A 143,043-nucleotide genomic window follows, 5' to 3' on the forward strand; every position below is an offset into this window, starting at 1 on the left:
AAAAAAAGTCAAGATAAAGGAATGTTTTCATGTCTCTTGGTAACGATTTGTGGAGCTGCTAATAGAAAAGTAGCTTAATGGCGGCCTTGAAAGGTGAAGCTCAACTGTCAAACACTTATACCCACGTCTTTGTATTTGTGTGAAACTGAGTTTTAACTTTAAATGGGTTAATTCTCTGTGGGGCAGAAGGGGCAGTGCATGCTATTGGATGCCTGTGACTTGGTGTGTCGCATAGTTTTTAAATCATCCTGCACTGTGTGTGTGTTGCTCAGGCATAGTGGACGTCTACAGAAGGCCCTGACTGGCACGCCACTGGATGACAGGAATGAAAACTTCTCAGTGTTCGGCATTTTCTAGCAAAATGGTTTTACATCAGGCTACATGGCTGCTACATTAATATAGCAATGAGCCACAATGAGCTGCAGTTGCGCTATGTTTACATCAACGTCTAAGTTATGAAACTTCTTCAAGAACACTTTCTCATGTGAGAAAGACTCACCTAGTATAAATGACATTTTTAGCTATTGGAGTTACTGACTAGAAATCACTTTAATCAAAGCATGTCATGAGAAACACACATATCTGTTGGTGTGGCATGTTTTCCAGTGACATATTGGATGAACAAACTTATTTACATGTGATTTTGATTGCTTTACTTTAACATAAACGCTGCAATTGCAAAATTGCGTTTTATTTTTTTTCATTAGTTGAGTATCAAAAATGTTTTGTGCACATTTGTAATGAAAACGGAGCCACTGGCAGGAGTGCAAAGAAATGGCGCGAGGCGCTCCGCCAGCTTGTCCACCTTGCTGCTGTCCAGTTCACTGCTTCGTCCCACTGGCACAAAGTGTTGGCCATGTGACGTCCAAGGAGCTGTGCGTCCGGCTCACCGGACTCCAACCCGCTCACCTGACTTTTCTGACCCTTCTTCAAAACAGCTCTGCTAATTTTAATGGCATCTCTAACTATGGATGTCATCAGCTTATTAAGTTGATCCAGTCTTAGTGAAAACGGAGCTGTCATATGCTGACAAATAACTTTCAGAAGTCAGTCAGGAGCAGCATTTCATTTTTGAAATATTATAAATGAGACAATAAATAGTTCGGTAGAAAAACAAAACAGATTTATACTTTATTGTCCATGATAGGTAAAGTTGATTTTTCACTTCGCTGCTGAGGTGAATGTGTGTCAATCACATCTGCAAACTGACTTGGAGCCGCTGTGTTTTTCTACACTGGAAGTCAGTTTTTATAAAAATGCAGAGGAATCAGTGGAAAATACTTGCTTATGAAAAATTGTTTTATTTCAGTAGTATAACTATTAGGTACAGAACTGAATAGTGACATTCCTTTCACTAAGGAGATTTGTAATCTCTGACTGAGTAGTTCTATTAAAGAAGTGAGTTAGAGCTTTTAAAACATGATCTGAGATTTATTCATGTTGCGCAAAAGAAAGAGTGGTACTAAAAGTCATTACTATTAATATTGTCTGAGGTTTTTATACTTTCTGTGCTGTGTTTTTGTCCAGTAGAGGTTTTTAAATGAGAAGGTAAACATCTTAAGGGAAGTTGGACACAAAGAGAACACACAAGAGATGATCTGTTCAGTGTTTATTGCCAAATATTTGTGTTGGACACGGCAGCTTCCTGCTGGAGTTTTCAGCTGCTGATTTATGAAACGGGGCGGATCTTCATGCTGATGGCCTTCAGGGAATAGGTGTGCTGATTCTGCGAGGCCTTCCAGTGGTACCAGATTACTCCAAACTCATATTTTGATCCATTAGCGCCCCAGATGTAGACCCCGTTTGGTTTCCGTAGTAGCACCTCCAGTACCAGAAAGCTCCCAGAAATAACTTTGCACAGTTTTCCGGCCCGGCGTGCTGATAACGGTCAAAAGTCTGCCACTGATTTCCACCTAAAGATGCCAGAACGTTTCCTGCAGAAAAATATTTAAATCAGAGAAATGTTGTTTTTTATCTAGAGGTTTTAATAACTTTTATCTACTTGACTATACTGGAAACTTTTTATTTAAGTCAAAAGTAAAACACAGCTCAACCTAAATAGTATAATCTTGCAGCTCTGAAGTTGCAGTGAAGATGAAGATGATAGTCATGTAGGTTTTCCAGAGCTCTCTCTGAGGTGCTTCTCCTCACCGTTAGATGTTTGTCACTTGCTGACTGACAGCTGGTTCTGAAACCCACCTGCTCCTCCATCGACGAAACCATCCACTTGCAGACGATACCCATCGGACTCGGGACCCACACTGAACGAGGCGTAACGACCGTACACCTTGTTCCCTTCAAAGTCCTCCATGTCCACTACCATCTCATACTGTGTCTGCTGAGTGAGGGCGTAGATGTTCTCCAGACCTGGAAGAAGAGTTACAAAGTTTTTCAAGTCATTGTTGTTCTTTTTATGAGAAGCACAACATCATGTCTTATATTGTTCTAATTTAACACATAAATGAGACGTTTTTATGCCTCCCTGCCCCTAGAAGTCATTGGATTATTTTTTTATTTACTGAGACAGAATTAGATTCTTCTGACTGACATGAAAAACTTTTACTGTGGGGATCTGTTAGACGCTGCAGTGTGCTTTCCCGTTCACAGTCAAGTTGGTGTTTCCAATTCGGGTCTCACCAAGCCAGTACTCTCCATTTGCGTTACCGAAGCCCAACTTGCAGTCATTCCAGTTCCTGTAGAAGTTTACCGTCCCGTCCATCCTTCTCTGGAAGACCTGGGGGGAAGAAAAGGTGATGAACCATCTGAACCCAGCTCAGGTTTATCAGTGAGATTTGATGGAGAGGATTCTGGGCTGCTACATCATCTCAGTTTGAAACATCAAATTTTAACTTGATTCCTCTCCAAGTTCCCATTTTGTCAAAATATTCTTGGGAAAGTTTCCCCCAAGGTGACTGAAAACCTGTTTGGATGCAAGTGCAGGACTAGAGGTTTTAAATGACTTCAGGGCACATAATCTACACTCCTAACAGCTTTGAAATCACATTTATATCATCCTTTTAACTGATACAGTCATTATCTATGTACCCCACTGGGAGCATCATTAACACTGCAGTGGTTCAGATCATAACAGGAATCCCACAGGGCTTGATTCTTGGACCTGTGCTGTTTTCTTTGTATTTCCTGCCTCTTATATTCCTAGGAAGCACAGCATTGCTTTCTATCGCTATACCAAAGAAAAACAGATTTTGGATGATTAAAACTTAAGGATCATTATTCTGTAAGCACCAAATGTATTATTTTTTTTTTGGAAGGTCACCAACATGAAGAACATGGCGAACATTTATACGATCGATAAGCCAGAGCGTGATCTGAGTCCAGATACTCACGGTCCATTTTCCTCCATGTGAGTCCATGTCACAGTAAACCTGCAGACACACAAACTGAAATCTCAGCCTGACTGGTTCATGCTGGTCTGGCGTCTGTCTGTCATTTGGACTGTTTGATGGACGGGAAGCTGATCAACATGAACAGCTTTCTGGGAATAATAAGAAACCTTAATATGGTGAGTTTATAATTTGAACAGGTGTGAAAGTACCTGGACACCAGATGTGGGTCCGGTGGGATAGATGGTGTAAACTCCACTGGGACTGCTGGGATTCTGACGAGAAAAGACGCTGCAGTCCTGTTGACTGCTGGCCAACAGAGGAACCAGCAGGAGGAGAAGAGCCGACAGCAGCTGCAGCAGAGGAAAACGTTACGTCGCATCATGAAGCTCCAAAGTAAAAAAGAGAACGTTTCCTCGGAGAACCTGGTGTCTCCAGAGAATGTCTCAGCTACCAAGGAACATGCAGAGTTGAACGTGCTGAGCTCACCTTCATAGCCAGAGTGGTGCTGCTGCTGGGATGTAAACTGTGATGAAGTTTTTCTGAGTTCTGCTGCAGGAATCTAACGACAGTCTGGGGGTTCTCACCTGCTTTTATCACCGACAGATTAAAATGACCGAGCAGCTGCTGCTGCTGCTGCACACCGATAACGCTTCAGACCGGACGGAAACCTGGAATGTTGTCATTGGTTGATTGTCCCGTCATTATCTATGTGTGTCATGAAAAACCAGCACAGAGTTCTGTAAAGATCCAGAAATATCTACATATTATCTCTCATGTCATATTGTCAGTTTCAACAAGTATGTAGAAAAAAAAGTTACCCAACTAACTTTTTAGTTTTTGCAAAGCACTGTGATTAAAACAAGCTTGAAATGTTACTGAACATTTTCTCTGAAAAAAGAAGTGAAGAAATTGTCAACTTTTTGTCAAAGGATCAGTTTCAGTGGGAAACAAATCAGATCCACAAATATCTATCAGATAATATCGAACAGATACGGTTGGTATCTGGTAATCAGGTAATTAATATTCCTAATGGAAAAAATAGATTATGATTATGCCTTATTTCCAGTGATTGTGGTTCTGATTCCAGTGTCGTACAGTTGACTCCCACGAACAGTGGAGGATTCTGACATGGGCAACCGCCCAGGGCATCTTGTGGGGGGCAGCATGAGCTCCCCACAAGATGCACCCCCACTCTCAGTTCTTAATGTAATACCCACATGGTGAGGTTATTACATTAAATACCCCCCTGTTCTGTCGTTACCCCCACCCATAGCGGGCGGTTACAAATGCCCCAAGTTCTCCAAACCAAAACTCTACAGGTGTGGTCATGACTCTCATTGAAGTCCAAATGTTTTATTGAGTAGCTGTTGCAGGCCACAGAGACGAACTCAGACAGAGGTTTCTACAATTCTCTGGTTGAAACGCATAACTATAGAAATGCTACTGGAACAATCTAAATACAGAACATGCTATAGTGGCAGAACATAATGAAAACATCCAGCCTGGTGGTGAGCAACGCATTCAATCTCAAGTTGTTTCAAATGGGTTCATGTTTCCATTTGCTCTCAGTCCATCAGCTCAGCCCAAGACAGTCAGATCTTCAATGGCGCCTCAGCATCCATGCTGGTTACAGTAAAGAGAGTAAAAAAAAATTAACTGCTTCAGATGTTTTATACAAATAAATACACAAAAATAACACCATTTTATCAGGGGTACTTGGAAATACCTGAGCATGTGAGCAACAAAAACATCTTTAAGTAACACACTAATACTCACAAGTTGCATCCAGCTGCAACCTGAAAAAGAGCGGAAAAAAATTTCAATAAAAAAACACTTGAATTTCTATGCTTTGCTGTTTCAATGTCTGCTTCAACTGTGGTTAAGTTTAGCCCTGCAGGGTCCTGCATGTCTGAGATGTTTTCCTGCTGTAACGTTGCTCAGTCTGTCATCAAGGTCTGCAGAGACCTTTCAGTGAACCAGTCCTTCAATTCTGACGTGTTGAACGTGTAAACATTTACTGGCTTGCAAAAGTATTCATAGCCCTAGAACTCCTATAGATTTTCTCACATTATAACCACAAACAATGACACTTACATCTGGAAACACTGAGTTTCCCCTCAATGCATCGAACCACAGCGTGATATTTAGTCATCCATTTATCAACACATTCTGGTTTGACTGTTTCTCCATTCATGATAAATACATCGCCAGTATTTATTAGGTCAGGATACTCTGCAGTGTTCAGATGACAGAAGTTCTCTGCAAAAAAGAAGAAAACATTTTTCTTTATGTCTATTTTTTTTATAAAACAGTTTCAGTGTTATTTTCCTTTTACCTTTACATTTGGGGACTTTGGACCAAATGCCACCTCTGTAACACACCACTGTCTCAAGACCCACCATTTTGTAAAAGCTCTGACACTCGTATTTCAAATACTGTTGAGTCTGTTCCACAACAACTCCGTTTTGAACATGAGGGATGTCTCCACAATTATCGACTGAAAAGGAAGAATAGAGTTTCATAAAACTGTTAAAGTCGACTTCCTTAGATCAACACTTCATCTCTCTGTCTGACTCAGCTTTGCATGTTGCACGCTCATAATGCCTGAATTACTTAGATGATTGTTTTAATTACATTCTAGATAAATACATTCAATATAAATGAAGAAAACAATGTGCTTATTTACTGGATACGAAAGTAGTCTGAGTGTCTGGGGATCCTGGGCCGGCAGCTCGAGCTGAAACAAACAGAGCAGAAGGAGGCTTTCATGTTTGTTCGTTCTCACAGTGTTGAATAAAACATCAAATATTCATTTCACGCAGGTTTTGTTTTCTACTTTGAAATTTTCTCTTTAGCGAACACAACTTACTTTGAATATTTAAAGGAAATGCAAAGTGCAAAATGAAGGGCAGTGGCATTGTAACGTGATTTAAAACAGTTACTTTTGAAACTAAATGTGACTTAATTTAACAACACAATAAATAACATCAGAACAACTGACATCAGCCACAGATGTTTTTTTAACATGCAAATCTTTGTCCTTTCTTTAATGTGGTATTTTTTGTTTTTCTGAACAACTTTACCATATGTAATTGCCAAAATACCAAAACTTTGATTTACACCGCATGCTTTCGTTTTGAGATATCAATGTTTACATGTTGTGGACGTTATAAACGCCTGGTAAGTTTTACGGAGCCAACCGTAGCCGGTTTCTGACACGGGCAACATGGGCAAAAGCCCAGGGCGTCATAAGCGCAGCCCCCAAATGCACGTCTGACAGAATGATCAGAAATTCCCATCATCACTCTCACAGACTGTGAAAAGTCAGAGGCCGGGCCAACATCGTATCAAACCCTGAGCTGATGAAGAACAGGATGTCCCAGAAGTTCATGTGTGAATGCAAACAAATCAGCCAAAAGTTTTGCAATGAGGATTAGAAAACTGGTTTTACTACATTTAATCAAAGAAGATTAAATACAAACTGCACTTTTTAGGTCTTTTTTTTCCGTTATGAGATTTAAAGACGTTGTATCCTTTTAAACCTACGTAACAGTTACACACTATAATGCCTTGGTTTCGCAAACTTGGAGTTTGTAATTTTAACTGGACAAAATGTTAAAATGTTTGGGTTCTAAATATTCTTGGCAGGTTCTGTATATGTCTGAATGCTCTCCACCGACCACATGTTGGGACGTTTGTCCAAACTCCAGCTCTACAAAAGACAGACTTCTTGGTGGCTCCTTCCTTTGTTGTATATCCATCCTTACACTGATACACCAGTTCTGTGTCTTGAACAAATGCATTCTGAAAATCCACATTTATTATGGTAGCATTGGATATTCTTGGAGGCGCGCGGCATGTAGGACTACTTTCTGTAAAAGGAGAAAATTAAATGCATAAGCTTTTTGATAAAAAATACCAAAAGTCACAGATTCAGTTTCAAAGCAGCACAAGAAGATGAGAAATCCGACCAAGGTTCTGTTTACTGTTCAGTCTTAAACTAAAATGCATAAAAGTACTTAAAGAAAATCTTTTCAGTGAATAAATGAAACACTTACCAATACAGACTGGCATACCAAACCATAAACCATCGAGACACATGCTTGTTCCCCACCAGCCTCCTCCTTGTGCTTTGTATCCCTCATTGCAGGAATAACTGATCTTTGTTCCATGAGGATATGATTCCTGCACCGGGAGGAAAAGACCTGCATCCAGGCTCGGAGCGCTGCAAGGCTGTGAACCTTGAGCTGATCGTCCACAACAGGCAAAAATCAGACACAACTTCAGAAATATGCCGTATCAGATGTTGATTATTCTTACCTTGCAGCAGTCCAGGAACCCAAAGCAGAAGAGCAAATTGAAGACACCTCACCTCCATGTTGTCAGGAATCAAAAATCACCCAGAGAGTGAAGAGTCAGGGACCGAGCTCAGTTAATTATTACTGAACATTTCTCTGGAACAAGAAGTGAAGAAATAGTCAGCTGTGTGTCAAAGCATAACTTTCCCTGTGGCAAACAAATCAGATCAGCAAAAATCTATCAGAATGTTTACTGTCTGCATGTGAAGCTGGTTTCCTGGACTGCAGTGATCAGAGGTCGGGATTGAACAAACACCAAACACTGCAGATGAACTGACTTTAGAAAAACACCAAACTACTAACGGACACTGATAGACTTTATATCTTATAATCTGGTAATTAACTTCAATGAATGCCTAGAGCAGCTATGAAATCCCAAAATATGTGGAAAGTTTTTTTGAATGACTTTAGTGAACTCTTACTTGTTACATGCATTAATTATGACTCTAAATCTGGTGGAGACTTCAACATCCATATTTATGACTCCAAAAACAAAGTGGCAAAAGAGCTGCGATACACCTCAAAACTTTGGTTTGACTCAACATGTTGAAGAGGCAAACACACACACACACACACACACACACACACACGCACACACACACACACACACACACGCACACACGCACGCACGCACACACGCACGCACGCACGCTCACACACACGCACACACGCACGCACGCACGCTCACACACACACACACGCACGCACGCACGCTCACACACACACACACACGCACACACGCACGCACGCACGCTCACACACACACACACATACACTAGAACACACTCTGAATTTATTACCAGTAATGGTGTGAATACTCCCCAGGTCTTTGCAATAACATTTCTCTGTTGTCTTTGAAAGTACAAGATCTGTACTTTCAGATGCCTTTACAAAATGTTTACAGACAACACAGAAGAAACATTTGATGAAATTTACTCTTTTATAATTTCCATTCTAAAATTTCAGAGGACAGAGTGAGAATTAAAAAAAAAACCCAAACACCTCAATTACAAAAAGCAACATACAGACATCACAACATGAAGGGTGAGGATGGAGTGGAGGGTTATAGCTACAGTATAGACCAAAAGTTTGAACACATCTTTTCATTCAATGAGTTTCTTTTATTTTCATAACTATTGACATTGTAGATTCACACTGAAGGCATCAAACTATGAATTAACACATGTGGAAATATGTACTAAACAGAAAAGTGTAAACAACTGAAAATATGCCTTGTATTGTAGTTTCTTCAAAGTAGCAACCTTTTGCTGTGATTATTGCTTTGCACACACTTTGCATTCTTGATGAGCTTCAAGAGGTCGTCACCTGAAACGGTTTTCACTTCACAGGTGTGACCTGTCAGGTTAAAGTTGGCTTTATTGCCTCATAAATAGTCATGAAAATAAAGGAAACCCATTGAATGAGAAGGTTGTGTCCAAACTTTTGATCTGTCCTGTATGTCCATATGTGTGTGTGTGTGTGTATGTGTGTGCGTGCGTGCGTGTGTGTGTGTGTGTGTGTGTGTGTGTGCGTGTGTGTGTGTGTGTGTGTGTGTGTGTGTGTGTGTGTGTAAACACTGACTTCGATAGCCTCTCCCAAGTGATGGAGTGTTCATCAGCCTCAGCAGAGTCTGATTCAGGACCACAGGAGTCCTGTTGGGAGGGAACGGGCAGAGGGAGCAGAGCATCCTGTTTATGAAAACATCCAGGAGAAACTGAGCCTTCCAAGGTCACCACAGGGGGCGCCACATCAGATCATTATTTTGTTGTTATCCGTTTATTTCCGTCTTCCTTAAAGTTTCACTGGTAGATGTCATTGGTGACTCCAAACAGCCAAACCCCCCTATAGTGGCGCCCCTGTGTGTTGCACATCGTCCATACTCATTTTTCCCGCCGAAGCACACAGAGTCATATTTAAAGCCTGATCAGGGTCACAGGATCGGCTCCAGCTTCCATGAACAGCACCAGATCTCACATACAATAGAGTCGAAAACCAGTTTTAACACAGTGTGAGGGTGAACAAAACAAAGGACCCCTTTGATTGAAATCTTGTCGAAATATTTTATTTTAGACAAAGTCAAGCATTTTATATTTACTGTCAACAAACAGCAGAATGTCAATGAAAAAAGAAAAAGTTTCCTTCCAGGTGTTTCTGATGTCACTTCATTCTCTGTTTGCGGTGGATGAATCCAAAGCCAGGAGATCTTACAGCGTTTCGGTAAATTTGCAAGCATTCTAACAAGACACAGCAAATAAATTGGATTTAGGAGTGATTAACATTTCAGCAGACAAACTGTCTCAGAATGATGTGATTATTGGACAGATTTGTCCAAAAATAACACTTACTTGCTGAATCTCGTCGCTGCGAGAGCAACCTAGAAACACACAAACAAAGGTCATTTATAAATGTTGGATTTTTGAGGTGCCAATAAATTCATCAAAACATTGATGGATTGTATGTTTTTTGAATTCCACATCAAAATGAAGAAGGAACTGAGTCATTTTAAAAATGTTTGTAAATTAAAAAGCTGCTTTATTAAAACTTCTCTTGGATTCATGTTGTTGTTTTTAGATCAGGTGAATCAATGAATTGCCAAGTCAACTTCTTCCCTGAAACTAGACTGAAATTGAATTTAACATTGAGAGCAATGTTTTACTTTGGTTTTCCTGTTTAAAGCCTTTTCACTAAAAACCATTACATCCTGCCTGTTAGACACATTATAGATTACCTGGAAATAAAATTAATGTATCATGTTACTCACACTGTGTTGCTTCTATTTTTCCATTTGAGCACGTGGCAAGCATCCACTTGTCCCCCCACCAACTACACTCAATCAATTTTGTCTCTCCATCCTCTATGCTGATCTGTAAAGTTTGGTCAACATTGACTCTACTCAGATCCAACACACAGCGTCAAACTGCAGGAACTTTAAAGAAACAAAAGATCAAACTGTTTAGAAAAAAAATTATATGAGCAAAATATCACATTTTATTCACGTAACTAGCATAATGTATATAAACTAGATTTTGGGCCTGATTGCTTGATGTAGCTGTAATGACTACAAACCAAGCAGACTCTACATTGTTCCTCTCTGGGTTTGATCCAGTCACTTCCATTTCCAGTCATTTCAGCCACCAGAACTGGGACGAGATCAGACCCAGAAACCTGTCGCCTTCTTTTCCAAATAGCTGAGCATTCCCAGTTTTTGTTGTTCCAATCATCTCTCTCCTTCACATCTTAAGTTGTGAAGGAGAGTAATGTAGTGGTTCAATCAAGTGACCTGAAAAGTTTCACTCAAGAATGTACATTTTTGAAACCTTCTATTTTCTTCTGTCCATTTCTGCTCTGCGACAGCCAGGCTGTTCAAATTACATCCTGATGCCGAGAAGGACTTTCACTGCAGGAGCACCAGCTGACGTCTTTCTCAGCTGCTTTCTCATGAGTGCAAGAGAGAAAGGCTCCACTGACAAAACTGAAAGCCATCATTCTGTAGTTCCTGTAACAAATCAATCTGTAACGGTGATTACACTTAAAACTCCTGCAGTCATACTAAACCTTGTGGAGAGCGGTAACCATAACAACACTTTGTGTTCATTTGCTAAAATATGATTATATCACTGATTTAAAAGGAATGCTTTACACACCAACATCTTATTACACGTTTGATTTAATTCAGTGAGTCAGTTAGCTGATTTCATTAAGTTAACTTAATGTAAGCGGTGTTGAACACTGAAGCTCATCACGGGTTGCGGTTTAAATTCAGTGCGGTGTTTTTAAACAAAGAGAAAGCAGGATTGATGAATCATGGCTCCAGTGGTGTGAACACCAACCAAACTCTTTCTGCAGCTTTTAAAATGCCGTTTAGTTTTGACCTGATGGTCTCATTGCAGCTCCAACATGTTTCACACCTGCAACAGAATGTGTTGGCTGCAGTGTCTTTGTCCACTTACTGCATGATTGTGGTTCAGTCCAGGATCCGTCTTGGCAAGTGATAGCTCCTCCGTAATTTGCTTGACCTGCAGTGTATCCATTTTCACATTGATACTCTAGGCGAGAGTTATGACTGTAAACCTCCTTGAGTTCCTGATTGATGATAACGGCATGGGGGATTTCACCAGGCTTATCGCATGCATTAATGTTTCCTGTAAAATGAAAGTGCTATCTTTAGGACAAACACAAAAACTTGTATTGGTTCTTGCTTGTGTCCCATTAATATTTCAGCTCAAATATCTGATGGACTCACTCTCACAAACAGGCAGGGGAAACCATGTTCCGTTTGAGCACTGAATACTGCCAGAGCGGAGTTTCGTGTCAAACCCATCGTCACAGATGATCTTGGTCGTCTCTTGGTTATTATAAAAACCCCTCTGTGCGTTTTCGTACTTCCCATTTTCAAAAGCAAGTGGAAGGCAGGAGCTAATATCTGAGAAAGGTAGGAGTTAGATAATTAGTTTGAAGATACCAGCCACAGTCTGCATGATGGTGACTTAATATTTTGCTTTGTATTGAGAGGATCTAAGGCTGTCAGTATAAGGAGTAGATAAAGAAATATAAATATATTGTTGATTAAATGACTGTTAGGAAATTCAGCACCCAATTTAGTTTAGCTTATTTTATGGAATTACATTTTTCAATTTTACTAGTGTATTGTTTTTATAATTTAAAAAATCAATTTCTAATTTAATGGAGTAAAATTCCTTATTTTACCATTTATCATTTAAATCTGGTTTGTGGTTCTACTTAGCTACAACACCTTCCTGGAGGGGGACAATGACTGGAGTCCTGTCAATGGTCCTCAACCTTTTTATCACCGCCGACCGTTCTTTATGTTGGCATGTCGGCTAAAGCCGAGTTCACATGGAATAATTTTTTAAAAATTTCCCCAATTTTCACCGTAGGACAATCTTATTCGACATCTGGCGTATTCGACATGTTGGATTGTCTCGGCCCTTTAATCGCAGGTATTGGGTTTTCTGAATGTGACACGTAGCCAATCAAAAAGCGCAGTGACGTAAGCACAGAGGGGAATCCCAAACAGCTGAGATGTGGAGGTTCAAATAATACATAAAACGGAAACATTTTATTTCTTGCTCGGCCCGGTACCGGTCCGCGGCCCGGGCTTTTGGTCTGACTGGACTTTCTGGAGAGAGCAGAGAGGCGAGAAGTGACGAGTTTTGAGCGCGAGGAGTTTGGTTTGTGAAAGTGCGGTGAATGTTTGAGCTCGAGCTTTTCAAGTCTTGGGAAAATAAAGACGGAAGTCCTGCTTTCAGACGGAAAACGAGTGCTCTCAAAATGTCCGCGTCTTTCTTCATGCGCTCAAGCGGGAAGAGAAACAACCACCACGGCGGACGGTGACGAGTACTGAGTTGTAACTGCGCCTGGCTCCGGCCGGACAGCAGCTGTTAAAGTCGAAAGAGGCGATCCGCCATTAGCCTTACGAGAAGAAGCGCGAACATCGGGTCCCCGCTCTACGCGTGACGTTATTGCGCCGTGTACTGCGCATGCGCGACACTTTCAAGTCGTTTGCAGTTCTCCTCTGGCTGCAGCTAAAGGACATTTGATAAACGACCCGTGACACTGCAAATAGTACTGCTGTTCAGAACGCTGCCTGCAAACACGGATCTTCAGTTCAATGAAATCCAGACGTCTGCTGGAGAAGCCCTGTAACTCACCTGTGCAGTTAGGGGTGTGAGTCCAGTCGCCGTTCTGGCATGTGCTTTTTGCCCACCAGCCCTCCACCACCGGCTTAAATCCAGTGTCACAGCTATAAGTCAACGTTTGTCCATGATTATATTTTTCCTGCTGTGGGACAAAATAGCCACGAGTGAGCTGTGGAGGACTACAATGCATTTGAGCTGAAAGAAAGACACACATATACACAAATCAGTCAGTAAATTGTTCTTTTTTTTTATTAACAAGAAGTGGATGATCAAAATGAATGGGTAGCTCAGGGAAACGTTCTCACCTTGCAGAAGGCCAGGAAGCCAAGCCAGAAGCACAAGTCCCAGATACCTCACACACATTTTGTCAGGAATAACAAAGCTCCTCTGTGGAGCGGAACAAAATCCCAGCTCCGGACAGAAGCAGTTAATGATTATTCAGGGCAGATTTCCAAAGTTGGCAAATTGGGAGTAAACAGTAGTGCTGCCAAAACAGCGCAAACAAATTTGCTACGACAGAAAGCACATGTAATCAATAATAATGAAAAAAAAAAGATGTACCTTTTTTTTTCTTTAAATATTTCTAAATTAGTCACACACACAACCCCCTTTCCCCCCCATAAAATACAGGGTCACATCATCTCCACATGGGGGTTAGTTATGCCATCATCCAGCTCTAAAACCAGCTGGATGATACTTGGATTCAATCAAAGAGCTCAAATGTATTTATTAGGACACCAAGTTTCACAATAATTGCGTTCAGAGGTCAGGGCCACACTGCTCAACAGAACCAACAGAACGGTTTAGAAACAAACAACCAGTTCCAGGAACAGTCAGGGATTCATGTTCACTGCATCTTTGTGTGTTCCGTTTTATTTTTATTTATTTATTTTTTGCCATATCAGATTGTATTCACAGTCGTTGGTTTGGGATGTAGCAGGAGAAACACGTAGTAAAGTCAACAGATTTGCCTGCATCAAGTTGAGCCTTTCAACAGGTTGTTTGAATAGAACAAGTAGTTCACTGTGGCTCCAGTAGGCGGCGGTGTTGCCTCAAATTTATAAGAGCGACGCTTGGCTTGGTCTCAGTTGGAAGTAAAAATACTCTATACAAGGGTACGATATTAGAGTGTTATGTGTTATTTAGAGGGAAAATTAAAACAAAGTTATTCAGCAGAAATTTTTTTATTTGAGTTAAAATAGAAAATCATGAATTATTGCTACTGCTCCTGCCACATTTAATAGTTATGATTTCATACATCCTATATTTTGGAATATATGGAATATCCAGTTTTGAATTGAGAACTTTTAGTAAATTTAAAACAGTTTTCAAGTTAAACATTCTTATGGTGAGATTTTTTTAAAAATCTACACTGCAGTGCTGATTAGTAAAGGACTTATGACAAATAATAATAATAAAAAGATTGCAGTTATTCCTTTTTCTTGCATATGGTTTTTCTACCAAATGTTTTCCTTCCACTCAAGTTTTAAACTGGTCTTAAGCATCACTCATGCCCCCCTGACAAAATAGTCAGTTTACAGACAAACATATCAAGCCCAACGCTGCTGTTGCCCTTCTTATTTATTGGGTTTTACATTTACACCCTGATTGAAGATAACAGTTTATGCCTCAACACGATTCCCTGGGATGGCCAACATTTTGCCCCACACCTCCTCCTCCCCTTGGGGGCGTCACCTTTCACCTCTCAAGCTGGGTGTTGCATAAGAAGAAAACCATGGTAAATTTCAGGTGCACAGGTTTGTGCCAACACACTGGTTCTGAACAAACAGCTGGCAAAGAGCGGCGAGATCAGTTGTGTTCACAGGGCGGAGTGTCAAGGCCACGTGAAGAAAATAGTCAATATTACGTGAAAGAAAGCGGGATAGCATTAGAATAAAATCATAGTATTACGAGAATATATTTCGAGAATAAAGTCGATGCAAGACGAGCATGGAGTCAAATTTTGAGAATGTGACTATTGTTGAGTTTGACTTTTCTTGAAATATTTTCTCATAATACTACAACTGTATTCTCATGTGACTATTATAATACTATGACTTCATGATTTTTTATTATGCAAGTTTATTCTTGTAATTGTATATTTTCTTGAAAGGCCCTAATAGTTGTAAGTCATGGTTTATTTAAAAATATATCATTTTAATTACACACACACACACATATATATATATATATATATATATATATATATATATATATATATATATATACACACACATAAAGTCAAATTCTATAAATACCAGGCAGGTCTTTTGGTGTTGCTCTCTTATACAATATAAGCCATAAGGAAAATGCTTACACTGAAAGCGTTTTACTCAGATTCATAAAGGAAAAATGTGTCAAAGCGACAAACAGAATCACATGAACCTACCAGGACTTTATTTTGGGAATATCTTATTTCAGTAGACTGAACCGTGCAGGACAGTCGTTCCTAACTGAGGTCGTCCATTTAAGATGACTAATAAAGCATACATGCATCCTCTGCAAGATTCTACCAAACTGAATATTGCAGTGGTCCTTATACCCTTTCCAGGAAACTATTCAAACTGTTGCAATCAGGCCAACGGTGCCACAAAACCACCAGACTCAACTCTCTGTTTCACTGGTATTGATGAGACGTAACCAAGCCTTTGTACTGCAAGTACAAAGGCTTTCCGCCAGGTCTAGTTAAATCCATTTAGATGTGCAATTAAGAATTACAAGCAAGTCATTTGACTGAATTTGTGACGTAAATCAGAGTAATTTGGGATTCTGAATTGTATGAACAAGCAGCACAAGAAAGTGAAGTCTCTGCTGTGAATTTTACAGTAAATATTAAATGAAATAACGTTTTATTTCCCAACTCAGTTGGAGTTAGATTTTAGTAAATTCTCATCATCCCATCTACCAGAAAAAAATAATTTACTTGAACAGACATGATCGAAAAGAATAAATGTAGGTTGAACAAACATCTGATTTGCTTCCGACATTTAAACACAAAAAATGATAAATTAAAGCTAATTAATAAACGAATAATGTGAGCCCATAAGCAGTGAATGAAAGCTAGCAGGACTAGCTCATTATTTCCAAAGTTTATCGATTGTTTTGCTGTTTCTGTTAAGATGATGCACCTCACTAATTTGCATGTAGCGAAATAAAGCAATTTGTTAAAGTGTTTTTAGCCCAACTATCACACTGAAACATTGTATCTGAAACCTAAATGAAGGCACCTGCTTGAGTGGAGGAAGCGAGGTTAAAAAAACTGTATTTTACTTTAATTCTTGAAAACAACACAAAAAAGTAAAAAGTCAGTTGCCTTCCATTCTACAGCCTTTCTTTGTTACCCACAAAAATGGCCACCTATTTGTGGCAGCTCCGACATCCCGTATTTTTGTGAACATGCTTGGTTTCAGATGAAATCTTTTCAAGTCAAAGGGTTTAGGTCCAATGAAGTGACGAGCCACTGGTGTAACGGCCCTAGTCGAGTTGAGTCTTTATGAAATCTGAGTCCAACATCATTTGACTCAATTCAAAGTCGCGCGACTGTTATCTGCATTCATCGCGTTTTCCCCAATTATTTGTTGAAGGTCTCAAACAAAAACAGCCGTTTGGTTTTAAATCGACTGCTTACAGGTTGCAGGATTCATTTTTTATATCAGAAAAAAAAAATTGTAGACTTTTCCTGATTCAACTTTCTAGAATTCATAGATGTTCACATCCGTTTAAGACATAAAAATGAAACATTTTTATGAGCCTCTGGTGATATTTCCAGACTAGAGCAGCTTGAGAAAAAAAGAAAGTAGGACCCAAAGATGTTAAGTACAGTAAAGAAAGGAAGGACAACAAGGAAACAAAGAGAGATCAGGCAAGTGGAAGGACATTTGGAAGGGAAATGAGACGATGTTGGACAGAAAAGAAAGAAAAGAGATATAGACAAGTGGGTAAGAAAAGCAAACAAGGCAAGGAAGAAAAGGGACAAATAGGAAAGTAACAATGAGGGGACGAGGTAGGACAGAGGGATAGAAAGAGGAGGGATGGACAATGAAGGAACCAAGAATCAAAAGAAGGTCCCAAAGAATGAAAGACGAGGGGGAGGATAGAAAAAAGGAAAGAGAAAGAGGGTAAGTAGTAAGACACAAGAAAAAACAAAAAGAAACTAAGATCGGCCCATGAAAGATATTTTGGGAACACTTTGGTTTTCTTGACGCCATTCTATAAAAGTCCTGAAAGAAAGCCACAAACAGCCCAGCCAACAACATCCATGTAGGTGTTTCACAAAGGCTTTATTGTCCGTTCTCATGTGGTGACTTAAAGCAATTATTCTCATCTAGCACAACACCAACGAAGAAGAAAAAGAAGACAGTCATTAAATGACCGGTGGAGGTGCTGATGGCGTGAAAAACAGAAGTAGGAACTGACTTAGATAACTGAATCACTCACCTGCAGCCGTCTCTGCTCAAAGAGCTTCGGCTCTCTCAGGTTTTATCATGTATGTACATAATGGCCACAAACACGCTAAATCAGAAGGTCGTCAGAGTCTCTGCGCTCCAACTTAGTTCTACGTCGCTTCAGTTGTTTTCCCCGATCCGAACAGTTCTGAGCAGAAAGCAACAATCTCCTTGATAACGACGGCCTAAAACAAGGAAACCCGAAACATCTCCATCAGGTTTTGTTGCTAGGTAGCTTGTTTTTTAACCGTTTCCACAGTTTGTAGAATTTTATATCAAACATAGTTTGGTTTTTCTGTTGAGCTACCTGGAAACTTAATGGGGGGGAGGGACCCACAACAGAACAAAATAAAACAAAAACTGGGTCTGAAACAGAAAAACCCATGAAAAACTTTTCTTATGTTCAGAGGGAAAACTCCAGACGCTTTGGGAGTTTCCAGGGAAATCCGTTGGCTGTTCCGTCGGCCTCGGGATTCAGGGTGGAGGATGACTCGGCTGCTAGAAAAACATGAAGACCGAGCCGAGTTGGAAGGCTGTGGAATTAACGTGAGGGAATTTCAGAGAGAAACACTGATCTGAGCTCAGAACCGGAGGTGAGATTTGTGTTTCACCATGTATCTAAAGAAAGAGAGATGAGAAGACAAAAACAGGTAAGTTATAGTTTTGCGAAATCAGGTCAAGGAAATCACAGACGGAAGGAGTAAACACCTGTCGAGGGTTTCCCAAAAGCGTAAGAAGACGGGTCGGTCGAGGTGGCGTTTGTGGCGGCTCAGCTCCAGGACGGTCACGTCCCATTTCTGCACGTTCGGGTCCGTCTTCGCCTCGTCATATTTCAAATGGAAGGCCCGAACTGCAGGGGGGAGAGGGCAGCGCGCGGTGAGAAGGTTGCATTTCACCCACTGTGTCCTCGTGAGCCAGAAAGGCCTTTCACTCACTTTTGGCAAAAATGTCGACCGGAGATCCGTCGGGCAGCAGCCACGGCCAGCCCTTGAACTGCCAGGCAGGACCCTGCACGAACACGGCCACCACCCGGTCCCTGCAGGAACACAAAGCGACCGAACTGAAACGGGAGGAAGTTGCAGGCGGTGCGGCGCGCTGCAGCTTGACTGATTTGCTGAAGGTCCACAGATTTTCGGAGAAAAAGGAAACTCGTGGGTTATTTTGACACGGTTTCACCTGTTGAAACTACACCATTTAGCTGAACCATGGAGCCACGCAGCAGAAAGAGCCCAAACGGCTCCTCTATTAACCCTTTAAAGTTTTTTTTTTCAGTCCATCATCCTGACTGTTAATTTTGTACATTTGTTCATAATGTTTTGGTTCAAAAGTTGTTTTTTAAGACGGTTATTCCCTCTGGTTCTGACTGTCCTGTTTCTACTTTTTTTTAAATTTCATGTCATGTTTCACTTTTCTCTCTCTTTCTGTCAAACCTGGTCTCCAGTCTGGTCCTTTCCTCTCAGCCTTTTTTATTTTGAAGGACAATTTTGTTTACACAAACTTCAAAACTTACTTTATCTCTTCTTTTGTTTATAAATTGTAAATACTTCAAGTTAAAGGTTAATTATAATGTACTGATTTTTGAGGATGCCTTTTTGCATTATTATGCCATTACCATAATGCTATTTGAACAACGACCATATGGTTTATCACAGTGACGTCTGGAACAATTTGTCCAGTAAAATTTGTTATTGTGACAGACCTAACTGTGATTTTCACAATCTAAATTAAATTCTCCAAGTAAATGAGCTTTTCAGTGATAATCTCAATCATTGATGTGTAGGTTACTGGACTTTTAGCTCCACTTTTCTGATACTTTGGTGTCCAGTTTACTTCATTCCTGTCCACTTTAACTGTACAGTCTTGATACTGATTGGCTATGAATTTAAAACTTGGGTTCCAGAAAAGGCCTGTTCTGATAGTTAACTATATTCTTGACAGCATCATCATTAATGATATGAGGCATAGGGAAAAGGAAGTAGTAAATGATGTAAATACTGTTGTGTCAAAAAAATAAAAATAAACTGGACTGTGACTTCCTTCCACAGCTGGAAACAGAGGTGATGCAGAGCAGAGTTCTCTTCACAGAGACTCTGAATGAAAAGCAGCAGCTCACCAGTCCTGTGGAGCCAGTTTCAGCGGCTGGTCGATGACGCGGTAAGGAACGGTGACGCTGAGCGTGGCGCCGCCTGGCTGGATCTGGTCTTTGCGCCTCTGGAGCAGAACCTCGTTGTCCCGCTGGATGCCCTGCTTCTTCTTGTCCTCTGATGTAATGAACCTGGAAACGGGTTTGAAGGATTCAGGCTCGCCGTTTGAGGACAAATCTAGTTTATGTTGGTCGTCCATCCAACTGGGAGGACTAATCCTTTGGTGCCTGGAGTTCATTTCATACATCGTATCGGTTCACCACTGGTTTCCATGGTCACCACAGGATGACCATCAAAGTGGTCAATGACATCCACATAAATACAGTTGGTGGAAGAACCACGGTGACGCAGCATTTGACTAGTGACCTTGAACCAACTGGGAAACACTTCCCAGTTGGTTCGAATCTTGGCCAATGAACGGCGATTTCTTTGGATGGACTTTAAAACGCTGCTAGTTTATAAATCACTGAACAGCTGAGCACCACAAAATCTGTTGTATCAAAATTCCAGAACCCTCAGGTCTTCTGGTTCTGCTCTGCATCCCCAGAACCAAACATGGAGAAGCAGAATTCAGCTTCTATCCACCACAAATCTGGAACAAACTTCAAGACAGCTGCACAACAGCTGAAACACTGAACTCCTTTAAATCGAGTCTAAAAATCCACTTGTTTAGAGACGTCTTTGATTAATGTAACTGGAATATTGATCCATAATTTGATGTGTATTTGCTTGATGATGGCATCTGAAACGTCGCTACACAGATAAACGTGACTTGAATATTGCGGGGGTAGAGATCACTTTTACATGTCAGCCATTTTATCTAAACTAGGCAGATAAAGGCAAAAACAACACCAACAACAACCCCCCCCCATCACATCCACATCTTACTTCAGATCCTGCAGAAGATCCTTAGCATTGAGCATCGTGATGAGGGAGGTGGTGGCAGCAGGAATGATGATGATGGGGGTTCGGGATCCTGCAGGCAAAGTGTTAAAAACGAGCAGGAAGGTCAGTGAACGTCTCACATTAGCTGCTATTTACATAGAGGGCAGCAGATGTGTACCTTTCTTCTGATTTGGTGGAGGTCTGGCTTGTGAAACTTTAAAAAAGAAAAAAAAAAAAAGATGAGAAAAATTGTTTTCAGAAACAATATAAATCAAGTCGCTCCAATCGTAGCTTTATCCAGACAGAACAATACTTCTATTTATAGAGTGTGCAACCAAGTTCCATTTTGGTGAAACCCAAACTGAGGTCACTTCTTTCTCATCACCTGAACTGACTGAGCTGTGGACGTTTCCTGTCTTTATCAGCTATTAACAAACAGCATTTGAAGAAACAGACCGTGTTTAATGTGCGCTTTCACAGGAGTGCAGGTCATTTTATAATACTTGGAAAAAGTACACTGGAAGCACAATGTTTATATGTAAAGATTTGAAGTCAGTTCGGACCTGGACGGGGTACTGGCTGCAGCGCCGGGGTCTGGGCCTTCCGGGCAGACGCTCCTTCCTTCAAATGGAAAATGAAAACACCATGGTTACACACAGCTGAACAACATATGGTTTGTGTCTGAGATATGTGAAGGTAAACATGATAAACAGGAATGTTTTTTGTGAGAAAAAAAAAGTGGAGAAGTTAAAAAGAGCTAAATTTAGTTTGAAGGGAAGTTGACCGTCCTTCAAAATCACTGACGGTTCAGACAGGAGCATAAGCTGCTCAAGTTTCAATAAGGTACCAATTTCTTTTAAAAAAAAAAAAATTTTTTTTTTTACAAGGGAAAGAGAAATCTTGATTTCCTGAAATGTATGTTTTTATTTGTTGAATCTGTGGCTGTGCCATGACAGTATGGTACCAGGCAGATAATCTGCAGAACAAAGAAATTGAGCTCCTCCGCCTCCCATCAGTGCTAATGAGGAACCACTGATCAGAGCCAGGGGAGGGTCTAAGCGTTGTCAATCCTCCTTAGTGTGACACTGCTAATATGACAAAAAGGAAGGCAAAAGAGACAACAAATTAGAGCTGCATCTTAGACAATAAGAGGCCTGCAGTAAAGCTCAACACCCCTCTCCTTTCCCCAATTTTAAAAAGTGAATTTCAGATTCTGCTGTGGCTAAACTACAGCAGAAAGCTCCCCAAGCAAACCCAAGTTTAAATTTTTTTCTAAATCAATGTTTTAATCTAGCGGCCTTCCTGTGGTTTAACTTTGAACTACAGTGTGTTCTGTGGCTTCTTCAGCAATCACCAAAGTAGTTTGAATTAATTATTCATATTTCATTAGGACAAATCCCAAACAGACTGAATATTTCATAGCTCCTGTTTAGATTCTCCTCCAGCGTAGAAGTTAGAAATGTTCAAATGAAGCTGATCTCAAAGGAGCACTCCTTTCCCTCTAATCCCCATGTTGTGGACCACTGGGCCGGCCGGGCAGCGGCGCTTCGGATCCGACCGTAAGAGGATAACATCGGCACAATCTCAGCACTTTCATGGTAACGTAAACAGATTAGCACACATTTGTTTTGCCCAGCAGATATTGATGGCTAGTTGATAGGCAACCGCTATCAGCGGCACCATGGAATAAAACCCTGTAAAGATTAAAATCATGCACGGCAGTAAGGCAACGACAGGAAATCCCTAAAGGGAGGAGAGACTGTGAGGAAAAACATGCAACATGTTTCGATCTCAAATTTTAGAATGATGAATGATGACATGTGGGACACGGTCATAAAAAAATGTCTGGGGTCTATTACCACATAAAATGCATTGACCTAAATGAATCAGGACTATCCCAGAGCATCTTTCATCCACAGTCTAGTTAGGATTTACCATTTTTTAAGGCTGAAAGTCTAGATTTCATTCTCTCTATATATAGGAGATATATTGGAGAACCAGTAACGTGCTGTATGATGTGAATTGTAACACCTGGAAGAAACATTTTGATTGACTGCCTGGAGGAATTTAAATGGTAATGCATTTGAATCAGAATATATTATCTTGTCCTGAACTGGACTGTTAAATTAAATGTTCCTTAATATGACAATCTGCATTACAATAACCAGACTGATAGATAATTATCTAGCTACATTTTGGAGATGTCATACTTGACGCTGATTGGTGTAGCCCCATTAGAGAAATAAGGAGGACTAAACGTTGGTATCACTTCCACCTCTTCTTCTTTTATGGCAATTAATACAAAATAAAACATGTAAATTAAAACTTTGGCAGTAAAAGTTGGCTTATGCGGCAGTGCTATTGCATGTTAAGTAATATTTGGGGTTTGAACTATTAAAATAAGAAGCTATGACCATTTTTTGAGGATATTAAGTATTACAGATTTTAGTGCTTCACTGTTGTCTTTGATCTAAGAGTCTAGAATATTGGGTGGTCCACTGTAAAATCATATTTTTCCATTATTCCCTTATTTCTTTAAATTATTTTTGCTTGATCACTTTGTCCATTCCAAATGAAATGTTGGTTTTGTTATTAGGCATTAAGAAATATAGAAAATTTGTGTTAAATTCTGCACTTCTTACACTTTTTGTCTTCTCATTCTTGATTGGAAATCTCGCTGCTCGTTTGCCAACATGGCAATTTTAAAAAGATACAGACTTTCAGAAAATGCAAACAAGTAGGGTCACAACTATGTACAGCATGACATGTTTGCAAACACACTATAAACATAAGATTATAGTGTGTGTGTGTGTGTGTGTGTGTGTGTGTGTGTGTGTGTGTGGGTGTGGGGGGGGCATAAGCGATGGGAAAGGAGATGAAGGAGTGGAATGACACCTGATCAGTGCCTCTGTTCCTGATCAAATCATTTACACACACAAACAGCTGATTAAAAATATACAGACAGAAAATCATTCTGTCAATGTTTGGCGCCCCGACTTTTTCCGCCACTGCAAACAAGTGCGATGGAAACAGTATTTTAGTAATGTGTTTGGGATTGCCATTCAGTGAGATACATTAGCACAAGTCGCTGAATGCTGACTGTAAGAGGTTTCAGTTCTCCTCAGTCCATCATTGCCAGTGTGAGAAAATTAAACCAGAAGTTTCTTCTATCTTTAAATCCGATTAGGAAATCTAATGTGTTCAAAATGTCGACAGAGAATTCTCTCCTCTCTTGCTTCACAGCATGCCAAATTCAGATCATACTTTAATCTTCTTTCTGGGGAGTGGGTGTGAATACAAATAGGTCAGTAGCCCGGCCCCCGCCTCCCCTCTTTAACAGAGCAGCCAGCAACAGCAGCAGAGACGCTGTGACGTGCTGGGAGAGCGTAATGCCACCAAGCCTGGAGCTGCCTCTCAGAATAAACGCACATCTGACAGCGCTGCCTCACGCTCCTCCTGGCCGTCCTTTTCCTCCCCCGCTGTTTGCAGCCAGAAAACAGAGCGCGAGAGGCTGCCGAATGAGGGAAGGCAAGAGAGGAGCAGGAAAAAAAACAACAACAAGAGGACTGGAAAGAGAACGTAGGAAGAGAAGACAGCATGCGTGAATCAAAAGAGAAAGAGTGCAGAGGAGCATGAAAATGGAAAGAGGAAGAGAAACTGAACAGAGATGTGAAGCCCGTCTGATGACTACTGCTGTGATTAACACGTCTTGACTATGGTGATGAGGACCCACGGCTGCAGCTAACCATCACCTACAGCCTCCTCCGCTTCTTTCTCCTCCAGCCACAGGCAGCTGCATCGCGGCAGCGTCAGAACGAGCCTCGGGGGCCGGAGAGGGGGAAGGAGGGGGGACAATGCATCAAGACAGATGGAGAGATTGCAACACTTCAGCTCTTTACGTACGCTCAGCTGATGTGTGAGGGGAGAGCGGCGGCTACGCGACCGGATGAATGCGTCGTTTTCCCACTCCAAATAGCAGGATGGTGAAAAGCGATCGGTCTGAGCTGCAGCAAGAAAACAGGAGGGTTCATCGTGGGCTCTGGAGGAAACGAGGGAGGATATGAGCCGTCCGAGCCTGCACTGCACGGCTGTCATTCAACAACGGATAAAAAAGGAGAAAATACCAACGAGGTGAAATTAGCAGACCTTGCAGTGGCCTGCTACAGAATTACCCGCTTTTAACGGAGCCTACAGGATGTGAAGGGTGTGTCAACTTAAGAGGGAAACATTTCTGTTTCTCTGTTTTGATTCGTCAAGATGAGATGAAACTCTTCAGTTCTCACTGTCCTGGTGAAACCCTTTAGTTTCAGGAAACGGTAGAGAACTGCTTACTTCTGTTAACATGAGTAAACATGAGAAGTCAAAGCTCACTCAGCTTCAGGCTGCTGCTGGTGGTGATGATACAGAGAGTCAGTCTTTTGGGGAATCAAAGCGATCTACGGCTAAGGAAGTCATGCTCTGGGTTTTAGCTTTCTGAACAACGTACTTCTCTCCGCCAGACAAAGATCAAAGTTCTGGTAAGCCAACAGGATTTTACTGGAAGCTAATTTCTTTTACAAGTGATGGGTTTGCTATCAAATGTATTAAATGTGCTAGAAGGAACCGTAAATTCATCTCTCTTTTTTTTCTTTTCTTTCTTGGTTATGCAATAATCAGGATTTTGGGCTAAATTTCCATTTCTCTGTTGAAACAAGAGGAGTGTTTGCAAAAGCACACCCGTTAACTTTATGTCAACTGCTTTAGAGAACATGCAGAACAAAAAGAAAACTACGAGAATAAGGACATGGGTTTTTGTTTCTTTAGTCTAAATTTAAGTGTGAAAAGGTGAAAATAAGAATATAAGCAATCACTTACTGATTAGGATCGCAAATGTGTCACAAGTGGTCCGGGGAAATCTCAGAGCAGTTATTAAGCTAAAATTGTACAAAAAAAAAAAAAACATTTTGAAACTGAGATTAAAAAAAATATTTGGAAAAACTGTTCTACCCAAAACTGTGACATAGATCAAGAACCTGAATACTTGGCTACTGTACAAATCCAATTGTCTCTCCATCAGTCGAGAGTGAGAGGCGTTCACGAGCCGATCAACAACTTTGGTGCCTGAACAGTGAGCTGAGCTGGGATGAGTAAGAACAGTTAAGGGTGACTCATGAAGCGATGACTACGCACTCCTCTGGGCTGCTTTAAAATTAGTGCTCCAAATATTCACCAAAACAAACACAACCTTGATTTCAACAGCATGGAGACGCGTGGATCAAACCTCAGAAAGCGCAGAGAGGCCCTGATATCACAAAACATGTGTGACCATTGTTGCTTCTGCAGCACAAAGGACACGCGTCCAACAATTAAAGCTTTGATGATGTTCTGATAACTGTAACTTCCCCCCCCAAAAAAAGCCTCCAAAGGACCGTTTAGCACACATTCTTCATTTTCATCAGCATTTCACCAAACAAGATCAGATCAGAAAACCCCCCAAAACAAAACAAGATAGTCTTTGTTTTCAAGCTTTGCTGGCTTTCAGAGTTGACGTCGGGATCTGCACTGTAGGTAGAGCCCTGGAGCAGCTGACCGTGACTCTCGGCTTTCGTTTACATATTTAGTTCAGCTAAAATAGACTGGCGTGTTTAAAAAAAAAGCAGATCACTCAACAACGATTCCAGTTCATCTGAGATCCACGCTTTACACACACAAACAGCTTCTTAAGATTTCTGTTTTGTTTGATGAACCAAATTTGTTCTCCAAAAGCATATTGCTTCACATTTCCTTACAAGTAAATTAGTACCTCATGTCTTACTAAAACACTAGTCTTTAACATTTACTCCTATTGTAGCACTGAAGCTTGCTGGGGATAACGGGTTTAATAAATGTTCAGAGTCCAATTTCTTTCTCCATGTCCAGGGACAGCATGCAACATGACCAATACGCGACAGAGTAATAACACATGACTGAAAAGCTCCTTCCGTTTTTCTCAGATGTGTGGTCCTTAATGTCTACAATTCAGAATCACATTTTGTGTTGCCTCGTTGACTGGCTCGACATGCCTGATTCACTTTGTTTTGGCAACATTTAAAAAGTTTCAGATGACAATTGGATGCTGAACAACAAGGGAACCAAAATTGTGACATTTTCAGCCGCTGCGGTTCACGTTCACTCTGAACTGTCAAACAAATCAAACCCCTTGAAAAACCCGTTCCTCACCAAAGCCTGTGTTGGGCGTTGCACCCAGAACCACTGAAGGATACGACATGAAAACATCTGAAGAACACACTGAGCGCAACTTCCTTTTTTACAAAATGTAAACAAAAATGAAGTATTGTCAGACTTTAGCGGCTGTAGGATTTTTCTTTATCCAAAGCGCTAGCCATTTCTCCTGTTAGCGCTAAGCTTACATGTTTGCACTTACCAAGTAAGCCTTGCGCTGTAGTCTGCTTCCTGCTTTTGGAGCAGTCAACGGTCTGCTCGGTGTTCACATATATGCATGCAAAGCGCACCAGTTCACTTCAACCAAACTAGGTTTGAAGGTGGGTCAGAGTTCGATCACCCTTTGAGACCTCTAAAAATGAACAGGATTTTGTAGGCAAACAATCTAGAGTTGTTTTTTTCCCCTTTTGCAATTTTTAAATATACTTTATCTACTTCTGAGTTTTTTTGAAGTAGCAGTACAAAATATGATTTTGGTTTTATATTTTCCAGAGTTGTGATAGTCCAGTTATGCTAAGAATCCTCAAAAATGGTCTGAAATGTGATGTTGAACCCAAAAATGATCCAATGCTTCTATACTTTGAAATATTTCTAGGCATCTACACAACTGTTATTTCTATTTCTGTACCTAGTAATATAGTCATTTTCTTTATTTCCTAGGTTATCTCATGGTGCGGGCACAGATGTAAATAAATACTGCAGAGTGAACAACCTTTAAACCCGACACAAACTCTTCACTTCTGTGATCAGAGAGCGGCTGAAGGACACAGAACAATGCAGTGGAGACGACGCCACTGTTGTACGCACACGGCCAAACTTCTCTATCTCCTCTCTCTGCTGGGATTCCTCGTGTTTCTGGTCCACCAAGTGTGGCTCCCCAAGCTCTCTGGGATCCCGTGGTGGAGGGGCTACCCTGTGGTGTACGGAGGAACGGGGCTTCAAACCGCTAGGAGCAAATGGAACGGCAGCACCGCACACTCAGCGTGGAGGTTTGTAATCGTTCCCCAGGGAACGTTGATGACCAGTGCCAACATCAGTGTTTCTTTTCATCGTAGCAACGCCGGCTTTGAGGATAATTTGACAGGCAACAGCAGCCAGAGGCAATTGGGAGCCCTGAATGCTACTCTGACCCACGGACCTTTCCCTTATGTCATCAACGAGCCAGATAAATGCCAACAGTGCAAACTTGCCCCATTTCTCGTCCTGCTAATTGCCACTGAAGCTCGTCAGGTGGAAGCGAGGAACGCCATCCGGCAGACTTGGGGGAATGAGAGTGTTTTCCCTTCCTTGGGATTTATCCGACTGTTTCTGCTGGGAAAGAAAGATGGAGAGCTGGGACTTCTGCAGCAGAAGATGCTGGAGGCAGAGAGCCGGAGGCATCACGACATCATCCAGCAGGACTTCCTGGATTCCTATAAAAACCTGACAATAAAGACTCTGATGGGAATGAACTGGGTGGCAACGCATTGTCCGACAGCGAGCTACGTGATGAAAACCGACAGCGACATGTTCGTCAACACGGAGTACCTCGTCTACAAGCTGCTGCGGCCGGATCTGAAGCCCAGGAAGAACTACTTCACGGGCAACAACATGAGAGGCTTCGCACCCAACCGGAACAGAAACAGCAAGTGGTATATGCCCCCCGAACTGTACCCGGGTGAAAGATACCCCACCTTCTGCTCCGGGACAGGTTACGTCTTTTCTGGGGACCTGGCCGAGAAAATCTACCGGACGTCGTTGAGGGTGCGCCTCCTGCACCTGGAGGATGTGTACGTGGGAATCTGCCTGGCCGAGCTGCAGATTGAGCCTACGCCTCCGCCCAACGGCTTCCTGTTCAACCACTGGCGGGTGGCGTACTCCAGCTGCAAGTACAGCCACCTGATAACGTCACACGGTTTCCATCCCAATGAGCTGCTAAAGTACTGGCATCACCTTCAGAGCAACAAGCACAACGCCTGCATTGGCACGCTCAAGGACAGGACGAGCAGGGCCCACTCCAGGCTCCGGGACAAACAGGCGCATTTACTGAAACAATAGCTGTTACCATTGACCGTATAATTGCGCAATTTGACATTTTGTAAATAAATCTGCTAATGCAGTTTTCCCCCAAAAAACAGTTTTTTGGTAAGTTTTGGCACTAGAATGAAGTGGGATTTTTTTGGCTATGTTGAACCTGGTTTATTTCATAAAACTCCAACAGAAAGACTTTTGCGTCACATAAATCACATGATTGACAACCAGATGTTACTGGAGCAACGAAATGAGATGACAAGAAGTGGTCAGAGGATGGCGCCACATCTTTAATGGCTTACTGTGAGAACAAACTTATTTATGTGTCATTTTATTTGTGTTTATTTTGATGGAAATGCCACAATTGCAAAACAGTGTTTTTTTTGACATATGCGGAATATTGACAGAGTTTAGCTACTATTTGTAATGGAAGTGCAGCTACTGTCGGGTTCATTTAAACCCTACTGCTCAATACACCAATGATTCCCATCTGCGAACAAACCTTACTTACTTTGAGAGAAGATAAACAAAACATATAAAAACTGATAAAATCCTGTGAAACTGTTGCCATTTTTTTTCAACTAATACTGTTTCTACTGGACTGATTTCCAGCAGAACGTCCATGTACACAGTGCTGTGTCATGAAAAGTACACGATGAAATGAACAGGCATGCAGATGGAGCGACTCTGTAAAATGTTAAGTCTGCCGTCGAGTTTGATAATCTGAAGCAAATAAACATTTCCAGCACAACAACCAGTATCTCAAAATGGTGAGCAGGTAGCAGGCACTGAAACTAACCAATCTCAGCTCAGCTATCTGGCAATATTAACAACCAGTTCCAGAATACTGAAAGATGTCACAGAAAATTCCTGCTGGTCTTGTCACAAATGACAAGACCAGCAGGAATCATTATGGAGACGTTTTGCTTAGCGACACATTTATCTTTAGTCAAACTGTTTCCAGTGCTGAACAGGTGCTAGTGCAGCTTATCACTCTGACGTCAATAAACTGATTCACCCAAAACTGATTGAAGGGTTAGACGAACCAGTTAAAAGTAAAACCAACACATTAAACATAAATAATGTGGAAAAATACGCACCAAATATTTAAGAAATTTGCCCCATGGAAAAAAACATATGGTTTACAAAAAGAAAAAAAACAAAAAAAAAACAGTATATATAGAAAGTATAAGTAAACCTATTATTTCACATCGATGTTTAGGTCTTAAATTGCGATCAAAGTCAAAAACAATATTCTGGTATAAGATGTATAAGATGGACCAATTTAGACCTGAATGTCAACGGTGGTTTTTTTTTCTCCCAATAACGCAGCAGAACCAGTGTTGTTATTGAGTATTAACCAAGTCAAGGATGTGAAGATTCTTCTTCATTTTTTTTCTGAATTAAAATAAATCTGCAGTTCATGTTGCCAAAACTGCATTTAAAATATTCTGTTCTAGTCTGAGGTGGAAAAATGTAACATTTAAAGGTCTGACTTCATCAAATGGTAGTAATGAATCCAGCTGTAACTCAGTTTAATCTCTTATTAATCTCACCAGCCCTGTTTCAGCACTGAAACCCTTCAGGTGGGAAACCCTCTACACGAGACTTTGTGACCGGGTCCAGAAGCTGTTCTTACCGTCACTGACTTCAGGGTCATGCCGTGGTAGGTGCCCATGGTGTCAATTTTGAAACCCTCCGTTTCTACAAAGTAAGAAAAGGTAATGAGCTGCAGATTATGAACACACAATCTAAGAAACTAATAAATACTGATTTATGGTGGTTTTTCTAAAGCTGGGTTTCAGTGTATTATAAGCCTGGCAGGCCTCCAGGCTGCACTTGCGCCTCCACCAGGCAAAGCAAGTACAGCTTGATTTTTCTTTTAAATAAGTGAGAGTTCATCGATAAAACACAGAAGAATACATCAACTAAAAACTGGAATGTAGATATTTTTTAAGTGCCTTTGTAAGCCTGCTGCTTTATTATAAAATTGAATATAATTTCAGGATTTTGTATAATTTTTGTCCAGGTTAACTTAAAAAGTGAGCAATCATTGTTCCAGGTTAATTTTATAAAGTACAGAAAAGTAATTGTTGGGGATGCACAAATATGAAAATTTGATATTAATACTGCTGTTATGGAAGTATTTAACAATATTTTACTTTATAATTTTTTTAATTTAATTACCCGATTGTCTGACTGATCGACAGAATACTCGATTACTGAAATTATTTACAACAGCCCAAATATAGACCTTGTGCATACAAACAGGACACAACATGGGACAATGGCTCAGTCTGTACCTGCCTTGGGAACCTTTGACAATCATTTACTAATGGTCTAATGGATGTAAATAAGACTCCAGCAGATGGGGCAGAATTGGCTGACATTTTTCTATTCTGTACTGCAAATGACATTTGGCTTTTGTAAAGAAATACTCTCCTCAGTCGAAAAAAAAAAAAACTGAAGAAAAGACTGATTTTATAGAATTAGAACCATAAAGCAAAGTCACCTTCTTTTCCTTTGAATCGCTCCTGATCGTATCTGTTGTAGGCGGCCGGGACGGGCTGCTTATTCCTCAAGGACGGGTCCTACACCAACAGAAACCGGACGTTCACTTCTGCATGCAGCCATTTCAATTTATTCGGACTGAATTCTCATGAAGTTTCAATGAACCTTTTCAACTAGGGAGCTTTGTGCTGCTTTTATCATGAAATAAAGTCACGTTTACCACTTGGGTAGTGTTCTGTGCTGGTCTCTGCTCTGGTGCTCGCCCTTCTTCTCTGGCTTTCACCGACTGGAGGATGGCAAAGATGTTCTTCGAGAAGTTCTTTAATAAAAAAAATAAATAAATACACACACCGATTTAACATGAATGAGCAGGTAATCATACAAAATGTCAAATATTCAAGAGTTATACATTAAAAAGACACATCAGCAAGTAAAGAACTGAACATTTGTTATTACTAGAGGTATACAAGTTCAGAGTGTAAATAAAAGGCCATTTTATAAACTCATGTTTCACTAGGATATAAATCTTTTTTTTTTAAGAATCTGAAGTCACAGTTTATTAAAGTGTGTATTTGTGGGTTTAGTGTGCTACATAATAGACTTCAATTATCAATGACTAGTGAAAGAAGTTCAGTTTTAATATGTAAGAATACTATATTTTACTAAATTAGTAATCCATACTCAAAAGTGTGCTAAAAAAATAAACATTCATTCTTCAAGAAATTCTGAGTTTTATTGTTTAAAACAGCTAAAAACTACTTGGAAAAAGCCAATAAACCAAAGGTCAGATTTCTATGCAGGAGCCACCTCAGAAATTCAAGTAAAAATAACCTGCATGTTTACAGATGGTACAATATGTTCCAGCTGATTTAAAACGCTTTAAAATGCTTTAATAAACACAGTTTATCAAAACTGTTGAACAGTTTTAACAAGATTGTTTATTAAACTTCAAGATAAGCCTGTCAATTAAAGCTGAAACTTCAGTTTTTGTCGCCATCTAGTGACTAAAACGGAGGCGTTTTGGACTTTTTCCCTCATCTTCTACAGTTCCTCCCAGCGTGGCTCTGTCAGCGTGGGCAGAATCGGCCATTTATCACTGCAGCATATGTGAAGCTGCCGTCAACTTCCCTGTGTGGATATTACATAATACTGATGCAGCAGAACACACAGTTCTGCTTTGTCTCTTTGCTTTGTATGTTTATCGTTCAGTAAGTCTCTTTGACTCAAGAGGAATGTCCGTCACTTTTGTTATTCTCCCGAGGAACTAGACAACATCTGAATCCTTTATAAGACCCAAGCTTGTGGTCATGTTGCAGGTGAGTGCAGTTGGGATTTGTCGGGCGGGTCGTGGTTCTAACCTTCCCAGTGCTCTGGAGGATGGTGGTCCTGGTCCTCCAGACCCGCTCTCGGCTGACGATGTCCCTGGTGACGTCCACCTCTGCGTCCACGAAGCTCCTCTGCTTCAGCGTGATGTCATCGTCCAGGTCCGTTTTGATGGTCGAGCGTTTCTTGGCCATGATCTTGGCTTTGATGGCGGCGATTTTCTCCACAGACATGGCTTCGGACAGAGATCTGGATGAAGAGTGTGGAGGAAAAAAAAAAAAAAAAAGTCAGGTTTTCTGGAAGGTAACATTCTGACTAATGTGACTTTTTTTGAGTTTATTATAATCCTATAAACATTTTGACAGAGAAATCTCGGTTTTGTACCTGATCTGGTCTGTCTGCACGATGCCTTCTTTGTGGCCCTCCAGACGGGCAGCCAAGCGCTCCTTGTCCAGACGCACTCGTTCTGCATCCTGAAGGTCAACAATAAAGATTACAATTTACCATTTAATTTTTCTAAATAGGAAAATAATTAAAATAACTATTTTATCAAAAACCAGAGGTGTACAAACATCTAAGTACCTGATCTCTTAAAATGCTACAAAAGACAATAATCCTGCTTCTAAATTAAAAACATGGCTAACTTCTCTTGCTGATGCACCTTATATTAAAGAAATAAAGCTCTTTTTAGGTTCTTCATGTTTTGAAGAAAATATGAATATTTTGTTGTTTGTTTAGCCTGTCTGTAAACAAATATGGTGATATTATAAAAAATAGACAAACTATGGATAAATGAAGCTTCACATACTGTACTGGAACACTGTATAATATAAAACAGGCTGCTGTAAAGATAAATAAACTGCCTTTTCCAGATGAGAAATGTAGCTATACACAAGGTACTATTCAATTTTAAAAAGAAAATAAAACCTTAAAAATATTTACATCTTTTAATACAGATAAGACAGACAACAATTTTTTTCTTATTATTTTCAGAAATGGCGGAATTTTTTTTTTTTACTTTAAGATCACAGCTGTGATTTGAATCGACACCCTGAATTAATAATAATAAAAAAGGAGTAATTTAAAAAAAGACATCACTTAAAGTGTCCAGTAACATTTAATTAGTATCAATATGATTTCCCGTTTCAATGGGGTGTAATTATGACTGCAAATAGTTATTTTTCAAAACAGAAAATGCAACAAACTATTAATAGACATGCAGGAAACGCTGACATAAGAACAAAATAAAAAGAGAAGGATGTCCGAGATGGGGATCAGTTATTAGCATTAATTCATCTGATTTCATATGGAATACAATAAAACAGAGAAAAGTCATGCCACATTTCAGCAGGACCAGAAATGAGTTCAACCACATAGAGTTTAGTTTCATTTAATTTAATGCTACAACACTGTGGCGACACAATGTTTTTCATTGTGTCGCCACAGGTTGGAAAACAGAGATGGAAAAGTGAAATTAATTTGTTGAAATTTGAATGACTTTGATCCAAGTTTGCTAAGTGGATCTTGTCCGCAAGACCCAGAAAGTGCAGAATCATTACAAAAGCAGCAGGAAGATTCTTTTAATTAATTGATTCCTATTATTATTGTGGGGAGAAAAAAAAAACAAGAAAAAAGATTTAGACCAACGATGTGTTTTGCTAGTTAGTGGTTCTAATTTATAGTCAGTTTTTCTATTACATGAAATGTTTAAGTTTAGTGTCTTTGTTTCATCAGGGACTAATCCAACACCTGTTTTAGAAATAAAGAAAAAAAAAACACCTCTTCATTAGAAATGATTATATTTTACAATTGAACAATTTATTTTATCAAATTCTGAAGTAATGTGCCGGCACCAGAGGAGGTCAGGACCCATTAAAGCCAACAGAATGTACTTTATTATACAAAAAAATCTCAATTATTTTTTGATAACATTTCAACTTGTTAAACTGCAGGCAATTTGTTACTTTTCATGAACCCATGTGGTTGAAACTCATCAATTTGCCCGAGTTACCTCAATCCGTGGTTTCTTGGCTTCAGAAGAAACTTCATCAGCTGCTCTTTTAACTTGGGGAGGAGAAAAAAAGAAGAGTTTTATCTTCAGAAATTCAATGTAAGGACATTGAAACTGTTCAAACTGAAGGTCAGAAAACTTAAAAGCAGAAACCTTTACACATAATAATAATAATAATAAGAAGAAGAAGAAGAAGAAGAAGAAGAAGAAAAACAGCTGCTATAAGCATACCTTGTGTTGGCCTTTGAAGTCCTATTTCTATTGGTGCGCTTCTGTCGATGCTTGTCGATGTAGCTGTAGAGGAACAGAAGTGTGTTGTTCAATACAGCAGGTCAAGTTTTACCTCTACTGGACAATCAAAGAGTTCTTCATCAAACCGGAGATACAAGCAGGAACATTTGACAGATCACTGAGATTTGTGGAGCTGTGGACAAATCTGCTTCTTGGCACTCAGTGTTTTGGAGACACCTAGAGGCCACAGACCGCTATGACAGCTCTTTAAGACCGCTGAAGGAGTGCCTGTAAAAGTATTCACATTCTTTGAGGTTTTAATCCTTTTCTTACTTTTACATAATAAAAACAAGACAAAGATAAAACTTAACTTGCATGTCAAAGTGAAAATCGATTTCTGGAATGTGAAATAAAAATAAATATGAAATGATTGTATAATTGTTCACCCCCTTTGAAGTGACTGACATAAAAAAAAGGATCAAATTAAGATATGAAGAAATTTATAAATCAATTTTATGGATTAATTACATTTTATGTTTATAAAGATTTCATTTTAGGAAAAAGGGGGATTTCCCCCCACACAATTGGTTTCTATTGTTCCAGGAGACTCCAGCAGCCCGGCGCCAACCACAGAGTAATATAGCTTATATTCAGGACATATCACAGAAGAGATGATTGAAATAAAAGCAAGTTTTGAAAAACATTTTCTGTTATTTTCAATTTTTATTTTCTAGGAAATAAAAGCAAGGTAAAAAAATAAATAAAATGGCAATTAAAATCAGTAGTCAAATCTCATTATGCAAAAAAGAATCAGATTTTATTTTTGGGCCATATCACCAACCCCTATGCAGAACTACCCAACTGTACAGAGAGATCAGATCCTGCCAGCTTGTTGACAATTAACCTGCACTTATTTGACCTTATTGATGTTATACGTTTATATTTGGGGAATCTACTTATTGTTAAGGTTGTAAAATATAAATATCCCAATATTTAATATCAGTTGTTGAATACAAGCTTATTTTGTTCTTTCCTCTCTCATCTGTGCTCCCATCACTGTGACCTTTATCATTCTGAGCAATGTCATTGGCATCTGCTGGTGTGAGACTCTGCCTAAATATTAAATTAACACAAAAAATTTAAGTTCTTAAAACCTGAAATGTATTAGAGAGCAATTATTCATGCTTTGCGATGGGACTGTCGTGGTCATTATGCATCAGTCTTTCTCAAACTAGTGGTCTGCAACGTACTGCATGTAAATGACTATTTTCCACTATGATATGAGGTCAAAATGTGACGCATACAGTTAGCTTACCAAAGGATTGTGTTTAAAAATAATAATGTATAAGTGGCTTAAGATCAGGTTATTGTGTAGGAAAGCTAGAGATCCTGGATGAAATAACACGATTTATATGACCACAGCAATTCATGTCTGCAGGAATGTTTTTCAGTTTCTCTGGGCGAGTTGCAGAACCTTTATCTTTAGAACACCTTTACAATACATAGCATGCCACCGGCACGCATATCTAGGCCTGCCTAGCCTGGGGGGCTAACAGTGACGAGGTGGTGAGCAGCGGTGCACCCCACGCTGAGTAACTGCAGCTGAAAGAAAAAGTTTAGAATCCACATTTTCAGAATCTCCCAACTTGTTCATGGTTATTTGTCATAGCCAGTCACATTTCCAAAACAGCACCACACTCCTCATTATTGTTGTTTTCATGGACAAAGCAACAATAAGATTTCAATAGGTGCATTGAGAGCTTAATATTTTCATTTCAGGTTGTTTTCAGACATGTTATTTTGGAGGCAATTCCAAGCTACGCAGTCCATCAGTGTTTGTTGAAGAAAAGTTCAACAACTGGAAACGTAGAGTGGACTTTCCAGCGTGCAGACTATGGAACATATTACATGTGAACATGAGTAAATTTATTCTCCTAAGCATGCATTTTTTTTCAAGGTATTCACACACATTACTGTGTGTGGCTGGGTCACACCAGACCTCCCAACTATACAAAATCCAAACCAAAAAAGAAAAACAAAACTGAACATCCTGTCTGTAGGTGGATGAAAGAGACTTTTTCACAGCACATGCTACTTACAACTCTCGCCATTGAGGTAGGACAGCAATCCTTTTCGATCCGGTCGTCTGACAACAGGGATGTTCTCTGTCTATAATGAACATGCAGACATGTCAGGAACAGAGACGCTGTACACAGCGAGAGAGAAACTAACAAAATATGCCAGCGGCTTTGGCTCAATGCTCCACTTACTGCAGCTCTCCGCACGTACGAAGGATGCGGCAGATGCACATTGTTGAGCAAGAATAAAATGGAGTCCAAAGTATAGTACTCTTTGGGTTGGCCCTCCTTGCCAGTACTGAGGGAGAAAACACATTGCCATTATTAGGAGCAAAGTTTTAAAACATGACCAATTAAGCCAATTATGTGTTATCTGCGCAGGTCTACGAGCATGAAGTTCTCGTTCTGCTCAACTCCTAGCAACAGTTAGTGAGTCCACATATACAGCTTTATGTTTAGAATATTTGCGAGATAAGTTTTTTCTTCGTAAACTCAAAAAACAACAGAATAATAAGCGAATATTAAAATAAAAGACGAGCATTGTCTCGCGACTTCATGAAACAAGTGAGAGCGAGCTGGCATCGCTAATTTAGCATCCCTTCACTGAGACAAGTTTGGTGTGTTCGCTGCTAAAACACCAGGAATACAGAAGAAGTGCAAAGCTCACGCGTTTACTCCAAAAATGAATAGTGAACTGGAATATAATTTCTGCAAGTCACTGAAATATAACGCGAAAGCAACCAGCAGCTTAAAGTTCTGAGCCCACAGAGGAGTTGTAGTAGCATTTTAGCACAAAGTAGCTAGCGAGCTTTACGTCGTTACGGAGAAGGAGTTACAGGCCTGGGAGAAAAGAGGTTTAAACGTGTTTAGCGTGCTGACATACCCCCAGATTATGTAGTTTGTCTTCACATTTTTCGGCCAGGAGAACTCTCCGAATATCACCTCATCCCCTTTAGCGACGATTTCCTTTTTTTGGATATTATACTGACGAAGAACGCTCAACACATCCGCCATCTTCCCTCGCCTTCATGTAGTATGTTTACGAGGCCCCCCCACATATCAACATCAAGAGGCCTCGCAAGTTGCCTGATCCAAAAAAAATATATATAGATTTTTATTATGAGCCAGGTGGGCTCCCCCTAGCAACTGTTGACGCAAAATCTAGATGCAGGTGCATTTGGAAATAAACCATGTTTTTCTAAGTGTATTTCACTCTGGTTGCCCATAGGTTTGTCCGAGATATGAATCTAAACGCAAAATTTCACACTTCCACCTTTCTGAATTGAGAGTCAAGCTTCTTTATTTCACACTTTGTTCAGATATATCTCATTACACACATTAGAGTATCTTCACTCAAATCAAAGTTGTCATACACAGTGCTGTTTGTGACCAAGTAAAGCACAGCTCTGAGGTCATGATCACTCTGCAGGTGCTTGCAGTGTGAGAGTCCTGCCTCTAGGGGTGGCCAATCCTGGTCCTCGAGGGCCGATGTCTCCCTGGTCCAACACAGCTGAATCAAATAGCTGAATCACCTCCTTAATGTTGCCAAATTCTCCAACGTTCTCCTAATGACCTCATTATTTGACTCAGGTGTGTTGAAGTAGAAACACATCTAAAAGTTGCAGGAGACTGGCCATTGAGGCCTGGAGCTGCCCACCCCTGCATCAAGATCATACAGTGATTGATCTGGTCAGGATGCTCTGAATGATATAGTTATATCTGGATGGGCTGTTTAAATTTAAGTCATGCATGCTGATGTTATCATTTGTACCAGTACAGTCATTGATGAATCGCTCAGATGACACTTTGTACCTTGAGGAATCCCAAGAGGACTTGAATTGGTAGATATGTTCCCTACCAATTGGTCTTAGTGTCTTAAAAGCATTACTTCACTCACTCTCATCCATCTCTTGTCTTTAGCTTATCTAAGATCAGGTCAGGGGATTCTGGGGGCTAAAGGAGGACTACAAAGGGTGTGTTGGGTCTGTTCCCTTGGAAATTGATGCAACAACAAAACCACCAAAATGAGGTGTCCAGGAGACATCCTGACCAGATGCTAGAATCATCTCTACTGAATTATCTATGGATTGTAGAAGCACGTGCAGCGCAAGCCTCTCTCTGGGTGAGGACATTTCTCGTCGTATTTCTAAGGAATTGAGTCACTATACGCAGGAAAATCACTTTGAACGCTTGCGTCAGGTACCTCGTTCTTTTGGTCTTCTGTAACTCTGGTAAATCCATTGTTTTGCTTTTCTTTCTTTTCCACAAGCGAGTGGGGTAACATCATCAATAAGGACACATGATGTGACTAGGATTGACACCTCATTGCATAGGAAATGAATGGAAAGAAAGTGATGTCACCTCCAGTGTGTTGGTCCCGTTAGGCTACCGATGGCTCAATAAATCTTTTTCTAGTTCCAAGAGATTAACCAATCCTTAACTCAGCCACTTTGTTCTCTACATTCAGTAACACCTTACATTTTGTTAAAAATCGACTTCCGTCATCTTACTTCAAAGTTCCTCTCAGAAGTTGGCAACACAGATGGCTTAAATCTAAATTTTATGCAGAGATTCATGAGACAAGAACACAGGGTTTCAAAAGCAGCATAAGTATTTATTAGGGAAGGGATTATGGTGTCACTACAATCAAAATACTCATGTAACAAGTCGCTACAACAGACAGTATGGCGGAAAAGAAGTGAAGCACAGTGGAGAATCTCTCGTGAACAACAACTCCACAATTCTACTCTCTCCTGTGAAGACTACAGATGCCGTAGCGGCAGCAGTTGTGGAACAGTTATGTCAGACTTACACGAGTTAAATCTATAATGGAAAGAAAGTAAATATTGCCTTCACAGCTCCAGGATTGAGAATAGTGTTATACTGAGGACCACACCAGGATGACTGACGAGTTTAGTGAGCGACGTCTGTAATTCCTACAGTTTGAATGCTTCTGCGACTGACACAGTAAGCATGGTGGGGTCAGTTAATGGAGAAATAGAAATCAGATTGCTTAAATCTAAACAATTTCATGACTTCAAAAGGTACATTCGATCTGATTTATTCCACAATAGTTGCAGTTGTTAGTTGTTGAAAATAAATTAAAGATACAGCAGATTCAGTCATGGAGAACAGTTCTTCTTACCCAGCTACAATTAATCTTGAAATAATACAGCACTGTTCTAATTGTAGCGGTGCACCAAGAAGTTGGCCCAGGTTGACTTAATTTTAGCCGATCAGCCAATACTTATATATGAAACTGATCTTATCTAGCTTCGCAAGGATGTGAAAACGTTTTGTTCTTTGTGAGGCCAGACAGTCCTGCCCACAAGCTCACATCAGAGCATGCGTGGTGAACTGCAGTCACCAAGCTTTTGCCAACTTCAGTGATTTTGATGCTATATTTTGCCAATTTTCCGACAAAAAAAAATTTGAACAGTCAAAACTGGAATCAGGCTTTTTGAATATCGATTGATCGGCAAGAAACCTGCAACTGGTGCAACCCTACCTAATGGCAATGCATAGATTTCTAACTAAAATGAGAAACCGAGCCAATTTCTCTCAACTTTCATCAAAATCTGTTAAAGTCCTTGACATTTGCATAATTTTGTTGCTCAAAAAAAAAAGAAAAAAGAAAAAGAAAACACTCCTTCAAAAAGCAGGGAACACCCTGATATACAGTGCCAGTCAGAACTTGACATCCACCCATCATGGGTTTGAACATCTTCAATTTTAGTGTTCCAGGGATGCGTTTGAACCACAGTTTTTTCCAGAGTATACTGATTATACAGCAAATGTTTAAAAACTTTCCTGGATAGTTAAGTTTAAATAAAATGTGAAAAACATGATTTTGTTTTTCTGATCCACATTGCATCAAAACTCCAGAGTTCAAGGAAAAAAAGCAACCAGTAATATTTGCTTATGCAGATTATATGTGCTATGGACCATGTGGACTAAAGAAAATCCACGTTACATTCAAATTTGTGCACTTAATTGTTTTTTTTTATAAACAGTCATTCCAACAGACTGAAACAATAAAAGCTCTGAATTATTGTGGCATTTATGTGCCTGATGAGTGGATGTAAACTTTTAATCAGGACAGTAGATCAAAAGAGAGAGAGAGAAAGAGAGGTACTACTCTGATATAATAAAAGTGACAGAGGGACTAAACAGGAATGAAACTAAAACATTCTAAAATGAATCAATGTTAGTATTCAAATAAAAACTAAATAAATCATAAAAATGACAGAACAGAGGATTATCCTTTGGACATTTTGGTGCTTCCTCTTGTCCTCTCATCTTCATTTCCCATAGTTCGGTTAATAATTTATAAACATACTACATAAAATTAGCTCCAGCTTCACAATTCACCTACTTTACCTCAAACCTGCTACCAGAGTAAAAAAAAAAAGAAAAAAAAAAGAAAGAAACAAAAATTACAAGAATCCACCTTAAAATAAACCCAACATTCTGACTTTATCTTCTAGCTGGAAATGAGAGATGTTAGTGTCTTACCCAGAACCAGTACCAGAACCAGAATTGGCCTGCTGTGTAGTTGCGCTACCTGCAGCATACCCTGTATCGGCACTCTGTGACGTCGCCAAAGAACCATCCAGCCTGCTGGACGCTTTGTTTCAACGGAATACAAAAATTTGGAATTGTAAGTGTCAGCATTTATTTCTTTTTAAGAGGGAGATTAGCTACTCCAGAACTCTGCGTGTGCAAGCCTCAGATGTTGTTGGATTGGATGGGGTCGGGTCGGGTCAGATAAGGTCGAGGGCGAGGTTCCGGATGACGCTGAACGCTCCGAGGTCAAAGCCGCAGATGCTGAGTAAGCCCCTGTCCTCTGTGTCTGCGATGGCGTGGCCGATGGAGGTCAGGCCGCACATCACCAGCTTAGAATCTGTGCCTGACGCCTGCAGTTGAGAAGGAAGAGAAGAATGTTTGAAAAACACCCATAATCTCCGGGCTTGTGGGGGGGTAGGGAGAGGCCTTTTAAAATGAGCAAAGGCCGCCGTTAGATGGAGTTCTGCGTGTGGTGAAATTAAAGACAGCTCAGTTGGCTGTGAATCTACATTTATGCTTCATGCATTAACATTCTGCATGGAATTAGACTGACAACTTTTGCAGCCCGAATTCTCCGAGACACTAGGGGCAGTGTAGTGCACCTTTGGCAACAGTAACATGTTTAGAAGAGGTGGAAAAAGAAAACCACACAGTAAAACCACAGCTAACAATTATTTTGGTAATCGATTATTTGATAAGTCATTCTCATCAATTAATCGGATAATATTTTTTATGCAGTATTTAGTATAAATAGAACTTAGACTTATCAACTTAGACCACAGCTTTTTTGAAAAAGATGCAGCAAAATAAGTCGCTTTTGGCCACAACAATAGCAAAAACACATCACAACATCCTGGAGGGACACATTATTCTGTTTACAGAGAATTTACTGTTAATCTAAAATCTGAGACAACTTTGTAGAACACATGTTGCTGATGCTAGCAGCAACGCATTCAAAAGTACCTTAGTTGCACTGAAACGCTTCAGCTGACATAGTCAGGTAGAGAAGAACTGAACGAAGATCAAAATGTCTCACAGAGACAAACCTACATGTCTGTGTTTCTTCAGAGACTCCACTGGGCTGGCTGTAAATGTCCACAGCGGGTTGTTGGTCAGAATGATGAACATGTCTACAGACTTCCCATTTTCTGTGGCCCATGTGACGGGAAGGGTGCAATCTGTGCTGCTGCTGGGGAACTGGAAGAGAAAAGTTCAGCAGAAACATCTGCCATCAGGCTAACTATAACAGGCAACAGTGGTGGGGTAGAAAAAACAAAGCCAGGGTGGGAAATTAGCAAGTTTTCAATTCAGACAGGAGAGTGGCACTCAATTACCATAAGTGACCTGCTGAGGGCAGCAAAGCGCCTCGGTTTCTGCTGACATGTTGCCCATGCATGGCACTGAGTGCAATTTCTTCTTTCTTCTGCTTTTTAATTGGTTACATTTAAATGTTTTTGAGCAAACAAACTTAAATGTCAGACAAAAATGTCCAGAATTAATACAAAACACAGTTTAAAGATGATGCTTTAGATAAAGAAAACCATCTAAAGTGATTGTGCCTAGGAATCAACAACTGGCATTAAGTTTTTGGACGAAATAATAATGAATCTTCTACACTGGAGGAATTTTGACCCATTTGTCTTTGCAGAATTGCTTCAATTAAGCAACACTGAAGTTTTTTTTAACGTTTAAGTAAGTAAGTAAAGTCTTTATTATCATTGTAAATTTCCATACAGTGTTCACAAGCACAATGAAATAGGGGCACAATTTTTTTTGCTACAAATATATCAAATAATCAATCAATAAATGACAGAACACAGGATGTACAAAACAACATGACACCTAACAGTGTTTATTTTTTGACTAACAAGATATCCACAAATTATGCAGTCGGGACACTGCAGCGACATATTGCAGATGGAAAAGAAAGGGGAAAATGTCTTAAAGGGAAGCAGGAACCAGAAGAAGAGGACAGAAACAGCATAGAGATGACCAGTGGACACACCAGAGGTCTGCTTCTACACCTGCAGAAAGAGAGAAAACAGCTGTACATCTTACCTTAACCAGTTCAGCAGTTACTTCTGCAAGAGACATATCTGCAGAAAGAGAGCATGGAACCACAGTACCCTCACAGAAGGCCAGGACGTGCGTGTTTGCTTCTGTCCGGGCAAAAATCTGCAGCAAACAGACATAAAAAATAAATTAAAAAAACAACCAATCTAACTCTGCCTCTCTTCAGTACATACAAACGAAATTCTTCCGTTTGATTTTGTGATGTCACTTTCCCCGGCTAATGACCTCTGAGGGGCCCTGTGGACCAACATGGCGTGCAAAGAATTTGCCAGAAATTCCCAGTATGCGCCCAGTCGGCAGACGCAGCGGTTCCTTCTGTTACAGTGTAAAGTCTCCCTCACTCTGCTCCAGGCTCACCATGGTTATGGCTGCAGCTGCAACCGCCGTGCTAATCGCCGTTCCCGGGACGATGCTGGTCAGCGACGTGCCCACGTCTACAGCCACGACAAAGCGCTTCCCGACGGGCTCCACGTTCTGAGGAATGGAACGACAGTGGCCATGTTCTCAGTAAGAAGCAGACGGCTGAGGAGGAACTCTGAGACCCAGAAAACTCACCAGAAAGCTTGTGTAAAAAGCCCAGTCCATGGCTTTGAGGATGCTACTGTCTGCTTCCCACTTTGTTTTTCCCTGGAAGCCTTGACCTCGTTTATAGTTTTCTGAAGCCAAAAGGATGCTGAAAGGGTGGATGTTGGCCTGGAGGGTTGAAAATGGAAACGTTTTCACGTGCAGCGCAGAAAAACGGTGACGCCATTGGAGGATGTTTATGGCGGTACCTTCTTTAGCGACGACTCGTTCTGAAGTCTCTCGCAGATGGTTTGGGTCTCCGCGCTCCGTGGCTCAAGAAGTTTGTTGGACGTCATCTTTCCCAGGAGTTTAAGAATGGAATGCAGACACATCTCCTTCAGCAGGGCACTCCACACCTTCAAAGAAAAAAAAAAATGAAGAAATAACGTTTATACAGACATTTTGAGATGTTTATGTTTTGAGGTACAACTTTCTCTTTACTTTACAAAGTACCATTTAAGCGGCAAAATTTAGGTTTATTTGATATCGTCACCTTCCTAAAAGAATGGTTCATGTAATTTTCTTATCAACAACCCTGACCAGCAACGAGTGAGATGGAAGCTAAGAAATTTTATCTTTCGTCTGGTCAGTGAACGCACCATATCCAAGCACTAACAGAATTGTCGGTGTGGAAGCCATTTCTGCAAGAACAACACTCCAAGATGGCCAATTTCAACATCAGGGTTAGCTTGGATCCTGGCCATTTCAGTACTTCATTGTTTGATTCTTTCACGGTTCTTGGGTTTTCATAAAGTATTTCTGCCAGTTAGGAACCCGATCCAGGAAACCCGGTGGTCTTCTGGAGTCAATGATAGACATCATTTGAATCTAGTTATTTAAATGTTGGATTGAACAGTATTGTACAGTGTTAGCTCTCAAATACATTCATAACAGTGATTTGTTAAGTGATAGTGAACGTCTACTGGGGGCTTAAAGCCATTTTTGGGGATGCGGATGACATTTTGAGATGTTTATGTTTTGAGGTACAACATACACAAATCCCCAGGATTACAGCTCCTGACCCAATATTGAGCTTCATGTGCTGAAGTTTTTGCTGTATCTCAAAAACTAAAGACAAGTAAAAAGGGAAATCCTCATCGCTGGATGCGGATTTTATTCAAACTCTATTCCAGCTTACTAAGTCCGTTGCACCGTATCGGCTATAAAACTGCTTCATTGTTATAAAACGTGTAGGTTGATAAATCTCTGTTACATCTCCCCTTTCTATCTAATTTGTGGAAACTGCAGACGTGGCCTCACCTGATGAAAGTGTCAAAGAAAAGCAGCATACTGTACCTGTTTTGACCTTAGGTGGTCTGTAAGCAGCTGCTCCCTCTCCAGCTTGTGCTCCTCTATTAAACCGCTGACCTCCACTTCGTCACAGCTGTGCTTGACCTTTTCCAACACTTCCAGATAGGAGAGCACTTTGACCACTTCCTCCGATTTCTCCTTGTCCGCGTAAGCCGCCTGGACCTCCTTCCACCCTTTTGTTACATATTTGCTGATCAAGGCAACAGCTGGAAACACAAAGAGTTGGTTGTCACTATTTAACAGTCAAAACGTGGAACGCTGCTGATGTCTGACGTTTCTCGCTCACCACAAGCGTTTAACGAAAAAAAAGCAGCTCATTGTTTTCAAGCTCTTAATACTATAATGTATTTCTAAGCAAACAATCGGCTATGTGAAACAGCTGATGCAAAAATGGTTCACATATGCTTCTTTTGTCAAATTTAGCTTATTGTTTGTGCTTTTTAGCCTTTATAGTTAAAGAAAAATGATTGAGCCTCTTGCTACAAAAGGAAACTTGTGTTAATTATTGACAGGGCCGATCAACTTTACATTATCTCTATTGATATATTGCATTTCTATTTCTAAATGATCCATTTTGAGAGACGTGCAATATTGCCCTTAGAGACACTATGCAGTGAAGGAGCACAAGCTTTTTTGCAAAAACAAAACGACATTCTGAATTTTTGTTTTTTACCAGTAGCTGCGTTTACATTACAGATGTGTGCAAATCTTTGTCAATATTCTGATAACGTAAAATAATTAAACAAATAAAATAATCATAGTACCTTTGTAATTGCGTTTTTATATGAAGAAGTTAAATTAAAGTCACACATGAAGCGATTAATAATAAAGGCACAGACGGAAGAAAGCAGTTACATGAACATGCTTGTAGTTTTTGCCAGCAGTAGCGTCTGGATGTTGATTATGTGATTTGATGTGAAAAAAGGTGTTTCTCATTGCAAGTTTTGTGAAACATGCATATCTTCATATAGCTGAAAAAAACCCCTCATCCTAGTGCAAAAAGCTTTTCATTGAAAAACTTTATAAGACTGAAAACAGGCCAATGTCTTGTTTTTGAAATTGTTCTTGTTTTGGAACTTATTTTTGTCAATTCAATTTGCGCAATTTTCTGGTTAATGGAGATGCAGCTGGTGTTTTGCTACAACAGGCAGCAGTTCCAAACTCCACACAGGGTGCCTTTTTTTGTATTTTATTTTTTTAATTTGAGCGCCTTTGTTCCCAAAATGTCTGCCCCTCACTCACCCTCTGTGGCCGGTTTGGTGTGCGAGAGCCTCAGCAGGTCTTGGTGCGACCAGCCCTCTCTCTGTTTACACTTGGTCACCGCCGCAGCCAGACTCAGGGCGTCCTGCTCGTTGTACCAGTCGGACACGGCCTTCCTCAGGGCGCGCCCCCACATCCCGCACTTCATGCCCTCTTTCAGCTCCTTCTTGTACTGGACGAAGGAGAACAAGTGGGCCGGGTCCCGGCAGACCTCCCTCAGGGCTTTGAAAGCCGCCTGCCTCGTCTTCAGCTCCGAATGCTGCGAGCACAAGGCCAGGGCGAAGAGGGCCGGCCCCGGCCTGACGGCGCGGCCGCCTTGGGCGAACCGCTTTGCCTCCTCCACCGCCTCTGCGCCTCTCCCGTCCTGCAGCAGCGACAGCAGGGCTCCGGCGGTCTCCGTGGAGACGCGGCCCTGCTCTCTGGCGGTGTAGATGTCTCCGTCTGAACCGTAGCAGAGGAAGCGGCACAGTCTGGTCTTGTCGCTGATCTCCCATGAGCCCTCTGCGCCTGTCGAGTTCAGGGCATGATTACTGGTAGCGTTTTCTGATGGCTCCATTGCTGTGTTGGAGAAGGCCTGGGTCAGAGGAGGGCACAATAAAAATGATTTACACGATGTCAGGTGAAATAACTGGTCAGCGTCTCTGATTTGGTTTGTGGTCGTCGCATACTTTTACGTTCGGATATGTTGCTTATTTTTAAAGTTCTACTTTTTAATAAGTACAACATACCAGAGCCGACCAAAGAAGAAATTATGTGAGTTAAGCAGCTGCTTAGGACACACATACCACCAGGGGGCCCCCAAGAGCACAATAAATGCTTTGGTAATTTTTTTAAAGGAAATAACTGAATCCAAAAGAAAATGAAGGGATTAAAATATTGCAACAATACAAACTAAATCCTATTACACACTGAATAAATATTTCTAGATTGTTTTTATAGTTGTTAGACAAATAATAGGTTAATCTTAATGCTGCTTGCTGCGGCCACTTTTAGGAAAATGAAACAAATCAAACTTGCTGACTTGTTTACTATAAATTTTGTGTTCATCAGTTGATGTTACTTTCAAGTGATTAAAATAATGTGACGTATTTAAATACCGCTCTGCATCTCAATATACTTTTTTCTTTTAGTTTGCTAGTCTTGCACGGTTAAAATCAGCAACCAAAATAACACCAGTACGATGCAAATGGTATTAAGTAAGTCACGCACATAGAGTAGCTTAGGAATTTTAAAACACAGGTGGTGTTGACATGTTGATAAGAAGGGCCCCCCCAACTGAAAATCTACATAGACCCCCAAAAAGGCTAGGGTCGGCTCTGGCACTTACATTGGATGTGCCGTTCAGTGCAGAATTTACATTTGTTGTTTTTTTTTTTTTGCCAATACCAGTTTCTGATTTTTTTTTTTACTAAGGTCTACCATAAGACCCATAAGAGAAAAACAAATATGCTTTGGTGACATTTTTTAAAGAAGAAATAACTCTGAATTCAACAAAAAATAAAGGGATTAAAATATTGCAATAAGATAAAAAAATTTGTCTGCAACCTTTATGTTATTTTTATGAAAACTTTTAAGAAGAAATCGTCCATGCTGTTGGTTGATGAGTAGAACCAAAATAATTGCAGATTTTCTTAATGAATTGATGAGGAGCAGGATGTGCCATTTCACTCAGGTGCATCTCCACCAAGCACATGTTGAGATATTAATTTACTTTCTCGTTGAAAATGTGTGTGTGTGTGTGTGTGTGTGTGTGTGTGTGTGTGTGTGTGTGTGTGTGTGTGTGTGTGTGTGTGTGTGTTTGTGGCAGGGGGAGAAACAAGAGTGTATTCATCCTGCTAAATAGCCGGAGCTGCCACATTCCGGGAGGTTGTCGCTGACTTTTACACACTAGCATCGTTTCCTCGCTGCCTCCGAGCCCTGACGGAAATAGATTAAAGCCGATTAGATGACTTGATGATAGACGAAACACAGCGAGGAGGAGCCACACTGGAGATGGATGAAGGCTTCGCCGTTCCGAAGTTGTCAACTTCAGAGAGCCCACCCTGCTAACTAGCGTCCGAATCTATGCTAAGCTAACATTCCCAGTCCCAGCTCTGGTAACTAACCCAGTTAACCAGGCAGCGGAGAACCGAAGCTTTGCTCTGATGGTTTGGTTGGTTCAAATGTTGAAAATGAAAATAATAATAACAATAATAAGCTCGTACGAAACTGCTTTTTACGGTAGTTCTGTCGCGACACATATGCCCCCTACTCATAACAACAGAACAAAACAGCCGAGCGCTTTTAGCCGCGGTCTCCTTTATCCCAAACTATGAGATCAATCTCAGCACTTTCCATCCACCTTGACTCCGAGAGCGGAGCTAGCAGGAGGCTGGTCGCCCTCCAACAACACCGCCCGGTTCACGGCCCACATATGATGCTGGTCTTAAAAAAAAAAATAATTAGCGATAAATTCTGAACAAATACTTACCAAGAGGTATTTGCACAGTGGGAAAGTTTTGATGCAGCCTGATGGAGCGAGGCCTCCCCTCCGGTTGGCAGTGACGTAATCGGGGGGGGGAGAAAGAGGGTGGGGCGCAGTGGATGCTGGGATACTGTCACATACTACACTACACACCATCTTATCTCTCGCTCTGCCGCTGCCTCTCACTTTCTTTCTCTCTCTTTCTCCCTCCCACTCTCATAACTTCATGCTTCTGTCTGTATTAGGACTTTGTATTGACTTTCACTCATTTTAGTCATCACATTTATACCTGACCCAAACAGTAACCCTAACTATTGCAAGTCAATTCATAACCATACCTTTATAAAAACATAAATAACACCATATCTCTACACATAACCTCAAATGCTAAAAACAAAAACAAAAAAGCCTGGCCAAAGCCTTCCTACAGAATTCTGCTTGATTCTCATCTCTCTACAATGCTTCTTCTGAACGTTCTCCCATTGAGCTTGATTTCTCCGGTTGAATTACAACCAATCAGCAAACAGTGAGAGGAGTTCTGAACAATGACATTGATTTATGAGCTGTTTTTGCAACTACTAAAACTACTGCGTATGGCCTGTGGCAATAGTTTTAGCAATGGCAGCGGAAATGAAGCCCTTTAGTTTGTGTTGGCCTCGCCTCCAAATATTGAATTAACATTAACAGCCTTGTTCAGCTCGGAACCTTTCTCTTCTCGGGGGAGGATGGTTGTTCACATTTCAGGGAATTTCTGGAAAGCTTTACAAAATGGCACATTACATACAGAGTCCATGTTTCCATTAAGCAGCAGTTTCTCAAGAGCCCAGAAACCAAACCTTCTTTATGGAACCAAGCATAGAACACGTGGTCAGTTTTTACCAGGCTACCTATTAAACCTAAGTATAACCTACAAATGGGTGCAAAAGTGTCTGTAAACAACATTTTCTCCAATCTTGCGACACATTCTCAATTGGATTCAGATGTGGACTTTGACCAGGACAACACATGAATATACTTTGATCTAATCATTGTGTTCCAGCTCCGGCAGCATGTTTAAGGTCAACGTCCTGCTGGAAGGTCGACCTCTGCTCCAATTTGAGCTCTTTTTCAGCTTCTTACAGGCAAAATAGATAATAAAACAAAATCATCTGTAAAAAAGTATGTTTTATGTCTCATTTACAATAATTCATGATGTCGATTTCTAAAAAGATCAATTAAAGTTGATTTGTCTGGGTACCTCAGATTTGGCCTGGTAGGACTGAAAAAGTCATTCTGTATTTAGACTTTTAGTTTTAAAGACAATTTAATCTCTGGTAGATTATTTCTCTCATCAAACTTTGATTTGTGAAGTCATTGTTTTAATATCAACATGAGTAATAAAACAAGTTATGGAATCAGGTTGTACATTAAGAAAATGAAAAATAAAGGCAACAAGAAAAAAAAACACTGAAACTGAAAGAAAGAAATGCCAACAATGTGAGTTTTTTTTATATACAGAAGTTGCCAGAAAAATTCACTCTAAGTATGGTTAACCTCCACTGAGCTACTGCGCTCCGGCCACTGGGTGGCAGTAGCGCACCAGATGCAGCATGAAGGCTGCACTTTTGTTACCTCCACGCAGCTGGTGGCGTAAAAAAATCACGTGATTTATCATGAAATAATCCATGTGCTACATGATGCATACAAGACAGGACGATTTCACATTTTCACAAATACTGTTATAGTGCAAGCTTAAAAAAATACATTTCATTACAAGTCATTTGTGCAGACCAATAATAATAACAATAATAATAAAAAACATATTTACATTCTGTCCCTGACAGAAGCTACATATTAAAAGCAAGAGCCTTATCTCTGCTGCTGACTCGTTTCGGTGTCATTTTTCACAGCTCTCTCTCTCTCTTGTCTAACAGAAATCTACTGTGAAGATTTGAGGGATGAGGAAGTGCCTGTGCAGCACTTTGACCCGCAGCCCTTTGTCAGTCTGTCTGGGCAACACTTCAGACTCTCGGCAGCACACACTGAGTCAGTCCTTGCTCACCAGGAGCAGAGGGTTCACTTTGAAATCCTCCACAGGGCTCTTTATTCTCACAGCCTCGCGCTTTTTCTTAAGACCTCTGTGTTTCGGAATGGAGTTAATAAAGAGTTTGTACGGCTCTGTTTCGGTAAAGCGTGGGAAGGAGCAGTTCTCCATCAGGATGAAGACCTTCCTCTCTGCCGCGGCGAAGCAGGACGACCCCGGCTCTTCCAGACTCTGTCTGATTGTTTCTCTCGTGTAGGAATCCAGATTCACCTACAGACACAGCACATTGGTTACATAGAGCTACAGAAACTGCAAAAGTTGTCTCACTTCACTTTGTGCTGACAATTCAACAGTAACCATGCTCCCTTGACCTTTTACCAAACAATTTTTTATGAGTATTTAATGTGACAGACCAACACAAAGTTTCCAACACAATTTCGTTTGATTCTCATCTCCCTTCAGTGGGAGTTTCTCCCACCGAGTTTAATTTCCTTGGTAGAATTTCAACCAATCAGCTAACAGAAGAATTTCCAATAAGCTTCATAGTGACGGTTGGATTATTTTAGGCCCAATCTACATGGTATGAGTACACTTTAAGAGTGACATTTAATTAGGGGCTTCTTTATTTAAATATTTTACCCTGTCAATGAGTAACTATCCCTTTACTTTAATCCGTCAAAATACAATCCAGTGCAATCAATGTCTTAATAGATAACTAATTAGCATAGTTTAACCTCCCAATGTTCTATGAGGGTCTCAGAGGTCTGTTAGAGAACATCAGTGACGACATAATGGCCCATTACGTTGCCCTTATCAATGGGAAAGTTTAAAGCAGGGTCATGTTCTCAAAACAGTATGCCAAGCTTGGTTCAATCCACTAACTCAAAATGGAATGAGGATGGCGCAACATCAAACCTACTAAGAAATGGCCGTCCAACGAAATGGTAAAGCCGGTTAAGAAAACGATAAATCAGAGAAGCAGCAAATCTGATGGTGCTGCAGAGATCCACAGGCTCAGCTTAGAAGAAGGTTGAAAGAAAACAAGATTGGATAGGAAACCTGTTAAAAGCTGAAAAGTCTCAAAATGTCGGTTGATATTCAAAGTTACTTAATAGCTGCCAATAAGACTAACAATTTTAATTCCAGCTAAAGGTGATCCTGCAAAGTACCAACCCACACATCGACATGCCACAGTTCTGAAAATGTTATTTGAAAAAGGAAGAAATTGAAAATTATGAATCATTTTAGCCATGATTGACTATCAAATATAACTCCACTGAACAATGTTGATCTTTGTTGTGCCTTTACCTAACTAAACCTTCAAAGTTTATGTGTATATATACATTTGTATGACACTGTACATTTGGTTGCATGAGTCCACATCAGATGAACCATCCTCACCTGTTTGGGGGATCCCTCCCTGACGAACTCTTCATAAATACTCGCCGCTATCTGTGTCCGCTCCTCCAGACTGTCAAACGACCGGTACTCCTTGCAGGCGAGCCAGAATTCCAGGTTTTCCTCACAGAACTCCAACTTTAGAAAATCCCGAAAAGCACTTCGCCCGCCTTTTTACAGAAAAGAACAGAGCTGCATTATGAAGACGGCAGTAGCCAACCATGACATTGGTTCTGAACTGCCTGAAAGAAGAAGGAAATTACTTTTCTGGGAAAGGACCGTCTCAAGGGAGTCTCCCAACGTGTTTGTTTCATATGTTTCCTGTCTGCAAAGAAGGAGAGAGCGGGGGGGTTATTTTGTGTCCATTTTAAAGATGGGCACAAAATAAACCCCCCGCAGAAGAGCAGCATTACACAACATTAGTAAAAAAATGGCAAAAAGACAGCAGATCTGCATCAATGGTAATCGATTCATGGAAATCTCAATGTGATATCTCCAAATCAGAGTTGTCCAAGGTGCCTAATACAAATTACAAAACGTTTACCAAATAATTGAAATCTTGAAATAGAACATTTTAGGTACAACATAATGTATTTTAACATAATAGTAAAAATCAGTACAAACATTCAGTGACCTTTTTACTCAAAAGCTGACTTGGACACATCTCTCTTGCACACTTAGTGTTTTTGAATAAAGAGTGACTCATAACCAGATCTTAATGCTTGTCGTAAGATTTTGAACCCCGAAGTGTTTATTTGCCATATTTGTTGTAAGAAAAAGAACATGTGTTTCCCACATGCCATGAAATTTAGTAAATAGTTTCTATTTACTAAATTTCAAATAGTAAATATTTCCTACAAGTCTAAATTGCCTCTTTTTCAAACCCTTAGTTTAACATTTGCAGCTGTAAACAAGTTTTACTTTAGCTGGACTGGGGACAAAAATGAAAATGTGGATTGTCGAGGTTACAGAGCCTTGACTTAAACCAAGAGTACGAACGCACAATAACCAGCCTTAAAGCTCTCCAGATACAATGCACTTACATTTTCTTTGCGTCCTTCACGGCTTGGGGCTTCTTCTTAAAGAATCTATACATGGTTGAACTGAATCACCTCAGGAGTGAATGATTCTCAGGGTGTGCCTGATGCGGCTCAGTCCTCTGAAGAATCACTCCAACATCCAGTCAGGTCTCGGATGTCTATCGTTCTCCAACGGTTTTCAGTCCGCTGACTGGGTAACTAGACCCAGAGCATCGTGCAAATGCATGTCTTGTTAGATTATTGGTTACAGAATGATATCCCTTTGTTATCTGCCTCCAAGGAGCCACATGAATGCATGGATCTAAGGATCTGCTCTTTCTTGTATGTTAATTTTAGAACACACCTTGCCACACACCCACTACATTCCTCATTCTTAGAAGCGTAAACTGATTGATAGTCGTCTGTGTCAATTGACTTACCTTTCAGGTCTGTGCTATTTTTAGTGTCAGGTTACTATTTTTTTCTCAAAATTCCAGCTGTCTCTTTCATTTTTTTGTTTGTTTGTATTTGTTTTTCTTATGTCAAACAATTTCAGAGAATTGAGTTTTAGTTACTGCAGACCTCTGCTCGCCATCACGCCTTCACGTTTTGTGCTGGTGGCGGATCATAGCCAGGTTTTAGGTAGACATTTAAAACGTTCGAGGCCGTTAGCTTGTGCAGAAATGGGACTCTGGTGTGATTTCAAACCACCACAGCCGAGACAAAGAGGCAGGATTCTGAGTGCCATTTTGATGCTTATGAGGCAGGATAGTTGAAGTCATTTTCATTTTGCTCCTTATCAATATCTAGAAAGTCTTCAAAGGGCCAGTTGTGCCTGAACGCATTAATAAATCTGCCTGCCAAAATGATAAAATGTTACAGCTGTCTCTGTGTTGGACGAGTACTTCTTATGTAATACTTAACGTTTTTACAAATTAATTTAATTTGGCACTATACATAAAAAAATAAAAAGCAGTTTTATTTGATTTATTTGAAGTTATGCAATTTCCAGCCATGTAGTGCCATTTCATAGCATAATCAAGTAACTATTTTACCTTTGGTTTTTATAAAAGTGAACCAAAGACATTTGACATAAAAAGACTGGAGTTTCCTGCTAGAAGTGAAAACAAACAAAACAAAAAGAAATTGGCCAAACTGTTGTTTTATTCACATTAGATGACTAAATTCAATGTAGAAATTTTGTCAGAATCATATTGAAAATAATTTTTCGTCCATTCACATGTTTTGTTTTAGAACTTTGAGGGATTAAGGTTCATATTTTCTGAAAACTATCCACCATTTTGGGTTATTTGAAATGCAATCAATTAAAAATTGAATGATGGAACTTGAGTGGTGGCCAGTTATGTTTACCTTAGCAATATCTGAAAAAAATAAAATAAAAAAAAACTTTTAAAAGTAATTTGCTACATCACGCCTTGACTACTCAGAAATATCACCATCCTTTCTTAATTTGGGCCTCTGTCTGCCTCCGCCTGGTCAGAGAACTTAACAGTCAAAGTCGGCAGATCATTTCGTGTCATCAACACACTGGAAACTCTAGATGCGTCGCGCTAACGCTGTAAGACAGCAGTGTTCATTGATCGTCCACTTCTTTTTCCTTGCAGACTGCAGTTTGTTGTGAAATTTCTCACCTTTGGTTTATTTTCTTTCCACATGGTCTCAGGAGACCATGTCAAACTCATTCATCTGGTCCAGCCACCTGCTGGAGCAATTCTAGAGAAACAAAGCTGAAATCCCGGCTCACCTGGAGCCATCACTCACTTTATTTAGCAGGACATTTTGTGACAGCGCCACCACCAGGTACACTGTGTTGGTTAAGAACCCACAAGACAAAACAAGAAAGTTTGTAAATGCCTTGACCAAAGTCAGTCTGAATTTAAGTCCTCTACTTGTATGGTTTCCTTTATTGTCCATATTGGATTTTGGTAACATTTTATTTGACGGAGTGTGCAAAAGACTGACATGACTCTGTCATAAACATCACATAAAACCTGTCATGAACATGAAGGAGTCTTCATGAATGTCTGACTGTTCTCATGAAGTGTCATTCGGTAAATAATGACACTTTTGCATTAAATTGTCATCATTTACAAAATAATGTAAAGTTGGCACTTTTAATGGACTTTCAAAGCAACAAACAACCATGCACACACACACACACACACACACACACACACACACACACACACCCCACACACACACACACACACACACCACACGCACACACACACACACACACACACACACACACACACACACACACACACACACACACACACACACACACACACACACACACACACTCAGGGAGAATTTAGAGAGACCAATTAACCTGACAGTCGTGTTTGGACTATGGGTGGAAGCCGGAGAACCCGGAGAGAACCCACGCATGCACAGGGAGAACATGCAAACTCTGTGCAGAAAGACCCCGGGCCGGGAATTTAACCCCAGGGCACGCTGCAGCACGATGGCGCAGCCACAGCTGTGTGTGTTCATTGTTTTGTATTTTTTGATATCTGTAGTTCTGATTTGGAATTGTTGGTGTGTTTCTGCCAGTCTTGGCGAAAAGAAACTTCCATACTTCAGTCCCAGGGATTTAAGTTTGGAAGTAGCAGCACTGCGCAGAAAACTGAACGGTCCTCAGTCACCAAACCAGGAGATCCAGCAGGCTGCTGATGAAAACGTGCACTGACACGGAGCCAAAGCGGAAAGCTGAGCAGGCATGACCTTTAACAACTGTCTGAGAGGCCATTTGGTTTGCCAACCCAACTGTGACTTTAATTGGGTTATGCAAAATAATAATAATTAAAAAAAGATCCCAAACACAGCAGCGGCTCTACGTCAGGAAAGGCTGACAGACGTTAAGAATCAAGATGCTGCAGTGGACCAGTCAAAGTTCAGGCCTAAAACCCGACTGGAATCCTGCACAGAAACAAACCAGCCTGCAGAACCGAGCGAACAGGAGCGGTGCTGGGCGGAGCAGTGAGCCAAAATTCTTTCTGCAATGACGTGACGACCAGGGAAAAGTCACAAGGAAACAACTACTTCAAAGTTTCACCGATTCCTTGTTGGCTGGAATTTGCGTTTTCTTTTCTTGTTTTGATCACAGTGTTTTCACTTTAGCCTCGTCTTTCTTGAATTGTTCATAACTCCGTGGAATTTGTTGGGCGTGTTTTGCATTTCCCTTTATTATAGTTCAAAAGCAACGCTTTTAACATATGTTTTACAATAATTATTGAAAAACATAAGATTTATAGAAAAAACAAACAATTTCAATTTATAATTTAAAAATTTATTGGATTCCATTAAAAAAATTTTTTTTTTTATTATCTTTCTCAAACCTTCTGGCGCCTCAAATGTCGCAGCACCCAGACCCAACATTAAAAAACACAGTTTTAATGCACAAGTGAACGAAAATTATATACTTTTGAAAACAAAACAAACAAAAAAAACCCTTCAACCTGATCATTAGTGTATGGAGTGTTATTTTTAATTTAGTTTGTTTTATATATTTGAAATAGTCGATGATGATGTTACGCCTGATTCTCTTCACAGTGGGAAAGATATTTATGTTCTATTTTATAACACTACAATCTGCATTGTGAAATCTCTGCTGAGCCAAGTGCAAGGGTTGAGAACGAAAACTGTAAAGAATGAACTCCTGCCTTAACTGCCTTTTAATATTTACGTGATCCATCTATTTGACGGAAGCAGCAGGACGGAAAAACATCTGCAGCTTTTACTTCACTTTTGCTCACAGCCCTCATGCAGCTCAGCTTATCTAAGGCCTGTCATTTGAACCTGATCTCTTCGGTTGTTCGGCAGTTTGCAGGTCTGGCTGCAGTTTTTCATTCAGCCGTTTCGCTGCAACTTGAACTCACACAAACACCTGCAAAAAGTACTTTTGCCAGGCATCATGTCTGAAATAGCGCTCTCTGTTTCCTCGTTTTGTCTCCATTAGAGTTTCCCCCGTGTCTCGTCTGCAGCCCCATGTGCCAGCCAGTGATCTGAACTAGGCTGTTTACTTGGTTTCAGGCGAAAAACAAACCAACAGGCACTGAACGTCCAACGTGACGTTATGACTTCACAACTGAGACTCTTGATTTGGTTAAAATTAGCAACCTGCTGTCTATTTTCTGTCTGCTCTTTCCGGCCTGGCGGCTGCAGCCTGACAGCGTTGGAACCATTGTTGACATTCTTCTCTTGAGTGACAAACTCAGAATGCATTTACTTCCACCTTAATCAACCTTGAACCTAAGAAAACACAGATAAGAGTCTCAAAATAAAAAGATTCTTGTGAATTTTTTTCCACCTCTAAAAGTTGAACCAGTTAAACCAGTTTTATGAACCACTGATGTAATATTTGTCCGACAGTTTCTCAACCTGTGTGAACAGAAAAATCAAGAGGTGAGTGACAGCAGGGTCTGTTTGCACTGCAAGGTTAGTAGAAAAAAATAAAACAAAACAAAAAAACGTAACACAGCAGGTTCAATTTCATGTTTTTCTTATTCTCTTGCATTTTGTAGAACTTGATCAGCAACACGGTCGAACATGAAGAAGATCAAGATCTGTAGCATCGGCCGAATCAGAAACTTTTTGTTTATTTTTAGCAGTTGCACAAGACCAACAGTGACATCAATCAGTGAAGGCATCTCCTGATTAAACTACCAGATAACCAGGCTGCAGGTTTTAGGCTACAGATTGTTACAATGTATTTATGTTGAACTGATCAACTACTAAAACTCTAGTCTTGTCTTTATTCTTGGATTTACCAGAAAGCTTCTGCATAAAGCATCCTTCATTATAATGGGCCCTTTGCAACAAAGAAGAGAATAAATGATATCGATTCTGAATACGTAAGCATTCATTTTCTAATTCAGTTCAATTAAAATCAGCCTGTGGCAAAAAGTCATACACATGTACTCTCAAGACATTTCACAAGACAGAGACCCGAACCAATCAAGCAGAACACTATCATACAAATTTAAAACCAGTTGCACTAGACATGACTTTTTTTTTTTAATCCATGCTGTTTTCTGTCTTCATTCATTCGTTCCCCTTAAACACCTGATTCGTCCATTTAACCGCTCTGACCTTACTTAACCCTGGCAGGAAGGCACGACGTTGACCGACTGCTAATAAATGCAGGGATTTATTTGCTCGTGACGCACACGGAGAAAAAAAAAGAAGACTATCAGGCTACGTAAAAACCTACTTCTACATCCTGTTTTGTAATTAGCGGCGTTGTGCATGCAGAATGGAGAGGGTCTCCTCCATTCTCCATTTTTCTTCAATTGTTGTGTGAATTTTGAGCAACTTTTAAATAGTCGCAAAATAGGCAAAAACCCCCAACACCAAACAAAAAACTATTAAAAATGCAAAGTAGAAATGAATCACCCAGGTTGCACAAACTGTAATTTCATCAGATGCTGATGCTGCGCATGGCTGCAATGGTACAGGAAGTAGAGGCTGCAAGCTCGCATGGGGCCCGGATCTCAGAGAACTGGAAAGTTCTCCCATTTGAGCTGCAGGTTCGGACTTAGAAAGGTTTTCTTTTTCTAATGTCAGAACTTATTTGACCAATGTGATTCCATTTCCTTTAGCGTATTGACTCAATCAATGCTGTTCAGTGAGCGAACGGCAGAGAAACTACTTCCAGGCAAACCGTTTATCTGTGGCTGCGCTAACTAGCGTTAGCATTCTTGTCAGATTATGTTGTGGTGAACCAGCTGTAGCATGGCAGAAAGCAAGGGGGAGGCGGTGAGAACGGGAGTGATTGGCAGCACTAAGTCCCTCCCCCTGACTCTGATTGGTTGCTTCTGACTTGGTGGTGTTTTTCTAGTTAGTACTGGGAGCACTGGGAGAAGGCAGAGGAAGTAGATTTTTTCACAGACTATCTTGTACTGTCACGACACGACATGGTGATAATTTTAACAAATATGTGTGGCACTATGAAAGTGAGCCACAAAACTAGTAGCCCAGTAGCCCCCAATTTTGTTTTTGTGACGATCAGTCTCAGCCAGAAACTAGCATTAGAATTTATTAGATGTAACAATGTTTGTATTCCACCATCGGAGGGCGCTGTGTGCGGCAGCGGGTGATGCTCTGGCGGGCGGAAGAAGTTCGTCAGTGCTTAGAGGACAGCTTGTTGCAGCAGATGTTCGGAGCAGATTTGTAACCGCTGTACTTTCTTGTTGCAGGTAAGCTGAGCATTAAAATGCATAGCTCATAAAACCAGTAGCCTCTGATGGGTACGAAATGAAAGAACAAAGGTGCTTCAGTATAGCTGCGTTACCGAACTAGATGTAGAGCCGCAGTTAGCACCAGGCTAAAGGAGATAGGCTAAGGAGCGAGGCTAACGGCTCGCGCTTGGCTTGCTTATGTAGGCTCAGTGGGTCGGCTTAATGTGTTCTAAAATGTGTTCGAAACTTATATATTATTTGAGTTCAGTGAGTTAATGAAAGTATGTTTGTGTAGTTGTACGGTGATGTCAGTAGGGAGTATGTGAATTTGTTGGGGCGCTGTGTGCGGCAGCGGGTGATGTTCTGGCGGGCGGAAGAAGTTCGTCAGTGCTTAGAGGACAGCTTGTTGCAGCAGATGTTCGGAGCAGATTTGTAACCGCTGTACTTTCTTGTTGCAGTTTAAACTAAATAAATGTGCTACCAGAGGAGTGACCCGGCCCACCATTCTCTTCAGTGTAACATATGTAAAAAAAATCTGTCTTTTTTTATAAAAGTCACCTATTGCTATCGGCCTTTTCTAATGTGATACTTCAAAATTCACATAAAAAACATCGATGGGAACATGCTCAGTCACCGCTTTTCTATGAGAAGTCGCTAACGGTGAACTAAATATGTGCAAAATAACCACATCAAACACTAGAATTCTAATTGGATGAGATTTCATTTTAAAGTAGCTCTTATTATTATTATTATTATTGCTAAAGTCATAAATTGAACTGTGGGTCTATGGCTGTACAAGAAGCTATAAATGCAAGGGTATTTTAAATATATCTTTTTGATGGATTTTCACTTTTCATCAACATAAATTCAAATTGAGGCTCTTGATGACGACCTTCATGACCAAGGCTGACAGACAAACAGCAAACACGCCACACTGACCTCTTTTAATTTTAATCGCCATCGTGATCGTTGGTCATGGCTTATTAATGTTATCGTTTCTAAGAAGATCCAGTCATGTTTTTACATGATTGGTTGCTGAAAGGTTTTATGTCTCTCAAGGTTTTTGGAAGATAAGTGGATTTTATAACTTCTAACTGAGCTCAGGCTAAAGGTACAAGCACATTTTCGCAGAAATGTCAAAATTAGCAAAGAAATATAGAAGCCTATTTTATGAGCATGAAAAAGAACGAAAGTTGATTTACGGTTTAGTTGCACATTAAGCACACTAATTATCTATGTCTGATATGAAAATCCAAGAGTGAAAGACAAGTAAAACTAGAAGATGTTTTTATTTTATGTACATATCCGCATTAAAGCTTTACAAATAATCTAAAAACATGAAAGTTTGCTGCTTCACTTGTGAGCCAACAAAGGCTCAGAATAACTGAAACCTGCAGCGTCTCTGGCCTGTATGGAAAATTTGCCAGCACATAAAAGCTCCATGGCTCTAAAATAAGACACTTTATTGTTCCTGTCACAGAAATAAATATAGAAGCCATATTTGCATGACAATTAAGGTCACAGTAATATACCTCTGGTTACGGAGAGAGAAGGAAAAGTTTTACAAGTTTTCATTTGCAATTCACATCAGAGCCTGGCGTTTTATGGCAGGGTTTCCACGGTGACATTAATGTGCAATTTTTCTGCCAGTCAGCTGGACAGAAGTCTGGGGAGTTTGTATGTTTTCCGTGGGATGCAGGCCGCAGTAGATCCAGATGTCGTTCTTTTTTTCTTGATGAAGGAAGAATCAAATGTTGAAATATCATCACCTCTGTAAAGTCAGCAGTCAAACGTGGGTAAGCAAAAAAACAAAAACAAAACAAAAACAACAACAAAAAAAAGTCACTTCTGAAGTTAAAATACAATAGTTTCTTGATTGTGCTATAAAACTGCACTTATTTGGCTGGAGGACACATAGTATAGATCTGGTTGGTAAAAACATTTGAAATAATGAGAATCTTCTCCTAATCCCATCATGTGGATTAATTTAGTTTGAATTATTTCTTCTGCTTTTTTATAATTGTGTTGCCTTTACAGTATTTTGTATTTACTGTTTGTATTGATTGTATTTACTGACAAAATTTGCATAGTTAAGTCGTTTTAACCTTGTTTCTATAACCTTTGTTTTTTTTTAGCCAGTCAAGTTACTCATTGTCCTGACGAGTTTGTCTGTCCTGACGAGATCGCCTTTTAGTACTGCTGCAGAACTTACCCATACCATGTTGCTGACACCACCATGTTTCACTGTAGGGATGGTACCGGCCCGTAGATGATCTGTGTCTGGTTTCCTCCAAACACGTCAAAGAGTTGAATCTTTGTCTCATCAGACCTGAGAGTCTTGTTTCCTCTGGTCCAAGAATCCTTTATGTGGCTGAAGGCAAACTCCAGACAAGCTATCCTGTGACTTTTATTAAGCTTTTGGCTTTGGTCTGGCCACTCTACCACAAGGGCTGGACTGGTAGAACAGTGCAGAGATGTTCGTCCTTCTGGAAGGTTCTCTTCTCTCCACAGAGGAACTCTGGAGCTCTGACAGAGACACCAGTGGGTTCTTGGTCTCCTTCCTTCCCCAGTCACCTCGCTTAGACTGCCAATTGTAGGGAGACTCCTGCTGGTTCCGAACTTGGATGACACTTTGAATACCCTCTGGATGCGCTCCATGTCTAATTGTCTGTGCCAATTTCAAGTCTTTAGTTCTACCTGATTGTTTTGCAGTATTGCTCTGCATGCACTTCAGCTTCATCCATAACTTCATGCAACTCCGACCGTCTTCTCAAACCCCTGCTGAAGAAAATCATTCATCGTAAAATCTTCAATTATGTGATATTTTGCACCAGTTCATGGTTAAATGAGTAAATATACCATGTGACCAATTGACACACAAGACAAAGTGTTGCTAAGGTTGGGAAAAGTGTTCAACAGTTATTCAAAACATTGCGTAAAGGTCAGAAGATGCAAACAATGCTTTGTAAATGTGCCTGGCAGCAGAAGCAGATATACAGAGGCTTGTGATTGTAACACGACCGAATGCAGATGTTGCAGGTGTTGGAATACCTTTGCAAGGTACTCAAGACTTCGGTCTTTGCATTTCTTCTCTGCATGCAGAAAACGTCGAGTTTATGTTGAAGTGTGAACTCTGACTGCTTCACAGATTTTGGAATTGTTTTTAAAAGCTGCTGCAGGATGGTATTTTGAAAAAAAATGAAAGCAAATAACGCTAACATTTCACATTCTGACAGAGGGATGTCTGCCTGTGCAGTCTGGACTGATTTCAGCTGGAACAGAAAGTGAAAATATGAAAAAGAGGCACTTCTGTTTCTTGTTTGTGGTGTTTGTGCTGGTTGGCTCATTAAACAGCCGGAAAAATCTAGCTAAAATTAAACTGCATTTTAAAAAAAAATTCCAAAAACCCTGATCATTTGGTTAGCAATGCAGCTCATATTTTACTTTAACTCTTTCTTTTGAAGGACTTGTTGCACACTGTGACATCGCCTTTAGTTTAATCGCTCCAACTCATTTCCTTACTGTTGATTCTTTCCATCTGTCTACGCTACATCTAAGTCACGTTTCACCTGCCACCCCTGAAAATACACATTTCTAATTCCGACTGATGGAAGCCGATCTTTATCGGCACCAAGTTTCCACCTGGCAGCTCTCACCTGCCTGTGAAACACAGCTGGAACAAAAGCTGCTTTGTCTAACTGGTCCGACAGCATCCCAGCCGCGTCGTACCTACAGGTAATTTGATCCCGGTAAATACGTTGTCTCGACGCACGTGACGACCAAAAACGCTTCAAATTTCTCCAACACTTTCTATCTCATGTGCAGGAGGTTTTTTATTTTGACCTGGAGGAATATTTGGACGTCTCTGAAACCTTGCTTGGCAAAAACATGAACGAAAACATGAATGGCTTTCAGTGCTACATTTTTTTTGCTCATTTTAGTAAGAAAGAATAAAAGTATTTCTGGAATATATACACATATGCTTTTTGAAAACTTGCGTATGTGACTCGGCCATCGTCTGCGCTCGCTGAAAAGAACATGAACAAGATCAAAAGAGGATGTGGTGAAACAGTCAGGGCCCAAACACTTCCTCTTTACGTTTTTTTGTAACCTTTTACAGACTGATACCTGCTGTGTTCTCACAGATGAACTTCCTTTCTGGTGTCCCCCCCCACTCCTGCTCATACAGATGCAGTTTCAGTTTTAATCCTTTCTGCTGTACGAAGACAAAAATTTGTGAAGATGAGGCATGTTTCCTGTTCTGATAAATAGGAGATTGAATGGTAAACCAAGCAGTTCTGTTGAGTAGTGAGAAGAAAGCCCATTCAGAAACACAAAAAGCCCCCAAAAAGCCAAAGTAAAAAGAAAGAAACATTACAGAAAAACTGACGTGATAACAGATCCGGTGTAGGCTTAAGAAAGACAAAACAGTTTATTAGGCAAATACAAAGCACTTTATTGTTTCTTTGTTTTTTTTTTATATCAAAACAGTAGATTTTGTGGTGCCAATTTAGTTTGTAAGGAAATTTTAGGATTAATGTCTGATGTTAAATTTGACGTTTTATTCGCTTTATCAATTAGGGATTATAAGTTGACATTCAGGGAGACTGAGCCGCTTGAGCTCCATGTTTTTGACTAATTTTGAGAACATTTGCAGAAAATGTGGAGCTCTGTCGATTTTGTGAGAATTTTGCAGATTTGGCTCCCGGGCCTTGAGTTTGACACATGTACCCTGAGCCATTAGCTGTGCTTCCACTACAAATGTGGGCAAAACTTTGTCAGTATGCTGTTAATGTCCAAAAAACATGCCGTGTCATCATCCTGCCACCTCCTGTTGTCTTCCTCGTCTTTTTTGCATACATGACTTGTGTGATGAGAAACGTTTTTGTGCCGTAGTTTTGCAAAATATATTTTGATACGCTTCAAAAACAACCTCATCGTGGTGCAAAAATGCTTCATCAAAAATGGCGAGTTTTTTTTTTTTTAAAGAAATTGCTGTGTTTCTGCTCTGCGAATTCATGTTCGCAATTTTATGGTCAATGGAAATGCAGCTAATGAGAACCAAAGTCTTTTTCTTTGTAGTTAAGTAGGCTTTTTTAAAATTTGTATTATTATTGACAGTCATTATTTTTTTGGAAACTTCACAATTTAGCCAGTTTCCATTTATTTTGGTTGCGATTCCTCTTCATCACAGATAACCTTCATATGACAGTGTTTGACCCCGAAATTACTCTCCCACTGCTAGAAAGGATTAAATTATTTAACCATATTTCCTCATAACAAACTGTGGAGATCATAAACATGCTTGAAATCACCAGTTGCCAAATCAGGTGTAAAATGTTCCCCTGGTGGGTATAAAATGGTGGTTCGATGAAATGATATTTGTGTCAAACAGCTCGATGTCATAACCCCACAAGGTCAGGTCAACCAGGAGTGAAAAAATAGAAAACGATAAAAGTCACCTGGCACAGCCACAAACATATAGTTTTTCTTGAACTTCTTTAACTACAGCTTCGTACTAGCCCGGCGCCGCCGCAGGATTTGTTTAAACCCTGGCACACAGAGCGTCCTTATCAGCTGGCCTGGCTGATAGGACTGATATCTTCTTACTTTAGAAAAGGCAACAACAAAGCAGCAGTGCTGAGACTCACATGTGAAAACTGAGTCAACACAAACTGAAATTATCACTGAAATCAGTGTTTTTTGGGTTTTTTTTTTTGCACTGGCTCCTTTCGTTGTTCTAGATGCATCAGTTACGTCACTGCTGCACATTCTGCTGCTTTGAACATTTCTAAACTGCTGGGTAGTAACAATCTCTGGGTATGAGTAAGCAGATGAATGAATGAACGAGGAGAAAGAACTGAATGAATTAGCGACTGGGTTGCTTCCTGTGTTGTCAGGCGATGCGATTCTTACGCCTGACCTCGTTTTGCGGCCGCCTGTCAGGCGAATACAGGTTTGAATCAGAGTGCACTTCAAAACACCTGCCTTTGAGTCCAAGTATGGTTTTTTTAATTTTTTATTAAACACCAAAAATCATTTTCATTCACACCCCCACATCCTCCAAGTACATATAGGACAAATAGCTTATATCATTTGATTACAGTTGTAACATATCAGCTCAGTGAGTCTGATGTCAGAATGGAAACATTTTGAATGCGTAAAACTGTGCATAAAGATAAAAAAAAAAAAAAAAAAAAACAACCCACGCCTCTGATAGCATCTACTTAGCTATTGCTTTAGTGCGATAACAATAAACCTGAATGGAAGTGCAAATTCTAGATGACGACTCCACTGTGCTCTTTCATTTTGGGTGGAAGTGGGGACTGTCTAGTTTCGGCTGTCACTCGCAGAAAGTCCCCAGCGTTTTCATTGCACAGTCATCGTCTCTTCGGGAAGTCTCTTGCTTTCCAGCTCCATCCGGATCAGCTGCGCTTTCAGACACCACAGAGACCACATTAGCTCAGGAGACTGTTCAGATCTGCATGCGTAACTGTTTTTACAAGCAAAAATGCCCCAAGCAGAGTTACACGCGGTAAAGAGAATCCCTAAGTAGCTCTCAGACTATGGAGGAAAGTCCAGGCGTTTTGGCGAACGCATTAGATCGAGTCCGCCGCCGCTTCTTCTCAGTCCGTCCAAGGGTTTGACAATTCTTTACAGGACAGCAAAGCCTCTGGCCTGTGTTTTCTTTACATTCTCATTGGCGCCGATGTAGAGTCCAGCAAAGTCCTGTAAATGTCCGACTTTAGGAAGCGTGGGTATGAGTCCTTCTCCATTAAACCGTAGACAATCTTCTGGGCCTCTTCGAAACACACTGTGGACGCAACCTTCATGTTGGTCCTGATTACCTCCCTGGTCTTGTGATCGATGTTGATCTGGAATTTAAAGAAACATAACATAAGCTGCTGAAGCAGAGCTGACTTTTAAGAAAAGTACTGAAAAGAAAACATCTTTCAGATAAAAGAAAAAAAAAAGACCCATGCATACCTCTCTGGGAGCTTCGGCTTGGATGTAGAGTTTGAAGATCTTTTTGGCCCTTGAGGACATTCTGAAAGAAGACTTGATCTTTTTGTAGTCCTCACACACCACCCAGAACTCCAGGTTTTCATCACTGAACTCCGACTTCAGGAAGGCCTGGAATATTTTCATCCCGTCTGCACAGGTTGGGAAAGCAAGCAGCAATTAGTCGACGTTCAAGAGGGGATGCTAACTGAAGGATTTGCGTACCAGATGACTAATTTGGCTAACTTACATTTGGAGGACAGAAGTCTCTCCAGCGACTGTGACCACTGGGACATCTCTTCAAAACAGAGCCTGCAAAAGGAGAGCGTGTTGTTACTGACACGTGAAAGGAGCAGCAGTGGATATGTTGAGTTTCATGGTGAGAGATTTCTTAACTTACTCCTCTGTGTTGGCTGGTTGAGATGATTTACACTGAAGCCGAGACTTTAGGTTTCCTCCCTTGCTAAATGACGGGAAACACAAGACAGCACGAGTTACTTCACTGAAAAATCAAAGGCGGTCAGCAGAAATGGAAAGAGAAAGCCTTATTTGGAAGAAAATGGTCACCTGTATCCCACAGCTTTCTTGTCGATGTCCATGTTCAGGTGTTGCGGCGGTGTCAACGTGGCTAGACTTGGCATGGCAACAGCGCTTTGTATATGTGCGGCTTCTTTTGGTGGGCTGCTCTCAGAGTTCTCCAACTGCATATGTTTCACCGAGCGCGCGCAGCAACTCTAAATATGTGCAGAAGTCAACGTCAGAGCTGCAACTCTGAATAAACCACACGCAAAGAGGAAGTTGCGGATGACGCAAACATCCGCGCAAAATAGAGTTTCAGCTGTCTGAATGTACTGTACTCCAGCCTGCATTGTTTGGCTTAAGGTCTGGAGATGCAAATTCGCATGTGGATCATTCAGCAGCATAGGCAAATGCTTCAGTATGTCTGCTGCTTTGCCTTCGGAGGCAGTGTCACTATTACAGGAGTTAGACAACAAGATGCTGCAGTCGTGCCGGCACCAAAATCTACTGTCAAATTTAAATGAGAGATATCTAAACCCCTTCAAACTTGAGCACTAATGTTTCTCTCTCAGGGTTTTTTATTTTATGAAGTGGAAATAACTTATCTCTTCTTGCAAACGATAGTGTATCAACAAGACTTTAAACCTCACTTTGCCCGAAAATATTCAGTCATTTTGCAGGTCATGTCTTGAACTTCAGCTTCTGGTTGCTAACTGTCAGCTAACCTGCAGCAGAAGGTAACCATTTTTTGGGTGTGCTTTAGTCAAGGTGTTGGATAATTTTGTGAAAATGCAGTGCCAGCTTTATGAGCATGTCTTTTCTCAGCAGTCCTAGTTAAACTTGGTGGCACGTTTTCTAGAAAGTCTGGATTTCTAGGTCAAACGCTTAGAGAAAACACTAAACTTCCTGTAACCCAAAGTAAACCCAGCCTGTGAGACTGCAGCTGTGCACAGCCTGCCTGTGTCTGAGCCTCAAGTGCCAAAAGAAAGCCGTACGGGACCCAACCAGTTGTGTTCTACTTCAAAGCATAAGCTTTTCTGCTTGGCAGTTCATTTTCTGTCCACTAGCACAGAGCTCCTGTTATTTGGAGGAGACCCTGAGTGAGTATGAATCTGCTGTAATGCAAGGCCACTGAGCACCTGCGAACAAAACTTTGTCAAATTTGAAGAAGTTGCCATGTGAACAGAAGCAGAAATTGGTTTTAAGTTTAAAACAGTTTTCCCTTCAGCCATCAGACTCCTGAACTCAAGTTACACCTAATGCAGCTTCATTTCATAAATGATTCACTCACACAAATACCTACGTGTCACATATATTCCTTCATTATTTATTGTTTTGTATGCTAGATTTCTTAATCTGGGAGCCGAGTCCAAATTTTGTACAACAAACAAGCAAAATGGCTCGACAATAATAATAATAATAATAATAATGATAATAATAATAATAATAATAAAATAATTATTGAATCCAAATATTTATGTTGTACAACATATTCGTGTATGTTAGGCATTATAACCGAGCACTACGTGAGATTCTATTTTAATAATATCAAATATGCCTTATTATGGAGGACTCAGCGTCTGGGGTTACAGCCAATCAGCTCCAAAGAAAATGAATGTGGGCCCTGAATTAGTTGCTTTGCTAAAAGCATTACATCCAGGTGTTTTGAATTTCCCAAAATGGAATTATTTTCTACATGTGCTATGAAAATCTGCCAACAGGGAAATTTTTGGCCAATAATTGGAAGGTGTTTTACTAAGTAAATGTGAACTTAAACTTGCAGAAATACATAAAAAGAACAATCCGACCTGCTAATTTCTGATGCTAACTACTATTAGCAATAGCAGCTAAAAACAACATGTTTCTCTGCATTTTGAGTTCATTATCTCAGTATAATGGAGTTGCTTTAGTCTTGCTAAGCTTGTGCAAAACATTTTCTTTCAAATAAATGTTTTAAAGACCGCGTCATTTTTAGGTTTATTTTTGAAAAAGCAACACTTTTCCTTGGACAACTGATTTCATTCAGGAAATAATCGCTGCAGAATTATAAACATTGCACCAAAAAACATTCAACCGGAGACATCTAAAATATTGATTGTAATTCCAAACAACACATGGAGGAGATTTTAATGTCCAGTTTCATATAAATCCGTTCATTCTTTCATGCTGTGAGTTATTTGTTGAACCGAAAAGGGAATCCGGCGTAAATGGACACTGATACCGATACTGAATGAAATGTTGTGTATTGTGTTACCGGGTGAGGACGGTGTTCAGTACGCACTCAACTGAACTGGCTAACTCGGATGATGTCATTCGTTATTTGCATGATACTTACCTCCAGCATGATCTCACGCTCACTCAGTGAGCATGTCAAAAACAAACAAACAAACAAACAAAAAGACAAAGAACAGCACGAAACTGCTCTTCGGTTCCCACCGTTCATGTTAAAGAACCAAACGGTTGGTCAACTAAAAGCATGTTTCTGTGTTGTTCTGTATGAGGGATGCTTGTTTTGGCAGTTCTGAGAAGAAAAATGGTCAACATTAGAACGCTTGCATTATAGGATGAGAACAAATGGGTCCGATTGATTGTTATGTCAACTAATTGCATTGTATTTTGTTGTAAAAAGTTTGTTCTTGGTGTTTCCTGTGAGGTATTCTTACTGATTTAGCCGCTGCGTCAAAGGTTCAGGTTCTGCGTGATTTGCTGTTGAGTTTTTAGATTTTTCGTCCTAATACATATAAAGGTAAGTGTATTATTTACTTCCACAGATCCCCCAGCTTCTCCTCCCCGTGACTTCGAGCTTTGCAAATGCAAATGTTTAACCCTCATCTGTTGGGGTTATGTCTTGTCAAGTCTTGAAGGTTGATACCGGAACACTTGCGTTGCGTTCCCCCCCTCATTCATTACTGCATCCCACCCTGTGTGGGCCCATTCTTTCTGTGACTGCTCTTGGTTTCCATTCTAATTCTTTTTTGGAGGCTTAAATCTGTGCCAGCGGAGGCAGACAGGAAACATGGGGGTGAACCAGCAGTGGGGAAGACAACTAACAAAGGTCAATCGTCGGAACTAAATCGGGGCAGTGTGGTTCTGTGGTCGGACTCTTAGACCACCAACAAATGTCAATGTTTCCATATTTGACAAGGCTGAAGATTGTTGTTGCTAAAGCCGAGTTGCTCTCTGTAAGCACAAGCACCTTGTTCGCCAGTAGTAGCATCCGGTTGTTGATCACATTTCTATGCAGCTGAAAAATAACCTCATCGCGGTGGAATAGCTTTAATTGAATGTGGTGGTTTTTTTTTGTTGTTGTTTTGTTTGTTTTTTTTCAAAATTGACCCGTTCAGCAGATTTATTGTCGTAATTCCAATGTACGGTCGATGGAAACGCAGCCAGTGGCAGATGCACACCTCAATGCACTTTGGACTTTGAATTGCTTTGAACGATGGTTCTGCGATGCAACGCCACAGACAATCTAAATACATATCTAGAAAACACTTGTGAGATTCTTGTTTGTTAGTAAAGTGAATAATTTTTTTTTCCCTTTCACTTAACCGATTAAGTACAGCCTTTCATGTGAAATGAAATCCAAATGAAACATAGTGGGGTGAAATTAGAGGAAAAGTTCATGAAGAATAAAAGAAGCAGCGACCTGATCAGTTTCTCAACTCGGTTGTGTAAAACACGGTTCAGTTCTTCAATTTGTCACGGAGGCTGCTTCTGACACTGCAATGTCTCAGCTGTGGTGAGGTGGAGATTGGATCTACTTTTCACTTCCTGCTTCTTTCTCTACTGAACCTGAGCTCCTCTCTCCACTGGTCATTCCTCTGGGTTTCCAGCATGATTCTACATTTCCAGAGGAACAATCACCCGCTGTGCACAAAACCTGTCAGCTGAAGTTCCTTTGTTGTTCCAAAGCTCGGGTCCGGTGCTGGAGGCAAAATGACAATGAGTTCAACTTTCCAATTTCATTTCATGAATTTGTTCACAGAAGTTCTGTTTATTATTATTTTTTCTTCAGTAATATTTAGCTTTAAAATTCTGTTAGGATTTATTGGAATTTCCCCTCACATACATTTTTTTATGTCTAAAGAAGAAGAACTGAACTGCCAACAACCGGACACTTCAGTGTGTCTTCATGTGTCATGTTACATTTCATGTTGACTTATGATTAGCTTTTTTTTTTCTTTCTTTTTTTTATGAACCCTTGTTAGCTTTTGATTTGCTATTCATCACATACACCAACTGCTGGGTTGTAGTTTTTTTTTATTTTTTAAAGTGTTTTCTTTATCCAAATATGGAGTTTGTGCTGCTGAGAAAGTGGCTGGGCGGTTTACTTCAGTTCACAGGTCAACAGGACAGGTCACCAGTCAGTGGCAGGCTAACTAGCTAGCTTGGGCTAATGCTAGCTGTTTGACATTTTCACTTTGCTCAAATATACATTACACTGTCAAACATTTCAGTTATTTGTCAATTAAGATCTTTCTAGACTTTCTAATGTTGTGATGTGTATTTTAAAATTATTTTTTCAATTCAGAAAAATGTTTACTTGCATTGCAATCCTGGTTTAACTTATTTTGAACACTTTGCTGGGTTTGAAAACCTTGCACAATGTGTTGAACAGAGTCATTTCTGAGTGAAGATCACATTTTTGAGAACATCAACCTGAACATGCTGGTTTTCACATGTCAGTGGTAAATCATCTTCACATTGTGGGGTAGACATGGAGAACCACAGGGTCCAGTACTCGGGCCATTTTTCTTTGCTCTGAATTATATTCTCCTGGCCTCGGATAACGGCCTTGCGTCTGTTCTGGTTTTTCACACAGTTGACCACAATATTCTCTTACAACAGCCTGAACATGTAGGTATCACAGGATTGGAACGATGCTGGTTTAAACTGTTCAGTTTGTCCATGTGAAGGATGAATCTTCATACACCAGGATTACTTGTGGTATTCTTTTTAGTAAGAATGTACATGAGCCTCCAATTTGCAACCTCATCAGACAGCACAGAATAAGAGCTCACTGTTAAGCTGATGATACTCAACTGTATTCATCCATACATCCGAAAATGCATCTGATCAGTTTGGCAGAATACAGGAATGTTTTGAGGACATAAAAAACTGGATGACAGTAAAATTTCAGCTTTTAATTTCTGACGGTGATGGCATTAAATTGGGCCCTGAGGATAGCATAAAGAACCTCGCCGTTTCTTTTAACCAGTACATGTCATGTAAATCTCCAACTTTTCTCCCCTAATAAACACTGCCAACTTTAGAAACATGCTGTGCAGGAGTAGTGCTGAAAAACTACTCCATGCATTTGTTACTTCAAGCAGAGGAAGCTGCTAAATGAGCTGCTAAAGGAGCCACTGCTGCCATTAACTTCTCAAACAAAGAAAGCACTTCTCCATCGGTTCTTCTGTTTTCTCAATCCCCAGGTTTCTTTCCTCTTATAGGGGAACTTTTGCTCTCCGCTGTCGCTACATGCATATTCAGAATGAGGAATTGCTGCAATGCAACCACATGGTGCAGGTCATTATCTACCGCCGCTGCACACTCACCCTGGAGGGCAAATGCTGCAATTCAGTGACTTGATGCAATCTGCTGAGTTTCCTAAGATAGAAAACATTTGAATAATGAACTTAAATCGATGCTCTGTTTGATAACTAGATTCAAGTGGAATGTATGTATGATTGGATTGAATTATCTTTATTGGTAAAATGCCTTGAGACAATAGGTTGTAAATTGCTGCATGGCAAATTTGTTTTATTTTTAAGGCCTAAGAATCTACTTTAAATGTTTCTGTGGTTTGTGGAGCCATCGGATCATCTGGAAGTCAATTCCATAAAGGAGAAGCTGCTGAGAGGAGAAGGCCTGGTGCTCCATGGGCCTTCTCCTGGGGCACCAGGACAGGAGTTCTTCCTGTCCCCCAGGACAATCAGAGACACCAAACTCTTCTAAGATATTATATCCAGCAGCAGGAGGGTTGGTCTGATAAACAAACTCAATCAGAGGTGATCATGTCTCATTTGTAGTCAGGATGAATAACAGAATGACACACTGTAACATAAAAAAACCCACAAGTAACACTGTCACTTCAACCATCCTTCAATCTTCATGAGACGAGACACGTGGAACCCCGGTAGTTTCTTAGTACATCACAGAGGAAGACACAGACAAACCTGGACACACACATGCACACCCCTGCACACACACTTACACATACAAGTAAAGGTTCTCCCATACTTCTTCCAAAACATCAAGATTGGCTCTCACTGAGAGTCGTATGATGAAAATTGCGCTGTCCTCCCGTTCTCTACACCAGTCCCGGGTCAAACTACATGGCATGGAGCTCGGTGGTGTGTTGTGATTGGTCACAAGTGTGTGAACTACACAGTTTTTTTTTTCTACTGGCGACATAGATACTTTTTAAGGAGTGCTTATCAAACTTGACGAATTATGTATGTTTGTATGATTTTTCACGGTACCTACAAAGATTGTCAAATGGTCAAAAACTGCTTGATTGGAAATTGCAAAGTCATTTCTCCATGGTGGAAGCCATCTAACGTGTGGTGCTCTGTCCATGAACATTTACTAAACTAAGTGTTACCTAAACATTGCTGGGTGTGATCGAAACAACATGATCGCACCTGTACAGCTCCAGGTGAAGTAGAAAACAACCTTTAATGAAATGTAAAAGCGCTTTTCAGGAACCTTCAGAGATGCTTGACCTGGGACAGTGTAACATGAGTCAGGCTGGTATATCTTAGTAACGGTCCTTTTGGTCACCAAGACCAGGCAAGGTGGTGGCATGTCGCTTCCAATAACACAAAAACGGAGGTGGATGGAGCGGGAATCGAACCGGTAACCCGCTAATTGTAGGGCAAACTCCTACCACAGTCACCAGGATTGCTGAAAGTTTTTTTTGTTAAAGTCAATGTGGCCAAAAACATGGATTTTGAGATGAGATGGCTTTGGACCCGGAAACCTCTGGATGCAAGGCAGCAGCAGTGACTGGATGCCAAAAATGTTGAAATAATTTAACATTTTTGTTAAATTATTGAAATAATTTGACTGTCACAGGTGTTAACATCAGTACTTGGACAGAGAGACTATTTCTATAAACATCTCTTTAAACAGCTCTCAGGAGATAAACTGCAGCATGGTACAGTGACATGATGTGACTTGTGCAATAAGGCAAGTCATGAAATTTCTTCACAGTTCATTATTCTACAGTCAGCGGTCTGCTGCATCACAGCAAAACAGAAAGAGTTGGGAGCAACCTGACCAAAAAGCGGTAGGCCAGGTACAGTCACAGAGTGGGCCCAGTGCATACTGCAACAGCTTTCTTCAGAAACCTTCAAACTTTCACGTGGCCTTCAGATTGGGTTTCCACCGACAAGCCTTACCTCACCATGGGCAATGCAAAGCCTTGGATGCAATGATGTATGGCATGTCTAGACTCCAGACCAATGGGGAAGTGTTACTAAGTGTGACAAATCGCATCTCTGTCTGACATTCAAACAAGCCAGCTTAAGATCAGGTACAAAGAATTTAAAAGATTTTTTGACTCTATTGTGTCAAGTGCAACGACTAGTGCAGAAGTTATTATTGTGTCAGGTTATTGTCCTTAGTTCTAGTGAAAAGGAACTATTGATAATTCAGAATGCTGAGACATTTGGGGCAATGTTATGCTGTCAAAGTTGTAAAGTCCATAAGGACATGGATGAGTGAACTTCATGTCAAAGAGTCTTGACCTGCAAACGATAGTGCACCTTCGTGATGAAGGAGCGGAGACTGCAAACATCCAGAAATGCCTTTCCATTACTGATCATGGCAGCTTCCAGGTGTACCAGTGCATGTGTGAAGGCACTTCCTGACACTTACTTTGTTGCCTCCTTGAAAGATGTGGGCAACCAGAGCCAGAGATCCTAAATTTTTAGTCTGTGGAATCTCCTTTTACCAAAAGCATAAAACCCATAAAACCATAATGCAAGGTACATGCATTGGGATTCAGGGATGAATGGAAGGCAGGGTTGGATGAAATGGTCCGGCCTGCATGCAACAAAAATACCAAAGAAGAAGAGTAACTGGAAATGCCTTCTGATTTGACTGAACCTTGCAGGTGTGTCACTTCTCTGATGTGGTCAAACAGTATTTATTGGTAATAAACAGAAGTGAAATGGAAATTAGGCTATGTTTGTATAGCTGGGAAAAAAAACCCCTAACTTACCGCAAAAAAGGGTCACTCAATTCATGTGTCTTCATATCTATTTTAGGGAAACTTTCCCAGCAGTGGCAAAGAGGTGGGGTACAGCCTGATCCAGTCACAGGACAAACAAACTTAGAAGCAGACCTGCACACCTGGCCGACATGCACAGACTAACGCCGAGCTACGTCTAAAATCACCACATAGCCTAAAATATAGAATTAGAATTAAAAGCACTGTTTTTCTTCATCCTTGTACAAGATTGATTTTGTCATAAATCAGGTTTAGTAACACTTTATCGCTAAACTCATGCTTGTTATTAGAGTTGGGGAAGTAATCAGAAGAATTTTCATTCAACAAAAAGCAGCAGTGTCAACATTCAAAGTTGACACCGCTGCTTTCCTATTCCCATTCGGCTGAGGAAGAAGCTAAATCTTCAAACTTGTGAGTTTTAGACGCTGCAGAATCACCTTAAACACGCCGTTACCAGTGGGAAACACAGTGGCAGCACCACAGTGCTGTGTGGGATGCAGTCCTGGAAGAAAACCTCAAGACTTGGGGTCCAAAGCTGGCCTGCCTTAGATAAAACTGTGTTTAAATGTTATTTCATCAACTCAGATCGGTTTTATCTGTTTACTGCCAAAGTGCATAAATCAGTCCCTCAACTTTCCTGGGAATTATCGTGGAAATCAACAAATCCCTATTATGTACTATTGCATAATAGGGATTTTATTAAAGATTTTTCACAAAAATGGTGAAATATTTTGGATCTGACAGTTTACTCTCACCTGTAGGTGGCAGTATGTCCTACTTCTACTGAACAGCTGTTCCAGCCTTACAAGATGTTGAATCATGATCCATAATCATCTGGCTGCCGGCGAGTAATAAAAAGAAGCAAATCCATGCATTTGTTACATACATAAGCTCAAATATTTCTAAATAACTACCACAAACACTTTTTAATCACAAAAAAAATCCCCAAAACAATTGTGGAGTCCTGAAGGGACTGGAAAGATGTTCAATATTATTTAATTATAAGAACTGATTTACTTTTAAGCAGTTTAACAGGTTTTATTAATACATTCTGGGTTTTATTAATACACTCTTGAACAACTGGCCCTTTAAGAAGCTGCTTGAGGCCCTAAAGGAAAATGAGTTTGACACTCCCTGTGTTAAAGGATGCTAAAGTCTTTTTTTTTCATTCATAGATTTTCTATGTTTTGCAGTTTAGGTTTTCTTATAATCTAAGTGGTCATAAAATCCACATATATGTATGTATTTTTTTATTTTCAGCAATTTTCAAGTAATCATTTTCAGACGAATGTTTTTGTTTGCTAAGCCTCTTAACTCTGACATTTACATCATCCAGGAATACAAAGTCTTCTGAACTCCAGGGATTAACCTCTGCCGTTTCTACAAAGGAGAACTTAGCAGAGAATCCGTTTTAAATGGCATATTGGGGCTTTTTGTTACTAACAGCTTGTCACAATGACACAATTTGTTCCCATCTCCTCTGCTGCATCCAAAATGAATGCCACAGATAAAACAGAAAGCGTAATGCCTCCGTCTGGTCCAGTTTCTGATTTTTGCTGGATTTTATGCTTTTTTTTTCAAAGTCATAACTTTTAAATCATGTTCATTTGAGAAAGATCTTTTTTTTGTTATAAGACTGGCCCTTTTTTTCCCCCTCAATTTGATTTTTTTTTTCTGCAGTCTGGGCATCCAAGAAGCCAAATATGAATAATTAAAGAGGCGTTTCAAGCTTTTCCATCTTAGTGTGTGCGTGTTGCTCTGTCTGGATTTTTAGTCATTTTTGATAAACTAGTATATGTGCACCAATGAGGTTTGGTTGTCAGATAAAAAAGTCACTTTTAAATAGAACAACCTTCAACCAGATCCTACACCTTTCATTAATCTCACATTTATGGATTAAAAATGTTTAATGTAATATTCTAATCTTAAATGTCACGATTTTATTAACTGTATTTACATAATTGAGAAGTGGAAGGAAAGTAATGCATGTTTTATTTCTTAAAGGGACAGTTTCATGTAAAACTGCCTATCATATTATGTTATTCCCTCATTAATGATATTCTTGGAGTGCTGCTTTGCCTCTTTCACACATGTTTGACAATTTCTTTAATTTCCCATTAGGTATACAAAATGCCTGGGTGGGTCTAGCTCTGCCTTCAAGGACCAGGCTCCTCCTTGGAGCTGCATTTCTCAAGCTTCTGCCTCACTGAACTCCCTTCTTCACTGAGCTCCTTCAGACTAGCCAGAGGCAATTAGCAAACACCTAATGGAATTGAACATCAGCTCATTATAGGAGCTACTCCTCAGAGAAAACACCGGCAAAAACATTGCTAAAGGATTAAAGGAAGGGCCATGTTGGTTTGACTTCCTGAAGTTAAATTTCTTTTCAGTCATATTTGATTCTTAGATAATTTTATAACAACTGAAATTAACACAGTTCTTTGATTTTGCCACTTATTGACATTATGTGGCTGGAAAACACATAATACTATAAAGATAAAAATCTAAAAAGTGTGACTGCATTTCTATTAATCTCCACTGAGTTAATATTTCATGTTAACTCTTATTTAACTTTTGCTGTACAAAAGATGTCTCCCAGCTTTGCACACCAAGAGATCAAAGTTTCCACCCATCCTTCTTTGCAAGCTAGTTTTCGTCATATTGGACGGAGAGATCTGCTGCTGTCTTAGACCGTATTGGTGTATTGAATAAAATCCCAAAGAAACATTGAAGCTTGAAGGCTGTACTCAGACAACACACACAAACAAACACACCCCCACACACACACACACACACACACACACACACACACACACACACACACACACACACACACACACACACACACAAAACAAAACTCAAGGGGTCAGACACTGTTTAACAAAGCAGGCTACGAATATTTTTATCAGTGGAACTTCTGACGCTGTGAAGCGTCGAAAGAGTCCAGAGACTCAACGCGAAGACGTACATAATCTCAAAATATGTAGCCTACAGCATGTTTGATTTCAGGATATCAAACATGCTGTTACTGATGTAAGCAGCTCTTTATCTCCCCGTCGCCATTCGCATGTTTCTAACAGGAAATGCTTTGTACATGTTGATGACTTGCAGCGGTGACATTAAGTGTTATCAAGTTTTTTTTCTCTCGTCTTTATCGGTTGCAACACCTCACCAGTTCCTCCGTCGGTTGTTGTCATTAGCGGTTGGTGACGTTTCCAGGGGTTTTGCGTGAGGCGGTTTGACGGCGAGTTAGAGAAACGACGTCTAATGGACACTATTTCTGTCCCGTTCTTTTGACAAACAAGAGGCCCGAGCAACAACGATCCGTCCTCCGCCAGATCACTCCGGCTGAGGCGGCAGCCGCAGTCATCTCTGGCAGAGGAAGTTGTGGCGGGGTGTCACGACGCTCTGCCGAACACGTGGAGCACCTCTTTAAATAAAACTCCCCGTACATTCAGTACCACCAACACAAACTGAACAACGTGTTCACGAAGCGCACAGCAGTCACAAGGTGAAACCAGGCAGGGAACTACTTCTACTTTCCAAACAGCAACAACAAAACAAACAAACAAACACGTGACAATAAGGATAAGATGCACATTACTTTATTCTTTGAAACTTTTATGCAGTGCAACCTCAGGTTAAGATGGAGACTTTCAGAGAGAGTTTCAGCCTCTTTGTTGTGTTGGTGCTTGAACGTGACGGGGAGAAGGCTGCGCTCTTTTTGCATTTACATCCGTTTGCATAAACTATTCCATCAGCTTGTAAAATCCATCATGTCCCAATGAGAAGTGGTAAGCAGAAACAAAAACATATGCTGGCTACAGTCGTCCCTTCTCTCTACCTTTGATTCGCTTAAAAACTAAATTTTGGGGTTTTCGATCTTTGGCGTGAGCCGTCAGATCAGATCAGCCCAGATCAGCTCAGACTGTCCTCAGATGCGTTTTCGCAATGAGTGCGCACTTCTCCCCCCGGCTCGCCCACCGTCTGGTGTCTGGCTGCAGCTACAAGATTGACATGAGGTGATTCATGCACTTCTCTAATAAATGGAGCTTCTAGGGTCTTCTAGAGTCAGTGAAATGTACGGGAGGCCAGTAGTGCTAAACTACCCCTAAAAAAAAATTCAAAATTGTAAAAAACAAACAAACAAAAAAAAAAAATAAATAAAAAGATTTAATGTGATAACTTAAGTGAAATTGAAATCAGTACATATGATAAAAAGAAATCATAAATATGTAAATGAGTTAATAAATTACCAAATGAGGAAATATCAGTATTGTTAATTTAAGAGAAAATTTATTGTGATTTAAAAGTATTTACAGTTATTTCCCTGATTCGTTGGTTCCATATTTCTTGAAATAATCAAAATTATTATGATTATTGAATTGAATTAGTTAACTTCCACAAAAACAAAAATGCATCTACAGTAATGTTTGCCCCTCCCACTGACTCTGAGTTTTGTGTCTCACAAATTAAATAACAAAGTAATAAAATAAACAATCAAGTAATGCATTAAAATCTTACAGAATTATTCACGCATTCATTCAGGAATTTAATTAAATATTAGAACATTAAATAATTGTTGATTCATGAATTTAGTCAATTAATGTGTGTTTTTTAAAGGTTTTCCAATTTACACATGTCAAAAATATTTATTCAACTCATCTCACTAAAATTGTGACACTTTTGGACTTCCGTAGGGGGAAACGAGAAGGCATTTGTAACTTCAAGACCTTTGCTGCCACCTGGTGTTCGAGTGACCTTTTTGCACCCTGCAAATCTTTTGCACTGGACTCAGAAGGACCACACCCAAGCCGGACAGATTTAGTTTGTAAGTAAGATAGAACTATGTTTTTGCATATTAAAATGGGGAGAAAAACCTGCAGAACAAATCAGCATTTCTTTCCGCATAATCAATCAAAGTTCTGATAATACTTTACAATAAAAGAACTGATTCTATGAAGTCATAGACTAGAAGAAATAGATGCAGTACAGGATTAGCTTCGTCTTAACATAAATACACAGTAAATTCTCTAGAGCTGCAACTCACTACAGAACCACACAGGCTGAGAAGAAGTAAAGATAAATTCCCTGTGCTCCAGGATGAGGACGGTGCGGGATAAACCAGTTATCCACGCAGCATCGCAGCCCAGCAGGAGGTTTTCAAGGGACCTTTTCCGTCGGAACAGTCACCTGGAGTCGGCTTTCCTCACGAGTCCCTGATAGATGTCAGATTTTAGGAAGCGCGGGTAGCAATCCCTGGCCATCAGGCTGTAGACCAGCTTCTGCGCCGTGTCGAAAGACGTCAGAGTTGGCTGGGAGATGTTCTTTGTGATGTTTTCTCTGGTGGTGCAGTCGATGTTGATCTGGAATCGAACAATCGACCCAGAGTGTCGTCAGAGCGGCGAGGTTCTGAATTGAAGTAACTCATGTTTTTGTGTTTTTTTTTTTTCTTTTACCTGTCTGGGTGCTTCTGAGTGGACAAACTCAGAGTAGATCCTGTTGGCGGACGAGATCATCTCAGGGACCGTCTTGATTTTCTTGTAGTCCTCGCAGGCGAGCCAAAACAGGATGTTCTCCTCGCTGTACTCCGACTTCAGGAACTCCCGGAACGCGATCTGTCCGGCTGGAGATCACGGGTCAGGAGATTTGTGTCAGTTCAATTCAATTCAATTCAATTCAATTCAATTCAATTCACATTCGTTTAATCAGGGACAGAACATTAGACCATTTTACATGTTAAAAACAAAGTTATTGTTGTTCTCTGGCCACAGGCTAATTTGCAGACCCAGTCCTTGGTCGACCCTTCATTAAAAGACAGAGAAATTAGAATGAAAGATTCCTGTCACACACACACACCGAGACACATACGTAAAATTTTTGGAACTTAACAAGAAAAACATGGAAATACACATTAGAGAAAGCTAACTCTCCACAACAACGTAGCTTGGTATCGATCAGTGTTCGCAAATGTGGTTTTGTTTAAGCCATTGTCTCAACTGGGAATGAAAAACTCTAAGATCTGTTCCCATCTTTATTACTGATGATGAATTATTCCAGAAGTACAAACCGCCAGAAAAGATGTTTCCTACCAACAGCCGTCATCATAACTCTTTGAACAATTTGAATTAAGATGAGTTGAAGCAACATCTCATGTCCCTTTGGGATCCAAAGGGACATGAGATGTATAGTATAGTATTTTTGAACTGAATTGAATGAGGACCTCTGAATGAGAGGATATCTTGACCACATGATGTTTTGTTACTTTGAACCCTAACCCCTAACCCTCTGGTGATTCAAGGAGAAAAATTTGAAGATCCTCACCTTTGCAACCGAGGACTTTATCCACGGATTCGCTCCAAGTCTCAACATCGTCCAGCGGATCCTTGGGAAAGCAACAAAATCTACCCTTGAAAAGAGCAACAAGAGCCATGACTAGCCAAGTTATCTGCAACCACTATGTGTAAACATCTACAACATCCTGATAAATCCTGCGAAACCATTTCCACCATGTGAGGATAACTAATGCCCCAAAGTAAAAAAAAAAAAAAAGAGACTTACAGTGAGTGAAAAACTTCTTGGTGTTTTCCACATGGCTGCTGTGTGAAGTTCCCTGCTGAAATGTGCTAAAGGCCCAATAATGATACATGCAGAAACTCACTTTATCGCCATCTCCTTCGTCTTCTGCTACGGGCGACGGAGACGAGGTCCTGCCAGGTTGAGGTTGGGGCTGTGACCGTTCGCAAATGATTGGAGTCGAGTGACTGAGCAAATCTAAATCTCCCCCACTCCGTCGACGCACCCCACCCAGTGTGGATGGAATATATGGAAATGGGCATGCAAAGTGTTGTTGTTGGGAGAACCAGGGCATCCTACCACAACTTGAGGAAGAGAGAGCTCAGCCGTGATTTAGGCTGACCTCACTTGTTGGGCCACAGCGGTGGTTATCGCTAATAGGCACATGTGGTTGTGTCAATGAGGAATAACTGCGTGACTCGACTAGATAATTCCAGCATGTAGGGTCAGGTTGGGGTCAAGCAAAGTTATTGAAGGCTTTGACGACAAACATTCAGCCAGATTTCAGCCTTGAGGTGTTGGTACTCCTGAGGTATAGCTCAAGACATTTGAGCTTAACTGCCAAACCTACTTAAAACAATAAGCAAGCGATCAGGAAGCGCAGAGTAAAAAGATCATGACCCTACGCAAATGGCCGTAAACAAATCGGCCGGCGAGGGACGGCGCTTGTCATGCCTGAAGTTTTTGCATCCGGGCAGCGTTACTTAGGAGACAAAAGTGGCAAGCACTCCGATTTATCATCCGGCTTCACGCACCGCCATGACAGAAGTTTGGAGCATTAAAGAAATCGCCGAGCCTCCAGGGGCCCCTCCGCGCCGACTGCAGGGCGGGGGAGAGTAAAAAAGGCAAACACTTGTGTGAGATCGCGTGGAGTTTGAAAAGAGCAAGACTGACTGCAAAGAGTCACATTTACTGCAGGAGAGCATTCTCACATTTTGCGTGAATAATTCTGTTTAAGGCGCTTCTGCTTTGCTGCACTTGCACTTGCTTAATAAATTATATTTCCAGATTGAAGATAAAGAATTTTAGATCAACCTCACATATTATCCGCTTCGTCATTTGAACCGATGAATTAATGCGCCTCTAGTCATTTCAGTTCAGACCCCAGAGTTCAGGGATCAAACCATTCAGCAGGATTCAAACTGTGATGGCAGCTGATTTTAGGTTCAGGAAATCTGGAGGCAAGATTTCTGAGCATTGTGCAGAATCGTGGTCGTTTCTGCTTTTGCATTGTGTTGTGACGATACAATGAAGAACAACTGTGAACATTTCCTATGTTTCATTCGATTGCGAGGGCAAACGCTTCCAGTTTGCGCAAGAGCTTCATACTTACACTGTTGATGTTTCTTGTTCATAACTCCTGCAGGCCAAACTTTGAAACATCGTCCTCAATTATCTATTGTTTGGGCCTCGACGGGTCTCAAGTAAACAGTTTCAGAAGTTGACCAGCTGGCCAGTTGTATCCAATTAAAAAGCAGGTTTGGTGTGAATGGGATCGTGGTCCCGTTGGAACACCTTGTTGTTCCCAAGTTTCAACAATTTAACTGTTTCTTTGAGGTGAGCTAAGTTTATAGAGGTTGCAGCCAAACTGCTCGAACTTTCTTAAGGCTTTGCTCAGACGGAGTTTCATTCGGCCGTGTGAGGAGTTGCACAGTGTCTCAGTTGCAGCAATTGTTGGCGTGGCATTTAAAAAAAAAAACACAACAGCAAACCTTCAAATAATTTTATACTTTCTGTCAGGACTCTGGCTTTGGGTTTGATCTTATTTATCATTATGTTTTAGTTCACTTTAATTTAGCCCTTCATGGTCATTTCAGTTTTATTAGTTGAGGTTATTTCGTGTGATTAGAATCGCCTGGTTGTTTTCCTTATCTGCAGCCCTTCATAGTGTTTCTAGTCAGGTTTATTCTTTAGTTCGGTTCTGTTTTTCTTGTATGTCAGAGTCTATGTTGAGCTTCTTTAGTGATAGTTTTCCCTGTAGTGTTTCTAGTTATTTTGTCACTTTAGATTTATTTACTCTTTCTTTAGTAGTTCTAGTGCGGTTATCCTTTTGTTCAGATCTTCTAGTTTCTATAGCTCTATGTTCCCCAGTTCTTATTACTGATAGATGAGTCTTCTTTCTGTTTAGGTTTGTTTATGTTTTTCCCTCATGTCCTGCTGTCTTCTACTTTATCACGTTTTCTTTAGTATGAATATTTTCAGCTCCCTGGTGTTTCCTCTCTGTTTTTATCCCTGTATATCTCCTCAGCTTCCCTGTGCCATCTTCACCCCACCTCTCAGAAAACTCCTGTGCCAACTGCTCACACCTGCAGCCAGTTATCTCATCTCATCAGGTCCGATGTTCCGGTTACTACCTCCCAGCATTTAAGCTCCTCTATCCCAGTCGCCACTCGCCAGACCGTCTCGTCACCCTGATCATCACTACAACATGTTGTTCCCTTGTGTTTCCAGTTTTGTTTTTGGACTTTCTCGTACCCTTGGGTTTTGAATTTATTTATTTATTTATTTTTTGTTGGTTTGTTTTCGTCATTAAAACGCCCACTTACTTCTACGTCTGCTGCCTGCTGCGTTTGGGTCCGCCGCCACGCCACCACACTTTCAAACAACTGGTTGTGAACTTAGCAGGTGTGAGGAAATGCTGTCGTAAGACTTTCGCCGAGTAGCTTTATTACTGTCCACAAGCTTCTTAACTGTTATGAGTTGAAGTGACTCTCTTGAGTACCAAAGACAAAAATACAAACTGCAGTCAATGATGATTTATTGCATAAAGTCAAGAATCTTTGGCCTTGGCTTTTAAAGAAATAACTGTCAGGATGATCTCTTTAAAGATTCAGGTGAAAGTCTGTATAATTTTGACCTTTTGTTGATTAGGGAACATTGATTGAATCTGTCTGCTGCATGTAGAAATGGCTCTAAATTAAGAGTACCTTCATAATTATTGGAAAAAGGATGCAAACGTCTCACTGCAACTTTTATATTTTGGGTTGTTCTAAATTTTTGTAGAAACCTTTCCAGTTTAGCTTCAACTTTGATTCATTAAAAGCAAAATGCATGGTGGAATTTGGTGTGAGATTCCAGGATTATGGAACGAAAAGGATTCAAACTCAGCAGCAACACACATGAAATGTGCTCAGGGGAATTTCCTCCGTTCACCAATGTTTTTTTTTTTTTTTTTTTCTTCAGTCACCAGGAGCTCTGCAGGTGTCCTGCTGCTGTCCGAATACATAAAGCTCTTGTGCATCATCCTCATTATGTCAGCAATCATGTGGCATTCATGTTCAGTAAGAAAACTCAACGGTGATGATGAACCCTCACAGGCGTTTGAAACTTTCTTCACTGCAGTCAGACGTCTCAGCGTAAAGTTGTTGATCAGTGGGAAAGCCGTTCTTTCTTTCAGCTTCAGGAAAAGCATCGCTGAAGTACGAAGGCCATGACAACAACTACGCCTGCCCTTGTTTTATGGTCGGCTAATAAGGCTGACGAGTTCACCTGAGTCGATTCTATGACATGAAGTTATCCCACTGATTTTTGTTGAGATGTCTCAAGGAAGTCAGGCTGTGAATAGTAAGAGAGCTGAGTAAATTTGTAGATGTGATTCATTCCAACATGTTAGGTTGACCGTAAAGGAAAAGAGAGAAAATGGGAAAATGTTAAAGTTTCAGTCTGTAAATGGTTGGTTTGGGTGTTTTTTCTGTTGAGGTTCTGCAAAGCTATTCCTGGTAATTGGTGGCTTAGCGTTAGCAGAAGCTAACCGCCTGTGTTTTAGTCGTTTGTAGTAGTGGGACATGACACTATATTACTGGATATTAAATCCCTTCACTTTTGATATTTGGGGAGTTTGGCACAATGTCAAAAGACTGTCATTGAAGACCTTTTGTTGAAGTTTGATTTTAGCAGTGCTAAATCGTTTACCCAACGAATCTCGTTATACAACGTCCAACAAACTCAGTCGATCCAGATTTTGAACGCTTGGTTTAGAATTTTTGAATTGAGGTTCTGTCAAGCTATTCCTGGTAAAAGTCCCTCACCTTCAGCAGAAAGGTAACCGCTTACCAGACATACCCAATGTTTTAGTCAACATTTGTATAACTCTAACCAAAACTGTTTATCTCAGTAGGATGACATTATGCTATTGGATATTAAATGTCTCTACTTTTGCAAGAGACATTTAGGAAGTTTGGTAGCGTCTACATAGGAAAATGTAACTGTATGTCGAACTGTGAATTTAGCAGTGCAGCTTTTTTTCCAGGAAGAATCTCCCGCAGTTCTTCCTGTTTCTTACATGGCAGGGAAAGAAAGTGGCAAACTGAGAAACTTTTGGGACAGACATTAGCGTCTTTATTCAGCGTGAGTTGTGACATTTACCTTCAAAGGTAAGGCCACGGTGACTGCAGTGCTTTTGTGAGTGCATATGTGCGTGTGTGTGTGTGTGTGTGTGTGTGTGGGGGGGGTGTGTGTGTGCGTGTGTGTGTGTGTGTGTGTGTGTGTGTGTGTGTGTGTGTGTGTGTAAGGGCACACATGGTTCAAGCTGTTGAGGACATTCTGTTTCTGGTGGAGCCTGGCCTCTCTCTGCTTTAAGCCGGACTCTAATGCATTATATCATTTTTTTTTGCTCCAAATGCAACAATATCAGAGGAAAGGTCACGACCTTCTGTTTCTGAGACGTATGGGGGGAGTCTGATGCAGGCAGGAAGTGAGACGTGAGGCTTTGCAGGTGCAGGCAAGACAAACAAGGGAATGATTCACAGCTTAATGAATTTTGCCACTTCCAACTTCACTCGTTGACATTTGAGGAGTTAAATATAGCCAATGTTAGGTTTTGTCTTCTACGTAGCGGATGTTTGAACAGAGTCGGAGCCAAAAAGGAACGACAGCATTGCGGAAGTTTAAAGATTTGCTCTTGATTTCAACTCTATTGGCTTCTGACAACTGAAGCATGAAATTATGGAAACTGCAGTTTGTATAGTATGACTGAGTATCAGGACAGTGTTAATTAAAAAAATATAATGAGGATAAAGTCAAAATGATCAGAGTGAAGTCGTGCGACAATAAAGTCATGATATTACAACTATTCTCATATCATTCTGGCTCTATTCTCGTGTTATGACTATTTTTGTAATAATGTGGCTTTATTCTCGAAATATTATTTTCTTCTTGTATTATGACTGTTTTCATAGCAGTATGACTGTTATCATATGACCATTGTTTTTTAATACTATGACTTTGTTGTTCTCATATTATTACCAAATCAATCAATTTTCATTTTAGCAATAAGACATTTCAAAGCGTTTCACAACATAAACACACAAAGACGTGAAGTCATAGAGCACAAAATGTTTTCAGCCAACAACTGAAACATTTTCCCACATTACAACTTTATTCTCTCAATACGACCGTTTTCATAATGCAATGACTTTGTTTGTGAAATATTATGACTCCTCATGATTTCCACTTATGACCTCGTAATACGTAATATCATAGCTATTCCCATACAAGTTTATTCTCGTAACATGACTATTAGTTCTCAGTCTGGCCCTGATACTCCATTGTGACAAATGTGAAGAGAACAGCAGCTGTCACTGGTTCGATTCCCGGCCTGATTACCTTTGTCTTCGCCTCTCTCTCTCGTCAGCCACCTTCCTATGTGACCAATCACATAAATGCAACTTGTGCCGGTAAAAACGCTTAAAAAAAGATGTGCTCACACAACAGGTTCCACATTCTCAGAGTCTGAATAATCAAAATGCTAAAATACGCTGCCGCATACAGATCAACAGGTAAACCAATCCATACTTGAAGCATACACAGTTGAATGGTGTGTGAGCTGAACTTTGTAGTAGTTCTTGATTAGTTTGAGCCGTTACAACGCAGTCCAAATCACCAAATAAGTTTCCCCAAAACCATAAAACCCTTAAAAGAAGAAGACAAACAAACCATCTGCTGCACCTGTCTCAAACTCCACTCTTGTTGGACTTAAAGTGGACAGATGAGTCACAGCTGGTTAGGTCTTTAAGAATATCTGCCAATTAGGAACATTCCCCGTGTGTGTTTTAAGCCGCTAAAACTCAGAAACATCTTCACTTTTCTGCAAACTCACAGTGTCCAGACACCTGTCCACCACAGGTGAATTATCTAATCATTAGGCATTCAAAGTTTCTGAAATCTCACTTCTGGAGGTCCAAAGTGTTTCTCAAAGTTTTAAATGAACGCCAAGCATCCGACAGCAGCCCAGACGAGAAACCCAACAACCATAAGCTTGACAGAAACACGGTTAATTGGCTTATTGGCTTTCTGTGCAGAGCAACCGAAGCATTTTAAACGAAGACTGAAATGAAACAATTAACTGTATTTTCCGGCCCACATGTTCATAGTTTGATTCAGCATTCCTCAGGGGCGGGTAACGCAGCAGAATCCATATCGCCTCGATATGACGCTTTTCACTGTCAGTTCCATTAGCCTCAGCTTCAGCATGTGTAAGCCGCACAACTCAGTGCATTTCCACTGTTTCCAAAATGCTTTCAAGAACATCTGAGCCTCTCTCTCTCTCTTTTCTCTCTGGGAGCCGCAGACAGTTGCAGTGTCGTTTGCTGCAGCACACATTAGCATAACAGATCATTGCCTATATATGAGTGTTCACTTCTCCTCTGGGTTTGCTGGTTGTACACACACACACACACACAGACACACACATACTGCACATACAAATGGTGCTTCTTTTTTTCTCTCTCTCTTCCTCCATCTCTCTTCCCCCCTCCTTCGCTGACCTTATTGACCATTGGTTGAAAATGTGACAGAACCAAAACAAGGAGAGAATGTAAATCTCAGCAGATGATGGAAAACACCCAGGCTAACCCCTATTTGCATGTGAGGAGATGCAGCAAGTCGAGGATTTTGTTTTTCAAAAAAGGGCCACCGGGTGCGCGCGGCCGCTGCATTGCTGCTGTGAAGTTCCCGTCCAGATTAAAGCCCTTTTTTGCTTCTTCTCCTTCTTCTTTTGGTCATTTCATAGCGTACTGTTCCGCTCCCACCGCCATTAGAGGTTACAGACAGCGGAGTGCTTCCCGACTATCTGAAAAAGACACATTTTGTTAAAGAGCACCTAATTTGTTTTCATAGTTTCATTAGAAAGGGTTTCAGTACCTTCATCTTGCACACGGAGGCACTGTAGTCCTCCGCAGCTCTTCTCTCTCTCTCCGCTTCTCTGAACTCCATTATGTTGTGTAATTACAGCAGCCCTGGATTCGTCAGACTCTCCCTTTGTTGTTGGTCTTGCTGGGTTTATTCATTTGAACCTGAACAGGTTTTTGATTCCTCCACTGAGGCTCCAGGCAGCAGGTGGAAAAAGAAAAAGAAGAAAAAGAAAAGAAGCAGGCGCGACGTGACGCAAGGGAAGAGACCCATATATGGATGGCTTCCTTTCTGCCCTGGCTGTCAGAGGTTCGAGTCCCGGCCCATTGTGCTTGTTCACTATCTCCCCCCTCTCTCATAACCCACTTCATGTCTGACCACGGTTGAATAAAACCTAGAGAACCGAAAAAGACCTTGAAGCACACACACACATTTAGAAAGCCTTAAAAGTAATTCAGTAACTAAGTAATCTTTCTCTACTGTTTTGCACAGCTTCTGTTCACTTTGATGGGATGAGCAGATGAGGAAGATGGCGGTGAAAAAAAAACCCTTTTAATAATGATTCATATCTGGCACAGCTCTATAGATCTAACGCTGCTGGCAGCCTCTCAGAACCCTGATATTTAGTGTGTAGCTGGCCGATAGAGAAACCTGCCACCTGTTCTCCACACCATTCACACACTTTGGGAAGCGGAGGGGACTTGGCGCCGGGTAGGCTTTTTTAACGGCATCATCTGAACACGTTTGTGCTGCTTCATCGCGTTGGAAGGGGAGGAGGCACTCGCCTTGAGTCTTTCAAAGCTTAATGTGGCCTTGTGTCTGCAGTTGCGCTGAGATTTATCCAGGTCCGTCGATACGGTTGCGGGCGTCGAGTGAAAACGGATTTTCAAGGGGGTGGATTTCGCAGCTCCATATCTGAGTCTGGCAGTCAAATAATCTCCACATTTGTCTCACATGGGGTCAGATAAAAGAGCTTCTGAGATGTGATCAACTTGCGTAAACCTTGTGGAGTATTTAGCCTGGGGACACAACACTCCTGATTATCTTGGTGGAATTGGAATCTTTTAGTTTGTTTATTTGAGAAATTATGAGCTAAGCTTGCTATTTGGACATTTTAAAGGGTCGGTACATATTTTCCTGGCACATAGTGGCATTTTATAGCAAGTAACTATGTTAACTTCAGTTGTCATATATCATATGACTTTGAAGACTTTGATTTTGTAATTTATGCCTGTTCTTGGGCCTGTTTCTTGAAGAAGCTCCTGCTCTTCCTGAAACTCCACCTTCAGGAAGTCATCACAATGTGTCTCCATTAACCTTTAACAATGTTTTTTACCAGTGTTATACTGAGAAGTAGCTAGCACAATAACGTCAGCTGATCCACCAGGTACTGCTAATTGCTGCTGGCTAGTCTGAAGGAACTGAGTGGGGGAGTCGTGCTCTGTGAGGCCGAAGCTCAGAAACTTGAAACCGAAGGTGGCTGTAAGTCTAACCAGGCATTTCCCACAGCTAAATGGTTGCCACGGGAGATTCGAGGATTTCTCAAACATACATGGAGAGAATCACTGCAACGCTCCAGGCAAGTTTCTGATGAGGGAATAACATTATAACATCATGTAAAGCTCGAAAAAGCCAATTTTAAAACAAGCTACTTTGCTTATTGGTCGCCTCATATTAGCATTTATCGACATTTTTATGTTTATTTCTTCAGCCAAACTGATTACTGCTTTGAAATTCCTTTAGAAATTTGGAAGTCAGGTTCTATTAAAAGGTTATAAGCAAAAACGTCACCTGAAATATATAATGGATTTAATACTAATCCAGAGTGGTCGGCCATGGAGGCTTAAGCGGGAGGCTAATCCGAGAGGAGCCAAGACCAAAGCGGACTTCATCATCTTAGAGCGAGTCCAATCACAACAGCATCAAAGTGGTTTGTGGGAAAGTTGTTTTTAATTCATTTTTAAATCCATGTCAGGTTTGAACTGGTATTCTAAAACAAGCCGATGACAACTTGAAACTGAGGTTGGCCCTGTGCGCCACCACTGATCTTCCTGAGTGAAACAGCTACTTGGATTAATAAATGTCAAGCATGCCCCTCAGGGTAATAACAACTTGACATAAAAACTCCTACTGAGCATTAAACCTAATAATGACATTGAGGCTAACTCACACACTTCACTCCCATGAGTCAGTGTTAAGACTCTAAAGTCTTGACTTTAGAGTCAAACTGCCTGGTCGCTGTGGGGTCTACAATTAGACAACTAGAAATTCAGAAATGCCACAAAGGTGCTTGAGTATCATGCAAAAAACAGCAGAATGGTATTCTGTAGTGGCGCAGGGGCAAAGCATGGCCCATGTATGGAGAAACGTGGTCCTCTTTGTGGCGGTAGTCGCAGGTTCAATTCCCGGCCTGGTGACATTTGTCACATGTCTTGCGCTTCTCTCATTCCTGTCAGACTACTTTCAAATAAAGACAGAATGTGCCTTTGTCCCTTTCAGAAGCTCCTGCTTATTCTGACACTCCGCCTTCAGGATGTCATCACATCAACATTCCTCTATTAAGCCTTTCGAAATGTTGGTTTGAGCGCTGAACTCAGAAACAGTTCATATAATAAGCGCCACAGATGGAACAGTTCTACCAGATGTTTGCTAATTGCTGCTGGCTAGTCTGAAGGAGCTGACTGTGAGAGTCGTAGGGGAGGGCCGCCCTGTGAGACGGCTGCTCTGCTTGGAAGCTGCAGCTCTGAGGAGGAGCTTCGTCCTCGAAGGCGGGGCTAGGTCCAACGAGACGTTATCCACAGCTGAATGGAGATTAAAGTATTTCTCAAATGTGCATGAAATAATTTTTGATAAGAGAACTTAATATGTAAGGATCAAAAGTCAATTTTTGCTGTTTGCACCATTAAAGCAGGCGGTTTTAATCTCGGGGATGTTGGCTATTTGCGGTAAAATTTGTATTTGTCAAAAAGAAAACAAAGAAAATTTCATAGTAGTAATAATTTCAGACTGGGACAGATGAAAAGCTCTAAACCTATATATATTATTTAAGGAACGTGTGTGTGTGTGTGGGGGTTTAGTTCCTTTTAAAAAATAAAAAGGTGTTGGCTCCAGAGTTTCAGCCCAGATCTTTCTGTTCTTATTTTAATGGTTCTCTCTCTCTCAGAAATGAAACAAGTTTACATTTTTACCTTTAAAACAAATATATATATATACATATATATATATATATATATATATAAAGACCCAATTTTACCCTACACTTTTCTGCATCATTTAGACACAAAAAAGCCATTATGATCACTGTGGTAAAGTAGCGTAAAATTTTTAAAGGTCTCATTAATTTAAGTTATGGTGATTTTATAGACTTCCTTCCAGGCTGCCTTACTTATTAGTAGCTCAGAGGAAATGTTTTCAATGTTCTAATTTAAAGATGGCAGAAGTCTGCTTTGCTTTGCCGTTGGATCGTCTCACAGCAGCCAGAAGCTTCATCTGGATTTCAATGACACTCAGACGCCGTTGGGGAGATCTCTACCACCGGTGCTACCCCTTTAAGAGGAGTTGTTCGGCGGTGGTGACTTGCTTGACAGGGAAACTTTCGGATCCATGTTTGCTCTTGCTGGTGGGCAATTAAGAGGAAATCATGACCGCTGTGCCACCCACACCTTCACCCTGCCAAAGCCCAGCGCGTGTGCCGCCGCCTTCCAGGGGGGGATGAATAAATAAGGTGAATTGTGAGATATTCAGGACAGATTTCGGGGAGATTGACACCAACATGCTCCGCGAAGGACTTCCACCTTGCGAAGGCGACTGGAAACCTGAGCGCAAATGAGGCGAACCCAGATGCTGTCCGTACATACAGTAATCTCGGCGTGTTGGAAATATGCAGATGTTCTGCAGAGGCACGTCTGGGCTGATACTCGCCCAGCTCGCCCCATCCATACAGCAACATAAATAATTCCACTCTAGAGTGGTTAGAGCTGATATGGGTCATTAATTTTTCAGTGATTTTGTATAGCCGAGGCACATGCAACCGGTGTTTCCCACTGGCTTAATATTTGCACATTACAGCTCTATTTGTCCTGTTCACTCAAAGCAATTAATGTCATGTATGGGCTCATTAACATAGAAATTTACAGCAAAGTTTTTTTCCATTATTTTTATTTGATGTTCTCCACATACAGTATGTACATTTTGCAGCAGTTGAATACCAAAGGAGATCAAGTAATACATAAATTATATTAGATGGCAACTGAAAAACAGCAATCGTAATGTGACATAATATTAGTATTCAGAGAAGAAGGGAATCTGATCACGACAAGCAGACATGTATGATCTAATCCGATGTTCAGAAGACAGCGAGGTGCTTTGCAGTCAATATGACCTGCTTGTCTTTCACATGGGAGTGTCGACAGTGCAAGAGACGCAAGTCATCAGTTTTGATGAAAACTGAAGCGCAACAGCTTGAATCTGAAGCGGCGGCCGCGCAGAGGGGGGACAAAGCGTTGAATGTGCCTCAACAAGCACTTTAACCGCATCCCTTCCTCGAACGTTTCCACTCTCCTTCAACTTTGGGAAGGTTTAAGAAAGTCTTAAGAGAAAATCCTCACTGAAGGCTGCTGTGATTCAGTGCACCACAATGGCAGCCGCATCCACAAAGCGCCCAGCGGAGCAGTCCCCTTTCTGGGCTCGGCATATTTTAGCCGATGGAGCAGAAAATGTTACTGCTGCTAAATAACCTCCCAGGATGGATTTGGGCTGTGGGTGCTAAGTGAATAATCGGAATGCATACATCCCCATTTCTGGTAATGATGCCCTTTCGTTTTCAAGGCGAGCGTGAAAACGACAGCATTGTCAACATGCTCGCGTCTGCGTGACGTTAGCCCTAGCTTAGCGAAAAACACAGTGGGGAAACAAAACAAAATAACGAAAATACAGTTGCTAGGAAACAAATGGGTAGCAAGCGTCCAAAAGCATGGCAGGTTTCAAAAAAGTTCATTACTGCGATGAATCATTTGACAGAAATTGTATAAGTTATAATTTCCAACTTTAATATTAGAAAAAAATGACTTCCTTCGCAGAGTTGGAATTTCATCTTGAAAGGTCAGACATTTCTCACACAATCTGGCCTGAAAATCCAATATGGCAGCCATGCTATGCTCACGCTTGTTTCATAAAGTTAATAAATTAATTCTAATGATAACATTGTCCATACTCTGGTTGGTTAAAAATGGTGCTACAGTGTTTGGATGGATAAACCTCTGAGGAATACCGTCATCATTAGCTTGGGAGGCTAATTGCTATTAGCATGGTCATGAAGAAACAAACCATAGTGGTTTTTATAAATCGTACCTGGAACCCAGGAAGGTTCAGAAATGATTACTAATATAGATCCAGGCTCCAACTTCCGAGACAGATATTAAAAATGAAACAAAAACCGTCATGAAAATAAAGATAAGTAAATTAAAATAGTAATAGTTTCTGTCCTTCTCTGTTAGCAGTTTCTAAGGTAAAACCACAGGATAAAATTTATCAAGCTGAAGCGAGGATAGAAACTAATGGAAGAAAATATTTCCCAAATTGTACATTTGAATGACTATTAATGTCAATTCACTGTGGTGCTGTCTGAGAAGCTATCCATTGTGAAATCTGTGGTTACACAAAAATATTGCACTCTACATATCAGAACCTGTGGGGCCTAAATTAAGACACCACGTCGTGTCTCAACAGTCGTGTTGCAAATCAGTGTCGGTCCGCCGGGATGATGGCGAATCCATTCCAGACAGCTGTGCAACGTTTGCTATTACCAAGCCGAGGGCTCGGTTTTGGCTTCCCCGCGCTCGTTAAACACGCAGGAGCGCGACCTTCTGCGGAACATGGTGGATCCGGGGCCCTTCCTCCGAGTGATGCGCATGTAAATGTCAGAGTGCAGGAACCTCGGGTAGGAGTCCTTTTTCATCAGGCTGAAGACTTTCGTCTGGGCTGCGTCAAAGCAGCCCCGCGTTGGGTGCTCCATGTTTTTCTTGATGGCCATCTTTGTGTTGTAGTCGATGTTGACCTGAGTTAAAACAAGGTCAAATATCAAGTATAACCAGTTAGAACAGGAGACACGGCTCACAGGTGGCGCATTAAAATCAAATATCCAACAGAGAGATGCGCACGATTTTAGTTTTGTTGGTCAAGATTTGGACAGCCCTCAAACTTATCAGGTTCTGTCACATTATAACCTCAAACTTCCTATTTTATGGGCTAGGCCAACAAAAAGTAGTGCATATTTGGGAAGTTTCACAATAAAATTTGTAAAAGCGTGCTTATATCTATAATCCAACCAATCAGATTTGACTGTAATTATGGCTGCAGGTCTTTTGGACTCACTACCAGCCTGGAGGCTGACATTTTTTCACATTGTTTTGCTAAATGCATTTTTTCACATTGTTTTGCTAAATGCTAACTCAGTGAGTCTCCCACACAGCTAGGTGCAAACTGCAAACTTCTTATGGCTTCCTTGCTCCCACCACACCATAGAGACCATATTATATTTGTAAAAACAAAGAAAAAATGTGTCATTTTACTGCCACTTACCAATTTTGCAGTACTTTGAGTTGGCCAGTCACACAAAGTCCTAACAATGAATGCCTGCTTTGAATCAGGGTTGAAACATTTAATGGGATTAATTGTGACTGTAATAATTGTCAACTAATTTACTAATCGCCAACTAGATTATAGACTCTAAAACATGCAATTTGAGGAAATGGCAACATACTCAGCAATCACTAAGCCAAATCTGTATACAAATATATCCATTTTTCATTTTTGATTAAATAACCCTTCTTTGTATGCATAAAATAAGCTTAAGTGGCTAAATGAAAAATCTGCAGTGTACCCATGATTATTTATCGGCAGAATAGTGAATTACTGAAAGGATTGTTCGCTGCAGCCCTACTTCTACTTATTATTGAGCAGTAGCAAAAGCATCAGGAAGTTATTTATGTGATTCACGATGTGGAATATGTCAACAGATAAAGGACTGAGAAAGGTTCCCCAAAGAAAGACAGGGGGAAGTCCCACATTTGCTCGAGGAAGCGCGTTAGTACATTTTTATGATTTTAGAAATGCCGTTTGTGAAACGAGTTCGTCATATCTTGCGTTATTATCCTACGCGCTGGTGGTAGGAGTTTATCTCTTCTGCAAACGAACCGTCCACAACAGGAACTACGACGCTCACGTTAGTCAAGCTGCTGTGCTAAAAAAGAAGAAGAGGAGAAAAAAAAAAGCCTTTCACCCCTAAATGTGTGTTCACTCTAGACTGAAAGCGTGTGGGAGATGCTCTGTTTAGCTCTGCAAAGACAGCTCAAAACCTCAAACCAGACGAGCAGACTCCTCAGAGGCCTGAGCTGCTGCAGGCTTCGAACGGCGGCGCCTCAGATGGTGGTCGCATCATCAAGCGCAAATTGTCTGGAAACCGCAGCCGTCTCACGCTCAGAAATAACTCAGCCTGCTTGTTTGCAGCATGCATGCACATGACCTCAGCAAGCTGCTGCACCTAATGATTGTTCACAAAGGTCAGCTCGCCACAGGCTCATGGCGATGGACTGCGTTAGTTCTCGCCCACGGTTATTTTTATAACGCCGACATAAATATTTCAAATCAACCAGTCCTCAGTGGCAGATGAGCTAAGAAGACGCTAAATGCTCACAGCTCAGCACAATTCAATCTGCGCAGTTCTGGAGAACATAAAGATGCCACCGCCGTACCTCTTTAGGAGCCTCCGATTCAATAAAAATAGTATAAATATATTTGGCTTTGGACAGCAGCTTGGCTTCTGAATCGATGGTCCTGTATTCTTCGCAGGCCAACCAGAACTCGATGTTTTCCTCGCTGAATTCCGTCCTGAGGAACTGAGAGAAGGTTTCCACCCCATCTGGAAAAAAACAGAATCACAAAGTGTGAGAGCAACATGTTCCACTACTGGACATACAGAGACTGTCGATCAACTTTTCTGCAGTATTCTGTCAAATACTGTTTTGGTCATTTTATCATATTAGCCTGTTAGCATTGCAGAAAGTCCAAACTTCCCAACTTGACTAAAAGAGATCAGTGTCACTTCCCGTTTAGAAGTGACCTCTTTGGCCAACAATGAACTCTTCTGTGTTCACAGCTATCTGTAAGAGAACATGGCCTGTTCTGTGAACAATAGAAATGACACCACTTGGACCCGGATAGCCACTTTCTTGTAATCCTGAGCAGATTCTGATGTGGATTCTTTCATTTGTTCTCTCCGAATTTTGATCCTTAACGTGTTTTGCCCCATTCTTACTCAACCTATTTAAAATAAATTTGAATAAGACCAATTAAACAACCAATAAAATAACCTTCCCCCTTTACGTCTGAGAATCAAACGTTCTATGTGTCTTTAAAGTCCTTAAATCTGGTGTATGTGACACTTTTAATGCAACGTTGTGCTAAACGTTGCATTAAAAGTGTATTAAGTGTCAACTTTGGATTGAAATTGTCATTATTTACAGAATGACACGTCAGGAAACAGTCATAGACAATCATGAACACTCCATGTGCATAAAATGCGTCATGTTTTCCATGTTTTCATCCTTTGTCGCGTATTTGTGAAACTGTCACCTTGTCCTGACGCCACATGACGAGACAGATAATCCGTGAAAAGCTCGCTCTCCTCCACCTCCTACCTTAGCTACTGCAGAAACATCCAATCAGATCCAGTAGGAGGGGCCTTAGTGCTGTCAATCAAGCTCGTGCTCGTGCCACTTCATGTGCTGATGGCAGCAACACAACTCACCGTTCCAGGAAAACTATTTATCATCGGCAAGCTACGCTAATTTAGTATTAGCATTCATATAAGGGAACGACTGGGAGAAGGCTGACATTTCTCAGATTATCTGTCTCACTAAACCGTCAGGACACAGTGACAGTCTCACGATGTAAAACAGATGTTTCCTATAAAGTTATACACGTCAACTTTAGTTATAGAAAATAGCACCGACTTTCACGTCAACGATGAGTGACTGGTGGAAAGTAGGTCTTCTGAGATTGACATTCATCAGGAGTTTATGTCCATCTAATTTCATTAGCTTTTAGTTGGTCTGTGGTCAATGGGCTCTAACTGGTAACTGGTTTTCCTTCAACAATCTCTAGAAAACATTTTCCATGTTGATATTTATGTTCTGCACCTTAATGCCTTTTTAAAAGGTATGACAGAAACCCACCAATTTCAAACTGGAACATTGGTATTTAATGCAACTTAAGTAAAAAAACAAAAAGAACATTCAAAATATTCACAGCAGGTCTGCAAATAACTTTAAAGGCGCCTTTAAAAACGTTCCCAAAACAGCGCGCGGGGTTTTCAGTGGGGGCCGTAAAAGTGTCACTTCTGTGATTAAGAGGAAGTTGCGCAGTTTCTGTATTCGCTGCCTGTCCTGACAAAACGTTAAAAGACGTAGTGAAACTCGTCTCCGTTCTCTGTTTATCGCTGCGAGCCGCGCGGCTCCCAGTTTCGAGCCCGGACATAAAGCAAAGGCGATTTTAAACGAGCCTCTCCGAGGCGCGCACTGACCCGCGTGTTTCAGCAGCTCTTCAAACGAGTCGCTCCACTGCAGGGCTGCCTCTGGAGAGATGCTGCAGAAAAGAGAGAGAGAGTGAGAGAGAAAGACAGTCAGACAAAAAACGGTCAGATCCTCCCTAATGATGACAATGTTTCTTCTCGGAGAGCGGCTTCATGCGCGCCGCCTAATGAGTCGGCTGCAGGGGCCCCGCCGGAAACTCGGGGAGGTTACAAGTGAATCACGGTCGCCTGGCATCAGATGCCGGCTGTACGTGGGGAAAAAAAAAGAATATAATGAATTGTGCCTCACTTGCTCGTCGTCGTGTCTGTCTTTTTATGGGGACTGACGTTTTCATGGGAGCCCGACTTGGTGAGAAAAAGGCTTAGTCGGCTCTTCCTCTCTTTGTCTCTCTGTCTGCAACACAAGGCAAGAAAAATGCATCAATACTCCAAAAACAAAACAAAAAAAAAAACAACAACAAGCAAATCGGCAACTTATTTGCGGACTTTTCCCTCTGACGCACGATTAATTACGCGCAATTAAAGAATCAGCTTCCACTTTACTGGCCCCCACCCTTTGTGGTAAAGAAAGATAAGTCTTAATGAAAAGCAGAGAGACTTAAGGCTGCAAAAGTGCTGAGAGTTGATCGAAATCAATCTGCCGCCTCGCAGTTCCACTTCTACACGCATATTAATAAACATCTTCAGTGAATCTGCCGCAAACGAGTCTTTTAGATGACCGCGAAGGAGTGGAGACCAGACACCAACCTGCTGCTGTCGTCCTTCATCGCTCGTGACTGCGAGTCCTCCACAGCAAACATGCTGCAGTATGCTTCCTCCTTTGGGGCCCATGTAGTTAAATTGAGGAAATAGAAACAGCGGCGTCTCCATGCTCGTCTGTCAGCGCGAGTGCGCCGCGCAGAGCCGCAGGCCGCAAACAGGGCCGTGAAAAACAAAACAACAAAAAAAAAAAAAAAAAAAAAAAAAAAAAACAGATCCATAAAAAAACTGTTTAACCCATCGCCTTGATGAGCCGCCTCATATTTTGCAGACCCCGCTCCGCGTTTCGTTTCCCACACCTGCTCCACTTCCTGTGGACGGGGTCAGCAGCTCCAGCAGTGGCGACTGATTGCTTAAAGTTTTTTTTTTTTTTGATAAAGAAACATGGTTTCACTAATTAACAGGAATTTTTTTTTTACTCCCTTCTCTTTCGGAGGGAAGGCAAAGTCTTGGGCATTTTTTGGTTTTTCAAGTGAAAAAAAATTGCTGAGGCGATTTGAGGGAAATGTTCTTTTTTTTTTAAATATGTGATCGGTGAGAATGATCAGTGATGTATAAGTATTTATATCTCTTGAATAGCTTTGTGTTTTTTGGGTGCAAGAATGGTAAGTTATCTAGTTGATAGATTTTCTGAGCTGTTGACTCTGGAGGAGCTGTAGCAGCTCCTCCAGAGTCACCATGTGGCCTGCTGTACTGTCACTCAAGGCCGGAGGTGGGCAAATCCAGGCCTTGGGGGCCCGGACCCCTGCAATTTTTAGTCTGTACAGGCACGTGCAGAGAGGGGGAGGGGCAAAGGGGGTTTGAGCCCCTGCCGCTTTGGTCCTTGATGCCCCCAGTGCCCTTTTATTGTTATTTTTTTTTCAAAAAAAAGTTTTCTTTTTAAGTTTTTATTTTTAAAATCTGTGTGTCAGGAGGCCTGCTTGTGCCGCTCAGCAATAATGTTTGGCTAAATGTAATAATTTAGCTAAATAAACTAGTCTGGCTGCTCTCAGTCTAATAATCACTCAGTTTCTGCCTCCATGTTGTTCAGTCATCGGGTCCATGGTGAGGAGGTGAGGTGTGTGTGTGTGTGGGGGGGGGGAATCTGTGCCCTCTACCTATCAAATTATGGGCAAGAATATTTTTTTCATACACTGCTTTGTTTGTCACTCGGTTACCAGAGTCACTCAGTCATCAATCAGATGACTGAGTGACTCGTGACAAGGAAGTGGCCGCCACTACTTCCAAATGAACACGACATTAGTGTTCATTTTGGCACAAGTACTGTGCCATAAAAAAAATCTACCAGGTACCACAAGGTGACTTTTGTCATTCATGTAATGGAACACGGTACATACATGATCCAGGGACGTTGTTTGCCAGAGGAAGCTGGTTGAAGGAAGGCCTTTGACTGGACCTGCTTGTACTTCCCGATTCACCAACGCTGTTCTGCTAACACAACATGGACTAGACTTTAGTCCCCAGGTTAATTTAATTCCCTTTACACTGTTAGCACAATCAAAAAAAGAACTAAATATTGCATCAATTTAAAAAAAATGTCCTAAAATTTACCTCATGAGTATATGCATCAAACTTAACAATCTCTTCATGATCCATTGAAAATCTACAAGTAGTAGATTTATCGTAAACTAAGAATTGATTAGAGAAAGTCAATAGGAGCTTTTCTTTAGTTCCAACCAATATTGGTTTCTTTTAAACAACCCACAGAGGAACTGACACAAAGCTCATAAAACCCTAAAAGAGATTAAAGGGCATCAATCAGTTTCCATTTATTAGTTTCCACCGTTTGAAATGTTTATATGGAAAGATTCACAAGCATTTATATACGTGGAGCATAAAGCTAAAGTGATGTATGGGAAATGTGGCTCTTGTTGATGTGGCCTTTTCCAGAGTGATTTAGCTTGGGTCTGCTTTGTGCGACGTAGCGAGCATTTATACACATATATAAAACACTTAAGATGTATAAAACATTAAAAGAAAAAAGATGACATTTTGAGATTTATTCACAAAGCCTCTTAATCCTTAGGGAAGATAACATCTTCAAGTGATGGGAACGTAAAGGTTTTTCTTTTTTTTTTTTTTACTAAGTGATTTACTAAGTGATTTAATTACACATATTCTGGTTAGCTACTTCTTCAACAAATAAAGAAAAATATGTTTTCAAAATTAGAAACGTCCAACAACTCAAATAACAGCTGCAAGAAACTTCTGGTCAGTGATGGATTTAGTGGTATGTTTGTTATGTTGGAAGCTTCAGTTCAGCTTCAGGTTTTTTTATTTCTACAGTCTCATGTTTTTATAAAGCCCCTTCAGGTACCTAATAATTTTTATGGCACAGTATTAGTGCCAAAATGCGCACTAACAGAAGCTAGCTACTGATCTGATTGATGACTGACTGACACTGATAGCTCACAATACTCACAAATGGGAATTACACTACTCACTTGCTTTAGCTTTGTTGGCTAGCATTAGCATTAGATAGGCTAGCAACTGTCATGGCTAGGCTGGCCATCTGCAACTCTATCTTTTAAGAACAAATCTAAGCTGTGTACCACATGGACTTCCTTCTCCCTATGCTGTACATGAGCACGAATAGGCTAGCATTAGCATTGGATGGGCTAGCAACCAGCATGCCTAGCCTAGAGAGGCTGACGGCGAACATGTCTAGGTTGATCGCCCATTAAACTGCCTATTTTCTCTGCTGTACATAAGCATGTATAGGCAAGCATTAGCATGCCTCAATTACAGTGGCTAATAGCTAGCATATCTAGGCTGGTCAATCACTTTATTACCATCTTCCCCTCCTTTTCATTAGCATGGATAAGCTGGCAATAACTTTGGACACAGTAGCAGCTAGCATGCCTAGAAACATGCTAGCTGCTACTATCTTCCTAAGCATATTCTGCGTAACAGAGTGCTTACTTCAAGTACTGGATTGATTTCTTCCTCCATCTTCCCTTAACAAGGATAGGCTAGCATTAGCATTGGATAGGCTAGCAACCATCAGGCCTAGGCTCATCTGTGACTTCATCTTTAAAGTTTTCTTGAAAGAAAACTTGATGGAGAAAAATGTGTGACATGCAATATCTAGAAGCAACATGCATTAGAGGCGTTGATGTGTTCTTCCCACAAAAAGAAGAGCTGCCTCTGGTTTCTACTACCAGCATGTCCTCTACCTGGATGTTTTAACAATTAAATGTTAAAACATCTGTTGCCCTGAAATCATTATTTCGCAAATCAGTATCGTCTTTTCAGGCTGAGATCAGGTGCAAAAACAATACATCTGACTGTGGTTTTCAAATTCTAGCTGCGCACAAAGTAAATACAGAAAATGTACATAAAATGAAATATGTGCATATATTGCCTGCCTCTGTTATACATACAAATAAGGAGAATTGCTACAGTCCAAATATGCTCATGTCTTCACCATCGACCGGTGTTTGCAGCAGCTCTCTGTACTGCTGAGCTGGAGGTAAGAGTTGAAACAATTTGTCTCAAGAATGTTTGGGATGTGCAGAGATGCTGGCTGCCCTCGTCCTGGCCTTTGTCTAGGCTCTTTTGGGGAAACATCAGTGTTCTTCATATCTTTATTTCAGAACACAGAGTTCGTTCTTCCGCACCTACCGTGAAAATTAGGCTTGTAAATTCTCTTTGCACTTCCCCATTAACAGCAGTTAATGCCTCGCCAGGCGTGATGAAACGTTCCGACCATCGACACAAAATGTGATGCATCTTCATGTAATTTTAACCATTTCAAATTGGTGTTTTCACAATTATTCGTCACAAGAAAATGCATTTTTTATGTCCTTCAGAAAACTTATAAAAAATATTTTTTCACTTCTTGATGATCATTAAAAAAAACCCCAAAGCTCTCAATATTGTTGAAATGGGCATTAAATATTTATGTGTCCAAATAAATGTTTATAAATTAAATAAATAAAAATGATGTCCTCTTTTTCTCATGTGACTGTTCATGAGCTGACGTTTGCCGCTCCCGCATGAAATGCGGCATTTGCATAAAAACGAATTGTGTCATTTGTGACGGCAGCAACGAGTTAGCTTTTCTTTGACTTATTTGTTTTGTTTTATTTTAAACTTTGTGGCTCCAGTGCCCTTTAATCACAGACATTCAGACAGGAAATGGGCAGAGAGAGATGGAGGAAGGCGCTGAGGTCCTCACGAACGTGGTGAAAGCCAGAAGCGTCTGCATGCAGAGCCCCCGTTTTACCTCAACACCACATGCTGCTCTAACTTTCTCTGCTGTAACATCCCAAAAGCAATGACGGGTGTTTTCTGGGTGAGCTAGTGCAACATTTTCACGTGTAGCATTATATATATATATATAAAATGTAAAAGATCAGGCACCCAGATCTGTTATGTCTGATTTTGACCATTTGGTTTTAACCCAAACATCATAAAGGTTTCTGTTGGTCCACATCATGCAGGGATCTTTATATTGCGTTGTAAACATTAAAAAGCCTCCTGTGCAAAGCTCCAGTCTTTCTAACACGGTGCTGGATGACTGACCGGGTTCTGGTGCTGCAGTTGGGTCCCGTATCATGCAGCTGTGACATCTGTCCACCGCACCTGCTGAGGAAACGCACGATGCAACCGTCTGGCCTTGTGCAGACCCGAAACACAACCGGATTCGATCTTAGGCCGCTGCCGGTATGTACGGGGCAACGGACTGATCTGCCCGGTGACAACATGGCTCTTCTCATCCCTAAAACCCGCTGAACACTGTGGTGCACCTGCAGGTTCTGTGCAAATCGGATTAAATCATGACCAGATCATTCCGGTTGCTCAACCATTTCTTGCCAACCGATATCACCTCTTTGTTTACGAGGGTTGGATATGTCTCTTCTGATCAAGTTGGCCAAACCATTCTGTTTGGTCAGATGTTAGATGGTGAAATGCCAGCTCTTCATGGTGACAGCATGAGAAATCACTTCAGAACTTTCTCTACCTTCAAAGCAACATACTAACCCTTTCCATCTACTCTAAAGAGTCTGGATCGCTGTAAAAAAAGTGAATCCTTTTGCCAAAGACAGTTTGAAGAGACGTGAGACAGGATCAGAACAAACTGCATGAAGGTAAAAATAGAAAAACAGCAGCGATGTTACCAAACTTAAACATTCAAAAGAGACAGTAATTGGTCAGGGAGGCCGCCGGTGGGACACTGAAGAAGCTTCAGGAGGTTCTGGTAAGTGCTGTCATGTTCTGCATAGCGGTCTCCTGGATTCTCCACTGGAAAACCTCCAGGGCTTGGATTAGATTAATTTATGGTCCGAGGAAACCAAATCTGCTGACTGCTTCTTGTTCTGGGATGATTTTAATACATATGGAGCTGACCGTTTTATCAAGCTGGACAGGGAAAAATAGAAAAAGAAGTGAAATACTGATCCAATTCTGACCCTAAACCTTCAGCTGTTTTGTCTTTTAGTTTCACAAACCTACATCCAATGAACAAAAGAGAGGCCTCAGCAGAAAAACATAGTAATTTTACACTCTAAAACCAACGTGTTACCCAAACAAAGAGATCGAGACGAGATGCTCACAGAATCTGAAGGATCCAGAGAACTTTTAGAGTGCGAAAAAAAAAAAAACACAGACGCACAAGCAGGTTTCTGTAAATAATTTTGTATTTTCTACTCAAAGTTATCGCAGTACATGTCATGATAAAGCTGCTGCGCACATTTTTTAAAAATCCGTTCAATGTTTCTTACGGTATTCCCAGAGGGTGAATGAACACGGCTCAAACTGAAGTGGGAAATTAAAATTTAGTTGGGATCCAAAATGTGTTTATGAGCAAACGTACATCAGTTGTCAAGAGATGCGACCGCACTGTCAAATATGCCGAGTAAGCCATAATGACTCACTCACTTTCCTATGCAACACTGAAATGACATCATTACTTTAAATCTAATAGAAATACATACAAATACTATGAAAATATTTTTATTCATTTTTTTTTTTTTTACGTTCGGATTTTTTTGTGGAATAAGTAAATTTTGTTTTATTCAAACTCCTGTATCACAAAAGTACTGAACCCATTTTAAGAAGCAGATTGCACAGAAGCCAGTAGTTTCTGAGCTCTAAAAATGAAACCCTGCTTAATTATTTGAACACCGTTTTAAAATATTCATTAGTAATTACTCAAAACTTTCACCAGCTTTGTGTGGGTTCTCCCCCCCTCCATGCTACCAAATCACATTGTTGGCACAGAGTGGAATAAATAGATTCATTTACATATGTCTAAAAAAGAAAAAGAAAAAAAAACACACACACAAAAAAACAGGCTTGTGTTAAAGTAATTTTCCTTACAGGATAAGCTGCTTGTCAGAAGTATCACTCAACTATGGAGGCTTTTACTATCAGCGCGCAGCAGTTCTACTTATTTAAAAATCACATGATTGATGCATATTGGTTCACTTTACATGTCGCTCCAGCAATGCGGGAAATACCCCCGTTTTATTCCTGTGCGGCAGCGTCAGTAAACAGAAGTGTGCATCTGTGAGCAGCGATAATATGCAAATAAACACTTATGAGGGTGATTGAGATGTTGCTTGGCAAAAAAATAAATAAATAAATTTAAAAAAAAAAATCAGGGGGGGAAGTGATGAAGTTGAAACGGCAAAGTGCTGACATGGTTGAAAGGGAAGGAGGGCAGTAGCTGCTTCCTTTTTGTAAACATCTGTCGAGGCAGGCTGGTTCCGCCCGCTCGGGCTGAAATCCGGACAGAGAAATGAAGCGAAGCGTCACGTCTGGGTGTCAGGGCCTCCCCTGCAGACGTGCGCGGGGTTTGCAGAGAGGCGACGTCAAAACGCACGCAGACACAGAAGCGGAGATAAGGCTGGGAAGCTTCAATCAAATGCAGAGAATTTTCTACCGTATCGTTGTGTTCTCATGTGAGGGACAGTGGGGCTCTGCGGGTTCACTTTTATCTAAAAGTAAGACGCATTTGTGATAAAGGAAATTAGATGAGCACTCGGCAGAGAAGCAGGGCACTGGGAAGACCTTGATCCTTCTCCACAGGGCACCGTCCGTCAGATCAGCCACACGGCTGAGGAAGCGCTTCGTTTTCATCATTTGCAGCGTTAGACATCCCATTTAATGACACCAGATTAAAAGCAATATATGTCTCTGATGTTAAGACTACGTTCGCCGCTCGGTCAATACATCTATATCAAACCCCCAAGACATTACAAGTCAGTGCCTAAGGCTGTTTTCATGCCTGAGAGTCCAGTAGACTCATTGCCATGTTGCTTCCCATGGAATCATTTGTCACATTTTAAGGGCCAAAAGTTACTACAACTCTGACATGTTAAGACTAACAGCAACACGTCGTCCTTATGGGCAAAAACCCCCCAAAAAACTTCTCACCAATGACGACTACCATTGATTTTAGCTGACAAGTTGTCGACAGCTCATATGTATGCGTGATATGAAAAAGACATAAGAAGGAGCTTTGCGATCAATCGCCGACACCATGATGACTAGAACATTTAGTCGTGATTTCACAGGTCAGGGAAAAGTTTTAATGGCTGGGGTGAAGGTCAGTGATGCTAGCTTGACTTTGACTACCTTAACATGTAGATGTGCTGTGGAATTCGCCATGTTTCGATTCAGCTAAAACAAAGTTTAAATTAGCCATTCAACCAATGCTGTGCTCAGATGATCACTTCTGAATAGTTGCAATGTAAACACCAACCCTGAGGAACGATTGGACTGTAACAGATTGCATGTTCTGTTCTTAGTGCGCTAAATGTTTTGCGTGTGCTTGGGTTGAATTCTGCATATTTCATCTCTTTCCTTTTAACGTCTCCAGCGGTTTGCTCTCCGGCGGATGCGGATTCTTGGATTGGGCCGTTCGGGCCGGCCTCCACTCCCCATAAGAATCGGTGAGCCTTCATTTCTCATGGTTTGTTTACCAAAGTTTCTTCCTCGGTACACTTGCGATTAGACATGTTGCGCTGCAGGATTTCTCGCAACTGATCCAAACACAAACATTTATCGTTTGTGACGCGGTATTGTAAACAGATATATAATCATCAGTCTTAAGCCACAACATGATCCTTTCATGACTATATTAATATTATCTTTCAGATCTGCTAAGTCTGTTTATTAATACATAGTTACAGCTAAACTTGTTTAGCTGTAACTGTGTATACATGACAGATTGGGAGAAGTTCTACCAGAGCGGCTCAATAAAATAGTTTTCCATGTCAATCAAAAACAACATTTTAAACAACTTTTATTAGCAATTAGCATCATTAGCACTATTTGCGTCACTTAGAGCAACAGCAGCTTGTCCATGAAACAGCTAATATCCCTGCCTTCTGTCAAATTCCTCCAACAGTCTGCCAATGATAACAAATCCCCTTTGCCCCATGGCAGATAAATAATAAAATTATGTAACTTTCCAAATTCCAGTTAACTGAGTTCACGCCTCAGTTATTATTACTGTAACATCTTGAAATTATTGCATGCAACTCAAGCTTTTCTCCTTTTCGACAATAACACATCTCCAAAAGCTACAGCAGAGCAGCAGAGCTGAGCCTGGAGCAGCAGTCTGCCCACTGACAGGCTGCAGCCTCGCATCGCAACTATCTGCCAAATCTATAATAACAGATAACAATAATAATCTATCGACATACTTTGTTTATATGCAACTCAAGAGAATTACATTTTATTTAACGGCGCAACAATTTTTCGTCATCTTGTATAAAATCTGTTAAAATGTGACCTCCAGGGAGACAAGACGATGCTGTATGGATAAATGACTTTATGCCCATATCTCATCCAAGAGTGATGTCAACATCGAGTTGCACACCAATAATCTTTGCTTTTCATAGGTACTGACCAGTGTGTACTGCGGCGGGATGGAGTTTGGACGTACTCTGACCCATCCAGCCACTAGAGATGGGTGGATCGACAAGTCGGTATCGGTATCAGGCCGATCGATGAAAAAAGATTGATACTTTAGTTTCTGATTTTCTTTTGAAAATACATTTGAATTTTGGTGTTTTAGTTTTTCAAATCTACGTCAAACAAGGCTTTGCTTCAGTTTGTTCTCATTTTTGGCACTTTTGTTTTTCTGCTCTGGTCATCGTGTGACAGGGTTTCCCTGGTAAGCCTGGTGCTAATGGCGCTCAGACAGTCAGTTTCTGAGCTAAAAAATGTGTAAAGTTGACAGGAAATTTGAACTTATGACTAGGCAATTATAAATTAGTTATTGGAAGACATTAGCAAAACCCAAACAGCACCTATGATCTTAGAAAAGGCAAACATTAAAAAGAAACTAAAATAGACTAACGATGCTCAGCCTGGTGGGCAAAGCAAGGAAAGCCTGGGGGCCCACCAGGCTAATAATACTTCGGGTTAAACCCTGTAATATGATTTGAAAGTATTTTGCAGACACATACAAACTTTCTCCAAATTCCAAAGTCAAATTGTTTAACAAAATCTTTAACTGGAAAATCTACAAACATGGGCCAGAAGTTTGAAGATATCAAAGTGGCATAAAAAGTCCTGCCAACATCAGAAAAGGTGAAACTGATGCTGTGCTCACTTGGAATCGTATTGATACCATAAAAATGCAGAGTTCTACAAGCCACTATAGTTGGATTGCTGTCAAACCCGCTCAAATCTGAGTATTTTCTGACTTTCTCTGCATCGAACACATCAGTTTGTTAAGGACAAAAAGGTTCACTCGTTGCCTCGTGTACACCCCCCCCCCCCCCCACACACACACTGAAGTAATAATTGCTATTCCCTTCACCTGTCAGTGGTTATAATGTTGTGTATGTGAAGATAGGAACAAAACGAAACTTCACTATATGCAGCTACAAATGATCTTAGCCAGAAGGGTGGTGAGCGAACCGAACCGTCTGAGAGCATTTAGGAACGAGATAAGAAGAAGAAGAAAAAAAGAAGGGTCGATATTAGAATAAAAATGACCAGCGTGAGAGGAAGTCTGGGAATGATGTTGCTTTTGGGCGATTATGCGCCTCGCGATTTATATGCTGTGCCAGCGTTCAGCAGCAGAGCAGAGAGCAGTGAGCAGTGTGCCGTTTGGAGCAGATGGGCATGAATCACATGTGACTTTAATACCGGAGATCAGAGATCATAACAATTCATTGCATGTCAGCAGACTGATGTTTCTGACAGTGCGCATTGAGTGGTATATCTATTGCGTCGTAGAGATTCGCTCTGCGTAAAGTTTTTCCCGAGCGCCCGTGTAACGTGCATGTAGGTCGTCGATATGTTATTTTAAAAGCACAAAACGTGCATATGGAAAATAGGGTGAAAGTCTAAAGTAAGTTATAGATGTGATAAAAGCACACTTTATTGTAGAGCAGTTTTGCTTGACTGGATTTAAAGGTACAAATGTACATTAAATGTGTAATAAAATTCTTGCTTATGTGGGCCGGTGATGAGAATAAGCAGTTGTGACTCTAGCAAGGGGAAGGAAAAAAAAAAAAAAAAAAAACGGATCAGGGAAGACATTTTTCCTGATTACCATGTGGGTTAAACAAGACTCGGCATGCTCTTAAGTATAAAATGTAAATCGACGTTAATTTGCAATTCCCTACCACTCCCATCCAAGATGGTATTTAATATTAATAACCTGGACAAGTGCTCAGCTTACTTATGGGCCCATGCTTGAGTAATGCAGAGAAAAATGCCCACCACTGCAGGAAGCCGGGGGTCCGTGCCCAGCTGTGGGGGCTTCGGCTTGCAGTTGTGCAGATTGCGGCGCAGGTTTAATGACTCCTACTGGGTGGTTGCTGCATAGAGAATACTAACCGGGAAAAAAAACAAAAAACCCCTCACGCATTTTATATATATATATATATAACCTGATGGGCGAAGTGGAGCCCTGTCTTGTCTCTTGAGTTTAATTATTTTTACATAAAAGCAGCCCGTCTGGGGGACCGCGCTCGATTCTCACGAGTTCCGTTTGGCAACCAGACGGTCAAGGCCAACGCAGAGCCACTGTGCTGGCAGAGACAATCGCAGCCATGCTGGTTTCAGTCGGCGGATACCACGGGCCGCCTTCACAGACCTTCTGCGAAGGACCAACAAAAATATCTGAGCTTAGTCACACAAACTTCGAAGTAAGATGAAAAGAAGGAAAGGGTTTTGGTGTGGTGACCAAGCGGTGCTGTTATTTTTAGTCAGTTAACAGGAATAAAACTAATACTAAAGTCCAGCAACGCCATCGAGTCAGATTAGGAATACTAAAAAAAAAAAAAATCGAAAAGTGAGCAGTGAGTTGAAAGCAGAGCAGTGAAGAAGTTCAATTAATGTATTTTGATAAAATGACTCTTGACCCTCAGCTCTTGGCCCGGCTCGGTCTTTCCGCCACCAGCTTCTCCTTCCTGTCCTCGTTCCATCCTGGACAAATCCCACAGTCTGGTCCAAACGTCAAGTCCCGGGAACAGGCGTTAAGGCCAAATCTGAAACACCTGTTCCGCCACAGCTTCGCTATTTGCCAATTTCCATTGTGAACTGGCTCTGAGCGTCGCCGCGACTCCGCTCTGTTGCTCATCATTGGCCAACCAGTCCGTCACCGAATAACGGAGCCACTCTAGAACTGTTCCGGTTCGTCCATCAAGGTGGACGGGAAACACCTGGTCAGTCTGTCCTGGCCGTTTCTACAATAATGACCTATCTTTTTTTTTTTGCCAAATGTTTATTTAGACTAATAATTTAAAAATAATAATAATAATAATTAGAAATAAATAAATCACTTTTGGCAAAAAATGATTTAGCCCATAATTTTTATTCAGTTAGTCAAGTTTATTTATCTTCCGCATTTCAACAAAAAGCGAGTTTAGAGTATTTCATATGATAGAAATATAAAAATAAATTCCAAAAACATCAAGAATTATTAGGAAGGTGACAATATGGCAAGTGGCCTACCTTCAATAAACACACATGCATACAAACAGGAAATCCAAAACATGCGACACAACAAACTTACGGATCAAGATAAAACCAAAACATTCATGGAAAGGACACCTTCTCACATTTGACTTTGACTGGACCAAAACGCTTTCTATCCACACCTGGAACACTAAGAAATATTACGGACACTAAGAAATATTACGGACACGGAACATCAACCGTTTTTCCTCACTGGCTTGTGGTGACTGATGAACAGTCCTGTGGGTTCTTGTTTGTTTTTGTGTCTTTGTTGTTTCTGAGGCAACTCGCGGCTGCTTGATCTAAGGTGAACTGTCAATGAACGTGAATTTCTGCCTCTCTAAGGCATGAAATTCATGGCTTTCGGTTTGCAGAAAAGTTTGAGATTCACTTTTGTCAAATGTTGGCATTTTTACCAGACATTGTGGATAGAATGACTCAGTTGTGCGATGCACATGCAGGATGCATATGCAAGATGTAAACAGAGCAAAGCTGAGCCTGTGCACATTTTGTTGTGGCTACGACCATTACGCCAAACCGCTTGACAGAGAATGCAATAACCACCACCCTGCAAATACTCACTCATGTGAACCATAAACACACTTATGTAAGGACCCTGTTTGCAGGCTAAAATTTGTCATTTAATGTCATAGTTACCCTTAAACTAATAGAGAAACGTCCTCTGCATGGTGCTGCTGCTTGGCCATGGGCGCTGAACTTCTTCTGAGAGACTAAAGTCAGTCATCAATGGTTGAAACATCACCATTGTTCATCATGCTGTGCAAGGTTGGTCTTCAGTCACACAGCTAGTACACAATTATGCACCTGTGGTAACTAAATACGACTTATGAATGAATGCACGAAGACGAGGGCTGATGCAGAGATACTAACAACCTGGTGGTAAATTGGACGAAACAAAGCAGCAGAACATGGTGAGCTTCAGGAGGACACTTCCTGTCCGTCAGCAGGAAGTGTCTCGACAGCAGGAGAGAGAGTGAATACGGATTTCTGAGCTGGCTGGACTGCATGGATGTAAAATAAATAACTCAATTCTGAGTTTTGAAACTAGCAACTAACATTCCATTTTGCTAAATGACAGCATCAAAACAGTCAAGAATAATCTTCATCAGGGCTGGACAACATGGCCGACTGATGTATCCCGATGTAAACGTTTCATGTCAGTCAATAATAATTGATTAGATTTTTGTTTTAAATATCAAAGAGACTTTATCCACAGTTTTCAAACTGTTGCAAAAATTAAAACCTTAAACTGCTGCTGTGCAGGTTGCTCAGCGGGTTGTTGCTAGGTAACTAAAAGTTACTCAACAGGTTGTTGCTAGGCAGCCAAAGAGTGTTGGAGACAAACCTGGTAACAATGTACCTCCCTCAGGCTTTAGCCTACAATCCCCAGAATGCTGTGTGGCTCTGTGCTGCTCAGTGAAATCACTGAAAATTGCATCAAATGTGTTACCTATTGATTTGCGTGTCTATCGCAGTGTATATTGATATTGATTTACTGTCCAGTGATAATATTAAGAAATGCACGTCCAGCCTTAGGCAGCGAGAGTTAAGTGGCTCCGGACCACCAGGGGGCCCCCGGGAGCACCAAGCTAGCATCAAATAATGTTGAAAAATACAAATTAAATGCTATTGCACACAGATTTCTGTATTATTCCCTGTTCCTGTTCCTAGCCAATAAAGCTTGTAACTACTTAAATCCACCGTGAGTAAATGTATATTGTATATTTTTGACCCTAGAAGAAAATAATTGCAACACCATCTAATCTCATGACCATCGATGGAAAAACAAAAAAAGAAAAAAGGATTGTCTCTACCTCTAGCCCAGTCACTGCGTGCTCCGAGTTTCTCTTCCTCCTGTCTTTACACGGTTTACTAAAAACGTTATTGACGGCCTTCTCAGGAAATGACTGGATCAGGCTTCAGTTTAAAAGTTCCTCCGTCTCGTCTTTAATTTGGACTCGGGAGTTGGATTCACGATTTATTTCACTCATTAGCGCTGGTGCGCGGCACGAGACAATTATTTGAAAGCATCCCTGTCAGAAAGGCAGAATGAAGAGTCTGACGATGTGACAAGGAGAAAATGGATGACTCGGTTATCAGCTGCGAGATGTACTGATACTGGGTTATTCTGCAGTGTAAGATTGTTAAAGAAAATGAATAAAAAATGTCCCTTTGACATTTTCATTCTGGTGAGTGTAAAATTAATTTAGCACTCGCTGCGTGGAAACAAATCCAAGCTGACAGCCGGCGTAGTGATACAGGCGCTCACAGCCTGTACCAAGTGGGTGAAACTATCAGGAAAAGCGCGTGGAGGTAAAATGTCTGGGGCCTGTCCAATTTCTTCACATTTTGCTTCTCAGCAAAATGATGTTATTTTGCGTCTGATGTGGTGCTTGTTTGCTTTGGGTTTATGTATTATACTTGATTCTCCAGCTGTTAATAAACTCCTTAGACAGTCCAGAAAGCGTTGGCCGTCTGCTCCTTCGTTTTGCCCTGTAAGACAGTAAAAGACTTTATGACAGATAGTTTGAGGTGTCCAGACTTTTTGTGACGTGAGCCAAAATCATCATGTTAAAAGGACTCATGCGCCATTTAAAGAAAGAAAGGAAGGAAGAAATCACATTAGAAAAAAGAAAGGGGAAAAGGAATCACAATATACTGCGAGTCTGCAACAATAAACTAAGCTGCACTACTTTAATTAAACGAGTCAAGTCATCTTTTTTGTTGTCGCTGGAAGGAGATGCGTAAATTATTGTCCAGCCAAAATGTAAAAAAAAATTATGTCATTAAATTGATGTCATTTCTAAAGGTCCGGTGGTGGGATTGTTTGCATTAAGCACTATTGACAACCAGAACTTCCAGTTGTAAGAAGGTTTGGGTTGCCATGCAGTGGGGGTGGGTGAGACGCCACCCTGGGTGGTTGCCCATGTCACCCACATCAGATCTGCTCAGCATTAAAAACAAGATTTAAGTCACTTTTACTGAAAAAATATACAGCCATGTTTCATAAATTCATTAATAGCCAATCTGGGTGCCTCAAAGCCTGGGAGTTGAAAACTTTGATTTGTAGCCAAAATGTTTTTTTGTTTTTCTTAAAACTTTGCCCTGATGACAAATCTCTGCCTGCATCAACCACCAGTGTATTGTTCTCAAAACAAATTCGTGGGCCACATATTGTCAATCCAGCAGGTCACCAAACATCCCCCAGGCCTCACTTTGAACATCCCTTCATCCTGTAACCCAAAAATATGCATGTCTGGTTATTGTTCTGATGAGAAACTGTGTGAATTTCAGGAGAAGTGCCACGTTTGACAGATATTTCCTGAGAGAAACATTTGCATATGCCGTATATTTTCGCCGTCGTTCATCTGAGAATGTTGTGAAATACAAACGAATTCTGCTTTGGTTTATAAAAAAAAAAAACCTCCCAGGCGGCTTTTGGGCATGCTGTCGTTTGAGAAGGTTTTCGTGCCTCTCTGCTGGTTCGCAGCTCGTCGTCGGGCCTGGGCTCTCCCTGCCGCGGCCTTACAGGAAGGCCCGACGCTTCCTGGAAGCGACTTCCACGTTTAGCCGGTGTCTCTGAGAAGCAGAGGGCTCAGACCCGCGAACGGCAACAACACCTGTGACATCACTTCCCTTTCTGGTTGTCACCCGGGTGCTGTCTCCACACATGAAACGAGCGCTTGCACTCTGGTGAAAATCGCTGGCTCACAGCACCTGGCTGAGTGGGGAATGTACAGAAAAAAAAAACAACAACAAAACAAATCGTCTCGGTTTGGTTTAATGTGTGGTTTTATGGCTGTGATATGAGTAACTTCTCATAAGTAACATATTCAGGATGGGTTGACTTGCCTGAACTGATGCAGCAGCGACAGATTTGAGAATGATTGCCACACTGTTACTGTAAACGCTTCGCACATACAAAGAAGGCTGTTTACAATAAAGCATGGGGGCATTGCAAGCAAAACAGAAACTGCCTGGATATGAAACAGTTTTCTTTTTTACAATAACTCTTTTTTGTTGTTGTCGTTATTCTCAAAAACGTTTACAAATATTCACATATTTCAAAGTTGAATAACCACTGTTATTAAAAAATAAATTCACTTACTGTAACTATAGAGATTTCTAATGAACACTGTGCAACAAGTTTTACCTGCTGAACATATGACAGTCATATTACAACTTGAGTTTTTTTTTTTTTTTGGCACGTCTTTCAGAATTTGGACAATTAATATAAATGTCACGTTTTAAGATATTCACTACGGTTATCCCTACGTAAAAGGAGTGAAATCACATGAAGGCATACATCAGGTTGCCATGGCGACGCCATTACTCGCCAACGAAACTTTGTTTCATTAAAGCCTCAGATACTGTCACCTTCCTACAATGATGGCTGAAGTCATGTTTTTTGACAAAAGTCATTTTTTGGGCACAAAAAAAAAATTCCCACCAATAAAAACCAAAATTCCTTTTGGCAAAAAAATGACTTCATTATTTTAGGAAAGGGTTGGTTCTCCAGAGAGAACATAGATGTACAGATGAGTCTAATATTGAACTGACTGGACACCCAAACAAAAGTCATACTGTAGAAATTATAGCTGAAGTTGAAGTGGATCCATGACGATGAACCACCCTGGCCTTCCTTCGAAATTCAGCTTGATTCTCATGTCTCTTCACTTTTCTGTCTGGTATTTCCCCCATTAACCTGGATTTCTCCAGTAGAATTTCAGCCAATCAGAGAACAGAAGGAGACATTTTGGACAATGACGTTGATTATTCTACTTTAGGATTGTAGTCTCCCCTTCAGATCAACCTTATAAGTGGAGACACGTTGTTGACCTTATATTATAAATTAATATTAAGTATTGGCGAAGCTCAATGTATTTTTCACAGGTGGCGGAGCGTTGCTGTTAGCAGCTGCTGAAAGTAACTAAAAAAGTTCATTGTAATGTGACTTAGTTACTTTACAAATCAAGTAATCGGTAATCTAACTAAGTTACTTTTTCAAGCAGTAGCCCAAAACATACCAGTAAATCCACCAAAGACTGACTAAAAGTTAAGAAATGGAAGGCCCAGATCTTGATCCTATCGAGGTCCAATGGGGTGACTTGAAACTGTCTGTACATACAATAAACCTTTCAAGCCTCTCCCATCTTAAAGTAGGAGTAGCTCAAACTTTCCTCAGACTGACGTCAGAGACCGCTGGATGTAAACAAGAAGTATCTGAACCAAATCAGGCAACACTTGCTCTAAGAACGAAGGGTGTTAAAACATTTCTCCTGGGACGCACTTTCCTTCGACACACCAACGCCTCTCTCTCTTGTGAAAGAAGTGAGCTTTCCCGGCTACAATGTCGCCACCCAATGATTCATTTTGGCAACAGCAACAAAAAACAAACAGTGCAACCAGATGCTGGACGTCATCAGCACAAGAAGTTGGACAGTTGGACAGGCTAATTAGAAATCTCGCTGCAGCTTTCAGTACCAGCTGTGGAAAATAAAAACAGGAGATTTTTCAATTTAAATGCTGGACGCACGCTACGAACAGATTGACACAATTATGTTAGCTGTTATCATAAAATGTTGTCATCTGGAACACTGAATCTCATGTCTTTAGTTTGCTGCTTGCTCAGTCGGGCAGCTTTTGTCCTCGTTGTTGCAGGATATCAGTTCCATCATTGCTATCGCGCTCGCTGCCGGACTGCCGGGTTCTGACATTTGTTTTTGTTCTGGCACGTTTGTTTCACATCAGGACGGACTGTCCCGCCGATCCCATGAATAAACTTGTCGACGCCGGTGACAATGGATCGACCAGTTAATCAGTCAGTTAATTAGGCTCATCTCTGTCAGTTTTTTCTCATTATTGGGCCACCTGAGCTTATTCACCCAATAGGCTGATCTGTGCTGATCAGGATGTATGGATATAACCAGTGGTGCGCCACTAACTGTGCTGTGGTACTCATAGCTATCTTTCAGTCAGTTCCTACCAGCAACTGGTGTTGGAGCAAATAGTTCTGGGAAATCTCAGTACTTTTCCAGACTAAGTAGTTGTCGTCCATGGAAGTTATTCACTCCGGCTTTGTCTTTTCTACACATTTTTATGTCAAAACCGCTACCTTGAGCATGCATCATAACTGGAAAAAGACTGATGGGTTTCAGAACGTTGAACAGAAAAACACATCGAAAAAGGGCGAAGAGATTTTGCGCTTTGCCTCCTTTTACTCTGATGCCCCGAAATGAAATGTATTGTACACAGCCTTCAAAAGTCAACTAATTAGAAGGGAAGAAAAACAAAATCCACATGCAGTTTGTTTAACCTGACTATGAATCCAGAAACCCCTGAGGCCTCGTCTTCCGAATTTGGAACAAACTCCCAGTAAAATACAAAGCAGCTGAAACACTGAGCTCCTTCAAACGAACACTAGAAACCCGCCTGTTTGGGTTTACTCTTGATTTGTGGCAGGTTTATCACTGATCTACATGTTTGTTGTGTATTGATGATTCTGATGATGGCATTGGCAAAATGTCATGTTTATTGCTTGTTTCACAATTGCTTGAAGACTGCGTGATGTTTTCACAAAGCAAAGCACTTTGAACTGCCTCGTTTCTGAAATGCATCATACGAATAAACTCGATTTCACTGCAGGAGAGCAGCATTGCATTTTGTTCCGCAGGTATTTGTTTTCAGTTTAACAATACAGGTCGTCTGTCACATTAAAAGTGGACAAGGTTCTGAACTGATGGGTCCAATTTTTTTTTACGTCATGAAAACAAGGGTGTATAGATTATTTTTTTATTTATGTTTAGATTTTTTTTTTTTTATGTTTAGATTTTTTGTGCCTTAGCTGAAGCAGCAAAAGCAAAACCTATTCAAATGTGTGCATTATAGCCATTTGTGTTTTGGCTGTTTTGGCTCTTTGGCTTAATCTCTCAGCTAATTACATAAAATGATCCCTGCGATTTACAACAACGTCTCTTGCATGCCTATAATCCCGGCAGCTGCAGCCAAAATGCCTGTCTGCTTCAGATTTTTTATTTTCATTTTTCTCCCTATGAGATGCTTACCGTCAGAGAAACGTGCCAAAGCGCTAAAATATATGCACACATAGTGACGAAAATACTGAAGCATCACCTGGTTTACGCGTTTATTGATGCAAAAGTTGGATCTGATGATGACAACAGGGCCTGCACTTTCAGTCACTCCTCAAGAGTAAATGTTTATTGATCAAGGGAGACTCGGGCATGTAAATTCTGATTTGTATGTGCGCGTTGTCTGTAGGGCGGCTGCAGAGAGGAATCCATCATTATTGGCATGTGGAGCTGATTACTGGAGAGACTCTGAAAGTCTCATAGAGCTATGATAAAGAACTCTGTCCGGGCCTCTTTAGAACCACATCACTCAGGGTGTCTGTACAAAGGCTCAGAGCGCGGGCCAATCAGTACGCCATATGGTTTGCCGTGTCCACAGAATACTTGTGGGAAAACAGAGCAGCACGACATGAATTAAAGCAACATGAAAATGCAGGATTTCACTGTTGTCAGACATGCAGTTGTTAGCTAGCTGAATAGCTAGTTAGGCAGGTAGCTAGGTAGCGATCTGCTGCCTCCTGCTGCTTACATGTGTGAACACTTGTATAGTTTTTGATGCTGTTGTTCTGACCTTCTTGTTGAGGTGCCTTTGTACAGCTATGTGGGATTTTCATACTTCCTCTTGATTCTTCATTTGACAAAAAACAAGAACAGAGACAGAAAGATAAGCCAGTAGCTACCATGGGAGATAACTAGAAAGGTAGATAGATAGATAAATAGATAGATAGATAGATAGATAGATAGATAGATAGATAGATAGATAGATAGATAGATAGATAGATAGATAGATAGATAGATAGATAGATAGATAGATAGATAGATAGATAGATAGACAGACAGACAGACAGACAGACAGACAGACAGACAGACAGACAGATAGATAGATAGATCAGTTCAATTGAACAAACGTCATCGTTAATTCACATTCTCTTACAATACTTACTATGGACGACTGAAAACATTGTTCATTTTAACTGACATTAGCAAAGGATAGTGTTTGTCTGTAGGTTATTGATGCCTGCCCAAAGCATTGTGGGAAGGAATGAGAAACGGCTGCCATGATGTGGACTAATGACCGGGTGACATCAAGGTTGAGCAAACAGTTATGATCATTTTAATTCTCTGTTTAGAGAAACACGCCAAGGCAAACCGGAAAACCTTTTGATGACAGTCAACACTGACATCCAATCTGAAGACCTCGCAAGCAATATTAACCTCAAACACAAATGACAACCTCAAACACACGACCCAAACCCTCAATTTCAGAATCAGTGGCGACTGTGAAAGCGGCGGAGCAGCAAGTGCTCTGTGGCTTCCAGCCTCCATTCGTTCTTTTAGTGATTCTGTTTCAGTGTGACGTCTCCGTGGGCATACACACACCTGGCATTCATAACAATGAATCTGACGAACCTGTGGTACAATTCACTAGCCCAGCGGGCTCAAGATTCAGCTTGCCAAAAGATTACAAAGAATCTAAAAGATCTCTTGAGATGTTTTTCAGATGCATATTGAATTAACTTGCACTATGTGCTGCTCAGTGATATAATTGGTGACTACCACAGCAATGCAGAGGAGAGACGTGCATTGTCTTGCAAAAATGAGCATTTTATCTATTTTTTCATACATCAGCCTCATTAAGCATAATGAGTGGAGAAAGATCAAGGAATACCAAACGCTTCTGATTCGCCACATGCTACCAATAGAATTTAAACTAACCTTAACACTTTAGCTGTTAGCTTAGTGGATGTTAGTGAACATGCTATTGACAGCACTTTAGCTTTACCATAACATTTTAGACCATTTTTACTAACACACTGACGTCTGCATACTAAGTGGACTGAGTCAGTGTTAGTGAACATGCTGGAGCTGCTGTTCTACTGATAGCACTAGCATTAGCATTTTAGCTAATTTTTCACTTAAAGGAAACAAATTCCACTGCAGTCGAGGCTGAAAAGAGTCTGCACTGCTCGTGTTTTACGTAGGCCAACAGTCTCCTAAATAATATCTAGATTTCTAGAACAATGGATTTATTGTTAAATGACAGAATTGTTTTCTGCTCAACTAAATCTGTCAGACAAGAGATGTCCAGGCAATATTATTAAGTCAACATGGGAGGCTGATGAGCTCCAGGTTGAAAGCTGAAAGTTAATTAAAAGACAGTTTAGCAAATTAGCTTAAAGGTATTTAAAGAGTTAAACCAACATTTCTTTTTGTGTGATTTAGGATGATCACATTTCTTGACGTGAGATTCAAGAAGAAGGTGGATTTGCAGCAAGACTTTGTGGAATTAAAAGTGGCCCGTCTCTTCAGCCAGGAAGCATTTATGTCACAAATCCAGGTTGAAAACGAGAAAAGAAACGTCCTCTGAGAAGACCTGGACAAACTCCAGATTTCCTACAGGGAGCTTCAGTGTAGGAAGCTTATGTGGCTCTGAAGAGGCAGGAAGCAAAGGCTTTGTGACGCAAGGGTCAGTAAGGAACAACAGCTCTGTGATATGTTAAAAAAAAAAAAAAACATTTCTGCAAAACGGTGAGAGAAGTTTGCAGGAGGAATTGGACCATGTCAAATTTCATGCAAAGAACTCCACTGTGAGAAAGACGTTTTCAGAATGAAACAAGAAGTGGAAATGTTTCAACAGGAGGTCAGACGTGAGGATGTCGCTAATTTACGAATAACAAACGAGAGTATGCGGCTGAGAGCTGAGACATTTCAGAAAATGTCACAGGAGATCACACTTCTGAAAGAGGTAGAGAAACAGAACCTTAGCGAACTCGACCAGATGAAAAATTCATACCAAGAAAAGACATCCATGTATGGAAAAGACATGGCTGATCTTAAAGACCGAGTGGAAACATATCAGAGAGAGCAAAGAACGGATCTCCAGAAAATCAACAAACTGAGAGCTGAGAAGGAACATCTCCATGCAGAAATGTCATGCAGACGCTGCAAGAAAAAAAAAATCAATATAATGAAACATTTAAACTGTAGCCATTCTGCACAGGAGCAACAGGTGAAAGAACTTCAGCTGTAGACGATTCAAGAGAAAGAAGCTCGTCTGGAGGACACGGGGTTTCTCAACCACATGGGAGCCGTGAATGCCAGGAAAACAACCAAAGAGATCCAAGGAAAGGGTTGCGCAAATTGAGTTGGAGAAGATTAAACTGTATTATACTATGAGCTACGTTTTAGGCATGAAACCGATGTTGCTGCACTCAAAGAGCAAGCAGAAAAATATCAGCAGTGGATAAGTTGTGAGAAAAATGTCAATTTGGAAAGAGAGAATGAGGATCTACAGCCTTAGAGCTGAAATGGAAGATCTCCAACAAAAAAAAAAAACATCACAAGACAAGGAGAAAGATACAGAGGGCCAAGTTAAAGTTTTATGTCAAGAGGTTTCTTTTGAGCGATCCTCCTCGTTGTGCTGATCCAAGGTTTTGGAATCCATGAAAGAGACGGAGCTCGCTGTAGAAACCGTCCAAGACAATTCAGACAACCCTGATACTAATCCACTCAGGTTGTTAAAAGGAAAAATAACTTAACAAAAAAAACAAAACAAAAAAAAACATGCAATTTAACAAAAAACTGACTAGAAAAGGTAAAAAAAAGAAAAGAAAAAAAAAACTATTCATGAAAGTACTAAAACAGAGAACTCAATCACAAATCATTACTATTACAGGAAGAAAATCATTTCTTAAATGAATACATTTCTATAAATATAAAGCTTATGTATCAAAGTCTTAGATTTGGATGATTCACCAAATAGAAACAAGTTTTAACACAATTCAAAAGACTTTCAGTGACATTTTAACCAAAACACATTGTTTTTTTTTTCCTCTTAAGGGAAAATTTGAATAAGGCATTTAAATAAATTTCACCTGGGTGTGGCGCGTGACACAGAGGCCACAGCCTGCGCAACATCAGCAGCAGCTGCAGAGCCTAGTTCAGTTCCTAGTCTGGTGCCATCTGCTGCATGTTTCCTTTCTCTTTCCTCCTAATTTCCTGTTCAACCACTGCAGAATAAAGCCTAAAAAAATAAGAACAAAAATAAATTTTGCCTCACAAGTGGAAGCACTTGGAAACGGACTAAAAAAAGTCAGAATGTGCTCACCACCACATTGTACTCGAGCAGACTCCCGCTGACCTCTGACCCCCCACTGATCAGGATGCAGCAGAAAAATACAAGAAATGTCTGAATATGAGCGACAGACTGAGGTTTAAATGTGAAGAACCTTTCTGCTGGGCCAATTGATTTGCAATCCAATTGTGATTTTTTTAAAATTTTATTTATTTTTCTATTGCAATCACTGTTTCTATAATAATATGCCTTATCTATCAGGTGAATTTGTTGCAGCCAGAAATTGACTTCAAGATTATTATTACTTCTCTGTATTTCTTCTGTCATCATTACTTTTTGTATGAATACTAATGCGATGCGGTTTAGCCTCGCCAGATTGAAAAATGTTGACTGTATTCAAATGAACGGCTGCTTTTTGACCGAACGCTCCAGCTTCCCTGAATCATTAATGCGCCGGTGAATCGCCAGCCAGGGCATTTAGGACACCCGGTCTCACCCCACTGAGGGTCAAAGGTTAAAATCAGCTGATTCAACAGTTGGGGGTCACAGTTTGAACCAGGAGGTTAATAATAATAATAATAATCAAAAAATTCATTTTTATCCCCCAAATTACTGATTGAATGTATTGAATATTGAACAATTTTTGGCTCGACTTGCTTTTTAAACTGTTTGTGTCCGAATTGACACTTTGGACTTTTGTGCTCATTTCATCATCACATGTATTTTGTAGCCATTGTTAAAGTGACATTTGCATGATCCTAAAAAGCATTTCTTGCTTTTAGCGATTCAGAAAAATAGCAGAGAAGTAATTACATCAAATACGATGCATTTGGTATTAAAGGGCGACATTCAATGATGTAACAAAAAAGGTATTCATCAGGTATATTTAAAACCTGATGAAGTCATAGGAATAGACTGATTCCGAGTGTATTTAAGTCACCTCTGTGTAAGGTACCAGTCAGCCGGACTCCAGCAAGTTGACCCGCATGCAGCTACTGACCTTTAATAAGATTGGCTTTACATATAAGTATCGGCCAATCACCAGTCTCCTAAAAATGAAGGCAATACAGCCATAAATGGGCTGGATGATAATACTCGGTGTTGTCTTCTTCGTTGTTTCCGTCAGTAGTAACATATGGCTGTTGGTCATGTGACTTGTGGGATGTGAATCGCTTCAGTTGCAGTTCTGCGAACTTTTAAAAAACGACCTCATTCTGTTTTCTTTTTTTTTTCATTAACGTATTTCCACCAAGCAAATTTATCCATGATTTCAATCTGTCAATTTGGAAAAATCTGTGGTTAATTGCAACACGTCTTCTCTGTTAAGAAAATAAAAGTGGTGGTGTCTCCTTCGTGTCTTCTTGTCACTGCCATATTGGAGGCGTTTTCTCCGTCCCCGCTGAGCGAGACGCTTACGTCCTTCAAACCTGACGGTGTTCCTGCCTGTTTATTTCAGAGTGTTTTCCACCGTGCTGGATCATTAGCCATTCCTCTGATTAAAAACAACTCTAAGTTTAGGAAGCTTTCCCAGCCTCGCTTAATCAGCAGTGCAACCATTCATTAAAACACACAGAAAAACCCAGACTGTTCAGTTCTGGAGGTGCTCCGTCCCTTATCCAAACAATCTTTTCTGTCTAAAGTCCAAGAGGAAATAGTCCTCGTTCCAGTTGAAAGACTTTTTGAAGGAAACTGACGTCTCTGAAAAGTTTCCATCTGGGATGAAGCGACACATCAGTGTGGAAACCAACAAACTTCTTTCATTTGCTGATTCAAGAAAATATACCTCTAGGATTATAATTATATTTTCTTTAGACTTGAGCTCTGCTTTGGGCAATGTGGATATTTAACATCCTCATCTCACCTCCAGCATCACTGAAAGAAGCTGCTTTACAGCAATTCAAATCCTATTTGGGGAAACGGTTTTACTTTTCATTTAAGGCAAACCAGTATTCCTCGGTTGTAGTGCCCTGGACAGGTGGCGTTCCGCTTTAGTTTTTATCTGTCTCTTTCTCTCTTTCTCTCTTTTTCTCTTGGCACCATTGAATTGATCCTCTGCTGTCCTATCTTCTCACCTGAATCTTGCTGCCTGCATTAGGGGCCCTGCATCACACCTGACCGTCCTTGTGTTCATATTTAGTGTCTTCTGAACACAGTGACCTGGTTCTTCTGTGCGATAAGCTCTGATGACCATTAGGAAAACTTCCTTTGAAAGAAAACTCCTCAGATTCAGCATCTGCAATCCGTTCAGAGTTACTTGCTCATCAATGTGGACTGAGCTGCCCGCGGAAATTAAACAGGCGTTACTGAAGTATTATTGGATGTTGTGTGTCTTCATTCTTATTTTCAAAAAATGATTTGAACTGTGAAGTACTCTGCTCCTGCGCTGGTTGTTTTCGAGCGCTTTCTATATAATTCTGGACTGGACATAATACAGAAAACGTGAATCATTACCAGGTCCAGTGAAGCGTGCGCACGATCTCTCGCTTCGCCCCAAGAGACTCTTCAGCATCTCTTCAACACCCGATCTGTCTTTTACCTCTAGTGATCACACGTCGAATAAGAGTCTGAACTAGAGATGTTTTTCCTTAAATTTGACGAGTGCAGGCCGGTGGTATTTGTCACCCAGCAACACACACTGAGTGGGTCTGCAAATAGGAGGAAGACCGACGCTCGCCAAATGGATGGCTTAGTGGGAGCTGCAAAAATCTTGAGTGATGCTAAAGAAGACTTTGCGATGTTTTTATTCTCAGACAGCGGCACACGTCGGGTATTCCTTCAACGACAAACCAAAGCTACTAGAGCAATCCCATTTCAACACGTTACTGTACGACTGCAGGCCGGATTCACTTCCAAACAAGTATGTCTTTTAGTAGACGGCGTCTCTCTACAGCAGTTACAGCATTTCCCGTCGACTGTGTTTGTTCTGACTTGATGGCAAAGATTTTCAAAAGGAAAAAACAAAACAAAAACAACAACAAAAAAAAACTTACTACTGCGGAAAAGTTGTTGTGAAACAAACCCAGCGTCTCTGAACACGAGGAGTCCGACACGCGCCGTGTGAAGTAACGCAGCCACAGAGGAGGCTACAAAAACATATTAACGCGCGCTTGAATAATATACAGAGATGAACAAATTATGTTTTCAGCTTTCCATAAAATGTGATTAAAAATGTCAATTTCTGGCAAGGGATAAATTAGGACACCCTGACGTTTAATCCCACTCGCAGTGTCATCTAAAATCACACACAGGTGCATCGCATTACACGATGGGAACGTTATTACTCAGCGATGACTCGGCCTTCTCGAGGTCTGCCATGTTTAAAGAAGGTCTTCCATTTCAAAAGCAAAATAAGGTCTTTTGGGTATTTTAAATTTTAGCAGAGTTATGTTATTTTTCCAGTGATTATAAATGTGATCAGACATCAAAATGTAAAATGTTCCTTTAAATGCAATGAATATTTGGGTCCTCACGTCCTGGTCTGCACTGGGTTTTGCCGAAGCGTGCAGCTTCTCTGTAACTGGAAGCTTTCCCAGCTGAAATATAAGCTAGAAACATTCCCTAAACAGGCCTTTCAGAACCGACGCTCACATTCCTGATGTTCTCGGAGATACGCAGATCAGGACCACGCTTTCTTCCCCAGCAGCAGGGGGTCAGAATAACATCAGAAGCGTAACAAGCGTCTCCTTGTGAATGCAGAAATCCCACACTGAGTCACGGCGTGACACTCGGCGGACACTCTTTGTGCAGAGATCTTCCTTGGTATTGTGTAAAAGAAAAAAGGAGAGGGAGATATGAACCAAACGCTGAAAAATATGTGCTATGTCGGTGAGTCCTTTTTTTTTTTTTTTTAACATTGTGTGGTTATTTATTTCATTCTTTCTTTGAGGCACATGGCGGTTCGAGCAGTGGTTTTGTTCATCGAGGACAATTTTTGTACTCTCAAAACCAACTCCTTTCTTACACTATGCATTGGATGTAATTCAGGACAGAAGCTCCTTTTTATCCTTTAAGAAATGAAGGATAAAATGACCCAATCTGAGGCCTTTTGCCAACACAGTGGAGAGCCTGATTCAGCTCTGGGTGGAAGTAAAACAAATAGGCTGGACTTGGGCGATCCTCCAGCAAACTGAATTAGGCTTTCAAGCCAAAAACAAAAAACAAAAGGATAAAGGAGACTTAATGTATAAATTAAAAACCAAAGTATTAAAAGAAAAAGCACATAGTAAACATCTGGGTCACTTAAAGCAGGGGTTCATGAAGACGACTGGAAGGTTTTAATTGTGAGCAACAAGGAAGGTGAGTTTCAGGGTGAAGACGTCGGCTCCGGTTAATGATCCCATCCGTCTTCTTAACCCACTTTAACCTGTCAGCGCTGGGCCGGCAGGGGGCTATGTTTAGCAGCCAGTGGGCAATAGGTCAGTTATACTCTGGACAGCCCATCAGTCCATCAAGACAGACAAACACAGAAGCGTACACACAATCAGCTAAGGTCACCTAACCCGTGTCTTATCGGACTGTGGGAGGAAACTGAAGAAATGCCAAAACGGCAACTTTAAGGCTCCAAGCCAGGATCTTCTGGAAAGCCACCGCAGGCCTGACGCCATGAACAATAAATCAAATGAATCGCAGTGAATTAAAATAAGCGCGATAGTAAAATGAGAGCGATTAAAAATTGCTTGCTTGTTTTCGTCGTGGCTCTCGGTTTCTACTAAAGAGGCTGGTAGAAATGACAATTAAATCAATTTAATTTCACTCCGACACATTGAGTTACTCGTCCTCTCTGGTTTCCTTGGTACATGCATCACTTTTCCGCCACTCGAAGTGAACTCAACACACGGGACACGACGGCAACGACAGCGACAAACTGAAGTTTCCAACTTTCTTGTGTAGCGTCGTTAGCCTGCGACGTTGTCTGATTATTATCTTAGCAGATATTATTTTAGATTATTATATAATCTCAGCATCTGTTGAGCTTAGATTACAAACTACTCAGTAAAATGCTCCTGAGAATGGTTATTAACCGGATAGTGATGACGTATTATTGTGATGACTTCCTGCAGACTGAGTCTCAGAAAGACTCTGAGCTTCTTAAAGAGACAGAGGGGAATTTAAAGGGACAGTATTATGTGTTTTCCAAGTAAAAAATAAAATCCTGCTCTTTCTGAAACTCCGCCTTCAGGAAGTCGTCACAGCAGCTGCTCTGTGAGGTGGAAGCTCAGAGGCGGGGCTAGGGCCAACCAGGTGTTTTTCACACCTGACCGGTTGCAACTGGAGATTCAAGAATTTCTCAAACATGCCTGAATAAATCAAGGCAACAACTCCAGGTAGGTTTTTGATGGAAGAAGAACATTGTTACATAATGTAAAGCTAAAAAAATAAAAATAAAAAATCCTCTGAAGATTTAAAACTGGAACCACGTTACTGGAGAACGCCCCCAACACTCATCTGGTTGCTCCACACATCAGACATGTTCGTGACCACCGCTCTGATGACCGTTGAGATTTCACTCATGATGTCCCCAAGTAGATCTCTGGACGTTGGAGCTGTGATCATTCCCCTCGCTGGTCTGGATGTGTTACGACGTCTTCCAGTCATTCCTTCTGGAGGCTTAACTGGGATCCTCTCTCTGCGTCGTCGGCCGGCAGCTCCACACGCCGCGTGCCCAGTGCTGCAAATACGATAAGGGGGAAAAAATATATATATATATAAAAATATCTGCGCCACGTTAGTCGGAAACCAATTGACCTGGTCTGCTGAGCCCGACGTCCTGATCCGTCCCCCACCTCGTGTGATGTAGTGACTCAGGCCCGTCCCGCTGCGAGCGCCTTTATCTGTGATTAAGTCGCCGCCATTCATTCACTGAAAGTGATGGTGCTGAATTATTTAATGCTAATTAGTGCCACCTGCTTTCTCCTCTTTCTCTACACCGTTTGTAAGGATTGCCACCATTTTTTTTGTTTTGCCTCACATCTCGGCTCAAGTTAGCTCCCTCCTCGCCGCCCCGCTTTCCTTCTGTAGAAGGAAAGCATAATTACAGTGAATTATTTGGCTGATGGCGTGTGAAACACATTGCAGCAATTATCAGTGTACTATAAACAGATCTGTTATCTGTGAAATCCCCCTGCCTGGGAGCGGCTGAGGATTGAAGCCTAATTAATATGCAAGGAAAGCGGGTCACAGATAAAACGATCCGCTGGTCAATCTGGAGGCTCCTTCTGGGGGCCACTGAGCGGCGCGTTCCCTCCTGACGCGCTGGGCTCCTCAGCTGGAACTGGTGATCTACTTCTCATGGAATGCATTTAAGACTGAGCTTAATGTCAGTATTGTTACCGCTGGAAATTCAAACTGGTGTCGTGAAAGAGGACGAAAAAAATGTGCCGTAAAAACGAGGTCATCTTGAAGAAGCCCCGCCCCCCCCACCTTCTTCAAAACACACAAAATGGGTGTCAATCAACTGGACTCCATTTGTGCTGGTTTGACACCCATTTTCTTTGATTCAATAAAAGTGGGGGGCTGGGTGACCTTTTGACCTTTGACATTGCATTAATACATTCAAGGCCAAAGCAGCACAAATGAAAATGTTTACTGCACGAGCGTGGCGCAATCGTTCAACTCCAATTTTGTGTGATTTGAAGAAGGAGGGGGGGAAACTTCAGCCAGGCAGCCTCAGGTTTGATTCTGTCAGAGAACCGAAAACAGCCGGGGTTGTTGTGAACGGCGACTGTAGTTCCTGTGCAATGTATTAACTGACTGAAAGAAAAAAATGTGCGTAAAAAAACATCAATTCAGTTCATTTTTTTAAATAAAACATTTTATTGCTTAAGATTCAAACATTACTTTTAGTTTCATGTTTGAAAAAATAAAAAAAAACATGACTCTTCTTCGTCTGCAGGTAAATGTGACTTCAGCCAAAAATGATGACGGATTAAAGTCTGAGTCCTTCGTAAGGAGGACAGAAACGCCACCTGTTGGCGGCTTGATGCATGTCGTGGATGTTTCCTGCTGAACTGTTGGAGGACGCAGCTTGGAGGAAACTCACCGAGCTGCAGACGCTTCAGTTCAAAGCAACTTCCCACTTTTGACACGTTTTGTTTCTTTGTCGTTCATCAACTCATTGGCCGCAGGGAGAGCGTAGCGCAACTCAAATAATCATCTAGTCTGCACAATTAATTAGTAATTCGTAATTTAAGCCTCAAGGCATGTAGTTTGCCTCAGGAAATTTGTGAAAAATGGAGCCGTTCAGATTAGTCTGAAAAACAGTGTGAATGACTCAGCAGCCAGTGCTGCTTCCACAGCTCTGACACATGGAATGTGTTGACAGTAAACGACATATTTTTGTCTCTTTCCACAAACCCAAATAAATAAAGCGTAATACTTACTGGAGGAAACTCTAAAAACCCCGTGGCTGTGGAGGATTTGTTGGTTTTAATGAAGATTAAAACCTGTTTAAGGTCTGCAGTTTACAACATGCGGCTGTCGTTCCAAGACAAATTTGACGTGTATTTCAATAGAATAGAATAGAAAAACTTTATTAATCCCACAGGGAAATTGAGGTTGTCTGTTGCTTACACATTATTTCACATCCACACAGCATTAAGATCATACAACTGGAGACATCCTTAAAAGGTACAAGAAATATAATAAATACATTTTCACTAAAACAGGTCTGGTAAAGTGCTTAAATATGTTCAAATACTAGTTACCCCGTCAACGTCCCTTTCCCCTTCCAGAGATAGCTGCAATATAAAACCTAATGGCTCGTGGGACAAAAGAGTTTTTAATCCTCTCAATAGAACAACCTAGTGAGAGGAACCTATCAGAACCTATCAGAACCTATCAGAAATAAGAACTCAGTCCTCCTGCAATCATACGTCCGACAGCGAATCAGATGAGTGGATTTTCACCACACAAAATGGAACTTTCTGAGTTTGAAAAGTTGAAAAAACATTTGCTTGAAAAAACTCCAATTTTGAGATTAAAATCAAAACTTTTCAAGAAAAATCTGAAAAATTTCTAAGTTTCAACAGGGGAATTGTTTTTGTTTTGTTTTTTCTCCTGCCTGGCTGTATTGTGATGTTTTTTTTCTCTGCAGTTTGGTGGCTCTACATGAATTAATCTTTTTTTTTTTTTTTTTTTACTTTTCCCAAAAAAATTACACATGTTTGACTTTTGAAACTGAAGTATGTTCTTTTTTTTCTAGACAATCTTTGAGATTTATCTCAAAATTTCAGATTATTTTTTTGGCAGAAATTTACTCTTCCTTCTTGTTCTCTCCACAATCGTCCTTAGTTTTGCCAAGTAGAATAATATTTTTCCCAAATGACAATAAAACTTTTCTCCAAAAGACATGTAGCATATTTATATGGAAGCCCTAATACTAAAATTACCAAACTAAAATTCTCTGATTCTGGACTTACTTCCTGTTTCCTGTTCACTCAATATTTCAGGTATTTGGGCCAGAATCAGTAAAAGTAAGGATCAGTCATGTGTTATATAAACATGGTAGTGGTAGTGCAGCAGTGTGGAGAATATTTTCTTGTCACGCTTTGAACCCCTAAAGCCCCGGCGTCGTGTATGATTCAAAAATCGTACACAACTCGAACATGTGTGTGTGTGTGTGTGTGTGTGTGTGTGTGTGTATGTGTGATGTTTCTGTAACTCCTGTCACACTGTGTGATGGATGATGCCAGACTGCACGGCTTGTTGCTGTGGCGCGAGCGGCTCTGACAGACCCGACTAACATAACAGTCCATTAGTAAAAGGACAGAAAGTTGAGCTGCTGAGTTTATAGGCAGATCAAAATGCAGGCAGAATGAAACATCAATGAATTAAGATTAGATGCAGACAGAGGAGCAGTCGCTTAAGATGACGGAAAACAGTTGTTTGATTGACGTTATTCAAACAGAACCGAGCACATTAATAAACAAAGGATGGTGAGTTAATGCTTCAAATTTTGTGAAGGTATTTGTTAATCTGTGGACCTCCTGGAAAAATAAAAGCTTCCAAAGACTTGGAAAGGGTTTGGTAAACCTCTGCAGAGTGATGGAGCCGTTTATGTAAACGTTGTTTCTTCTGTTACATTAAAGCCCAACGTGTTGCTTTTTGATGTTGTCAGACGGGCTTTATTTACGTGATTTATTGAGTCTCCGGGTCCGGCAGTAATCGGGTCTGGATGCGGCGAGTGAAAATGAAGCAAATCAATGTGATTGATGACACTTTCACAATTTAAGAAATGTGTGATTACTTTTTCACATTCAACAAGGTTGGTTTGGGTAGTTTTTTCCTCTCTCAATAAATGGAAGTTGTCATTAGCGTATGACGGTTGTTCAAGTTTTCTGAGAAAACTTGCTTCATGGCCGAATTGTCACACACACAAAAAAAGAAATAGAAAAACATTATTTGGAAAAGGTCAAACCTTTTCATTGGAGTAGAGTAAACACCTGACAGCAGCCTTCAGTTTGCTTTGCAGACAGTAATCCAAGAATATCAGTTCAAGGGGTCACTTTCATGAGATCTGAAGCCATTGCATGATCTCATGGTGCAGGCAACAGGTCCCAGAGTGTTTCCATATTTGGATATGCGCTCCCAGCAGGCGACACGCGGAGACGAATGCTCCGGTGCCTCGGCGTCCATGTCAATCACGGCGAAAAATCCTCCCAGGGTTTGATCTGAAATGATTCCTTTTTGGGCTTTTTGCCACACGACCGCCTCGAAACACTTTGGGGAAAGTGCTTCACAGCAGCAACTTTGTCTATTTGGAAAAACCTGCATGAAACCGTCAAAGTTTCTGTGGCTCTAAAGGGCGAGCTGGATGTCCACTCCGCTTCACATTTCACCTTTGAATCTTTAACGATTGTGTTAAGTTCAAAACGTCGGGGCGTCATCAAATATGAACGAGGAGCGCTGTTTAATTTGTGTTAAGCGTAATTCAAGTAAAAACTCTTTTACTTTTTACAGTTTTCATTTTGCTATTCCAAACAGACCCTTTCCACCTTTGGGTTTCAGGTGTTAAGAATGTCATCCGCGCCGGTATTGACGGAGTATCAGATCTTATACTCTCTCTGAAAAGAGGGCCTACAAAGGGCAACGGCGGCCCATACTGTTGAAAAGCAGCGTGCAATCATCGATCGAAGGAAAAGCGAAGTTGTGATCTGACTTTTGGTGTCGAGCTTTTTCCCAGCAGCCTCACAGCGGAGCTCCTGTTTTCCTTTCTGACCTCAAACACAAAACTGAAAAGGTTCCTTTGTTCCAACGTCCGACTGGTTGGTGGAGCCTTCCTCTGTGTCGTGTTACAAACACAGAGAAGTCTAATGTTGTTGCAGGTGAGGGGTATTAAAAAAAAATCCGTGGCATTGCTTTGAGCTAAAGTAATATTTTATGCCGCAGATGATGATGGTGTTGTCGGTAAAGCGCGGCCAAATGCAAGGTTTACGACTACGAAGTTGTTGTCCTGTGCTGTCGCTGCCTTCGCTGGTCCCACCCTTGTCTACATGTTGCAGTTTTTTTTTAATGTAACTTCGCAGTGCGTCCTTTATGTTGCTTTTCATTTTCTGATCCAATGAAAGGGTGGCGCCTCCCACGACGGCTGCAGCCTCAGGCACCTGTCTTCCCCGACACGAAGTTCCTTTGTTCTTTCGTACAATAACAATGAAGACATTTGATTCTGATGCTGAGTTAGAAAACAAATGTGGTTTATAGGCTTCTGGGAGAAAAAAGAAAAAGTCAACGCAGTGTCGTCTATTCATGCTGTTTAACAGTAGCAGTAACATCCTGCAATACACGGATGTATTGAGAAGACCAGACCCAGAACCAGAGAAGAAGACTCTCAACGTTTGCTTACATTACGTCAATATTGTAGCACGCAACGGCGACGGTCTTTATCATAGACATACATCTTTAGGTTCACTTCTTTGGTTCCAAATGTTGCACTTTTACATTATTCAGAAAGTAGTTCCAGCTGTTAACATTTGAGTCTACCCAAGCTTTTGCCGGAGATGTGAGAAAATCTTCGTTGGCACAGAGAGAGTGTCTGCATAGTGCAGTGGTTCCCTAAGTGTCAGTCATCCTAACTGTGTCTCCTAGCTGGGGGCACAATGCTGTTGACTTTATTGTAACCCATAGAAAATCTTTGGGAACCACTTGCAGAGTGTACCATGATGTACAGCACAGATTAAATGAACATCTCCATGAATGATTTTGCTAACAGAATTGCTCCACGCCGCAGCGCGTCTCTGGATGGTGGGTAGAAGAATCGGCTTTTTGCCTCCAGCGACTGGCGCAAAATTTTGGGATGTAAACAATAACCATGCAACGTGTTTGGGTGATTGCTGTGTTATTTGAGTAGAACTTAACTACTTTTTTTTAAAATATTTTTTTAATCCACTACAATTCATTGTAGCAATGTCTCAAATAAGTAGCCTCTCAGTTGTGTTGTACTTTTCAGCATTAATACTATTAGGAGCCTGATTTAGCGGACGATCAGACAGTCAAAAATACAACGTTTAGTAATCCTGGAGCGTTTAGTTTCATCTTATGCTTTCATGACACACAGTGAAACTGCCAACTACTGCATGAAAAACAGCAACAAAACAGTCTGAATGTGTTTCTCTGGACAAACACGTCTGCGTTACCGAAAGAGGAGCATGGTAATGACCTCTTCTCACTGTTGCCATAGTGAGTAATTTGAATGTTTCCGCAAGATTGCTCGAAACGTCTTGTGCTGCCTTCGTTAGCAAGTGAATATTTCCAGCATGTTCGGTGCAAGGCGGCCTTGTAACAGAGCAGTTCTCCTTCTCAGGCCCACGGCTTCAGAGATTACAGGGATCCGAATCGCTTAAAAGCAACATGGCGCCCAAACAAACATAATCAGTGCATAATGAATACCTGCTTCAAGTCTGCAGGGGTCAACAAGGAAAAGAATTAGAGCTGAGTGTTCTGCCCGCTCAGGAACAGTCGGGGATAATGAATTTACAGACAGACGTCCAGAAACGGAGCGGAAAGCGGCTCTGCTTTAGTTCAGTCTGAGTTCTGCAGACCTGAATTCAGGCCTGGGGGGCCTCAGATGTTTGAGTTTGAATCTGGGAAAATTACAATTAGCCTGAGGCTAAATTTGCTCAAGCACGTTTCCCCGTGTCAGCGGCAGCCTTAAACCGTTATTTTTACAGAGCGAAAGAAATTTGCGTGAAGAAGATAAAGGATGGGAGGGGGCGATTTAAATTGCTGCCGATAGTGGTTCATTTAGCTTCATCAGACGGGATTTACTTCTGCGCATAAATTTGTTTCCCTGTTTTTCTTCTGCTCTTCCTCCAATGAAGCCATCTCGAGGTCAGAAAAGCGTGTGCATATTTTTGCGTGCGAATACGTTCTGTGTTCCAAGTGAAAGTGCCAGACAGCATCAGACGTCGCCGTCGATCCAGAGAAAAGCCTTCTGTGTCAGATTTCCCGAGACATGATTTCCCTGTTCCTGAGCAGCGGCGAGCTGTTTGATTGCAGCTTATCTGCGCCGCACAACATAGAGAAAATCAAATTGGACTGGGTGGCTTCTTATTGTTTACCCCTAGTCCACCTGCGACACAAACAAACTGCGGAATCATTTGGCACCGACGTACGATCCCTTTCCAAGCCGGCCGAGTAAACATCTGAGCTCTGGTGTGTGAGCGCATACTTTTCTTTTTCTTTTTCAATCCGTGATAAAAACTCCACTGTTGTCAAAGTGAAGTATTGCAATAAAAACAGTGCTGGCTCCGTACTGGGAGCCACTTAGAGTCATTTCAAATGCAGAGGCTGACGGAGCTCAGCAGGATTCATCTGGAGGAAACGCATTTAAACAGCAGACATAACCGTCGATCCCATTTCATATTACGGATCCCAGCTGCGCACTTTAAGCGATGCTTAAGCGACTGCGCGCCTCGTAAGCGTTTCAAGCGAGTCCCACGCGACTAAAACAGTAATAGTTTAATTGCTAAGTTTTGAAGTACCTTGGATTTGGAAGTAAACACGTTCTTAAGACAGTGTCACTTTTGTCTGCAATGAAAACAGAACGTTTATCCAAAAGTGCTTTCGTTAGGCAATAAAGAATTATGATACGCAGACAGTAAAGCATGCAACTTAAAATGTTTGAGTGATATTTGAGAGATTGCAGAGCAGGGCATATTTGTGGAGTGGAAAAGTTTTATTTATTTATTTATTTTTTTGACAATATTCTGAAAAGTTCAGCATTCATCCCTTTATCAACCTGAACAAACAGCATCATGATCGCCTAGAGAGGTCAGGGAGAGTGAATCAGCTTAGAAACAAGAAATTGCTCATGTAAGATTCACCAAACCCCCCCGGCCCCCCCAAAAAAAGGAAAAAAAATATCACATTTTAACAAAATTTATATCCCAGTAAGCACACAACGCTTCTGAGGCGGTGGCACCGTCATGCTGTGGGGATGCAGGTCCTACTTGTAAGGCTTAACAGGAAGATAAATGGAGCGAAAGACATGGCAGTTAAAATAAATAAAATAATAGATTTATTTAGAGTAGAGCAGACCAAAAACGACCTTGACCCGCAAAAGGGAAAAGTCAAGTGTGGCAGCAGCAACAGATATATGGGTTCACACAAAATGTTCTTCACAATTTTCAAAACTTACTTTAGATTTTATAAAGAAATATTTTATATTTTTTTTACAAAGAAAATATCTGATAAAGAAAATATAAGATATTTTATTTATAAAGAAAATATTTTATAAAGAAAAGAAAATATTTACTATTTTATTTATAAGAAGAAAAAAAAAGGCTTTCAATAGTGTGAATGCCTGTAGCATTCACCCCAATAATAACTCAGCCATGCTTAGCCTGGTGGGGCCACAACTAAAGCCTGGTGGTCTGCCAGGCTTATAATGCACTGGGGGGAAAAATGCTGCCAACATTAACATGTTAAAGCATGAGATTAGTCTGAAAACTTCAACGCGTTAATATTAATTAATGCAGATTCATCAAACTACCTATTGTAGTTTGATGAATGTATTATATGACGGTCCGGGTGTTAAAGACATTCTGAGGTTCTGTTCATGCTGACTCAGACATTTAGCAAAATTAACACTTAATTTCTATGGTAGCATTTGACCTCCAAATGCAATAGCTATAGAAGAAATTTAAGAAAAACTAATTACATTAAATTTTTTTTCCCAATGTGAAGGTCTTATGATGAATTAGTTGATGCTGCAGCCGACTCTGTGCATGTTAGTACAACTTTACATATTGAGAATGCACCTGAATGCACCTAATGGCCATTTCTAAGTTTTCTGAATTGGTCACGATTTGCCCAAGAGGCCATTAATCTCCAGATGGTTGCTAAAGAAGAAAAGACAAGGGGAAAAATATGAGCAACCATTTGAAATACATATATGAATATATATATGTATTATTACCAGAAAAAAAGAACAAATGCTTAAAATGTTTATTATTGCGCTACGCCACCATATTTGTGGAACCTACACTTTGTGTTTGCAAGGTAAGTTTTTTATGTTTGCTTTCAAACGCTGAAAAACACAAGTCAAGCTCAGAATTTCTCTCCATACGAGGAAAATGTGGAGGACTCTGAAGCTCCTCTGGCCAGCTTCATCTGACAGAAAGCAACTTCACCGCGGAGAAGTTAATGAGCTCCTCTTCAAAACTGCACTGGAAACGGCTTCGACTCGAGCAAAGCAGGGAAACAGAATTGCATCACGTATAGAAGGCTGCTTAGCAAGAGTCCAACTAGAACTCCAACGTCAGCAGCATCTGAAACATATTACTACTCTGCTAAAAACACAATCCTTTTTCTCTTTTTTCTTTTGTTTAACTGTTGAATTTCAGCAAACAAGGCTGAACTGACTGTGGTTTTACATTCTTAGAGGAAACCGTGGCAGGTGGTGAGTTTGTTGGAACCAAGATTGCTTTATTTTACGACTCGGCCGGAGCCATTGGAAGAAGCCAGGACAAGACATCGTAAAGACTGATTAATATTAATATTATTTAATATTAATATTAATAGATCTGAAAAAAGACAAAGGGAAACCAGTCCATGGGCAAAATGACACACCCAGAAACTTTCTAATGAAATCAAAGATCCAAACACGAGTGTGTCCAAACGCGACACTGAAAACTCTCATGATTTGATTGTTTGGCATGATGCTCATTTCCCATGTAATTGTTAGACGAGGAACAAGAGGACACTTTCTGAAAATGTAACATTTTGCCTCTTAGTCCTTCCAGGATATTTCCTATTAAATCTTAGGAATCATCAAAGGGATTTTTGGGAAATACATCTTTGTGTTCTTTTTTTTTTTTTGGTTCTGGCCTTGTGGACTTTCGATGAGTTATGTGCTCAGACAAAAAAAAAAAAAAAAAAACAGTGTGTGTGTCTTTTTTGTTGAGTTGTACATTAACATTGAGGCAGGTCGTTCTCCGCGGTCCTCTGGTCACTGCGTTGCACGCAGCAGCTTCGTCAAAGGCGGATCGTTGGCGACCATCTCTTGTTGAGTTGTGCAGCTCTTTGCCCTGATAAATGAAATCGTCCCTCGTAAACAGACTTTTTTTTTTTCTACCCTGGTTAGCGTGATAATTAATATCCAAACCACTGTCCCTCCATATCCGACAGGAAGCCACTCCAGGTTCTCTGACTCTTTTCACCCACTCACCAGGCATTACACATTTTCTGAAAAGCGGCACCCTCAAACCGATGAGATGTTTGTTCCGGCGAACTGGCCGGCAGCCACCACTGCTCACTGCAGCAGCGGAGTGGGGGAAAATAATGACATGTCATCTGATAATGGCTGCACTGCTGATGAACTAGCCCTTTTAATGGATTTATAATTAATGCCTGTGTGTTGGCCGGTGCCACTTGATGGCTGCAGAGAGGCAGGACGTTGTTGTAGAACTACAAAGTAATTTTGGATCCGTGTGGATCAAGCTGAGGACACGGGATCAGAAATAACGGCTTTTTTTTTTTTAGTCCACAAGAGGTGCTGGGTTGGCCGTTGGAGCCCCGGGAGCTTTTTGTCCATCTTGTACCCGGCTCAGACAGGGGGGGACATCGGAAGCCAATGCCGCGTCACGCCGCTCAATACTTATCACTTTAAGGGCCGCCTGCCATCATTACTCAGCTTCTAGAGGTCACCGCCTCATACCTGTATGAATAATGGACCCGGGTGATTCATCCCTCGGACAAAACATTACATTTAATAAACCCGACGCGTTACAAACCGTTTGGCAAGTGGCGCACCAACGCTCAAGGTTGTGCTTCTTTTTAAAGAGTTTCTTTTAATGAGCAGGGATAAAAGGCGGAGGCCATGAAAGAGAGATTCTTTTGTGGCCATCTGGTGTCCTGTGGTAGCGAATGTGGGGCTCAAAGAAAAAATTTGACAAGTCGATTGTTTGATATAGCAGAGACTTTTAACTTTTTTTTTTTTCTTTTGTGCATTTCTATTTCTCAGGAACATTCAAATTCGACTGCTTTGCACACAGAATGAAGATGTCAGAAAGTTGTTCCTGGATTCAGAAGAAAAGATTTAAAAGGACAAATAAAGACTTAACCCTGCCACTTGTAGAGTCTTCAAGGATTTTTGACTGTGAATAAATAATCTTGTGTGATGATGTGCATTGTATATCTGTCGTAAAGACTCATTAAATGGATAGCAGCACAAAGGAGGCAAGAAGGCTGGCGTTTGACCGAGCTCTTTGTGGGTTCTTTGAAAACACGCCATGTCCTTCCAGGTTTACTGAAGCTGCTGATTTTCAACAGGTCAGCCTGAAGAATCAGACCAACATAAGATTATTTATGCCCCGAGCTCAGGATCTGGTGGATCTGCAAGGTAGTAGAAACACAACATCATCTCTTCACAGATCAGGTAAATCAGGCGGTTACGTGACGACGCCTCAGCTATAAAAGTTACTGCTACGAGAGTTAGAAGCAGTCACACAGTTTCAGGTTAAAGTCGCACCTGAAGTTGTTCGGTCGCTCAGTTTCTTCTGTTTCTTCCGCTGCTGTGCTTGCCTGGGTTGCATTTACCCAGAATCCCCTGCGCTGAAGTGCATTTCCTGTCTTTGGAGTGCTCTTTGTCAGCTCCTTCATTGGCCTTTAAAATGGCGTAAATTGGGATTACAAAAATGAATTTGCTTCATGAAAACACACCAATTCTGAATTTTAAATTTTTTTCGTCTTGTTTTTTTGTTGTTGTTTTGTTTCATTTCGTTAAGTTTTTTTTTTTAGGCCACATTGAAATTAATGTTTTATGTGAAACTGCAATGGACACTATAGAGTCACATAATCCACGGCTGGGTGTCATGACGACCGGAAGCGGTAGGAGGATGACGGCGATTTTGAAAGGAAATCGTTTCTTTGGAGAGTGAAAAATTGAGTTTTGTGAAATGTTGAGTTTCGCGCATAATATTTTTACATTTCTTTAATCTACAATGGCACTAATATGACATCACACATATTTGTCAGAAACGAGAGATAAGGGAAATGCGAGCATTTTTGTGACTGCCTCCTTCTCATCCCTCATCGGATCAATATGGTTTTCAATATGACTCATCGGGCAGCAATGACTCCTCAGGGTGATTAGCATCTAGTATGCGCAGTTCTATGCAGTGAGTTGCAGCGTGGGCTGCATGGTGCACCTGGGTGCCATGGCCCCAGTGGGGCCTGCTGAGAGTCTTTGGCATCACCGATGCTCACATCGACTCTCAGTCCGGCCGAAACTACCTTTTTATATTTTGCATATTTTTCTGTAGATTTGAAAAATGGTATAAAATAAACAGACCACGGAAAACCTGCAGCTGTAGAAAGTATTGATTCACGGAGAGCAGAAGACAAATACAGATCTCTATGGAGTACATTAAACCTTTTATTGTAACAAATTGGAATGTTTCTTTTTTTTTTCAAAGACATTATAATCCAGCCCTTTACTCTCTTTTCCAAACACACACACTGTTTTTTTTTTTTTTTTTTGTCTGAGCACATAAATTTCCACCCCGAATCTCAAACATCTTTCCCAAACACTCTTACTTTTTGAAAACCCCGTCACAGGCCAGGCTCTCTAATACGTAACAGAGAGTTCAAACTTTTTAGTGACAGATGAGCAAATGTTTCCCCTCCCTGGTTTGCGTCGGGACGTGTCTGAGCGGACCGAGGGGCGCGTCCCCTCCCCCACCCCGGTGTCAGCAGCGGTCATTGAACCTCGGTGAATATTTAAAGCGTATTTATAGCTTTTCCCCCCATCCTCTCTCTCCTTCTTGTGCTGTCAGCAGAATCCCACCCCATCCTGTCCAACCCAAACATCTGAGAGAATACGGGTACTTCATATGCATGCCTCGCCACGTTTCAGAATACAAAATAGATGCTTGCATCACTTAACGTCCTCAAAAACAGCTCAAAGGCTTCATCAGCGTCGGAGAGGCGAGAAGACCAGATTTTCTTTTACTCCACACCAAGCAGTGGAGTAAAAGAAAAATCTTGGAGTAGAGATCAGTGTGTTGTTTATTACTGTAAATTCTTTTCGCCCACTTTCTTTTTTTTTTTTCTTTTTAAATTTGAGGGTTTGTAAGGAGACCCGTTGTGCATCGCTGCTGCATTTCTTACCTCACGTTATCTACGGCGCGTATTCTCTGCGGCGCTCAGTTTTCAAGGATGAGATGTTGGAGATGTTCCCATGGAGATCCTTTCCAGGGCGCGCACACGTCTCCTAACAGATCAAAAAAGATTACAGCAGCGATTTGGCCCTATGGAGCGCTTTGAAATGCTTTTACACAGCGTCCGCCTTCGTAATCAATGGACAAAAACCAAGCAGAGCATGTGTATGAACTAGGACCTTCAAGGACTTTTTGTGGAATAAGCAATCTTTATAAAGGTAGTTTTATTTTTTTCAAACTCCTATTCAAGTACTCTCTTGAACAAGAATGCTCCCTTTATGTAAAATAAAGATTACAATACCTCAAACTAAACCCTTTTCATTTTTTTATTTATTTATTTTTTGTTTAACACAAAGTCTAATTGAAAGTAATCGTAGCCATGGGGGGAAAAAAAGGAACATTCTCCTTCAGTGCTCAAGTTTTATGGATCAGAACAGAACAAGTTAGGATCAAAACGGAGACTCGAGCCTTGGAGCCTTCATCAGCGCAGAGCCGAGAAGACGCAGCACAAGCTCACGCACACACACACACACGCACGCACGCACGCACGCACGCACGCACACACACACACACACACACACACACACACACACACACACACACACACACACATCATAAAAACCTGCGTGGAGTTTTTGTGACCCTGTCAGTCAGAGTAAAAAAACTTGTGAGATTCAAATTTCATAACCACGATCATTCAGTATTCAAGGAGACGTTCAAGCTGTTTCCTTGGGCTTCCTTTATTGCAGCGTTCTTCTCATTATGACCAAAAACAAGTAGAGCATGTTTCTAAACTTGAACATGAACAGAATTTTTAATGGAACAAATCATTTTTATAATGTTAGAGTGAATTTCTCTTTGTACTCCTCAAGTTAAATTACCTCTTTCTCGTTTGTTGCACATGAATGTCTCCTCAATGTAAAAATGAATGTTGTGATGCGTCATACTAAACCGTGGATTTTTTTATATTTTGTTTTTTTCCATGTCCACTCTTTCAGTTAGAAAGAGGAAGAAAAGAAATAATGGAGAAAGTAAATACAGCCATGGGAAAATATCTAAATATTCTCCTTCAGTACGCAGGTTCCAGGAACCAACATAGAATCCCTCGAGTCTTTACTTTTATTAAAATCACTCTGAGTTTGCCTAAACCATTTGGGGTTTATCGCATTGAATAAATAACACTTCAGGATCTGTTGTGATTTCTTTTCACCGTCTGAGATTCATTTTAAATCTGACTAAAAACCAGATTCAAAACCAGTATTTTTTTTTTTTAAGTTTCAGTGTGCTGATTGGTCTCAGCTATTTGGCCCCAGTGTTGCTTTTACTTTTAATTTTTACACCTGCAGCAAGCCGTGCACTTTGGAGTTAAATA

The 143,043-nt window shown here is 40.8% G+C and overlaps 8 protein-coding genes, 1 long non-coding RNA gene and 1 pseudogene across 11 annotated transcripts; 2 read left to right on the forward strand and 8 right to left on the reverse strand.

The window, feature by feature from the left end:
- Positions 1–1,596: 1,596 nt before the first annotated feature.
- LOC129361846 (microfibril-associated glycoprotein 4-like) lies at positions 1,597–7,840 on the reverse strand (annotated as a pseudogene).
- Positions 7,841–9,751: 1,911 nt separating this feature from the next.
- On the reverse strand, positions 9,752–13,800 carry LOC129361849 (complement factor H-related protein 2-like). Its single transcript, XM_055032999.1, has 6 exons — positions 13,671–13,800; positions 13,378–13,560; positions 11,949–12,128; positions 11,656–11,847; positions 10,051–10,079; positions 9,752–9,939 (listed from the first exon to the last, which is right to left on the reverse strand). Exons 1-6 carry the CDS (start codon positions 13,726–13,728, stop codon positions 9,910–9,912), a joined length of 672 nt encoding a protein of 223 aa, XP_054888974.1. The 5' UTR covers positions 13,729–13,800; the 3' UTR covers positions 9,752–9,909.
- Positions 13,801–17,624: 3,824 nt separating this feature from the next.
- Positions 17,625–38,242, reverse strand: cdc73 (cell division cycle 73, Paf1/RNA polymerase II complex component, homolog (S. cerevisiae)). Its single transcript, XM_055032992.1, has 17 exons — positions 38,088–38,242; positions 37,397–37,502; positions 37,226–37,295; positions 35,127–35,189; positions 34,896–34,948; positions 33,269–33,357; positions 32,920–33,133; positions 31,782–31,880; positions 31,563–31,641; positions 30,690–30,754; positions 21,403–21,460; positions 21,018–21,053; positions 20,843–20,930; positions 19,924–20,085; positions 18,746–18,846; positions 18,519–18,660; positions 17,625–18,428 (listed from the first exon to the last, which is right to left on the reverse strand). Exons 1-17 carry the CDS (start codon positions 38,216–38,218, stop codon positions 18,392–18,394), a joined length of 1,593 nt encoding a protein of 530 aa, XP_054888967.1. The 5' UTR covers positions 38,219–38,242; the 3' UTR covers positions 17,625–18,391.
- LOC129361853 (uncharacterized) lies at positions 18,292–20,048 on the forward strand. The gene is made up of 2 exons (XR_008606172.1): positions 18,292–18,403; positions 19,856–20,048. It is a non-coding gene; the product is annotated as an uncharacterized LOC129361853 (long non-coding RNA).
- LOC129361842 (beta-1,3-galactosyltransferase 2-like) lies at positions 24,021–30,265 on the forward strand. Its single transcript, XM_055032993.1, has 2 exons — positions 24,021–25,356; positions 27,701–30,265. Exon 2 carries the CDS (start codon positions 27,815–27,817, stop codon positions 29,075–29,077), a length of 1,263 nt encoding a protein of 420 aa, XP_054888968.1. The 5' UTR covers positions 24,021–25,356; positions 27,701–27,814; the 3' UTR covers positions 29,078–30,265.
- Positions 38,243–39,797: 1,555 nt separating the features above from the next.
- ro60 (Ro60, Y RNA binding protein) lies at positions 39,798–49,518 on the reverse strand. 2 transcript variants are annotated; one of them, XM_055032990.1, is made up of 9 exons: positions 49,449–49,518; positions 46,961–47,552; positions 45,704–45,924; positions 44,617–44,763; positions 44,399–44,536; positions 44,201–44,317; positions 43,829–43,945; positions 42,821–42,967; positions 39,798–42,120 (listed from the first exon to the last, which is right to left on the reverse strand). In XM_055032990.1, exons 2-9 carry the CDS (start codon positions 47,532–47,534, stop codon positions 41,968–41,970), a joined length of 1,614 nt encoding a protein of 537 aa, XP_054888965.1. In that variant the 5' UTR covers positions 47,535–47,552; positions 49,449–49,518; the 3' UTR covers positions 39,798–41,967. The 2 variants fall into 2 exon arrangements, with proteins under 2 accessions (XP_054888965.1, XP_054888966.1); XM_055032991.1 differs by lacking the exons at positions 39,798–42,120; positions 42,821–42,967 and adding an exon at positions 43,482–43,794 and having other exon boundaries at positions 43,897–43,945.
- Positions 49,519–50,842: 1,324 nt separating this feature from the next.
- LOC129361852 (regulator of G-protein signaling 21-like) lies at positions 50,843–54,181 on the reverse strand. The gene is made up of 4 exons (XM_055033003.1): positions 53,907–54,181; positions 53,127–53,188; positions 52,867–53,033; positions 50,843–51,735 (listed from the first exon to the last, which is right to left on the reverse strand). The coding sequence occupies exons 1-4, from the start codon at positions 53,957–53,959 to the stop codon at positions 51,469–51,471; spliced, it is 549 nt and encodes a 182-aa protein (XP_054888978.1). The 5' UTR covers positions 53,960–54,181; the 3' UTR covers positions 50,843–51,468.
- An 11,905-nt stretch (positions 54,182–66,086) lies between these two features.
- On the reverse strand, positions 66,087–67,796 carry LOC129361851 (regulator of G-protein signaling 13-like). Its single transcript, XM_055033002.1, has 5 exons — positions 67,655–67,796; positions 67,488–67,550; positions 67,338–67,399; positions 67,073–67,239; positions 66,087–66,960 (listed from the first exon to the last, which is right to left on the reverse strand). Exons 1-5 carry the CDS (start codon positions 67,792–67,794, stop codon positions 66,775–66,777), a joined length of 618 nt encoding a protein of 205 aa, XP_054888977.1. The 5' UTR covers positions 67,795–67,796; the 3' UTR covers positions 66,087–66,774.
- Positions 67,797–79,437: 11,641 nt separating this feature from the next.
- Positions 79,438–82,719, reverse strand: LOC129361850 (regulator of G-protein signaling 21-like). Of its 2 annotated transcripts, none has more exons than XM_055033000.1 (4): positions 82,510–82,719; positions 82,173–82,257; positions 81,308–81,474; positions 79,438–81,214 (listed from the first exon to the last, which is right to left on the reverse strand). In XM_055033000.1, exons 1-4 carry the CDS (start codon positions 82,717–82,719, stop codon positions 81,038–81,040), a joined length of 639 nt encoding a protein of 212 aa, XP_054888975.1. In that variant the 3' UTR covers positions 79,438–81,037. The 2 variants fall into 2 exon arrangements, with proteins under 2 accessions (XP_054888975.1, XP_054888976.1); XM_055033001.1 differs by having other exon boundaries at positions 82,410–82,581.
- A 10,980-nt stretch (positions 82,720–93,699) lies between these two features.
- Positions 93,700–100,011, reverse strand: LOC129361848 (regulator of G-protein signaling 8-like). Its single transcript, XM_055032997.1, is given in 6 exon segments — positions 93,700–95,607; positions 97,304–97,470; positions 99,133–99,194; positions 99,431–99,535; positions 99,889–99,968; positions 99,970–100,011. Coding segments are annotated over 6 exon segments (711 nt in total). The 3' UTR covers positions 93,700–95,352.
- Between the last annotated feature and the right edge of the window lie 43,032 nt (positions 100,012–143,043).

This window comes from Poeciliopsis prolifica, unplaced genomic scaffold (genome assembly GCF_027474105.1).
Source record: "Poeciliopsis prolifica strain line A6 unplaced genomic scaffold, Auburn_PproV2 SCAFFOLD008, whole genome shotgun sequence".
Lineage (NCBI taxonomy): Eukaryota > Metazoa > Chordata > Actinopteri > Cyprinodontiformes > Poeciliidae > Poeciliopsis > Poeciliopsis prolifica.

What these genes read in the sequence shown, in the direction of transcription:
- LOC129361842 (XM_055032993.1), top strand. Translation starts at nt 27,815, where the DNA reads ATGCAGTGGAGACGACGCCACTGTTGTACGCACACGGCCAAACTTCTC.
- LOC129361849 (XM_055032999.1), bottom strand. Translation starts at nt 13,728, where the DNA reads ATGTGTGTGAGGTATCTGGGACTTGTGCTTCTGGCTTGGCTTCCTGGC. An exon ending in GCTTCCTGGCCTTCTGCAAG is followed by an intron (nt 13,561 to 13,670) that starts GTGAGAACGTTT and finishes TCTTTCTTTCAG; the next exon opens with CTCAAATGCATTGTAGTCCT. An exon ending in GACTGAACCACAATCATGCA is followed by an intron (nt 10,080 to 11,655) that starts GTAAGTGGACAA and finishes GTGTGTTTCTAG; the next exon opens with GTTGCTCTCGCAGCGACGAG.
- cdc73 (XM_055032992.1), bottom strand. Translation starts at nt 38,218, where the DNA reads ATGGCGGATGTGTTGAGCGTTCTTCGTCAGTATAATATCCAAAAAAAG. An exon ending in CTACCTCAATGGCGAGAGTT is followed by an intron (nt 35,190 to 37,225) that starts GTAAGTAGCATG and finishes GTTCCTCTACAG; the next exon opens with CTACATCGACAAGCATCGAC. An exon ending in GATCTTCTGCAGGATCTGAA is followed by an intron (nt 20,086 to 20,842) that starts GTAAGATGTGGA and finishes ACCCGTTTCCAG; the next exon opens with GTTCATTACATCAGAGGACA.
- LOC129361852 (XM_055033003.1), bottom strand. Translation starts at nt 53,959, where the DNA reads ATGTATAGATTCTTTAAGAAGAAGCCCCAAGCCGTGAAGGACGCAAAG. An exon ending in GTGAAGGACGCAAAGAAAAT is followed by an intron (nt 53,189 to 53,906) that starts GTAAGTGCATTG and finishes CCTTCTTTGCAG; the next exon opens with ACAGGAAACATATGAAACAA. An exon ending in GACGGTCCTTTCCCAGAAAA is followed by an intron (nt 53,034 to 53,126) that starts GTAATTTCCTTC and finishes TTCTGTAAAAAG; the next exon opens with GCGGGCGAAGTGCTTTTCGG.
- LOC129361851 (XM_055033002.1), bottom strand. Translation starts at nt 67,794, where the DNA reads ATGCAGTTGGAGAACTCTGAGAGCAGCCCACCAAAAGAAGCCGCACAT. An exon ending in CAACCAGCCAACACAGAGGA is followed by an intron (nt 67,400 to 67,487) that starts GTAAGTTAAGAA and finishes CTCCTTTTGCAG; the next exon opens with GCTCTGTTTTGAAGAGATGT. An exon ending in AAGCCGAAGCTCCCAGAGAG is followed by an intron (nt 66,961 to 67,072) that starts GTATGCATGGGT and finishes TTTAAATTCCAG; the next exon opens with ATCAACATCGATCACAAGAC.
- ro60 (XM_055032990.1), bottom strand. Translation starts at nt 47,534, where the DNA reads ATGGAGCCATCAGAAAACGCTACCAGTAATCATGCCCTGAACTCGACA. An exon ending in CACCAAACCGGCCACAGAGG is followed by an intron (nt 45,925 to 46,960) that starts GTGAGTGAGGGG and finishes TTGTGTTTCCAG; the next exon opens with CTGTTGCCTTGATCAGCAAA. An exon ending in ACCACCTAAGGTCAAAACAG is followed by an intron (nt 44,764 to 45,703) that starts GTACAGTATGCT and finishes TTTTCTTTGAAG; the next exon opens with GTGTGGAGTGCCCTGCTGAA.
- LOC129361850 (XM_055033000.1), bottom strand. Translation starts at nt 82,719, where the DNA reads ATGCCCTGGTTCTCCCAACAACAACACTTTGCATGCCCATTTCCATAT. An exon ending in TAAAGTCCTCGGTTGCAAAG is followed by an intron (nt 81,475 to 82,172) that starts GTGAGGATCTTC and finishes CGTGATCTCCAG; the next exon opens with CCGGACAGATCGCGTTCCGG. An exon ending in ACTCAGAAGCACCCAGACAG is followed by an intron (nt 81,215 to 81,307) that starts GTAAAAGAAAAA and finishes GTTCGATTCCAG; the next exon opens with ATCAACATCGACTGCACCAC.